The following is a 121,896-nucleotide window of genomic DNA, read 5'->3' on the forward strand; positions in this document are numbered from 1 at the left end:
TCCCAGCCCAACAAATTGAATTAGAACTCCATGAAAGGCTGCTGAGTTATTAAAATGATCTGCATGGATATTCCCAGGTCACCAGGAAACTTTCTCGTTGGACATTTAGTCAAATGCTGCCCTCTAGCGAGAAAACTCTTTTAAAGGCTCCAGCAGGCCCTGGGATGAGAAAACACTCCTGAGCTTCAATAAAAGAAACAGGAATGAGGTCATCTTCAACTATAAATTACAGTTATTTTAGATTAAAATATTATTTCATTTTTACTTTGTTTCTAATGACTAAATTTTCTTTCTAAAATCATGTTATAAATAGTATACTATCAGAGTTACAGTGGTAAGGCAGCTTCACCAGTATGACTTTTAGACATTTTAGGTTCCAACATTTGATCTAATAATAGTAACTGATATTAAAGTTTTATATATTTATTTCCTTTAGCTGGTGATACAGGTAAAGAATTTCTGTGAAATTAAATGGGTAATAATATGGCTTCCCCCTCTGTCAGTAAAAAAATGCAGAAGTAGTAATTCCACAGGATGTTTGTGTTATAAGCATTTCTTTACTTCTAGGTATTCATTTTGCCATAAAATCAAGACTTACAATGTTCCTTTAAAAAAAAGAATTATAACATTCTTAAGCAATAAAGGAGTGTAGCTATATCCTAGAATAGAAAGTTCAGCTAGTAACTTCTAATTTAGCAAGGGTGTGGGGAGGAAAATCTTTACTTTCAAACTTCTTCACAGAATTTTAATACATTTATTCATTTAGCAGTAATAGGCATTTAGCATTTTTAATTGTATGTTAAACCATAAATCCTGACAGTGCAAATTTCCTATGACACAATCTTCCTACTAGAGCATTCATTCATTCATTCATTCATCTTTTATGTCTTAACGAGCCCTTATGCCTGCCACTCTGAACCCACACACTTGCTAGTGCTGTGTGATGGAATGGTGAAAAGGATGGACCTGTTGTTCTAGCATATAGCTCCTATCACTGAGCTGGGAGAGGCAGACATATAATCAGGTCATTATGAAACATTTTCATAAATGCTTAAGGTAGGGTCATACACAGGACTGTCTGAGAACATGTACGAGGGACATCTGATTCAATATTGGGGAGACAGGAATGCTCTGCTCCACAAGAAAGTAAGGTTTGAGTTTTGACAATGTTCTATAGGCCCTCTGAGGGTAGTGCTAACCAAACAGGCTAATTTCTTTCTGCAGAAGCAATTCCACCAAGACTGTGATGCTATGACAGTTTCCTGCTTTTGCCCACATACCATTCTCAATTAGACATGCAGTAGGGGTAGTTCCACACTCAGCACCAGCCACACACTGACATTTGTATCAAATCGCTTCATGAATGTAAAGAGAAATATTCCTATTTTAGTAAGTTACATAGAAAATTTGGTTTTCCTTTCTTATATTTGAACACATCCAGAAAACTATCTCTCTCTTGTTCAAGAAAAATAAGAAAACTAAAATGAAATTATTTTGTAATTACATAGTCTTCATGTGCTCTGGTATAGCTGCTGGCACCTTATGAGATTTTTGGACAAGTCATACATCTGTGTCATTTTCCATTCAAATGCTCTGTAAGTCGATGAGCAACAATGAATACAAAAATGACTCTTCTTTTCTTCTTTTCTTGAGAAAGATTTAACGTTATCCTTTCTCATCAAATATTTTAGTCATTGAAAAAGGAAATAGAAATTGAAGTTTGGGGGAAAGTTTACTAAAGCCCTGGTCCTGGATAAAAATGTCAGCAATACATCAAGAACCCATCTCTGCATGAATAATTAAGTTAGAGAAATTTGCTGTGGAAGAGATTTTTAACATTTCCTCTGAGCTTAAATACCCACGAGGAAAATTTTGTTGAGATTTTTAGTATTTGTCTATTAAAATATGTTTCACAGACAGTAATTTCTTAATTAGTATCTTAAAACTAATTTGAAAGCAGAAAAATTTAAAAAGATAGATGTGTGTGAGACACATATATGAAGGAAGGAAGTTGGGGCATTCTCAGCCTACACTGTGTGTAGGTGGGCTCACTTACAATTTTAAAGGGTGCTCTAGGTTTTAAAGAATGGAAAGCTGTATAAAGGGAGGCAAGACTTCACAAGAGCAGTTAGGAAACATGGGTTCCCTCTGAGAATGTAACCAACTCCAGCCAAGTCAGTTAACCCCTCTGTGTTTGAATTTCCTCACTTGTCTTGTCTCACATGTGTCACTGGTTTACATAAGGATCCCATGAGCTAATCTTTATGAATATATATTGAAAACAACCTAAATACCCACCAATAGGGAAAAGATAAACAAAATGTAGCATACTCAATCATGAAATGCCGCACACAAAAATAAAGAGAACAACCTGGAAATATATTAGATATATTCATATGTCAACATAGACAGATCTCAAAAAAATTATAATATTGAGTAAAAAATACTTTTAGAGAAAGAGAAAGGGAGAGAGAGACACATCGATAGCCTGTCTCCTGCATGCACCCAGGCCAGGGATCTTACGCCCCAGGTCAGGCATAAAACCCACAACCACTCAGTTACGGGGCCATACTCCAACCAACTGAGCCACACTGGCCAGGGTCACACTACTTATACTTTTAAAAAGCACTCAAAATCATACTATATGTTGTCTATGGATGACATATATATATAAAAGTTTATACATATAAAATCTTTTTAAAAAATTGGACAGTGGTTGTCCCTCAATAGAGAGGAAAAGAAACAAAACTCAAGGTTAGGAAGGACTTCAATCAGTTACATAATTATTTTAAGAGACCAGAAGCAAACCTGACAAACAGTTGAGCATTAGCTCTGAGTGCTGGGAAAAATGTTGTATGTGTACTGCTCTTATTCTCTGGTATTCCTCTCTACCTTTTAGATTCTTTTTTAAATTAAATATTTAAGCTAAAAAAATACACAGCAAGAGTAAAGCACCTTGGTTAAAGGTTAAAATAGAAGTGGTACAATTACCCACAGATTTCTACAGTCTTTGTTTTATGATCTTCATTGGCAGATCAATATATGAGTCATCTGACCATAAGGTCAACCTACACTTAATAGAGGATGCAGGCAAATACCGGCATGAATAGATCCTGGGGTGAAAGGGCAGACATGCGTTCTCCTGAAAGACAATGTTTGAGATACACAGTATTAATCCCAGACAACCTGAAGCTTTCACTTGCTACCAGTTAAAGATCCTGTTCCTGATCTCTGTCTTCTAATCCTCAGATAAGATCAAGACTTCATAATTAAAAAAAAAAAAAGCAGAGGACAACTAAATTTTATCATGATTTTCATGTTTATATCAGCTGGAGATGTTTTTTCCCCAGTACTTTGTGCAAACAATTAAGAAGTTGACTGGACTGCCTCATTTAAAATTCTGGATCCCTGACCTTAGAGAATCAAGGTAGAAAATATGGGATTTGACTTGTTCAATAGAAGGAATTTAAAATATAAACAGATTATTTACATAAAATGAATTACAAAGAGCCATTAAATACCTTTTCAAATGCTTACTTCATAATGGCAGAAATGTGATTTTAAATCATGCTGAAGCCCAGACAGGTGTGCCTTGGTTGGTTGAAGTGTCGACCCCGTACCCCACAACAGGCTGCGGGTGCAATCCTCTGACAGGGCGTGGGTCGATGTTTCTCTCTCAGATCAGTGTTTCTCTTTCTCTCCCTTCCTCTCTCTCTAAAAGCAACTAAAAAATGTCCCCAGGTGAAGTAAGTAAATAAACAAAAATAAATAAGTAAATAAAATTATACTGAAGCATCTTCCCTTTTTACCAATTAGATTGACAAAGATCATTAGGTTTGCCAGACCACCTAATGCATGGTCAGAGTGTGGGGAATGAGGCACTTTCATCCAATACTAGAGGGGGTATAAATCAGTACAAACTCTATGGACGATAATTTGGCACTATCCATTAAAATTACAAATGTACATTTCTTTTGACCAACAACTACATTTCTAGGAATTTATCCTACAGATATTTTCTGGCATATGTGTGATATGACATATGTATAAGGCTAGTCTTGCTGCAGTGTTTTTAACTGCAAAATGGTGAAAATAATTTTTCACCTGTCGAAAGCTAATTAATTTTGGTACAATTTTAACAGAATAGTGCTGCCCCCCAAAAGGAGGAAGCTCCTATGATATGATATGGAAAACCTTCAAGATCAATTACCAAGAGGAAGAAACCAAAGTGAGAAACAGTGTGTGAAGAACACTACATTTGTATAAGAGGGGAAAGACGGGCGTAGGATGTTTCCAAAAGAAGAGACCAGGTCCTCTTAATACCAGCTACATCTGGGAAAAAGAACAGAAGTGGAGGATAGCACTGAAAGGTAGATGTTTTACTATATACTGTACTTTAAATTGTAAATTGTGCTACATTTTTCTTTTAAAAAATAAGTTAAAATTTTAAGTGACTACATAATTTCAGCTATCACATTGGAAAGAGATCTAAATTTTAACAGATGGTTGTAGTGAATGTAAATAGACACACACAGGAAAAAAAATTACATCCCAAGGAAAAGCTAATAAAAACTTCCCCAGAGCATGAACTCGTTTTGTCAGTTCTAGAAGATTATCTCACCTGAAGCTTCCATACAAAATCAAGTCAGATGTTCCTCAGACAACACTCAATTCATGATTCTTAGCCAACCTCTGCTAAATGAAGCCTGAATTCAAATTTGTAACATAGCTTAAAAATCCAATAGGATCTTTTCCTACCTGGTTTTAAACTTGATTGTGAAACTCAGCAGGTGTAATATAAAATACAAAAGCTACTTTCTCTTTTGAGAAGGAAAAAATTCATCTTCTCTTCTCAAAAATACGTCAATATCTGCAATGTAGAACCACCAGCTAAATCTAAACAGGGTGAACTGCACTTTTCAAGTCGATGAAATCCAGCATATAAAACGCATAAGCCATCTAACTGCTAGTCATGTAGCAGCAGGGATTGAAATTTTATCATAAGTAGCCCAGAGGGAAGTTGTTCACCTTAGCAGATAGTTACTGCTAATTTGCATCTGGTTATTGGTTTATGTTTTATTTTAGCCCATTAACAGAAAGATTATTAGGAGGTTAAGAATTTTATGAAAAGATGTCTTTGTCTCCTTGAACTGGAAACCTCAAAGTGGGTATTTCTGATTTTTAGAAATATATTTAACTACGTGCTTAATCAGAGGAATCAATTGTTTTGCAGATGTTCCACCTTGCTGTCGTCATTGCTATTATTTCCAATTTCTTCAGAAGCACTGCACCTAGAAATATATCGTCCGGTACTGGGGATCCCAAATTTTTGAGCACAGCGTCCAGTTCCACCTGATGCAGAGGTTCTCCTGGCCACCCTGTGGCAGGGTCAGTCAGCCACTCCCGCACTCAGGGAAGGCCGTTTGACAGCCTCTTACTGGATCAGGGCACCTGAGTTTCACTTCTGCTCTGAAGAGCAGTCAGTTCCCACTTCCCTTATGAAAAAATTTCTTTGTGAAATTCCAGGCAGAAAACCCTTCCCAGTGTTTCCCTGAGAAGCTTGGTACAGAATGTCCTCCCAATGAATTAATCAGCTTTGAACTGACAGCATGAGCAGAGAAAAAGAGAAGAATTTTACTAACTGAACTTGGTATTATAGAAATATACATAAAAGGGAAAAAAATTTCAATTTCCAACAAATACCCATTTTTCTATAAATTACAAAATATTCTAGAAATACAATGACAATTTCCCACACAGGCTCTCCTTTTAAAGATATAAAAAGATTTTTTTAAAAACACCTGCCAAATAGACACCCACACATCTTTGGGACTTAAGCACAGAGCTAGCTTTGCAGTCAGCTTTTAATGCTTTTAGTTAGGATGAAAACCCTGCTTCAGCTGGGCTGGTTTCTCTGTCCCACAGGACTTTAAAATTGAGTTTCACAGCCAGTCTTTGCCACGAGCTCCCACTCCACCGCTTCCTCACTGCCATGTGCTTCACAATCTCCGACTGATGCACCTGGCAGCCCGGAGCTGCCTATGATAATAACTGTGACACTTGTTTTTCTTCTGAACTCGTGGATTCATTAAAAAGCAAGTATTGCATCTTGCTCGAGAACGGAGTTGATTCCACATTGAATGTTTCTATATCTTAGTTACAAATGACAAATAGAAACTACATTTGCACACACATACACACATCTACACCTCCTGCAAATTCTATTACAATCTGCTGCCCACCCATGGGTGGCCACCCAAACCAAGAGCCATCCATAGGCTGTTACTCAAGGTGCACACTTAAAAGGTATGATCTGCATTTAAGGAAACAAATCCCTTCATTATGTTTATTGGCTGTCATTGCAACATTTTTTTCCTTTTTTTAAATAAAATTAACCCCATAGGTCATGTATAGTTTTCTTTTCTTGGTGTTCATTTTCTGAAACAGGTGGGAGCTCCATATACAAACTTGTATTCACACCTGTACTCCTACTTTGCCACTGGCCAGGGTTAAAAATGGCAACCTGTCTTTTCATTTGGTTAAATTAAACAAACAAACAAACAAACAAATAAATAAATAAGATGTCCCCAGGTTAAGACCCAGCATTCCAAGTTTCAGCCCAGAGTGAATTTGTGCGGCCAAGTTATAAACCCCTGAAAATAGGAAACTAATGCCACGAGGATTTAAAATAATAGAAAATGTTTCACATAATATAAATCCATAAGCAGTACATTATGTTTAAGTCTTAATATCTACACACTTGGATTATCTTATATCTTGACAATCACACAAAGTAATCTCGCTCCCTCTCTCCCTTCCTTTGACTCTGGGTTTCATTCCTATGTATTAACAATGCTCTGGGCCATAAAATACTGTATTAATATTAGTTTGCCACAGCAGACTAAATTTAGAACAACTCATTAATATGAGAGAGTTAAAGGCAGTCAGCCAAGAGTACCAGCAACTATAAGCTCCTAAGGCTATAAGTTATGCAGATATGCCACTTGAACTGGAGAGGCAGCCATTCTTTTGTGACTAATAAGAGATTCTATTAGTTCTAAGCTGATTCTAATTCTAATTAAGAAATGTGGGAAAAGGCAATTTTGCCATTGTAGGTATAGTTGATATGCAATTGGAAAAAGTCTTATATCATCCTGCTTGGCTTCTCCCGGTCATATAAGATTAGTGGCACATGCATGGAATAAATATTCCTCCCACCATCAACATAAAAAAACAGCTTTGCTGCCACATTTGCAATGGGTGTAATCATAATCGATGTTGCGAGAAGAAGTATAGTCATCAGGGCTTTTCCAAAGCAGACCTTAATTGTGGCTCAGAAACACCCCAGTTGTACAAAAAGTTCTGACTTTTTACAAATAAAAAACCCTTTCAAATGGACACTTCTGGACCTGTTATGCCTTTCTTTGGGCTTGTCAAATATTAATTTATTTTTTAAATTTAGTCCCTTGCTAAGCTACAAATATTCATGTTTAACACCAAGTAGCAGTTCGGGAGCTGACAACTTGGTATGTACCTTTTGAATGATGCATAGAAAGCAGCAGTTAGCACAAAGAAAAAGCCACCAGATTGGTCTCAGGGAAACCCAGTGTCTGAATTTTTCATGACTCCTCTAGCACTTAAAGAATAAAAAAACTGGCTACTAGTGTTGGAAGACCAGCGCCAGGAAGGTCAGAGCCTGGAAACATGCGAGAGATTCCAGTCTTGCCTGGGGAAAGTGAAAGGGGATTTAAGCTGCTTAGGAGAATTAGAAAAAGAGAGAGAGAGATTTCTTTTGCTTTGTTTTGGTATTTTATAAACACCAGAATGGCAAAACAAAAGCTGTAAAAATGTACACAGTCATACCTCTCTAGGGTTCTTTATGTTTATTTCTCTAAGGACACCAAAAACTTACCTCCTCTTTGGAATTATGAAGCTTGTTATTAAACTTCCCCCAATCATGCCTTTCCTGGCATACTCACTCACTCTTAGGGGTTCCCTCTCCCAAGGAAACTGATGAAGGCGGGAAAGGAGAAGCAATTCACGTATTTGTTTCCCTGGATGTGCTCGCAGACGTCTCCCGTGGAAGTGAGGGGCAAGTGGGGAAGATGATATCTTAATTACATAAATGCCCAGTGGCTCAGGCTGAAAACTGTTCCCCCTTTGATGAACTTTTCTGCCTTTTATGATTTATAAAAATCTAAATTGAATCCAGGAAAACAAATGAGTGGCACCTATGAAAGGGAAAAAAATGTACAGTGTTTAAGCAACAGATAACTTCACCTGTCACCATCTCATTAAGTTCTTAATGAGTTCTTTTCTATTCTTGGTCACATCTGATATTTTTTTTAGTATAAGTCCCTTTGAACAGCTGGGAGTAAGAATTGCCTTTGATCACTGAATTCTTCTGAATTTTTAGTCAAAACGAGGACATTTCATCCTGACTTGGGGTATTTTTTATGAGTTTATTTCCCCCAAGTATATTCCTGGGCATAGCTTTCTAGGCTGAGAAGAGCCTGAACAATTAATGTATACATTTTTACATAAATGTTTATAAATTTAACAAAGGGAGAGAGCTTTGCCACAAGAAGCCTCAGCTCTTTTGAAGGCGGTTTTCTAATGATGACCCTTGGCGTGTTGGACCACATGGGATTCCTCTGAGAAGAGTCGGATGAAAATTAGTCTATTCTCATTTCAAACAGAATTTTGCTGAAGTCCTGATCAGAGCATCAGCATGGAGTCCGGGGAGACAACACTCGCTACTTGATTCACTCCGCAGCCTCCCTCTCCTGGTAATTGTTGCAGGAACACATAGTGACAAGGCCCTAGGATGTGAGCGGTCTGGATGTACTCCGGCTGTTACGCTCTGTTTAAAGATTTAAACCATCAGGGTATGATAAGGCTTTTTGATGTTCATTGAACACGGAGCTTGGGTACAGAAGAAGGGGAAAGGGCTTCTCCAGAAGGCAATCATCTTTCAGAGCCACAGTAAGACAGAGAGAGGTGGGGAAATCTCAGCCTCGGCATAGACCCGGAACAAAGGGAGATGAAAGGGGCAGGGTGAGGAAGGGGCCAGCTCTGGCTGTGAGGCAGAACTCACTCTATGAGAGTTCAATGCCTTAAAATGCAGGGAAAACATTTAGTGTTCCTCTTTCATTAAAACACACTCAGGTTTTGGGGCGGGGGGGGGGGGAACAGGTGCACGGGGAGGAGATGGTGCCAGCTGCAAATTTGGGTGGCTTTGGTTGATCCTGGATTTAAAAGAGCCTCCCCATGGCTTATTTTGAAATTATTTAATGAGTATTTATTTTGAGTCAGATGAATGCCATTTCCAGTGCCCACCCCTGCAAATTTGGAAGACGTTCTTTAAAGCACATTTTTAAGATCCTCATACTGTTTTCTCCCCAAAGGTAAAACCTGAATATTTGTCTTAAAAGAACATAAAGATCAGGAATGTAAGGGGGGAAAGTGCCCCCTACAGAACCAACCCAATTTTTTCATATCTTCTTCTTTGGCAGAATACCAGCTTTTTAATCCTGTTCACTGCCCTATCATGCCATGTTACCCAACCCTGCACTTTGATTGTATTAATTAGACGAGGACGAAAACTTGTCTATCTTTGTCTCCCCAGCCCCTAGCACAAGGTATTTGCTCATAAATGTGTAGTGAATGAATGAATGAATGAGCCAGCCTAGGAAATGACAAAATAGATATCAATTTATTTTCTAGGTCTCCATTTAAATTTTCAGAGAATTGCTGCATAAAGTAAGCCAACAACCATGGTTTTTCCCTCTTGCACTCCATACCAGCAAACAGTGTGCCAAGCATTGCATCTGAGAGGTGGTGCTGGGGAATCAGACCCACCTGTAACTGAAGGCTGCTTATCATAGGACTCTGGGAAACTTACTTCACTGTCCTAAGCTTTATTTTTCTCATCTGCAGATTAGGAATTCATTCAAAAAAGCCTCATCTTCAGAGTGATAAAATCCAAACAAAATACCTAGCAAAATGTTTGGTATATGGTAAATCTTTCCAAAAATGTAATTATAGTAATTAATACGGTTGTTATTATTACTATTGCTCGCCAATACATTTCAGACATGATGGCATCAGAAGGGGATTTTAGAAGTGTATAGTTAACAACACAATTTAAAGGAAGGAAGTTATATTCACATATGCTATTGAGGGGTTGTTTCCACACTTGTTTCTATAATGACATGAATAAGTGTGTTATAATCTGCTGGTCCCCTCTAATCTGACCATGGCTCTTGTTCCAAACTCATATGTGTGTTTTCTAATAATTAGAGGCAAAGCCCTCTTCACTTAGATATCAGCAACAGAATTAGAAGTGAGTGTGACCAAACAAATACCAGGAAACAAAAATGGGTCCTGCCTGTTCGAACCAAAACAACATGTACAGTACTGTACCCCTTTGCTTACAGACCTCGGTTCATAACAACATAGAGATCACTGCTTCTAGCAGGCAGAAAGGAGATGAGGTTCAAACCCAGTTCTCTCCCACCATAGCCACTGCCCACCTGAGCCCACCAAGAGCTCGTCCCCAGTGAGCCCTGCCTCAGGAGAAGCTACTGAACACCATCACCTCTCTTGTAATCCAGGCCCTGTCATGTAATCCTCACAACCATCCTATGAGGAAGGTTCACAGGATGAGGAAACTGAGGGGTAGAAGGATGGAATCAACAAATGACACTTACTGCCTATTTTATTTTATTTTATTTTATTTTATTAACATCTGCTCGCCCACCCAGTGGACTAGACTCAGGCACCCTTTCTCTCTGAGACTCTCGATGAGCCCTCCATCTCTGCACCTCAGTGTCCTCGTTTGCACCAGTGGGGGTGAGGAGCCAGGTGGTGGGAATGGTCCACACTAGCCCATAGTCTACGATTCGTGCCAGGAGGGCTGAGCTCCTCTGTTGACTGGAATCCCCGTGAAAACCACAAGGCTCATGTCATGGCCTTTCTTTCCAACTTCCCTAGGCCTTCCTGCCTCCAATACCAGAAGTGGGAGCATATGCTGACATTTCCTTATGGAAAGAGTCCGTTTTAGTAGAGTTCAAATCTAGGGAGCATTATAGCCAAATATCCCACTCCACAATCCAAACATAAGAGAAACACGGTTTCCTTTCCTCTAGCCCACTACACGTAGAAACACAATCCTCTAAAAACAAACTGATTGATGATATAATTTAATATCTTCATATGATGTCTAGTGGCAGAACCAATCTGCCGCAAGTTCCACCATCCAAAGCAGAGAAAAAAGAAAATTGTATCAGTTGCTCTTCTTTCATTACACTTTCAGGTGCTCTGAGGAAAAAACTCTCTCCAGAAAATCAATAAGGCAGATTGTGCCCAGCAGTCCCCCATTACAGAATTAAATCCATGTGCCAACACGAAACAATGAAGAGACCCAACTAGCAAAGGATCCGTTTGCTTTGTTTGACTTTGTCTGCCAGGGAATGAGACCACAAGACTGGCTGTAATTTAATGCAAACCTTGGCCTATCCTGGCCGTGCATATGACTGACCCTCAGGGCACGACCATCAATTTTCTATTAAAGATCAGAGATTTGACATATCAAAGTCAACATCTAGCTGAATAACTGCAGTAACTTGATAATAATTCTTTTGTGGATTTCATAGTGGCTTTTCAGTAAAGTATCAGAAAGGTAGCCGATTTCAATCCTGACCTGGCAAGATCTGAATATGAAATAAAGGATTTCAGCTTGATCTCCCCATGATGTGAGGATGAATGTGTTGGTAAATGTTAACTTAGTGCTCTGAATAGCTCAGTAATAGATGGGTTTAGGCAGTAATAGGTTTAAAATGTCAACTTATTGAATAATAATTTCATGTTGTACAAATACTATGTGTAAGAAGGGATTTGTTTTGCAAATTTTGAAATAAATGAATGGATTTATAATGTCCTTGACTGTTTCACTGTTTCGGTCAGAATTTTACAGAAGAATCACAATTAGTTTTTGCTTTCTCTGGTCTTCTTGTTTTCCTGCATTAGTCTCTCTGCAGTTTTTATAATTACTGGGCCTCCCTGAATTTCGGTCTTTGATGGAGCACTTCCCTGTTTTGGTCCCCAAAGCCAGGCTGATAACGTTATTTTCTAGTAAAAATAAAAACTCAATTATCCCTCCCTATAAAATGTTTCATAACGCCAATAGCATAAAAACCTTTCACCAACCCAGCTGTAAAATGCTCAACTGTTCAAAACACAACAACCAAATAAAATTGTTTCCATAACTGAACTCAGCCCTTCAGTCCAATTATAAGCTGACAGCTCTATAAATCCTAGTGGAACACAAGCGTGGGTAAAACTGGATTGTGATTGGGACACAGAGGACCTGGGACAAACACTTCCACCACAGCGTGTGGGAAAGGCCCCCAGATTCTACAGTGAACCCTGTCCCTTCCTCTGTAACATACATATACACACACTGCCAAGTGTCTTTTATGGAGTAAATATGTCTGCTCAGGGGAAAGAAAGATATCAAGAAACCATCCAGGTGAGCTCTCTGAATACTTCAAGACTGAATCTTTAGCTCCTTGCTTTACATCAGCTTCCCAGAAGACTCAGGAGGAGAAACCAAAGGAGCCTACCCTTGAAGGTCACCAGCCTGGCACTCTGAGGAGCTCTCTGTCTTATGTATAAAGGATGTCTTGATTTCCACAAAACCAAACACCTTTAGTGGCTTATAGATGCTCATACTTGGGTAATGTCTGCATCAAATGGTCTAGAACAGATCTGCACAACCACTGAGTTCAGTGGTTGAGCACATTCCCCTCTGCCCTGCATCCACAGAGAGACACAGTCCCAGTTTGAGTCCTCCCAGAGGCTGACCATAAGACAAGGGGGTAAATGCTAGGAGTTCATTTGGAAGGTGCAGGAAATATTGGTAAGAGAGTAAGACAGAGAAGCAAAGGCAGCCAATAAAGGGTGTGTTATCAAGCCAGTTACCACCTTGCATAACTGGAACTTGGACTAAAAAATGTCTCAAATAGCGTGGGAACTGAAGTATTATACACCAACTTCCCTTTCAGTCATTGGTTGAGGTTTCTCCTGAGGTACACACATTCCTCTGCGGTCTTGGGACCAGAGAAAGCTCTCAAGGAAAAAAAGCAGATCCTGGAAGCTTGAGGCCAGGTGTTATACCCTAAAGTGGAAAGGGAGGGGGATGTAGGGGGGAAGGGACCCAAAGAGCCTCTGCCATGGACTCTAGCCTTTTATTATCTTTTGAAACTTTCTCACTTGTTTTGAAATTATCAAAGTGATATCACTGATGTAAAACAGCAACATATATAAACAGTGTAGAAAAGTATGACTATTTTTAAAGACCTTCTTCCTCCCAGTCATTCAGCCCTAATAGTAGAAATTTGTTTTAAATTTTTTTCAAGTTGCTACATAGTTGTCTCCAATAAAATATTTTACTAAATATTTTGCCCTGGCTGGCGTAGCTCAGTGGATTGAGCATGGGCTGTGAACCAGGCATCACAGGTTCAATTCCCAGTCAGGGCACATGCCTAGGTTGCAGGCCATGGCTCCCAGCAACTGCACATTGATGTTTCTCTCTCCCTCCCTCTCTCTCTCTCTCTCTCTCTCTCTCTCTCTCTCTCTCTCTCTCTCTCCCTCTCCCTTCCCTCTCTAAAAATAAATAATAAATAAAATCTTTTAAAAATATATTTTTACAGAATTGATTTTAAATGTCTCTTTTATCAATAATCAATTCCCATTATGGATTTAGTTCTATTTCTGGAGTATCCATTTGTTTTAAATGTTATAAATTTGGAATGCAGTTTATTATCTGATAAGGCTATCCTTCCTCTTCAATCCCTAGAATTTTTCCATGTTTATTTTTCTGAATAAATTATAATGTTATTTTGTCAATATTACAAAAAGTTGGTACTTTTATTAGAATTTATTGAATATCTAGATTTAGGGAGAATTGTCATGTTTACAACATTCAATTTCCCATACAATAACAAAATGTATTTTTCCATTTATTAGCCTTCTTTTATGTGCCTCAGCAAAGCTTGTTTTGTCCAGTTGTGATTTTGTACCTCAGAGGCAGAGAGTTAAGAGATAATCATTATTCTCAATTATAGTAAACTATGTTCATGTTCTTTGCCAAGGAAACATAAAGGGGTGTTTTTTTTTCATATAATTCCTGCACCTTCCTTGTTGAATTTATTTATAAGTTATTAATCATATCCATAGCTTTGGCAAATGAGATGTTTTAGTGAATTATATTTTTTTAATTGTTAGCTATTGATTTGGGGGTATTGATTAGATACCCAGCTACCTACTGGAATTTCCTATCATCTCTAAAGATGTTTTCCAAGTTGATTATCTTGGATTTTCAAGGTCTATAATTATATCAAGTACAAATAGTGATTTTCAAAATCTGTTCTAATATTTACACACTAATTATTCCTCTTTTCTAATTGTATCGGCTAGTGCTTTCAAAATAATATTAAGCAATAACAACATTTGTTGGCAATTTGTCTTGTTTATGAATTTAATGAGAATGTTTCTAGGATTTTATTACAAAGAATGGTGCTGGATTTTAAACATATATATATATTTATCATGTTGAGGGAAAATCCATATATTTCCATCATAAAAGAATTTAATTCAGAGCCCTGGCTGGCGTAGCTCAGTGGATGGAGCGCGGGCTGGGAACCAAAGTGTCCCAGGTTCGATTCCCAGCCAGGGTACATGCCTGGGTTGCAGGAGCCATAACCCCCCAGCAACCGCACATTGATGTTTCTCTCTCTCTCTCTCTCTCTCTCTCTCTCTCTCTCTCTCTCTCTCTCTCTCTCTCTCCCTCCCTTCCCTCTCTAAAAATAAATAAATAAAATCTTTAAAAAAAAAAAAAGAATTTAATTCAGGCAAAAATGTTTAACTTCTAAAATTAAACAATATCTATTGAAGAGTTTTTCTCTTTTGACCTGTTTATATGGCAAATTATATTAACACATTTCCTAATAATAAATTATTTTTGCATTCCTGAATTGATTCAGTTTAATCATATTCTTTTCCTGTTGCACTAGATTCATTTGCTGTATTTTATTAATTTAGAAAAGTATCTGTAATTAACTAATAAAGTTTATGGGTGTTTCTCCCTTTTTGTGCCATCTTTAATAAATCTTAAGACCAGTATTATGCTAGCAGGCCTCTCCTGAAAGCTAGCAGAAGAGACAGTTCCTGTTTTAAGAGCTGATTTCAGACCAGTGAAGGAGGATTCTCTGGAGGCCACAGGATTTCTCTTGGCATGACTCCAAGTATGGATATGGGCATAGTTCCATTCAAAAATATGTATTAATCACATATAGATTTGGTGAAAGTATGTAAGTGGGAATTTGGCTCTTAAAATTGCTATGCAAGGCAAAGAATCTCACACCTTACTGGATCAAAATGTTGAAAGGGACTTTCTAATTGCCTTAAAATTTAAACTGAGGCCCAAAGGAGAAAATAAAAAATATCCTTTCATCTGATATAAAAACAATATGCACCCTTGAAAGACTTGCTAAAAGTAGGAAAACCAGTGCTGTGACCCAAACCTAGATTTATGAGAAAACTGAAGACTTTCGAAATGAAGATTGAGATGGTCATTGAAGTAAAAAGCTGTCAACTGAATCAGCAGCACTGTAGCATTTCTCCTTATAGGTGACCCCTCCTAAGCCAAGTAAGAAAAGAGCTTCAAGCAAATCTCTTGTAGAAATAGGTAATGTCTTCCAGAAGAGAGGACTAACATGTTTGCCTCCAACGGAGATGCTGAGCTGCTGGGACTCTCCTGTGTCCCCAGATGAGAGCTGAGCCTGGAGCAATTCTTGGAAGATGCTGACAATGTCCTAGGATGAAGATAAAAACTTGTATAGACCACATTGACAAGAAAAGATAGCAATATAAATGGCTTATCCTTCCAGAATTTGGTAGGGCAAGCATGTTGAGTTTTTCTCTGAACTAAGGAGTTATCTCATTGGCTACTATCTTGAAAGTCTCCACTGAAGGAGGCTACCTTCCAGGACAAGACTACACCAGCAGAATAGGGCTGGCAATCTACCACTCTAAGCAAGAGCCAAGAGCAGTGCTGTAAGAGCTCAGCTAGAGAATGAATCTTCAACACGGAAAACCAGTGCAGTGCTAGAGATCCCCACAGAGATCTCCAAGGACCCCACAAAAGCTTCCCAGAATGAGTAAGCCAACTTTCAGCTATCTGCCACATGGAAGGCGCCTAGGCCAGATATTATCCCCACCAGTCAAGTAAGCATCGCCATTTTAATCCTCTTCTCATCCTTTTGCCGCAGTATAGGAGGAGCCAGAAGCATGAAGAAAAGGGCAAGAAGAGTAGACAAATAAGGCAGAGTAGCCTTGGCTGGTGTGGCTCAATGGACTGAGCACTGGCCTGTGAACAGAAAGGTTGCAGGTTTGATTCCCAGTTAGGGCACATGCTGGGGTTGCAGGCCAGGTCCCCAGTAGGGGGTGTGCAAGAAGCAACTGATCATGTATCCCTCACACACTGATGTTTCTTTCCCTTCTTTCCTCTCTTACCCTCTCTCTAAAAGGAAATAAATAAAATCTTTTATAAAAAGTAAATAATGCAGAGTAATAGTGAGAAAAACAAAAACCACACATCTTCCCCAGGTGGTCTACAGATTGTTGAGTGGGGCTAAAGATTGATAAGGAGTAGAGAAAAGAAGTTTAGAAGTGAATGAGAGAATGAATCTGGTTTAAATGGGACTGTCCATTTAATGTCTTAAAATGAGACCATTCTCAAGCCAAAAATGACAGGAAAGGCCATTAGATTTGCCCAAGATATTGCCAAGGTATGAGGGAGACCCAGCTGCCCATATCTGAATGCAGAGGGGAGACACATGACCTAGTCAAAATTCCCCTTGAAAATCTCTCAGGAAGGGTTTACATCACAGACTGACACCCCATCTTTCTTTAATTCCAACAGAACAAGTTTGTCTTCCAGCACTGGAACAGATTGCAGCTATTTCAGTTGAACAAAGATGAAGTAGTTGGCATAAGTTTAGCAAATATGTTATAGGAAAATATGTACTTTTGAACACAAGAATCAGTCCTGACTGGTGTGGCTAAGTGGACTGAGTGCCAGCCTATGAACCAAAGGGTCGCTGGTTTGATTCCCAGTCACGGCACATGCCTGGGTTGTGGGCCAGGTCTCCAGGAGGGGGCACTCAAGAGGCAACCACACATTGATGTTTCTCTCCTTCTCTTTCTCCCTCCTTTCCCCTCTCTCTAAAAATAAACAAATAAAATCTTTTTAAAAATAAAAAAATTTGAACACTGACTAAAATAAAATAAAATTAAATTAAATTAAAATTAAAATAATGTATAAAAAATACAAGAATCACTAGAGCAGGGGACTTCAGTCAAGTTGGTGGCATAGGTAAACACGGCTCACCTCCCCACATAACCACATCAAAATTACAACTAAATTATAGAACAGCCATCACTCAGAACCACTTAGAACCAACAGAAATCAAGTTGAATGGAAGTCTAACAACTACAGAGTGAAAAAACTACATCTATCCAGACTGGTAGGAGGGGTAGAGACAGAAAATGGGCTGGTCGCACATCCAAGTGAGGTGTATAAAAATTTGAGAGGGATATCTCAGGAGTGAGGAGTCCCAGCTCCAGAACAGTCACCCCAGCCCAGGGTTCCAGTGCCAGGAAGATAAGTCCTCATAACTCTGGCAGCAAAATCCAGCAAAGATTGAGTTGGTGGGAGAAACTTTTGGAGTCCCAAGCAGTTCCCCTTAAAGAACTCACACATGAACTTACTCAGACTCACTCCCTCTGAGCTCCAGCACCAGGATAGTAGCTTGAAAGGCACCAGTGGCACACAGAGAGCAACTGAAGTGTCTGGCATCAAAGCAAGAGCTGGAGGATAGCTTTCTCCCAGACAGGAAGGCTGGGTGAGCCAGAGTTTGAAGGCTAGGGTGATATCTGAGACTCCATCAAACTGGCTAACTCTATTAGCCCTGTCCTAGAGATCCCCTGAGACTCTGTCCCACCGAACTTACAGCTGTGAACAGTAGCTTTTCCACATAAATGGCTGGTCTTGACTCATGCTACACAATTTCCTAAATCCATACAAACAAATAACAGCTGAACTCAGTGAGCCCCCAGGCCCTAAACCTCTTGCTAAGTGGCCCCAGGAACACCTAAATGCACAGCTTGACTTTGCCAGGGAATCTCCAAGCCCAGCACAAGTAGCACCCATCTCAGATTGATTTATAACTCAAGCAGGATGGCCCCAAGCAAAACACAGGTAGGGGCTGACCTTGGCCTGCACTACCCAGGAAACTCCAGGGTCTGTGCATGCAGTAGACAGCTACAGACCACACTGGAGTACCACCATCCTGCCCCTGCAAAGCTGATCCTCCATGGAGGGCAGAGGTTCATGGTCAGTGATCACAGTCAATCCTTGCAACTAACTGGCCTGGGTAAATACCTCCCATTGACCTGCCCACAGCAACCAGGTCTCAACAACAAGAGGAGGTGTACTCAGCCTACATAAAGGGCACACCTTGAGTACCCATCTTAGGTGATAGGGGAGGCTGTGCCACTGGAACCTACAAGACACATACTACATAAGCCAATTCTGTGAAGACAGAGAATCATACCAGCTCTACCTAATAAATAGACACAAACACCGTGAGGCTGCCAAAATGAGGAGACAAAGAAACATGGACCAAGTGAAAGAACATTTCAAAACTCCAGAAAAAAGAGCCGCACAAATTGGAGATAAGCAATCTATCAGACGCAGAGTTCTCAGCCCTGGTTATAAGGATGCTCAAAGAAAGTGAGGACCTAAACAGCATAAAAATATCCAATCAGAAATGAAGGATACACTAACTGAAATAAAGAACAATTTATAAGGAAACAATAGTAGAGTCAATGAAGCTCAGAATCAAATCAATGATTTGGAACATAAAGAAGTAAAAAACAACCCAGTCAGAACAACAAGAAGAAAAAAGAATCCAAAAAAAATGAGGATACTAAAAGCAGCCTCTATGACAGCTTCAAGAAGTCCAACATTTGCATCATAAGGGTATCAGAAGAAGAAGAGAAAGAACAAGAATTTGGACATCTATTTGAAAAAATAATAAAGGAAATCCTCCATAGTTTGGTGAAGGAAATAGACAGGCAAGTCTAGGAAGCATAAAAAGTCCTGAACAAGATGGATACAAAGAGGCCTACCACAAGACACATCATAATTAAAATGCAAAAGTTTTGACTTCCAGCCAAGATAGAGGCATAAGTAGACACACTGTGCCTCCTCACACAACCAAAATAAGGACAACAACAATTTAGAAACAAAATAACAACCAGAACTGACAGAAAATTGAACTGTATGGAAGTCTGACAACCAAGGAGTTAAAATAGACACATTCATCCAGACCTGTAGGAGGGGTGGAGTCAGGCAGCTGTGTGGAGAAAGGTTGCAGCACAAAAAGTGGTGGCACCAGGCACACAAGGCACCCCAGGCACACAAGACTGCAGCAGGCAGACCCTGGGCGTGCAGGCAGCAGCTGGCAGACCCCGGATGCAGGGTGGCAATGGGCAGACCCAGCAAGGCAGTGATTGTGAAGCGAGGCACTGATCACCAGGCAGCTAGTTGACCAGGTGGTCCCATATTCACACACAGATACACCAGGTGAAAACAGACTGTGCAACCCAGTGTGCCAGCTCCAGGAAATAGAGCCTCAGAACACTGATTAAAAACACCTGTGGGAGTTGAAGTGCCAGGAGAGACTCCCAGCCTCACAGGAGAGTTCATTGGAGAGACCCACAGGGTCCTAGAATGTGCACAAGCCCACCCACATGGGAATTAGCACCAGAAGGGCCCAGTTTGCTTGGGGGAAGCAGCAGAAGGGACTGAAATCCAACAGAGGGAGGAGCAGGTGCCATTGTTCCCTCCCAGACCCTGCCCCCACATACAGTGTCACAACCCAGCAACTGGACTGACCTGCCCTGGTGAACACCTAAGGCTCTGCCCCTCATATGTAACAGGCACAACAAGACCAAAAAAAAAAAAGAAGGAAGGAAGGAAAGAAAGAAAGAAAGAAAGAAAGAAAGAAAGAAAGAAAGAAAGAAAGAAAGAAAGAAAGAAAGAGGCCCAAACAGAAGAACAGATCAAAGCTCCACAGCAAATACAACTAAGCGACCAAGAGATAACCAACCTATCAGATGCACAGTTCAAAGCACTGGTGATCAGGATGCTCACAGAATTGGTTGAATTTGGCTGCAAATTAGATGAAAAAAAATGAAGGCTACACTAAGTGAAATGCAGGAAAATGCACAGGGAACCAATAGTGATGGGAAGGAAACTGGGACTCAAATCAATAGAGTGGACCAGAAGGAAGAAAGAAACAATCAAACAGAAAAGAAGGAAGAAACAAGAATTCAAAAAAATGAGGAGAGGCTTAGGAACCTCCAGGACATCTTGAAACGTTCCAACATCTGAATTATAGGGGTACCAGAAGGAGAAGAGGAAGAGCAACAAGTGGGAAAGTTATTTGAACAAATAATAAAGGAAAACTTCCCCAATCTGGCAAAGGAAATAGACTTCCAGGAAGTGCAAGAAGTTCAGAGAGTCCCAAAGAAGTTGGACACAAGGAGGAACATGCCAAGGCACATCATAATTACATTAGCCAAGATAAAAATGAAGGAGAGAATCCTAGAAGCAGCAAGAGATAAGGAGACAGTCACCTACAAAGGAGTTCCCATCAGACTGTCAGCTGATTTCTCAAAAGAGACCTTGCAGGCAAGAAGGGGCTGGAAAGAAGTATTCCAAGTCATGAAAGGCAAGGACCTACATCCAAGATTGCTCTATCCAGCAAAGCTTTCATTTAGAATGGACGGGCAGAGAAAGTGCTTCTCAGATAAGGTCAAGTTAAAGGAGTTCATCATCACCAAGCCCTTATTTTATGAAATGTTAAGGGGACTTATCTAAGAAAAAGAAGATAAAAAACATGTATAGTAAAATGACAGCAAACTCACAATTATTAACAACCACACCTAAAACAAAAACAAAAAGAAACGAAGCAAACAACTAGAACAGGAACAGAACCGCAGAAATGGACATCACATGGAGGGTTAGCAACAGGGGAGTGGGAGGAGGAGAGATGGGGGAAAGGTACAGAGAAAAAGTAGCATAGATTGTAGGTTGAAAATAGATAAGGGGAGGGTAAGAATAGTATGAGAAATGTAGAAGCTGAAGAACTTATAAGCATAACACATGGACATGCACTAAAGAGGGGGGAATGTGGGTGGGAGAGGGTGTGCAGGGTGGAGGGGAATGAAGGGGGAAAATGGGGCAACTGTAACAGCATAATCAATAAAATATATTTTAAAAATAAATAAAAGAAAAAAGAAAATGTGAAAGTTTAAATATAAAGAGAAAATCTTAAAAGCAGCAAGAGAGAACCAAACAGTTAACTACAGGGGGTTTCCCCTTTAGAATGTCAGCTAATTTCTCAAAAGAAACTTTGAAGGCTTGGAGGGATTGGCAAGAAATATTCAAAGCCACAAAAAGCCAGGACTGAAGCCAGGATTACTCTATCCAGCAAAGATATTTAGAATCAAAGGGAAGATAAAAAGCTTTCCAGACAAGAAAAAACTAAAGGAGTTCATCATTACCAAACCATTATTATATGAAATGTCAAAAGAAAAGGAAGATCAAAACCATGAAGAATAAAATGACAATATATACATACCTATCAACAATCAAATCTAAAAAACAAACTAAGAAAACAAGAAGAGCAGAGACAGAATCATGGATACAGAGAGCATTTTGATGGTTGTCAGATGGGAGGGGGTTGTGGGGGAATGGGTGAAGAGGTGAGGGGAGTAAAAAACACAAATAGGTAGTCACAGAATAGCCATGGGGATGTAAAGTACAGTATAGGAAATCGAGTAGCCAAAGGACTTACACGCATGACCCATGGACATGAATGGTGGGAGGATTGCCTGAGGGACTGTTGGGTACTGGATGGAGGGGGCAAATGGGGGAAAAATTGGGACAACTGTAATAGAATAATCAATAAAATATAATTTTAAAAATTTACATTAAATATTTTCTATAATAAAAAATAAACATGAGAATCACACTCAGCACCACAATATGCTCACACTGCAAGAGTGTCCCTCTTGCAGTCACTGGATCTATGTAAGAGAATGGAAGACAAAAGATGGTGGTCTCACTGCTTCTTCAAGATCATAGATTAATTATATACAAGAGGAGTGGAATCATTTAGTTGCCCTAATAAAATCTTCCTCCCTCCCTTTTTTCTCTTTCCTCTCCTCTCTTCACCTCTCCTACTTGCTGCTTCCCTCTCTCTCTCTCTCTCTCTCTCTCTCTCTCTCTCTCTCTCTCTCTCTCTCTCTCCCCCCCCCCTTTTTTCTTTCAATCTTCCACCACCCCAACTATGTAGAGCTACATTACTCTGGATGGGTCTGACTCACGTGTGATGCAATTCCACTCTACCTCACTCTGTGAAGACCCAAACACTAGTAAGACATACTTCTTAACAAGTTCTAAGATAAGTGGGAGAGAAAACAATGGAAATAAATGTATAAAAACTTATCTAGCCACTTCTTGCCAAAATGGAGGCATAGGTAGATACCCTTTGTCCCCTTGCACAATTGAAAGGACAACAACAAATGTAAAAACAAAAATAACCAGAACTGCCATAGAATTGAACTGTATGGAAGCCCAACAACCGAGGAGTTAAAAAAGAAACATTCATTCAGACTGGTAGGAGTGGCTAAGATAGGCAGCTGACACAGAGAGGATATGTGGTAAGGCCAAGGCTAGAGGACCAAGCTGGTGAGGAAGTGGCTGTCAGACCAGGTGGTCCCACATCTGCATGGGGATAAACTGGGAGGAACAACTGGGGAGTGAAACACACCATGCAACCCCAGGTTCCAGCATAGGGAAAGAAAGCCTCAAAACCTTAGGCAGTAAAAACCTGTGGGGATTGTGGTGGCAGGAGAAACTCCCAGCCTCACAGCAGAGTTTTTTGGAGAGAACCACGGGGTCTTAGAATGTACACAAACCCACCCATCTGGGAATCAGCACCAGAAGGGCCAATTTGCTTGTGAGTAGTGGAGAAAGTGACTGAAAGCCACCCAAGAGCCAACCAGGTGGCATTGTTTCCTCTCAAACCCCTCCCCAACATACACCACCACAACACAGTGACATGAGTTGCCCTGACCTGGCAAATACCTAAGGTTATGCCCCTTACAATATAACAGGTACACAGAGACAAAGAAATATGGCCCAAATTAAAGAACAGATCAAAGTTCCAGGAAAAAAACTAAGCAATGAAGAGATAGCCAGCCTATCAGATGCAGAGTTCAAAACACTGGTAATCAGGATGCTCACAGAAATGGTTGAGTATGGTTGCAAAATAGAGGAAAAAGTGAAGGCTATGAAAAGTGAAATAAAGGAAAATGTACAGGGAACCAACAGTGAAGGGAAGGAAACTGGAACTCGAATCAATGGTTTGGAGCAGAAGGAAGAAATAAACATTCAATGAGAACAGAATGAAGAAATAGAATTAAAAAAAAATGAGGAGAGGCTTAGAATCCTCCAGGACAACTTCAAACTTTCCAACATCTAAATCATAGGGGTGCCAGAAGGAGAATAGGGAGAGCAAGAAATTGAAAACTTATCTGAAAAAATAACAAAGAACTTTTCCAATCTGGCCAAGGGAATAGACTTCCTGGAAGTCCAGGAAGCTCAGAGAGTCCCAAAGAAGTTGGACCCAAGGAAGCACACACCAAGGCACATCATGATTACATTACCCAAGATTAAAGATAAGGAAAGAATCCTAAAAGCAGCAACAGAAAAGGAGATGACTATCTACAAAGGAGTTCCCATAAGACTCTCAGATGATTTCTCAAAAGAAACCTTGCAGGCAAGAAGGGCCTGGAAAGAAGTATTTGAAGTCATGAAAGGCAAGGACCTATATCGAAGATTACTCTATCCAGCAAAGCTTTCATTTAGAATGGAAGGGTAGATAAGGCACTTCCCTGATAAGGTTAAGTTAAAGGAATTCATCATCACCAAGCCTTTATTTTATGAAATGTTATAGGGACTTATCTATGAAAAAGATCAAAACTATGAACAGTAAAATGACAACAAACTCACAACTATCAACAACTGAACCTAAAAAAAAAGTTGAAACAAACTAAGCAAACAACTAGAACAAGAACAAAAATGGAGATCATGTGGAGGGTTATAAGTGGGGAGGGGAGGGAGAATGGGGGAAAAGGTAAGAGAATAAGCATAAATGGTAGGTAGAAAATAGGGGAAGGTTAAGAATAGTATAGGAAATGGAGAAGCTAAAGAACTTACATGTACAACCCATGGACATGAACTAAAGTAGGGGAATGCTGGTTGGAGGGGGAGTGTAGGGCGGAGGGGAATAAAGAGAAGAGGGGAAAAAAATCCTTTCTAGTAAAAGTAACCTTAAGATCTGGTGGAGATGTGAGGGACACATCCTGGCCTTTACCCTGAGAGACTTACCAAGAAAAATAAAGTGGTCTAGCCCAGCCGTATCTACCTGACCAGGCAGTTCCCACATCTCAGAGTAGCAGTCTCTTCCTTAGTTGAATTTGAAAAACTACTTCTTAAAATGAATAGCAGCAAAATTTATCCCTTTTGTTTACAAAGATCATACAGTTGTTTCTACAGTCTTTTCAAGGCATTGGATGAGAAAATTCCAAGAGAAGTTGATCCTTGCACCAAGGTATTAAAATTGCCAGATTTTGGCCCTGGCCAAGTGGCTCAGTTGGTGGGAGCATCACCCTGTACACCAAAAGGTTGTGGGTTCAATCCAGTCGGGGCACGTATAGGAGGCAACTGATCAACATTTCTCACAACAATATTTCTCTCTCTCTCTCTCTCTCTCTCTCTCTCTCTCTCTCTCTCACTCCCCCCACCCCATCCCTGCCCCTTCTTCTCTATCCAAAAAAATCAATAAACATATCCTCAGGTAAGAATCAAAACAAAACTTTAAGTTGCCGTGTTTGGGAATCCAGACAAGATCCAGGGCTACATCCTGATTCTATGATCTGCACCTCCCTGTCTCTGAAGTTAATACAATTTTGTAAACTTATTACTCCTGAAATAATATTGCATCCACAATATCTATAATCAGGTATTGATATAACTATAAACAGGTTTTTGAAAGGAATTTACAAAAATTTGAGGACTGGAAACCCATAAAACATAAGCCTGAAGGCAAAAACATCGGTAGCTATGGGAATTTTAGGTCTTTTTTTCATTCAGCTTTATTGAAGCATAACTGACAAATGTTATAAGATATTTAAAGTATACATCCTGATGACTTTTACATACATGGATACTAGGAAAGGATTCCTTCCATCTACCTAACACATCCATCACCTTACATAGTTACCTTTTTTTGGTTTTTGTTTTTGGTGAGAACATTTAACATCTGCCTTCTTAGGAAATTTCAATTACACAACACAGTGTTATCGACTATAATCACCACAGTACACATCAGCCCCTCAGACCTAGTTCTTCCAATGGCTGAAAGTTTGTACCCTTTCCCAACCTCTTCCTATTGCTCCCTAACCCCTGGCAACCACTTCAGGTCTTTATTTATCACCTGATCTCCAGCTTCATGAACCAAAGCCAAAAGTACTACAGCAACTCTTTTGCTCTCCTGAAGCTGCTCCTCCAACCACCCCAGACCCCGCTCTGCCCTCTGACTGCCTGGGTCCCGCAGGTGCACTTAAAGACTTCAGCCCTGGGTTAGGAATCTGTGCTTCCAGAGGCAGTGTGGGGTGACAGGGCTCTCACTTAGAAGTCAGAGAACTTTGATTCTAGTGCAGGCTCAGCCTTGAATTAGCCAAATGATTCGTAAAATTTCTTTTGGCCTCATCTTCACCATCTTTAAAACTGAATTAATGAGCCCAGACTAAGTTTTATCTTAAGGTTTCCTCAAATTCAGCCACTGCCTTGTCCCACTGACATCGTCATGGTCTTTACCTGCTGTCTCCAGTGGAGAGTCAGGACTGGGCCAGGACTGGGCCAGCCTGAGAGCAACATTTCACTACAGGCCAAGTCAGGAGTGCCCTGGAGAGAGACACCCTTTCCTCCCCAGCTCCCTCTAGAAACCAGAGCTTCTGCTCCTACACCAAGTGTTCTGCTCACTATACCTCAAAGGTTAAAACCCTTTGCATGCTGTGTAAAGTACCCAGTTGATTGACCTTAATTTTCCTGCTTGGCTATCAATCTACATTTTCTTAAATCCTCATCTGAGGATATGTTTATTGATTAGAGAGGGAAGAAAGGGGAGAGAGAGGGAGAGAAACATAGATGTGAAAGAAAAACATTGATCAGGTCCCTCAGATATGCGCTCCAACTGGGGATTGAACCCGCAACCTAGGTATGTGCCCTGAGCAGAAATCAAACCTGCACCCTTTTGGTGTGTGGGACAATGCTCCAACCAAGAGACACCTGGCCAAGGCACCATTCTGCATTTTAAGTTACTCTGTTTGGGCTCCGTACCTCGTCTCATTCTGTTTTTACCACTCACGCCTTTTCTAGCCCATTGTGTATGATTGCCTGTAAAACTCTAATTGTTCTTTATAACTCAAGTCAATTGGCAGCTCTTTAAAGAAACCTTTTCTGATAGTCCCAAGGATGTGCTCTCTCCCTTCTGTGTTCGCCTAGCACCTTTTACTTCTCCCAAAGCACTTAAATCTTACTTTGTGTCATAATTGTGGGCCAGTACATTGTAAACTTCTTTAAGTCCCTGGATCTACCCCAGTACACAGGACAAAGCCTTCCACAAACAGTTTTAGTCCCAGGAACACTACAACAGTCCAGACAGACTAGGCTATGCCAGAATAAAAAACAGAGCTCAACATTTCAATGGTTTTACTAAAGATAGGCTTATTAAAATGTCACATCAAATGTTCATTGCAAGTTGAAAGGGAGGTGGTGGACTCTGTCATCAGAATCTCTCAGGAACCAAGGCAGGTGAAGGTTCTTTCTCAACAAAAGCCTCTACGATCCCTAAAGCAAAGGGCATGAATTTGGGGAGTCAGTTGAATACTGGCTCTTAAATCTTTCAGCCAGAGCTAACCCATGCCATTTCTTCTCACTTTTCAGTGGCCAAAACAGATCACATGACTGTGCTTACATTTGGGTCATGATGGAGAAGTGTGATTCCCTAATGTGTTGGAAGAAGAAGGAAAATCAAAATACGGGAAAACAATCTTAATGACCCCACCACACACCAGGCTGTATCGGAACCTTGACATGGACCCACCTTGTTTCTTGTATCTGGGACACTCTGCCCACCTTGTCTGTCCCTTCATCTCACTAGCTCCTTCTCATCAGATACTCTTACTTAGAGTTTCTTTGAAGACTTCGTTGACCATAATCCCAAATTACAACCACCAGCAGCACCAAACCTGGATAGTATATCCTCTCCATGTGCCCCAAGAGCACCCTACAATTTTAAGGGATCATGGTCAGACTATATTGTAGTTTGCCTTTTTACTTGGCTCTTTCCCACTAAGCCAGGGATTGGCAAACTGCAGCCCAAGAGTAAATCCAGCCTGTCATCATTCTTTTTTTTTTATAAATAAAGTTTTGTTGGAATGCTACCATGCCCAGGCATCTACACATTGGCTATGACTGCTCTGACCTGACAAAAGAGTCTGGGATTGTTACCGAGACCATCAGCTCCCTGGAGCCTAAACTAGTCACTGTCTGCTGTCAGCCCTTGAAGAAAAAGTTTGTCAATCCCCACATACACTGTAAGCCCCTTGATAGCAAGGGTTGTAGTCTCACACCTTTTGCATCCCAGCACCTAAGAGAGTAATTGGTTTATACTAGGCATTCAATAAATATTGGTTAAATGAATGAAGAGTAGGTACATGAGTATACACTCGATTAAAATCATCTTTAAGAATAAAGGGGGAAAAAACAGAGAACAGAGAGCATTAGAACTTCAAATTTTTGGCAAAACAAACTCAGATTCTCTGTTCCAGCTCCATATCCTATCACTTTTTTAAAGATGAGTAAACACGGGGAGCCAACATTAATCTTCCAAGTGTCAACACAACTAGAATTTGCCATAGCCTCGTTAGAACAAATTAAGCAACTGTGACACGAAATGCTTTAAAATTACAAAATTACTAAATCCACATCCATTTGCTCTGTAGAATATTTCATTCTCTTTGATTAACAAATCTGATTTAAATGAGGTGCAGACCTTTTCACACAAAATTGCACAGCCTTCAAAAGTATGGCAAGTAGTAGGAATTGCCTGCAAGCCGAGTGTCTCTGAAATAATGTCAGTGCACTTGCTCAGAGCTCCCAGAAGTAAACACAGGATCTGGGCCCTGGTGAATCCATGGCATATGAAAAAAAATCTTAAAACACAGGCAAATCTGGAAAGCACAGCATCCCGCTTGTTTATAACAGCAATTTTAGCTAGTACAGATCCACAATTTATTTGCAAACAGATTAATTAATGTTTCAGCAGCTGTTTGCAGCCAGTCTGTGATCTCACTGAGCACAGATGACACTTTTTTCCTCTTCTATTCCATAGGGGCAATTTCAGCAATGCTTAGATTAGGTTTTTACTGTATCAGCCCAGAGGATAAAATAAGTTGAGTCCTGAAGCAGCCAAGCTCACTTTACAAGATCCCCAGGCTGCCAAGTCTCTGGTGAATTCCCCATGCCCCCTTTCCTGGGATTCCTTTTAATTATGACCCCAGAATGCCAGTTTGCAAACAAATCTGCAAGATCAAACCCTGACATTTTAAAAAATGGTTTTTTCCTTCTACTTTTAGGTCCCTCAGGGATGATATTCAGCAATGTATACCACTGGGTGTAATAAAAGCAAATGCTTGAATATTTTTCAAGAACCTGACAGAGAATACATACACAAATGGAAGAACAAATGCTGAAGAGCCTACAAGTCACGCACCCTGTAAGCTCAGAAGGTCGCTACCCACAAAGCAGTGCTCCTCTTCTGATTGTATTTCTCTTCATGAAGTAAAAAGAAATAGAGAAGACAAGACAAAAATCCCAAAAGCCTCACTAGACTAAATTTCCTTACTCTCCTTTGAACAGACTACACAGATTTTGTTGACTAATTGAGATCAATCCCAGTTGTAAATCGCCTAGCTATCCTACAGCTTTAATTAAGCTACCACAGGGAGCTGTTTATCAATTAACACTTGTTACAAATTATTAGTAATTATATGGACTTTGTGTATATACAATAGCCTGCAAGACCAAAACTGGTCTCTGGTTGTTAGGGAAGCAAGTTGCATAGTTAATGGGCTATTTGGATGAAGGCACCAGTCATCACCATAATTAGAGAACCCCCTTTTGGCAGAAAGATTGAAGGGAAGTTCTAAAACTATCAGCGGTAGTTAAACACCATTCTGAGTGTTTCTTTTGCTGGGGCTTTGCCAGATTCTATTGACTGGTGACTTTCTAATACAGAGTTTAGGTCTGTATTTACTTTTTGAGGAACAAACATAGTGGAGATGGGAACATTAGGTAAAAGTTGATAATGTATTCAAGCACTAAAGCTACCTATTGCAGTAGGCACTGCATTCTGTGATAAATTTAATTGGCTTAATTGAGATGCACAAGCCTGATTAATGTTTAATTCCTTTATATTAAAAAAAGAGTCAAATAGTTCGACATTTCTTCAATTATGTTAGATCTTTCTAGACTTCAAAGGAATGTTACATTAGACAGCTAGATACGGGGCAATCTGATTAAAGAATAAAGACTGCTCATTATAATCTAAGAGTACAAAATTGGTTTGTGTAGCCTTTGAAAGTCAAAATTATGAGCTAAAACTTGAGTTACAGTAATTAACCAATTTATAGTCACTCTTGCTTATCTATTTGCTTATGATTAGTAATTTAAAATGATCCATGGGATTGACTTACAGATTTAAAGCCCATTCAGGGGCCCAAAATGTTTTGTTCATGATCCTTAAAAATGGTGGAGGAATGTATTTGGTAGTATTAGTAAACATGTACCAGACAGCGAATAACATCAGTATAAAAAGATATAATAGTCAACTTCATTGCTCTAGATGCATAAGATACTGAAATATTTGTAAAATATAATTTAATTGCAAAAACTTTTTAGTTTAACTTGCATTTGCTGTGGCTCTCTGGAAAAATGAAATCAATGTAAAAAGTGCGGAATTCTTTAGGTAATTGAGTCAATTTCTTGATAAACATGTTTTTCAAAAAAGGAATGCAGATGAAAGTGTAATATGCCACAGCATAGTTTATGCGCACCACTAGTACTTCCCTGAGCGTCAGTCCTGTATCTCACACATCCATTCTTCAAAGTGTTCCAAATTCATTTCAGGAGTTGGGATCACAACAAACTTTGGTCGAGGTTGGAGCAAGAACCATTAGGGGACTCAGGAGATGTTAGAGATGTGTCTATCAGAAATAAATATTGAGAGTTATTAGCACATTTGCTAAATTTTAAGTGCCCCCAGTTCCTCAGTGATACAGGAATACAAAAATTCAAAATCTTCCATTTGATCAGGGACATCTAGAAATCTGGGGCTGAAAGAAAATGGAACTCATATATTTTTGGCTTCTTTTCTCTATTAAAACAACACAAGGCCCTGACTGGTGTAACTCAGTGGATTGACATCAGCCTGCAAACCAAAGTGTCGCCAGTTCAATTCCCAGTCAGGGCACATGCCTGGGCTGCAGGCCAGGTCCCCATATGGGGCACAGGAGAGGCAACCACACATTGATGTTTCTCTGCCTCTCTTTCTCCTTTCCTTCCCTTCTTTCTAAAAATGAATAAATAAAATATTTTTTTTAATCCTTGCTGCTTAAATAAAAACAAAACCCACTTCATCAGGATTTCATTGAGGAGGCCCCAGGGACTCACACTAAATCATGTTTTCTGGGACTTTTATAATATTATGACTCAGTTAATTACTGTATGAGTGAATGTGTGTTTAACAGCAATTTCAGGGGAGAGGGTTTGGGGGGCTGGGTGAAAAAGGTAAAAGGGATTAGAAGCACAGATTGGTAGTTACAAAATAGTCACAGGGATGTAAAGTACAGCATAGGGAATATAGTCAATAGAATTGTAATAACTATGTATGGTGCCAGGTGGGTACTGGAAATATTGAGGGGATCACTTTGCAAAGTATATGATTGTCTAACCATTATGCTGTACACTTGAAACTAATATAAAATAATAGTGAATGCAAACTGTAATTGAAAATAAAATTCAGAAAAATAAAATAAAACAATACAATAAAAAACAGCAATTTCCAAAGAGGATTTCACGATGCACAAATTTATCTAGATGCACCAAAGAAAGGGATTCCATAGACGTTCTGGAAATCTTACACTGTAGCCTTCTCTTGAAAAGTCACAATACTCATTAGCATATTAAGTATTCTATGTATTCTGCATATCAAAGATTTTTCATTAAATGCCAACTAATATTAGCCAACATTCTCAGACCACAGTAGTGTGATAATGTGTATCTAAGCAGAATACCTGTGCCTGTCTTTCCCAGAGCAATACTAATCACATATGTCTACATAAATGAACTCTTCCCATCGCACCTGCTACAGTGGGGGAGCAAGCTCCCATGCCCGGGCTTGTACCACCCCCACAACCTTCTACAAACAAACATTCTCCTATTGTCCCTGGCCACATGCACTGATCTGTATTTGGTGTTCTATGTAGCACACATGCTAGAGTTCACAAAGTTAAAGGAGATGTGTGAAATGTGTCCAGGAATTGGAGAGAAGAAGGTGAATCATTTTAAACTGGGTAAAAAGATGAGTCCAAGAAAAAAATTTAAGTGCTAACAAAATAATAATTCCTTTCTCATGACCCTATAAGCTGAATATGGAAAAACTGAAGCCCTGTAGATAAATACAAAAACTATATAGATGTATGGGTGTGTTCTCTAGTAGTTTCTGCTCAAAGAGACTAGAAGCAATGCTATCCCAGTATTGATGAACATACCTCATACCAAGATCAGTTTCTACATGCTATTCTTTACCAAAAAGGAATTAGGGCTTTGTGGAGAAATGGCTGTTTCTAGGGATGGAATAGTCTATATACAAAATGACCCTAAAACCCCTTGCTATACCAGAGAATAGGAAATATTCAAAGACTAATGGAGTCATGTTGGAAAGACACAGAAGCCAGCTTCAAAGAGCTACCTACTGGCTAAATCTGGGTCAATTTGAGGATCAAAATAAATAATTAGAGTAACAAAATACAACTCACAATACAACTCTTCTGTGAGACTGTGCAAATATAAATAAGTAAAAGAATGAGAGTTTTCCTTAAAGTGAAATGCCAACAAATAAGTGTAGAAGAAATAATGAAATTCAAAATCACCATTTGACAACTCCTGTAGCAATAATTGTTTCAGGCAAAAATCACTAATGGATGCTAAAATCAGTGGGTTATGCCTTGATGAGAGAAAAGATATTTGCATAGTCTCCAAGTATCTCCCTATGAGATACTTACTAATTAACAAAAGAAAAATAGTAACTTCACAGTGGAGAAAGCTGGCCAATGCCACACTGACCGAGAGGTCAAAGCTGGTGTTACCATGAGTGAGATGCATTAACTCCTTGAACCTCCTGACGCAATGCGCTGAGGACACAACATCACTTCTGTGACTTTCCTGCCAAAAATGTATAATCAGAATCTAATCATGAGGAAATACCAAAATGAAACTGAGGGACTTTCCAAAATAAGGCTAGCCTGTACTCTTTTAAAATGTCAAGGTCATGAAGACAAAAGAAAACTGTTCCAGATTAAAGAAAACTCAAAAGATGTGACAACTAAATGCACAGAGTCATCTTGGACTGGATCTTGAACCAGAATTTTTTTTTCTATTGCCATAAAGAGCATTTACAGGATAACTAACAAAATGTATGTAGAGTTTATAGATTAGGTAATAATGCTGTATCCATGTTAATTTCCTGATTTAGATCATTACACTAAAGTTAGATCAAATAGTGCCATTGTCATTCTTAGGAAATACACACTGAAATACATAGGAGCAAAGTTGCATGTCTGTGACTTACTCTCAAATGATTCAGAAAACGGTGTGTGTGTGTGTGTGCATGTGCACGTGTGCACATGCACACACACACGTTACCTGGAGAGAGAGCAGGATAATGGTATGGTAAAAAAAGAAATGTTAACATTGGGGGAATCTGGATGAAGGATATATAAAATACGCAAAGGTAGTCTCAGCCGCTTGCCATCTGGAGCCATTTCCTCCCTGTCTCCTGCCTTTGCCCCTGCCAAAGCCCAGGTCCCAGTGACAACCTGCAGAACCTCAACCCTAAAATGAGCACTTCCCCTCTTCAAAGAATCCTTATTTAAGAAGATGTACACCCAGGGCCACGTGGCATACTCCTAGGAGTTGCTACCTCTGGGTGAAAGAAAATGGGGGTGAGCATAAAACTACAAAACTACACTCACTGTGTGTGTGTGTGTGTGTGTGTGTGTGTGTGTGTGTGTTTGTGTGTGTGTGTGTGTTAAAGCTTCAGTTATTTTATTTTTTTAATTCTTGCCCAAGGATATGTTTATTGATGGGGGGGGGTGAGATAGAGAGAGAGAGAAACACTGATGTGATTTGAGAAAGAGAGACATGCTTCCTGTAGTTGCCCCAAACAGGGAACAAACCCAAAACCTTGTGGTGTAGGGAAGAAAGCTCCAACCAACTGAGCCACCGTGCCAGGGCCTCACTGTGTTTCCCAATGCGTGCTACCACAGCAACAGCCCCTTGGGGGTTGCAGGACCTGTTACAAAGGAAACAGGAGGGCAGTTGTGTGGAGTAGCTAGTAAATAGGCCCTAAAAGAAGAAAAGAAGAAATGGGAAAGTTCTGCCATTGTGGCCCCTGAGTGTTCAATGAAACAAGCTAACAATATCAAGAAATTAATGATGGGGACATCTGTTAAGAACAAATTGTGGATATAGCACAGATTTCTGGGATTGAACACAGTCTTCAGCTCCCTCCCTTTTCCACTTGTGTCTTCATAAACTGAGTTCATGAAACATATACTCATTGAGAACACATACTTTTGATGTGTGAAGTCTGCAGATTTAAGTTTTATTATATATTGTCCTGCCAATGAAATCTCTTTCTCTAACAAGAATGGGTAAGGGGCAAGATATTGCTTATTAAGAAAAGCAGATGTCCCCAGAACTGCAAGGAGGGAGAAATGGCATGATCTCTAGAACTTGTGCAAAACCCTCAAGGGAAAAATGCAGCTGAAATTAGAATAAAATTGATTTGTTAAGAAACTTAAGTATGAATAAGAATGAAATTGGATTCAGTCAGGTGGGTTTGGAGCTGTTGAGCAACTAGAAGAAAATAGTTCCTTAAAAATGGTTTCTTATTCTGGCTTTGCCCCTAAATCATCATAAGGCCTCACACAAGTCACTTACACATTCTGAGTTTCAACTTCTGTGGCCACTGAGTGGAGAACTGTGTATCGAAAGAAAAGAAGAGGAAGAAGAAGACTAGTTAGGGCTCTATTACTGTCATCCAGGTGAGGACTAATAGTAACTTGATCCAGAGTAGTGAGACTATATTTGTTAAGTGAGGGAATTGAACCAGAGTCTACTCCATCTGAGAGCCTACGAATGTGTCTAGAGGACCTTATTCCCAACAAAAGTCAAGGTGAAAAATCAAGGCTATGCCTTGAGCTCTCCAGGCTGTTAATATTGATCTGATTCATTCACTCAACATCAGGCAATAGTATTTATTGCATACCAGGTATTGCATACCAGTATTTATTGCAAGACCTATGCTGGCTGAACAGTGGTGAATGAGATAGATATCACCTCCCCACCCAAGGAGCTGATAGCTTAGTTGAATAGAATAGAGACAACCAAATCAGGAATACATAGTTCAGTGGAGTGAGGGCTGTGGTGGGGGGGCTTCAGGAGCTAAAGAATCACAAGTGAGGTCCAACCAATTCAATTTTGGGAGAATCAGAGAAGACTTGAAGCTTGAGATCAAAAGAATAAAGGTGAATTACCCCATTAAAGCAAAGTGGGTAAGGTGGGGGGAGGAAGAATTCCCTGGGCAGACAGAACAGCAGGTGTGAAGGCTTAGAGATGAGAGAGATGGCAAACTGGAGGAGCTGAAGGTAGCTGAGTATATAGCAGGGTATATAAGGGAGGTGTGAGTAGGAAAGGGACCTATAACCATGTTAAGAAGTTTGGTCTCTGTCCCGTATATAGAAGGGAAAGACGAGAAAGAAGGAGACCAGTTAAAAGTTTATGGCTGTGTATTAGATGAGGACTAATAGTTACTTTTACCAGGGTGGTGGCAAAGCAGGTGCAGAAAACAAAAACTTCAAGAGGCATTGGCTCCCCTAGCCAAGAGTTTTTACTGCTGTGCCTAATAATAGAATAAGAAAGTTGGTTGATGAATAGCATTTAGCATGCTACACACTTCATCTTTGAGGAGAGCTGACTCTTCAAGCCTCCTAGTGAAGCATTAAATTATTGGTTTGACATCGAGCATTTCATCAAGTACTTTACTAGATTTGTCCATACTTACCCAGACAAGCCATTATTAAAAGTACATGAAATCAAAAAGAAAATGAGTCTGCCAGCATACCTGGCCTCCTTCCACATACAAAAGTAAATACAACTCAGAAAATGTCTGCTAAACATAACCTTTTTCTAAGTCACCAGAAATATTGTTGGCAGCTGCTGGTGACAACTTATTTCATTACATTCTAATGATGTAAACCGCTCCCTCAGGATGATTTAGCTTGCTGCAGACAAAATGCCATTGCTTCTTTACTCATGTAGAACACAAATGATTGCTGAGAAACTCAAACCCAATATTCAGGATTTTAAGCTAATATAAGAGACCAGCAGCACTCTGTGGAGCAAAAGGCAGTTTAACAGGAATATCCTTCATAACCCAAATTGCTGCCATTTTGCATTTTACACCTGCAAGCTATTAATCCAGGCTTCATTTGGAAGACCAGGACTTGGGAGGGCGAGAGAATTTCTTGGCATGGTTCCAAGCCTCCCCCAGCCAGAACTGGGCTATCAATAGATTCTTTAGCTAGGGCACCCATGGGTGACCAGTGGGAGTAAATGCCTACATAAAACCCACATGGTGCCTCTACCTGGTGGTAGCTTCCAGGTAGTGGCTTCTAAATAGCTGCCAGGGGACCAAGTGCTTCAGAATTGTCTGAGGTGATCATTAAAAACATTGGTTTTGTTGGACCTACCTGAGACCTCCTGAGTCAGAATCTCTGGGAGTGTGACAGGGAATCTGTACATTTAACAAGCTCCCAGAGGAATGTGATGTGCAGCCAGGTTTGTCGGCTCCTTTGAGGGACCACCGGAGTGGGACCATGTATTGTACACAAAGCCAGTCAGTATAGCCCCCAGAAATAAAAGCATCCTCCTCAGGGCTGTTCAGCAGGACACCATGTACCAGCACCCTCCATCCTCTGTTCCAGCTCTGGCCCTCACTCCGCATGCGCCCTCCTGTCAGTTCCATCTGTGAGACCAGGGCGAATTCCTTAGCCTTTCTGAGCTTTAGTTCCCTCAACTACAAGATATGGATAAATCATAATCCCCTGGGTTACTCTAAGAATTAAATAAATTAACACACATAAGTACCTGGCACATACTAAACAATAAATAACTATTAGCTACTTTAAATTTGTTCTGGCTTTATTCTGTTCTCACTTGTTCTTTCTGACTGGACAACCCTATTTTGGGTTTCTCCTCTAAGCCCACTCATCTTCCTCTATCCCTCCCCCAAATGTGCACATCTCCAGATTCTAACTGGAACTTGCCCGCAGGCTCCAATCCACTGATGCCTGTAAGTGGAATTTCTTTCCCTAACATGGGATTCTTCACCTGGGTGTCATCATGCATGAGGGAAACTGAGTGGTCTTGCATTCCAGACCAGTCTACACAAGTGAACTGACAGTAGAAGCTGCCAAGGTGATATGCTGTACTTGCCCTAAGTAACAGGAATCCGAATCTACCATGTTGCCTGCACAGCCCCATGCTGACTGTTTACACAGTCATGATGATCTGATAATAAGAAGAACCACCACTGATGAATTAGAATTCTGAGCCAGGCTCAATGTTAAGGGCATCATTTGAAAGCACCTATGAAGTAGGTAGAGTAGGTCCTTCAATAATGGTGTTTCATTCAATGTCATTTTATTATAACATCAATGGAAATGCCATAGGAACTTTGATCTTGTTTGTATCCGTTAGCCTATAGTTAAATAGGTTTTGTTATATGTCATTTCACTTAAGTCACAGAACCTACTGATGATGTTAATTGAGGACTTAGGGTACAACTGTTCTCATTTTGCCTTTGAGCTAACTGAGGCTTGGAGAGGTTATGAAACTCACTGAAGCTCACAAGAGATAGCAGCCAGGGTTCTAAACATGTAGCCTGATTTCAAGATTCCTTTTCTTCACTAAACCATTACACTAGGAATCCCCTGGAGAGCTCAGAATAACACACAACCAATATGAATAAAATCAGACCTTTCTATCTCAAGTCAGTATCAGTCCTAGTCAAATCTCTTCCCCTGTGAGAAATGGTGTGCTGTGAGGTAAACCCCAGAGAAGTAAGAGTCTTACTCTGCCACTCATAGGTAGATGATCTTGGGTGAAGGCATTTAAACTCTCTGAGCCCCATTATTCTTCATCAGCAAAATAGAGACAATAATATCTACCCCTCGTGCCTATATATAAAAATCACATTAGATCATAAATATAGAAATGCCTTAACATAGCATACCAATATTAGCAGTTATAATTCTTCATTCATTCTACCAATATTTATTCAACACTCGCTATGTTCCAAACCCTGGAGATGAAACTGTGAAGTAGACACAGTCCTTGACTATCGACACAGACCAGTGATTTTCCACCGGAGTGCTACAAGAAATTTTTAAATATGCAATACCTGCCTATTTACTCAGGGACACTGATCCCTTTTCCCTTATTGTATCAAATTTGAAAATGACAGCAGCCAACACAATAATAGCCATCTGGTGTAAATGAATCAAAATCATACCTATTTTTTGTCAGATTAGCAAAAAATATATTTTTTGGTATGCCACAGAATTTTAGTAACTAGTTTAGGTGTGCCATGAGATGAAAAAGGCTGAAAAATCAGACATAGACTTGAGAGTCCAGTAAAAAAGCAATGACAAGATAAAGCGTTAAGTGCTAAATAGAGGGTGTGCATGACACAATGAGGACACACAGGAAGAACACCCACATTTCTTAGAGAAGAGGAAATCTACACCGAGACCTGGAATACCCCAGGCCAAAAAAAAAAAAAAAAAAAAAGTAGGAGGAGATGACAGTAGGAAGGTAGAGGATAGTCAGATGTCTGCTGGGATTTTGATTGGATAGTGATATCTGTTCTTAAGAAACATTGAAAAGTAAGCATATTTGGAAGAAATGAAAATTAATTGTTTCAGCTGTGATGAGCTGAAGGTGCCTATAATATAGCCAGGGAATTGCTATCCATTAGGCATCTTCATAAAAGAATCTGGAGTTCAAGAAGTGATTTTGCATGAAGCTACAGATTTAGAAGTAGCCATTACCATGTAGATAATACTTGAAAGCATAAGAGTTAAAGAGAGTAAGAAGAAAGGAGATGGTCTATTACAGAAAGAGGAGCCTACAAAAGGCTTTGGATTTTATTCATTCTTGCTCTCACATGGACCTTATTCCATCAAGTGTCCTATCCTCTTTTACTTGGTTTTAAACCTCTCCTTGTCTACTTATTTTTTCCATAGACATTTAAATATACTAAGTCTCTCTTATCAAGACAAATAGTTTTTGTATACCTCATAACTCTCCTCTCTTTTAGAGCTGTTTACTCCTCTCCTTCAAAGCTGAATTTGTGAAATAGAAATCTATTAGAAACTTCACTTGCTCACTTGCTCACTTGCCATTCATTTTTCAATAGACTCCACTCCGGCTACTGCCCCACCTCTCCACTGAAGCTCCCTTATCAAGGTTCCTAACAGTCCATTTGTGGCTAAGTTCAAGAGATACACCTTTGTTTTTGTCTTACCTGATTCTCCAGGGTTTTAGAGATTTGATGTTGATTCCCCTTCCTTTGGAATGCACTTCTTCCCTTGGCTCCCTTAACCTCACACTTAATTGTTTTTCCTCCTTCCTCCCTGACTATTCTTTCTAAGTCCCTCCAGTGAGCTCTTCCTCCCCCATCTCTCTTAAATAATGTTGTTTCTCAAGAGCCTTTCCTGGACCCCCCCCCCTTTTTAAAAAATTCTCACAAGAAGATGTTTATTGAGAGTAAGGGAGAGAGAGAAAAAAAAACAGTGATGTGAGAGAGAAACATTGATCAGTTGCCTCCCATATGTGCTCCAGTTGGGAATCAAACCTTTAACCTTTGTGATGTGCGTGACAATGCTCCAACCCACTGAGCCACCCTTCAGGGCCTAGGCTATTTTCTTATAGTACAAACATATTCCCTCTCTTCCCACAACCTGTTATTTAAATACAAACCCAAGTTATTAGCCTGGGACATCCAGAAGCCCAACTCTTTCATTTGAACAGAACAGAAGGAGAATAGGAAGGCTGGAGCCACCAGTAATTTGTTTCACTGCAGGAAGTTAAAGTATCTACGTGATGGTTTATATTTCTCTGAGAAGTAATAGGCAAGGTCATCTGCTGAACACGTGGCAGAAGGTTGTAGGTCTTAGGATATTAGGGTAGAGGAGAAGGTTTAAAATAGCCACTAGGGAGGATTGGAACAATTCAGTAGAGAAACATATTTATGTTTCCCTGGGATAACTGAGAAATGTTGAGGTCCTAGTTAAAGTTGGAAATTATGCTTTTTTGATGCCCCTAATCTGCCCATGGTTTTCTCTAGCAGGCTAAATGAAAGCATGGAGAAGGCCACATGGGTTTGATCCAAGGTGGCATTTTCCACGTCAGCACTATAGAACCCATGAAGGAAAATAAAGGGGTAAAGGGTAACAGCAAAAGGGTGGCCAAAGTGCTGGTCCATGGAGGTCTATGCAGGGAAAAAGAGAAGTTCAAAAAAGAAGGATCTGAGAGTCAAAATGTTAAGAGGTTTGCAGGAACAGCTACAACTGAATACACGAACTGGAAAGACTTGGGTTCGGTCAAAGAGTAGGATCATGGATTTTACTGTGTCAGAGTTGGTACAATTCTGGATGCTGACAAAGCCCAGAATATGGCCATGGTCATAGCTGAAAATGAACACAGAGAGTGGTCACTGGAAATGAAAGGTGAATTTAAACAGTGGAAAGGCCCACTAAAATGTTATTTCTGTAAATTAACCCCCCAATTTAGAAGTAATCTAGGATTCTGCTACACTCTTTCCCAACAGTACTTCTATTGTTGCAATTATTCCATTGCATTCTACTTAGCTCAGTCTCTGCTGATCCACTACTTGACTGTGAGCTCTCCTCTTCAAGGAGAGGTGGTGTCAGATCATATTCTCCCACCCGCCATAGTGCGCACAAGGTCAGTTAGAATACAATGTGGAAGGAAGGAAGGAATGTCTAGTAAAAATTGTTTCAGTGTGACCTCATATCATAGGACTTTTCCTCTAATTCCTGGCATAAATATATTTCACTGTTGTGATTTATCCATAAATAAAATGAAGTATATGGCAGCCAACCAAATGGGAGAAGATATTTACAAATAATAGTTCTGATAGAGGGTTAATATCCAAATACATTAAAGAGAAATATGCATTTCCTTTCTTTTCTATACATAGTTCTCTTCAGTGATAAAATATATTTTTCCTAAAGAAATTATTTCCAAAAGGTTAAGATATAGAACCATGATTATTATCTTTCCCCTCAAATAATATTCCTTTATCATTTTACCTCACATCAGAACTGTGCCAAAGGTCTGGCTAGTGTGGAAATTAAATCTTCAGATAGACCCTTCCTTCATATAGTATCATCATCTCATTCCATGAATGATTTATTAGTTGCCTACCATATGTCAGGCAGTCCTGTAACAAGGCTCTGGGGATAGAATGATGAACAAGACAATTACCTCCTGCAGTAAAAAATATAGACAGGTGAGGAAGCGAAATGTGGGCCCAGCAATGACTAGATCTGTCAAGATACCTTGCGGTAACCTATAACCCCAAAACTTAGTTGCCAAAAGGCCACAAATGTACGTATCTCACACTGCAATGTCTATTGTGTGTCTTGGCAACACTCCACAACTGCTGCACTCCTCCATACAATGATTCACCATTGCACCTCCATCACCAGCATTGCCATGGCAGAGGAAAAGGGGGAAGGACTTGAGCATGGAACAACCTATATAAATCTGCTCACAAACCATCAGCCAAACCAAACCACATGGCCACACCAACTTCAAGAAGGACAGAAGGTGCAACCTTCTCCTATGCTCAGAAGTAAAAAAACAGGAAGTATTTACCACAATAACAATGCAGAATAAAGGCTATGGAAGGGCATAAGAGCACACAGAATGAAACCTCTCAACTCTTGAGGAATCAGGCTGGCTGATTGCATGCTGTCTCCACATGGTATTTAATCTGAGACCCAAAAGATGAGGAGAATTTAACAAGTTAAGTGGAGGCTGAAAGGTGAGAGTTCTGGGCAGAAGGAACAGTTTATATAAAGGGAGCATGGGCAGTTTACCTTGCCCAGTTCATTTGGTGCCACAGAAGTTGCAGCCAACAACAGTGATGGAAATGATGAGATAAGAAGAATCAGTAATAAGCCTGGACACGCATATACACAATCATATATAAAAAATGGAGAGGTGGAGGCAGGTGTCACTGGAGTTTTGATGGTAGTGCATGTCCCCACTACCTTCTAGGATCAAGAACCCCCAAGCTCCCTGGAGTCCAGTAACAGACAGAAAACTACTACCTGAGCAAGTGTGTCCAAGATAGAGAAGCAACCGTTAGATTGTGTACCCCAACCTATCTCTCCTAATATCCCCCACCCTCACAGCATCTTCTCTATGAAACTATTGTACCAACCTCATATGATTACTGAGATCATCTAGTAGCTTGAAACTCACAGTTGCTTAGAACACAGTATGACCTCAATAAAGTCAGCTCTTACCCCGTGGCCCACACTCAATTTGGTGCTCTTCTTAAGCTACCCACTTTCAAATGTCCCTGGTTAGTAAGAACTATCAGCCCCATTTCACAGATAAGAAAACTGTGAACAAGGGTATAAAATCCCCAGAGATACACACCTAATAGTGATAGAAGCAGAGAATTAAAATTAGGGCTGTCTTGATTTAAACTCTGCTTAAATATGTCTAAATTACTACCAGCAGAAGTAGAACTGCCAAGTTCATTTAGAATGAGGATGATACTATATTTGACTGAAATTTTCTCCCTACAAGTACGTATGTATTAAGCAAGTTTGAACCGTGAGCTAATCACAAAGCCTAATCAACACTGTCTGTAGGGACAGTGACCCTCTGGCCCAGACACCAGAGACACAGCTAAAGACCTCTGGTTTAATTTTAAAGTGTCCTTCTCATACTTTTATGACTCCTCTAAATGTTCTTAGTTAGCTAGAAGGAACTTAACTCTCAAAACCACGTATCTCTTTCACTCATCTGAACACACTTGTTAGTGGAGATTAGAACTTGTTAAAGATTAATCCTTAAAGCATCCTCAAGCTTTCTTTTGCAACAAAGGAAACATCAATTACAGGCTCACACATAAACTTTGCCCCTTTCTTGAATACTTGCTGCCCTTTATAAATCTTAGATTTCCTCCCCTTGAGTATTCGTTCAAAGGAGAGATTTTATTGCCTCCAGGGGTTGTTAAACTGATTGCAATACTGCCTATTTAGAGCAGTTCAGTGGGAATTACACTGGTTCAGTGCTGTCAGGCCTAGAATATAGCTGTCAAACAGCATTACAAGTAAAACACCCTTGATAAGATATAATGACCAAACGTCAATCTGTTTTTCACCATCCTTACTACAGACTTCTCCTGCCACACACCAAAAAAAGCAACGTTTTTCACATTATAGTAATAGCACATCTCTGATATTTCCATTAAAATTCTGGCAGTGTTTCAAGGACAAAAAAAAAAGTAGTTCTAAATGCAATCTGATCTCAAAATTGATGAAAGCAATATTTTTCCTTTTAATGAAGCATTTGGCAATCTGTTTCAAACCTAACAAACTTTACTAATACAAGTAAATGCAGAGTTGTCTTAAATTCATTTTTAAGTTTTGTCATTCATTCATTGAACTGAGCCTGCATGAGCTTGGCGCTGTGGTAGGCAGGAGGGTACAACCGGAAGTTCCTCATGAGCCACTCTGAGGAGCCCACATGTGATCCTGCAGGCACCTGGAGTCAGTGCAAGACTTTAGGCATGATCAGATTTGATCTTTAGAAAGATTAATTTGACTACAGTGTCATTCTCATACTGCTATTCTTGTCTTCATAGCACTACTTACAATTCATAATTATATACGGTTTATATCCACCTTCCTAATAAACTATATCCATGAAAATTGTGCCTACTTTGTTCAGTATTGTATACCCAGGGCCCAATACAGTGCCTGGTTTAGAAGCCATTAGGTAATTATTTGCAGGATTAAAATATAAATGAACAAATAGATGTATTACAGGGGGTTGAGATTATTTTTAAAAAATCAATAAGACTGTTGAAGTTTATAGATAGTTCATGGGAACCTAAAATTAGGCAGTGATACTGTGGCAATATAGGGCTTGCTTACATATTTAATGTAGATAGTACAGGAAAGAAAAGAATGTAGAGTAGCTCATAACTTTCCAATTTGACCTAGTGAGTGTTGATACCCTCAAATAGGAAAAGAAATATTTAAGGGTAAATGACCACTTATCAGCCATATCCTGATGAAATGTAATTTCTAAATTTTAGGCTTTATAGAAGATGCAGAGAATACAAATAAGATATGTGTGTAACCCCATTAAAGGTTTTTATTATATCATTTCAAAAGAATTTTTAAAGTATAAAGATTTAATCAGCAATTAAATCCATTCAACCAGTTAACAATCTAATATCATACAGATAATCAACCATTAATCCTTCTCCCCTTTGCCCTCCCCACTTTCACCCTCTCCATCAAGGGAAATTATTTTTAATTTGAAAGAATAGATATCAGTTCACTGATAAATTATATTAAATCACCTTCTGTTCCTAAAATGGTTTATTATGTAAGTATAATCCAAGACTATAGTGTCCTCAATCTCAGAAAGATACCTGACTTGGTTTCCCATTTCCCTCCATTCTTTGCTATACAGTCATCCCACTGCTCAAAAGCCTCATAGGACCCCCCCACCAAATTAAAAAGTACATTCAAGCTCATTAGCTTTGCAATTCTAGCCTCTGTGACTTGAATCCCACCAGCTTTTCTAATTTATCTCACACACACGACCAATATCACCCTAAGAGCCAGCTCTGGGTTTTTCCCCATCCTGAAAAAATAGGTCGCATTGCACCATGGTCATGCTTTTAGTCTCTGACCACAAATAGTTTGGGTGCTGTTTCACAAAACCTGTTTCTTTATATTCCTAAAAATCAAATTTACTCCCCCAAGAAGGACAATTTTTTCACAACTGAAAATACTACTGTGATAGTTAATTTTATGTGTTGACTAATATAATTACCAACAACAAAAAGTGCAACAGGATCTAGAGGAAATTCTTAAGAGGTGTTTTATAAGTAATGTAAAGAGAACATCATTAGAACAGATTTCTATATTTCCATGGTGACTATTTTGAAGGCACTTATATGTAGTGAGGTTTCTTTTATGGCTCTGCTAAAACTTTGTCTTCTTTTCTTTAGAGTTTCCAACTGGATTTTTTTTTAATATATTTTATTGATGATGCAATTACAGTTGTCCCATTTTCCCCCTTCATTCCCCTCTACCCTGCACACCCTCTCCCACCCACATTCGCCACCTTTAGTGTGACACATGTCCATGTGTCATAAGTTCTTTAGCTTCTGCATTTCCCATACCTTTCTTGCCCTCCCCGTCTATTTTCTACCTACCATCTATGCTACTTTTCTCTGTACCTTTTCTCCCTCTCCCCTCCTCCCACTGCCAACTTTGCTAACCCTCCATGTGATGTCCATTTCTGTGGTTCTGTTTCTGTTCTAGTTGTTTGCTTAGTTTACTTTTGTTTTTGCTTTAGGTGTGGTTGCTAATAATTGTGAGTTTGCTGTCATTTTACTATACATGTTTTTTATCTTCTTTTTCTTAGATAAGTCCCCTTAACATTTCATATAAGGGCTTGGTGATGATGAACTCCTTTAACTTGACCTTGTCTGAGAAGCACTTTCTCTGCCCGTCCATTCTAAATGATAGCTTTGCTGGATAGAGCAATCTTGGATGTAGGTCCTTGCCTTTCATGACTTGGAATACTTCTTTCCAGCCCCTTCTTGCCTGCAAGGTCTCTTTTGAGAAATCAGCTGCTAGTCTGATGGGAACTCCTTTGTAGGTGACTGTCTCCTTATCTCTTGCTGCTTCTAGGATTCTCTCCTTCATTTTAATCTTGGCTAATGTAATTATGATGTGCCTTGGCATGTTCCTCCTTGGGTCCAACTTCTTTGGAACTCTCTGAGCTTCCTGTACTTCCTGGAAGTCTATTTCCTTGGACAGATTGAGGAAGTTCTCCTTTATTATATGTTCAAATAACTTTTCCACTCGTTACTCTTCCTCTTCTCCTTCTGGTACCCCTATAATTTGGATGTTGGAACGTTTCAAGATGTCCTGGAGGTTCCTAAGCCTCTCCTCATTTTTTTGAATTCTTGTTTCTTCATTCTTTTCTGTTTGATTGTTTCTTTCTTCCTTCTGGTCTACTCCATTGATTTGAGTCCCAGTTTTCTTCTTGTCACTATTGGTCCCCTATACATTTTCCTTCATTTCACTTAGCATAGCCTTCATTTTTTCATCTAATTTGTGACCAAATTCAACCATTTCTGTGAGCATCCTGATCACCAGTGCTTTGAATTGTGCATCTGGTAGGTTGGCTCTCTTGGTCGCTTAGTTGTATTTGTTCTGAAGCTTTGATCTGTTCTTCCATTTGGGCTATTTTTTTGTTTGTTTGTTTTGACATGCTTGTTACATATGAGGGGTGTAGCTTTAGGTGTTCACCAGGGCAGGTCAATCCAGTTGCTGGGTTGTGATGCTGTACGTGGGGGAGCTTGTTCTTCTCTCTGTCAGATTTCAATCCCTTCTGCTGCTTCCCCCAAGCAGACTGGGCCCTTCTGGTGCTGATGCCCATGTGGGTGGGCTTGTGTATGTTCTAGGACCCTATGGGTCTCTCCAATGAACTCTCCTGTGAGGCTGAGAGTCTCTTCTGGCACTTCAACGCCCACAGGTGTTTTCAATCAGTGTTTTGATGCTTTATCTCCCCGAGAGGGGACCCTGGGTTGTGAGGTCTGTCTCGCTCCCCAGTTTCACCTGGTTTATCTGCGTGCAAATGTGGGACCACCCAGTCTGCCAGCCAGCTTGCACATCATGCTGTGCCATGGCCTTCCACAATCTGCCACCTTGCTGGGTCTGCCAGCCGCCAGCTGCACACCCAGGGTCCACCCACTGCCGTCTTGCATGCCCAGGGTCTGCAAGCCACCGCTTTTTTTTTTTGCCACAACCCCTCTCTGCCCGGCAGCCCGACTCTGCCCCTCCTACCAGTCTAGATGAATGTGTCTATTTTAACTCCTTTGTTGTCCAACTTCCTTACAATTCAACTTTCTGTCAGTCCGGTTGTTTTTTTGTTTCTAAATTTTTGTTGTCCTTATTTTGGTTGTGTGAGGAGGCATGGTGTGTCTACCTACTCCTCCATCTTGGCCGGAAGTCCTCTCCAACTGAATTTTTAAAGCCTTTATTTTCTTTTTTACAATGGTTTTTTATTAAATATAGATGTTTGGCTTCAGTTTGGCCCATTCTTCATTTTTTCATTTCAATTAATTTTTATATTATTTAAGGTGCTTTTCAAATAGTTAAAACACAAATTTAAAAAAATCATGGGCCCCATTTCCTTTTGCTTAGAATCAAAATAAAGTTCCATTTCAAATATCTAAAAAAAAATCAATATATGAAACAAAAGATTTTAATATGTTCAGTCTTCTCTACAAGCAAATAAATTAGAATGCAGCAGAAACTTTATTGTGATTCTTACAGAACTATTTTCATCAGGATATTAACAAATAAATTGGTTGTAATAAATTTATTTTTCTAAATCAAAAATCTAAAATAATTATTACCAAGTGTTTTGTGTGTTTTATTCATTGTAATTCAAAGACAAGAGCATTGCCAAATTTAAAAATATATATTTAACTGCAAAATAAAACATAAAATATAGGGGATTTGCTCTATGTTAATGAGAATGTTATTCTCTTGAAAAATAAATAATGTGTGCCAGGCTTAAGTCATGTTTGTTAAGCTCTGTTGAATATTCTACACAACTGAGAATAAAAAGAACCAATGCAAAACTGATATAAGGAAAGCATCAGACATAAAAATCCTGAAAGTTTTTTTTAAATAAGAACTTTTAAACATGACGTAGAAAAAAGAATGTTATCATTGATTACAGCAAATTATTTTCATTTTCACAGGAAGTGCATAACTTTAAAAAAATAAAAAGGTTCCAGTCAATCTCTTTTTACCTGTCCTCCTGAGTTCTACTCACAGTTGCTTAGAGCTGTGTTGACTTCGTTACAACTGAATGGTCTCTGACCACTAGGTCCCCACCCCTTTCAAGACCACCTTCTCAACCATTCTCTACCTCCAGGACGAGCGAATGCTGTTATTTTTCTGTGGTTACCTCCTTATTGCCAAGCAGCCATAAGCTCCCAGATGTGACAGAACCATTCTACTTAAGTGAAGGTCTATCATACCCCTTACCCTCCACCCCACCCCACGGAATCAACTGCCTGGTCAAACATGCATCTGCAGGCTTCCTCCACCTACCTCTCTCTGGCTTCTCTTTCCACTGCAGTGTTCTGGAGGGCACTGGCCACTTTGTCTGTGAGTTGGTCTAGCAGTGCCAGTGAACCCCATATCTCCTGAAGATGCAAAAACAGCTGCACCTTCTTCTACGATGTACAGAAGGCCTCACAGAGCAAGTGGGGTAAAACCTTCTACCCCATGAAAGCTGCCATGGTCCTAGAGAAGAACCTGAACTGTGCCCTTCTGAATCTCCATGCCCTACTTCTGCCAACACAAACCCCCATCTCTCCCTGGAGGACCACTCACTTCCTAGATGAGCAGGTGAAACTTACAAGATTGGCAACCACCTGATTAATCTCTGTGGCTGACCAGCCCCAGGCTGGGTGGGGTCACTATCTCTTCCAAAGAGTCACCCTCAAGCATAACTGGGGGTGTTCAGAGCCCAGCAGTCTTTGAAGGAGCCCTCTGCTTCCCCCTGTTGTCTGGCTTCAGTCTTAGTCTGTCCCTGAAGGCACTAGGCAGCTTTTTATCCCTGGAGGCCTCTCTCAATCTGTGGACCAAATGGAAAGAATAAAGCTTTTGACAGCAAAGAAAGAAAGAAAAAGAACAAAGGAAGGGAGGGAGGGAAGAAGAAAGAGAAAGAGAGAGAGAAAGAGAGAGAGAAAGATAGAAAGGGAGATAGAGGAGGGAGGGAGGGAGACTATCTTACACCTTACGCAAAAACTAATTTAAAATGGATTAAAGACTTGAACATAAGACCTGAAATCATAAAACTCCAACAAAATATAGGCAGTAAGCTCCGTAACATCAGTATTGACAATGATTCTTTGGATTTGGCACCAAAAGCAAAAGCAAAAAATAAACAAGTAGGACTTCATCAAACTCAAAAGCTTCTGCACAGCAAAGGGAACCATCGACAAAGTGAAAAGGCAACCTACTAAAAAAGCAGAAAATATTTGCAAATCATATATTTGATAAGAAGTTGATATCCAAAATATATAAAGAACTCATACAATTCAGCAGAAAAAAAATTTTTTAAAAATGGACAGAGGACCTGAATAGATATTCCTACAAAGAAAACAAATAGACTGTGAACAGGCACAGAAACCAGGCTCAACATCACTAAACATCAGGGAAATACAAATCAAAACCACAATGAGGTATCTCCTCACACCGGTCAGAATGTCTGTTATCAAAAACACAAGAAATATCAAATGCTGGCAAGGATGAGGAGAAAAGGGAATATTTGTAACTGTTGCTGCTAATGTAAATTGGTGCAGCCACCATGAAAACAGTTGGCAAGTTCCTCAAAAAATTAAAAATAGAACTACCAGGTGACCCAGCAATTCTACTTATGGGATTTATTCAAAAGAAATGAAAACACTAATTTGAAAAGATGCACCTCCATTTTTATTGCAACATTATTCACAATAGCCTAGAAGATATGGAAACAACCTGAGTATCCATTGATGGATGAATGGAAAATGTGAAATACACATACACACAATGGGATATTATTCAGCCATTTAAAAAAAAGGGAAAGAAAAGAAAATCCTGCCATTTACAACCTGAGTGGACCTTCAGGGCATTACACTAAGTGAAATAAGTCAGACAGAGAAAGACAAGTGACATATGATCTCATTTGTATGTGGTGGGGAGAAACAAGCTCATAGATACAGAGAACAGATTCGTGGCTGCCAGAGCTGGGGAGAAAAGGGTGGGCAACATGGATGAATGGGTTGAAAGGTACAAATTTCCAGTTATAAAATAAGTACTGGGGATGTGACGTGTAGCATGGGGACTACAGTTAACAATACTATATTATATATCTGAAAGTTGCTAAGAGAGATCTGATGAGCTCCTAAGAGACCTAGGCCTCTTCCCAGGCTGCACTCACCAAGTAGAAGACCATGTTCAGTTTGAGCGTGAAGATCGTGAAGCCCAATGGTGAGAAGCCAGACCAGTTCAAGTCAAGTCTGACATCTCCCAGTCTCTCCTCTAGATGGAGATAAACTTGGACCTCAAGTCCCAGGCACGAAAGCTGACTATTATAGCAGCCAAGGATATTGAAGCTGGGAGCAGTCAGAAAGTTATTACAATCCTTATTTTTGTCATTCAACTGAAATCTTTCTGGAAAATCCAAGTGGGGCTAGTACGCAAATTGGAGAAAAAGTTCAGTGGGAAGCACATTGTCTTCATTGCGCCAAGGAAAATCCTGCCCTAAGCCATACAAAAAATTAGCAAAAGCATCCCAGGAGCCACACACCCTGACAGCTGTGCACAATGACATCCTGGAGGACTCAATTTTCCCAGGTGAAACTGTGGGCAAGAGAATCCACATGAAATGGGATGATGGCCGGCCAGCCCATAAAGTTTAACTTGGATAAAGCCCAGCAGAACAATGCGGAACACAAGGTTGAAACTTTTTCAGTGTCTCTAAGAAGCTCATGGGCAAGAATGTTAATTTTGAATTCTCAGCTTCAGTCATAAACAAAATGACTATATAAAATACCATTCACAAAATAAAAAGATTCTGAGAGTAGATCTTAAAAGTTCTCATTATAAGAAAAATATTATAACTGTGTGGTGATGTTGACTAGACTTATTATGGTGATCATTTCAATATTTATATAATAATCATGTTGTATACCTGAAGCTACTATAATATATATATTACATCTTAGTTTTTTTAAAAAAAGAATAAAAAATTTCATCTATCCATAGCAACTTCTGCAAAAATTCCAAGATGTGATTCTAGCAGTGGACTTACACAAGTGACTTACTTTCTCTGTGCCTTAGTTTCTTCATTTGTAAAATGGACTACTAACTTCATAGGATTGTTGTGACAATGAAATGACTTAATGAATGCACAGGGCTATTAATGACCTCTGGACTATATAGCAATCACTAAGTAAATGTTGGATATTATTAATACATTTTCAAATGTAATACGTAAAACAGCAAAAGAGCCCCAGGTTAGGAGTCAGAGGACCTGGGTTCTGAATCCAGGTCTGGGATCACCTCACTGTTTGACCTTAAGCAAGTCACTTCACCTCTCCTTAGCTTAATTTCTTCTTGTGTAGAGTGAGCTGCCTAGACTACAATTTCCCTCAGTCCTTTCCAATTGTATGATTTCAGGTGTAACATGTTCTTAATTCTGCATTAAAGGGAAGTTAAAATAAGCATACATTAAGTGGGAATCAAGTCTTTTGTTCTGTAAGCACTTACCAAGGCAATGTGAAAGAGAAATGAAAGGCACTTCGCCCTAGGGGAATGCACAAGGCAGTAGATAGACTAAGTAGCTCTGGTCTCGAGTTTGCCACAAAAGGATAAAAGTTGGGAGCATATTCTGTGGGTTAGAGAAGGTATACCATAAGTTCTGCTTTCAATTTATTTATAATGTATACTGAACCACTCTCAGTGAAATAAGACAAATGTCAATCAGAAAATGAGCCTACATTACTCTGACCCAGGCACGAATGGGCGTGTAAATATAACGTACAACTGTAACAGAGATAGCACCCTATTTCTGAGTATGCAGAGTAGGAATCAAAAAGAACTTTTGACATGGTTTTAGACATGGCGAAACAGTCACCCTGCCCTTGGTAACCAACTTCCACAATTACAGCTGTCTTCCTTTAGCTAGACAATTAAACTCCTATTAAAATGCAACAGACCCTAAGAAGGGTAGCAGTCATTCATGTCTGAGTATGAATGTGTTGAGTCAGCTCTTTCTCCTTAAAAAAAAAAAGGAAAGAAGAAAGCATGAAGAGGAAACTGCCCCACTAATTAGATGGAAAAGCAAAGACAGGTGAATAACTGTAAAAGTGCTCTAATCTTTTCCATCATACTTCATTTAAATAAGTTAACTAAATTATGTAACTACAATTACAAATAAGCAAATTTAGGAGCAAGCTCAGGGACCTCCTGCAACATGACACCTTTCCAGGGGAGGACATGCACATGGAAACACTAGACAGCTGCCACCTGAAAGGGGCACCCAGCCAGCCGTGGGCATCGGGCGGCACGTGGATGGGTCAAGGGCTTCCATTGAACTTCACAATTTTACCTAGGGATGGATCCAACTTGCTTACCATTACCAAACTCTGCCTCTGCTGGTTCATTAGTCCAGTACAACACAAACCCCAATAACCAAATGCCATCATATTGTTGAGCCACATACTATGGCAAGCACTGTATGCTGCATGCTAGGCCCAGTCAGGCACTTTTTCCACTTGCTGTCTTCTTCAGCCCTCGGCACAACACTGTGATGGCATCATTATTCCATTCCACAGTGGAGGAGGCTGAGGCAGGGACAGGTTAAGTGTTTCCCTAAAGACAGAACAGCTATGTAAAGGCAGAACCCGAATTCAAACCCAGGCCCATTGACTCCAAAGCCCAAGCTCCTTTTTCCTGTTTGTTGAATACTGTGTCACTATGAAATATTACCAACATCTATGCACCATTCATTAATTAAAACTTCTGTGGAGCACTAAATGTCAGGCCCCACACTGTGCATGAAGAGTATGGGCGTGAACACAGCCCTCGTGCTGAGGAAACTTGAATCTAGTAAAGAATAAAGCATAGTCAGGGCGTTCAAATGTTAACTCTACTTCTAAGTGGTGTGTGTAAACCTCAGGGAAGTGAGTTAACATCTTCCACTTTCAGTTTTCCTGCATGTAAAATAGGATGAGAGTTCCTACAGCATATGGCTGTGGGGCAGAATCCTGAGATAAATATAGAGCCATAGTGCCTGGCAAACACTGAACACAAGAAGCATTAGCTAATTATCATCTCCGATGCTGTGAACAAGCAGGACTCGGGGGCGGTAATCACCTGGGTTCCACTGTTCCTTTAGAGTGTATGCAGAGGGGGAAGGCCTGGGACTAAGTCTTGGACATTATCACATTTCTGAAGATTCCTAGGTGATGAAAAGAGTCTTCAAATCACTTTACATCATGAAAACTGTCTTAATTCAGAAATCAGGATGCCCAGTCCCATGTGAGAAGTACAACTTCTAACCTGGTTCAGCGTTCAGTGGTTCCTGGGGAGGGTTTTGCTGGAGGCTGACAGTCTCTAGTGAGAAAGGCCTCATCCTTCCTGTCTTCCCCAAGGTGACCCCAGCCCTCAGCACTTCCCTGGCCCCAGCTTGTTGGCAGGCTCCTCACCCTGCCAGGGGCAGCGAAAGTGGGATGGAGAAGAGGTAGAGGGGCAGAGAGGTGTTCTTATTTCACTAATTCTCTTTGGAGCCAGTTTCCTAATTTGGGGCCTTCTTTGCTGTTGGGAACCGCCCTAAGTGGCATCAGAAGCTGAAACCCCCACCTAGGCTAAGGCTAAGGCTAAGGGAACGCCCTTGGAACCGTAAGCCAGCAAGGAGACAAAAGCTTATCTCCCTGGCAGGAATGCTGCTTCTGCTGCTTTATTCATAACTGAACCCCCAAAAGCTTGGTCAGTTAGCCAAAGACGGGTGAGATTCCCCAGTGGGGGAATGACCTAAGACAGGCACGATCACTTTGGGAGGCCCCCCAAAAGAAGGACTTTGGGGACTGCAGCAAAAGGGGGTGATGGACCCTCACTCCTCGGCTTTGACATAGCCTGAGTTCTCATGTCTGGGAGAAAAATCTCCTTATCTCTTGGTTGCCTTAGTTCCCTTGCTCCACCTAAGCCTGAAACAATGACAGGGTGGTGCAGCTCTGTGTTGAAAAGGGCGGATTCCCCAGGTGATCAGGCCTAAGAAAGAATATGTAAATTACTGTGAAACCTGCTTTGTTTAGAATGCTCTCAGTTGAATGAGAGGGGTCCAAGGAGGAAGTTATGTTCCTCAAAGTCTTACAGCTCTTTGACCCCGACTCAAAATAGACCGGCAGACTTCCTTGTTTTCTATGGTTCCTTACTTCCCCCTAATGAGTACTGTACTTTACCTGAATTATTATGCAAAATGAGCCCAATAAAAGCAGGTATGGGTGGAACATCGGCAGCGCTCCCCACTAGGGGGGGTGGCCATTTTGTCCCTACTTCTCCACAGAAACTAGTTTGTCTCTGTGCATGTTTTTTCTTGAATGTTTTCGTCGAGCCATCCACAGCGTTCTGTGGTCACTGCTGGCCAGGGACCCATGCAACACTTTGCTTTGGGCATTTAAAAATTACTCTTTCTGTCTAACAATTTCTTCAAAACCTTCTCCACCTCCCAAAATTTTTTGGAATATTGGACTACCCTTCCTACTACAAAGGTAATATTTTTCTCTGGCTGGCCACCTCTTCTCTATGGCTGTCCTGGAGGGCAGCCTCCAGGCGCAGTCTTGGGAAGGACTGGAAAGGACTCCAGCCTCGCTGTTTCCCACTTGGCTCACAGGCGCTCTGAGAAAACGCTCCACTTCCCCCAACAAACTCTAGGGGCAGCCCCCTTGCCCTGCTGCCAGAGCTGCTGGCCAGCTGGTCTTTGCCTTTTATAATTTCTAGGCAAGGCTTAGAAAGCAGTCATGTGTCTCCGGAACTGCCAGAGACACAGATGTACATCCACATAGTCCCTCTGAGGTTCCCCTCGTGACTGCAGGTGAAGGCAGAGCACCCTCCCTGCTCCTCCTGCTGGGGGTGGAGAGCTCACTGGGCTGCTCTTTCACAAGACATCCTCCTTATCTAACCTCCCATCGCCACTCTCGTGATCCTTCAGTATGCACAGTGACGGTGGGTTTCTTTTAAGAGTCAAGAAATTCATGGAAATGCCTATCTTTGGATGCCACCTAACTTTGAAATCTCATACTCATACATCTTGGTACCTCAAGCAAAACTGCCAATTTAATATTCTGTTACATTATTTTATTATCATTTTCATTGAGATATAAAGCAAGTGCCACACAGTTGGGCATGTGCTGTACCATAAACATAAACAAAGCGCTATGGTGATATAGAGGGCAGAAACCACATTTTATCCAGGACTGAGAGTGAAAGTCAGACATGGAAGGCTTCCCTGAGGCAGTGACATGGCATTGGAATTGAAACTTCAAGGATCCATTTGCTCATTTAACAAATATTTACTGAGCAGCTATTTTGTTCATGGTCGTATTCTAGGTGCTTGGGATCGATGAGTGAACAAGTAAAGACCCCTGCACTCATGGAGCTGACACCCTGCTAGGAGGGTGGGAGAGCAGGCAACATAATAAACTACATAACTTGATAGAAAGTGACAAATGCTATGAGGGAAAAAGAAAAAGTATGGCAGGAAAAAGAAGTTCACTAAACTGAACTAAAAAGGGAACTAGACACAGAGAGCAGGATGACAACTAAGGTGTGGGGTGTGGATGTTAGGGGGTGGAGGGATTGAGCAAAAATGAAAAAGGACTCATGGACATGGACAGCAGTGTGGGGATTGCTGGGGGGAGGAGGGTATAAGAGGATTAAATGGTAATTGAAAAAATACAATTGAAGAAAAAGTATTAAAAAAAACAAAAAGGGGAGGGAGGAAGGGAGGGAGGAAAAAGAGAAGTTCACAAGCCAGAAGAGAAGAAGGACAACCAAAGGCTGGAAACAGTATGAAAAAATGCCTGGAGGCTTAAAGGGAAGGGCACAATGAAAGATGAAATCTCACCTTTAAGTGGAACCTAATCGACAATACAAACAAGCAAGCAAAATATAATGGAGATATTGAAATTTAGAACAATCTGACAGTAAGCAGAGGGGAGACGGGAGGGGATAATGGGGCAAAAGGGTGAAGGGTTTTCAGGAGCAACTATAAAGGACATATGGACGAAACCAGCAGGGGGTGGAATCAAGGGAAGGAGGTGGGGACAGCTGCGGGGGGTGGTGGGGGGTAATGCAGACAACTGTACTTGAACAACAATAAAATAAAAAAAGGAAAGAAAGAAAGAAAGAAAGAAAGAAAGAAAGAAAGAAAGAAAGAAAGAAAGAAAGAAAGAAAGAAAGAAAGAAGGAAGGAAAGAGAAAGAAAGAAAGAAAGAAAGAAAGAAAGAAAGAAAGAAAGAAAGAAAGAAAGAGAAAGAAAAGGAAGGAAGGAGGGAAGGAAGGAAGGAAGGAAGGGAGGGAGGGAGGAAGGGAGGGAGGGAGGGAGGGAGGGAAGGAAGGAAGGAAGGAAGGAAGGAAGGAAGGAAGGAAGGAAGGAAGGAAGGGAGGAAGGGAGGGAGGGAGGGAGGGAGGGAGGGAGGGAGGAAGGGAGGGAGGGAGGGAGGGAAGGAGGGAAGGAAGGAAGGAAGGAAGGACTAACAGTGTGATGTGACCAAAGAACAGAGTAGTATCAGATATCAGACGCACATACGCTGGCCGCTGCCACAGGCAGCCCGACTCAGACACCCACACTGAGCACCCAGCTAGACAGCTGATGTCCCCGCCCTCCTCCTGGGACCCGTGAGAGTTTGCCTTTTGTGTGTATCCCCATGGACACATACAGAGCAGTGAGAAAGGAAAGAAGTACAAGTAAAAGAGCTGGGAAAAAAATGTTTTTTTTAAAATGCTTAGTTAAAATTCCGTAAGACATTGAGCTGACCAGTCTTTGGCGCTTATTCAATAACAATCCAAAAAAAAATAATCAAGCACTCATTCCACATCAGGCACCGTGCCGGTGCTGTGGGCACAGTAATGAGCAGGTAGACATGGCCGCCGCATACTCACCAAAGCCAGTGTAGCACAGAGAAGCATGTCCCACGCTCTGCACAGGGCCAGCATGACCAGTACACTAATGGGCAGCGGTAGGTCCCACTGCTCAGGGCCCAGCGGTGACATCACCCAGAGGAAGACAGCACAGCCCCTGCCTGGGAACAAATGACAAGCCCCTACGCTGCCGTAGGCTTCCCGGGCAGCCCAGACAGTAGGCAGAGGTCTAGAGGTAGAAGAACAGCCTGGAAAGGACGGGAGGCGCAGCAGCAGTGAGTTAGGTTAAAACCCAAAGAAATACAGGTTGTATTTGTGAATGTGGCTTTGTTACCCACCCTTATGCCAGCTCTCCTGACTTGAGGAAGCCCAGCCAACAGCAGCAAGGACTGAGAGCTATGCTCACCACGACTGTAACTATATGGAATACCAAACGTATCTTAAAAGAGGGGCCTAAATTTTTTTTTCTTTAAATAAAAAACAGTCTTCAGAATGGAGTTAGCCCTCAGGCTACAAACTCCCCCTTGCAAGCCTAACCCCACACTTTCCATCACCAGGAAAGTTAACTCCTTTCTGTAAAACAGTTTGACATAATCAGCTTGGAGACAGCCTCCCCTAAAGCAAAGCTTACATCCTCGCAGTGCACCCAAAGACGGTAACTTAAAAAACAAATTACGCTCTCCCGCTTTAAATGGGGATTAGGTTTCATTAACAAAAAGATACTGGGGAGGTACAAAACAACAAAACCTTTCTGGTGAAGTAGTGACCTGGATCTCCTTTGAAATGTGGGGCTCTGCTGCCCTCTACCTTCCACCATAAAAACTACTTAGGAGAGAACTAGAAAGCCAGAAATCACTGAAGGGCAGTATCTTTCTCTCACAGGCATCCCACACATACATACATACCCCCCAAAATTAAATGGTTCCAAAACACCCTCTGTCATAGCAACCCCAACACTACCTAAACACTAAACCCTGGCTACAAGACACAGCAATAGGCACCGTGAGGCCCGCATGGAGGCCACACACAAGGGCCCTGTGGATCTGACTCCCAGAACTGGCCCATGGAACCACCCTCAGACCTCCGCCATCACTTCATGCTGATGGAGAACTGCCAACCCTCACCACCCCCACTCCACTCATACCTGGATATCTAACAATCCCTTCAAACTCAGAATGATCAAAACCAAAGAGCATTTTCCCTCACAAACCAGTCAATAGAATTTCTTTCGGTGAGCTTGATTTCTTTTAATAGCACTACTATTCTCTAGTCACTCAAGTTAAAAATTTTTTTATACCATATTTGATTTGTTTTCCCCTGTCATTGGTCCCCTGCATCAAATGAAATGCAGGTACTGCCTTCTCCTCTTAACATTTTTCAGATCTATTTATTGCCTTCCCTCCATGGTCACCCTGGGTTAGACCTTCATGGGCCCTTGCTACTTCTGCCTGGAATGTTACACTAACCTTCTAACTGCAGTCTCCACCTCCTACCACAGTTTCTTTACTCCAGTACATTTTGCTGACAGATTCATCTGCCTGAAGTACACCTCTGTTCGTGTCACTCCGCTGTCTCCCTCTTGCCTCTGAATAAAATACAAACCCTTTACCCTGACATTCAAGGCCTTCCTTGATCTGCCACCAACCAATTCCACAACCGTATTCAAGTACCCTACGCTGCAGCCACAAGGAAGCACATGCTGTTCCTGGAACAGCAGTCCCCAACCTTTTTGGCACCAGGGATTGGTTTCATGGAAGACAATTTTTCCACGAACGGGAGTGGGAGGATGGCTTTATAGCCTGCCACCAGATGTAGTTTAACTGTCACTTGCTACTCACTGATAGGGTTTTGACGCAAGCCTGGAAGCAATGGATTTATTATGGCCTCTGAGCAGTCAAACCTCTCTGCTAATGATAATCTGTATTTGCAGCTGCTCCCCAGCACTAGCATCACTGCCAGATCATCAGGCATTAAATTCTCATAAGGAGCACGCAACCTGGACCCCTCGCACGGGCAGTTCACAGTAGGGTCTGCACTGCTTTGAGAATCTACTGTGCCACTGAGCTGACAGAGGGCAGAGCTCAGGCGGTAATATGAGCGATAGGGAGCAGCTGTGAATAGAGGTTTTGCTCACCTGCCACTCACCTCCTGCTGTGTGGCCAGTTCCTAACAGACCATGGACTTGTACAGGTAGGTCCATGGCCCAGGAGCTGTGGACCCCTGCCCTAGAGAGTCTCTTCTTTGCTTTTGTGCCTTGTTTCTACGGATATTTTTTTCTTGAATGCCTTTCCTCCACCACCTTCACTATCTGCAGTTCCAGTCCAAACTATTTGCATCTTTCAAGTTCTATGTAAAATGCCACTTCTCCCACAAAGCCTTCCCTAAATGCTTCAACTAGAACAAATCTTTCTTTTTTCTGAAACCCAGTCACATTCTGTTTATTTCCTTGGTTCAAATGAGCAAATATTTACTGAATTACTGTGTACAAAAATATAGGTCTGGGCACACTGGGGCAAACAAAAACAGACACAATATCTAAACTTGTGTATCTTAGAGTCCAATATTTATCATTTCTAACTTGTATTCTCTTTCTGTGCATGTATACTTTCCCTTCAAGACTGAAAATTTCAAAAGTTTGGTATCAGTGTTTCAATGTTTCACTCACTATTTATGCCTCTTATATATAGTACCTGGCAGAGTACACTGTATATGCATATGTTGTTCAATAACTATGAAATATTACTAGAGGTTTGAAATTGACTTCCAGTCAAGATGGTGGCATAGGGAGATATGACTCACCTCTTTGCACACCCACATCAAAATTACAACTAAAATATAGAACAACCATCACAAAAACATCAGAAATCGAGTTGAATGTGGAAGTCTGACAATTATGGAATTAAAGAAACCACATCCATCCAGACTGTTAGGAGGGGTGCAGAAGTGGAATGGGCTAATCCCTTACCCATGCGTGGCAGATAAAAATTTGGGAGGGATATCTCGGGAGCGAGGAGTCCCAGACCACACCAGGCCCCCCAGCCCGGGGTTTCCAGTGCCAGGAAGATACATCCCCACAACTACTGGCTGCAAAAAATGAGCAGAGATTGAGTCAGGGGAAGAAACTGCTGGAGCACCAAGCAGTTCTTAAAGAACCCACACATTCACTCACCTACTCAGACTCACTCCCTCTGAGCTCCAGCACCAGGGTAACTGCTTGAAAGGCACCAGTGACATACAGGGAGAAATTGAAGTGTCTAGATCAAGGTGAGCAGAGGCCATTGTCCTTTTTGTACACCCTCCAACCACAGGGCTGGCAAACCAGTGCCATATCTGAGACCCCATCAAACTGGCTAACACTGTTTGCCCTGCCCTGAAGATAACCTGAGACTCTGTCCCACCCAATTTACCAGACCACCTAAGCTGCTTTTCCATATGAATGGTTGGTCTTGGCCTGGCTTCACAGCTCCCTAAATCCTCTCAAACAAGCAACAGCTGGCCTCAGTGAGTCCCTGGCCCATCACTAGCAGCAGCCAGACTAGATTCACAGCTTGGCTTCACCTGGGAATCTCTAAGTCCAGCACAAGTAGCAGTCATTTCAGACTGCTTTATACTTCAGGCAGGGTGGCCCCAGATAGAACACAGATGGGGGCTGATCTTGACTAGCACCACGCAGGAAAACCCAGAGCCAGCACAACCAGTGGACAGCTACAGACCATATTAGAGCACCACCACCCTGCCCCTGCACAACTGATCCTCCATGGAGGGTGGAGGTTGGTGGTCAGTGGTCACAGCCAGTGCATGCAACTGACTGGCCTGGGTAAATTTCTCCCATTGATCTGCTAACAGCAACCAAAGCTCAACTACAAAAGGAAGGTGTACTCAGCCCACATGAAGAGCAGACTTCAGGTAGCCAGCTTGGGTGATGGGAGAGGCTTTGCCACTGAACCCTACAGGATGCCTTCTGCATTAGGCCATACCACCAAGACACTGAGTCAAAGCAGCTCTACCTAATACATAGAAACAAACACAGGGAGGCTGCTAAATGAAACATGGCCCAAATGAAATAACAGATCAAAACTCCAGAAAAAGAGCTAAACAAAAAGGACATAAGCAATCTATTAGTGCAGAGTTCAAAGTGCTGGTTATAATGATGCTCAAAAACCTACTGAGTACCTGGATTTGCAAGATGGCACTCAACACTGAGATACACCAGCCAGGCTAAGTGAGGACCTTAACAGCATAAAAAAGACTCAATCAGATATGAAGGATACACTAATTGAAATAAAGAACAATTTACAGGGAAACAACAGTAGAGTGGATGAAGCTGAGAGTCAAATGAATGATTTGCAACATAAGGAAGCAAAATACAACCAATCAGAACAAGAAGAAAAAAGAATCCCAAAAAAATGAGAATAGTATAAGCAGCCTCTAGGACAAATTCAAGAGGTCCAACATTTGCATCATAGAGGCTCCAGAGAAAGAGCAAGAAATTGGAAATCTATTTGAAAAAATAATGAAAGAAAAATTCCCTAATTTGGCGAAGTAAATAGACATGTAGGTCCAAGAAGCAGAGTCCCAAACAAGATGGATACAAAGAGACCCATGACAAGACACATCATAATTAAAATGCCAACAGTTAAAAATAAAGAATCTTTTTATTTATTTATTTATTTATTTATTATTTTTTAGAGAGGGAAGGGAGGGAGAGAGAGAGAGAGATAAACACCAATGTGCAGTTGTTGGGGGCTCTGGCCTGCAACCCAGGCATGTGCCCTGACTGGGAATCGAACCTGTGATGCTTTGGTTCATAGCCCGCGCTCAATCCACTGAGCTACACCAGCCAGGGCAAGAGAGAATCTTAAAAGCAATAAGAGAACACCAGTTAGTTACCTACAGGGGAGTTCCCATGAAACCGTCAGCTGATTTCTCAAAAGAAACTTTGCAGGCTAGAAGGGATTGTCAAGAAATATTCCAAGTCATGAAAAGTAGGGACCTACACCCAAGATTGCTCTACCCAGCAAAGATATCATTTAGAATCAAAGGGCAGATAGAGCTTCCCAGACAAGAAAAAACTAAAGGACTTCATCACCAAGGACTTCATATAACCATTATTATATGAAATGTTAAAGGGACTTATTTAAGAAAAATAAGATCAAAACTATGAACAATAATGGCAAAAAACGCATATCTATCAACAATTGAATCTAAAAAACAAAACTAAACAAGAAGAACAGAGACAGAATCATGGATACAGAGAGTGTTTTGATGGTTGCCAGATGGGATGTTGGTGTGGGGAAATGGGTGAAGAGGTGAGGGATTAATAAGCACAAATAGGATACTTATCTGGTATGGGTAGTACCATGATCAAGAACAAATAGGTAGTTACAGAATAGCCATGGGGATGTAAAGTACAGTATAGGAAATACTTACACTCATGACCCATGGACATGAACAATGGTGGGGGTATTGTCTGAGGGAGTGGTATGTGCTCTGTGGAGGTGGACAAAGGCGGGGGGGGGGGGGGAATCAGGACAACTATAATAGCATAATCAATGAAATATAATTTTAAAAAAAGAAATGTTACTAGATAGCTGAATTTCAGGGTCATTACTCACTTCCCTACCTCAAGTAATTAATTGAGTTTGAGAAGCTAACAAATTCTGTGGATTCCATGATTTCAAAAGTTCTTCCTCACTTAATCTCTACTCATAACAGAGTTAAAGTGCACAAGCTTTGGAATCAGATAGAACTAGGCATGAATTCTAGGTCTGCTATTTACCAGCTACATGAACCAGGGTACAAGAGGTCCAGAAAAAAGCTAGAAGGATCCATTAAGAAAACCATAACTGCCAAGGAAGATGTCAGTGTGACTATCATTCAGATATGTCTCTATTGGTTTTACAAGGTCCATCCAGAAAAAGTCCAGCCATTGTTAACATAATAAGAATGATTAGCACAACATCGATGTAACCTGATATCCAAGGAGAGTGGATTGGAATGCACATGTGTGAACATTGACAACTTCACTGTACTAGTCAGTGGGGGCAATAGACATCACTAAGTGAGCACATGTACTGTGTGGCCGTCATATTCAAAAAGACTGAGCAAGTAGAGAAATAAGTGGCATCAAATTTTGCATTAAGCTTAAACATTCCTCTGCATAAACTATTTGGATGATTCAGAAGCCTGCAGCTATGGGCAACTGGTGATTGGCAGCTTCATCATGACAACATGCCCACTTACACATCATGTCTCGTACAGAGTTTTTTGGCAAACAATCAAATCACCCAGGTGACTCAGCCCCCCTCGGTCCAGATTTGGTGCCCTGCAACTTCTGGCTTTCCCCAAAACTAAAATCACCTTTGAAAGGGAAGAGATTTCAGCCATTGATGAGATTCAGGAAAATACAAGACAGCTGATAGCAATTGGGAGAATTGTGTGAGGCCCAAAGATGACTATTTTGAAGGGGACTGAGGTGTCATTGTCCTGTGTACCCTATTTCTTATTTTTTGAACCTTCAGTAAGTTTCTCTATTTTTCATATTACATGGCTGGATACCTTCTAGACAGGCCTCATATGTCTAAACAGAACTGTGAGTTAAAACTGAGAGATCTGTGTAATATTTTGGATTACCATTCAGCAAATAAACATACAATCCTCTCTACCTTCCACTGTGTCTGAGGGTGTCTCCCTGCCCTTTGACTTCCATCTTGGCCATACATCTTGCTTTAGTCAATGATACATTTGAGAATATAACATAAACAGAAGCTTGAAATATGCTACCATGATTGGGCTTGCCTTTTTGTTCATCTTTTTTTTTTTTCATTGTAAACATGACTCGGGTAGCCCTGATTTAAGGAGAATGAGAGATATTTGGAAGAGAGGTGGATCAAATCTGCAGCTTGAAGCCAAACCTAGCTGAGTCCACCAAGATTGACCCATTCCCAGCCAAACTGCAGGCACACAAGAGAGAGAATGTATATAGTTGTGTGCCACTGCATTTGGGGTAGGATATACAGCATTATTATTAAAAGAACAAAAACAAATTATATCTCCAAAAACTCTGTAAGACATAGGTACACAAATTACCCAGCTTCTGAATCTTTCTAATGAAGTGGTTATTGACCAGGGAAGATTTTGCTCCCAAGCAAGCATTTGGCAAAGTCTGGACACACTTTTGATAGTCTTAAATTAGGGAGGCATGTTACTGACATCTGGTGGGTAGAAGCCAGGGATGCTGCTAAACATCCTACAATGCATAGGACATCCCACAAGGAAGAATTTATCTGCTCCAAAATGTCCATAGGGCTGACGTTGAGAAACTTGATCCTAACACAATATGATACAAATAAGGATGAGGTATTCTTTCCCATTTTGTCATATACCTCCACTCACCCATGAAGACATCTGTGCATTTGTGGAAGCATGGATAGATTGGCTATGTCAATGTGTATTTTCTGAGTGCCTGACACCATTCTAAGTGCCAAGGATCCAGTGCTGAATGAAAAGGAAAACTTTTGTTCTCATGGGGCTTACATTCTAGTGAAGGAGTCAGGTGATAAGCAAATAAATAAAGTGATTTTAGATATAGTGAGCAGTAAAAGCATAAGGGGACAGAGAATGACTATGCAGGAAGTCCACTCTGAGAAAGTTTCAGTTTAACCTCGCTGAATGATGAAAGAGAACCAGCTGTGCAATGGTTTGGGAAGAGCATTCTGGGCAGAGAAAACAGCAAATGCAGTGTCTGTGAGGCAGAAGCAAGTGGGATGTGTCAAAGGAGCAGAAAGGCCAGTGGACCTGTGGCATAATGAGTAGGGGTCCAGGAGGAGGTGAGATCATAAGGACATTTGCAGGATCACATATGGTATTGCTGGCATTGTACCAAATGTAGATTCAAATGAAGCTTAGAGATGTCATGTAGAGAGAGACCTCAGTTCCTGCAGTGACTGCATGAGTGTGAGTAATATTCATGAACATATGTGGGATACTCCCTGGTGTATTTGGGAAGCTGGAGTGGGTTAAGGGGGGCTTTACATGGGAGCCCCAGAGAGTAACTTAGTGAGCAGGTACAGGCAAGAGCAGGAGAACTGGAATTATTTTTGTTACCATATCCGGTCATTATTTGGTTACCATATACCTTATGAAATTGAGGTATGCATTTGCAACTAGAGAGAGAATGCTATTTGGCACTTTTTTTTCCTCACTCCAAATCTTGTGCTTTCTTGGAATGCCACCTCTCTAGGTCCCTGGCAAGCTCTTTGTTGGGAAGAGACCAGTTAAAGAACAGAACTCTGCTTCCTCTTTACTACCTAGTAATCCCACCCCTGTTAACTCACATTTCGTCCTCTAGTGTTTTAGAGTGTGGGAAAAACTAGAAGGAATCATTCAGGATCTATAGGGAACCAATCTGTATGGCAGTGGCGAATGTAACCCAGTCCCTGATTCAGAAAACTGGTGGGAGCGAGGCAGCACACAGGAACTGGGCCCACAGATCAGTTTTCCCATGGGGAACCAGGACTGCATTGTACCTAGGCTGCTTTGAGGCTTGCTTTTTGCTAAAACTCCCTCACCCTGAATTGAGGCAGCAAATGTTTACTGCATATCTTTAAAATAACTTCCTAAAGTCTGTGCTAAACCTCCCAAGGATGGTGTGTAATCAGTTCAACCACTGTTCCCCTTGCATTAGCAACATCCTTTCCTTTGTTATCTGTAAAAGGTAATCACCTAAAGCAAACCTGTGCATAGTAAATGAGGACCATCCTTGATGTAATGTGCCCAGAAAAGCAATAAAAGCTTGTCCAGGCAAGGGTCAGGGCCCTCTCTCTCACTCAGAGAGCAGCCATGCTGTCCCTTTTTCTCCACAGGACTTTCGTAGTCCTTGTGAATTTGTTTGTTGCATCCACAACACACGGGCCCCACTGATCAGAGTCCGCATTAAGGATCTCTGAAGCAGAGGATTTTTCTGAACCCCACAGGACATGTCTGTTATATGCCATGTATCTAGAGCTGGTTCTGGCCCCTACACGATTTTGGTTTGTTTGAAAACCAATGTTGTCAAAGACCTAAGTAAGTAGGCCATTCCTGAATGGTAATAGCTTTTTAATCATCTGTAAGATTCCAAGAGACAAGGATTATGTCTATTTTGTTCATAACTCCATCTTCAGCTCCTAGCACAAGCATCTGACACATAGTAAGTATTCAATATATAGTAGGTGAATAAATAATGCATGAGACTTTAATGAAAATAAAGTCTCACAACCTTATAAAAACTAAAGAGGTGACACAAAGCAAAATAAAATAGCTGGATACATCTATTTTCATTTTATTTTTTTAACAGAAGGTCTTTATATTTATAGACATATACTTGTAGGAGAAAAATAACTCATGCCTACCTTTTGACCAGCAATCCCACTTCTGGGAATATAGATAAAGGAACCCAAAACACTAATTTGGAAGAATATATGCACCCCTATGTTTATTGTAGTATTATTTACAATAGCCAAGATCTGGAAACAGCCCAATCACTCATCAGTAGATGAGTATATAAGAAGCTGTGGTACATTTACACAATGGAATACTCCTCGGTCATAAAAAAGAAGGAAACCTTACCTTTTGCAACAGCATGGATGGACCTGGAGACTATTATGCTACGTAAAATAAGCCAGCCAGAAAAAGACAAATATCATATGACCTCATCTATATGTGGAATCTAATGAACAAAATAATCTGACAAACAAAACAAAAACAGACTCATAGATACAGAGAACACAGTGACAACAACTGTCAGAGGGGAAGGGGGGAGGACTGGATGAAAATTGAAAGGATTAGCCAAAGGACATACATGCATGACACATAGACACAGGCAATAGTGTGCTGGTGGCCAGAGGTGGGTGGGGGACTGGATGGAGGTTGGTAAAGGAAAGGAAAATGGGGATACTTGTAATAGTGTCAACAATAAAAATAAAGTTAAAAAGTGATTGGAAACATTCATTCTTCCAATCTTCCAAGTGCCATGGACTATGCAGCTGGAGATAGGAAAAAAGGAAAAAAAGAAGTCCTTTCTGTACAGCAGAGGCCTAGAGCACAGAGTGAAGAAAGAAATATTTACAGCCCAGTTTATTTGTGTGTAGAGAAAGAAAAGGTCAAGGCAATCCAGGAATGCTTCCTAAAAGAGTTGAATCTAAGGTGGTTTTTTAAAAAATTCCAGTATCTTCTAGCAGAACATTTAGAGTTCAAATTCACACCCAACTACTTTTAATATATCTAGACCAGTCTCCCAGGGACATCTATCCATGACTGTCATGACCAAGGTATGCTACTGGAATACAGTAAGTAGAGAACAGGGATGTTGCTAAACTTCCTGTAATGCACAAGACAGGCACCCACAACAAATTATCCAGTCTAAATACTCACAGTGCCAAGACTGAGAATCTCTGATCCAGAATGAGAGAAGAATTAGGAAGTACCATGTAAATAAAAACACAAATGCATCATTTAGTCAAAGTTTCTCTAATGCAATTAACGTGATAATAGGAATCATTTAATTAGCTGCCTCAACTGCAAGTCAATCAAGTACAAATAATAAATCAATTAAATTTTTGTGATAAACATAGGGTAAAGTCTCATGATATATACAATGCAAATATTTATATTACTCAGTCATATCCCTAGCATTGCATATCAAACCCAGGGTGAGGAAAACATGGCTTATTAGAATTCCAAATTGAAGAATGTTATACTTAAATAGAAACTGTGGGTTCTTTGACAGCTTTCAGCTTCTAGAATGGAAAAGGCTAAGCCAATTCCTTTTGTGCCTAAAATTATATTACACAGTCATATGTTCAGTATCTTTTAGCTGGATACATTTGTTCCCTATAGGAAGTTTATAACTTGTAAAAGGAGTTTTATGCAGAATACAAATTGGGGGTATTACATGAGTACCTCTTGAGGACACTGAGTTGTGCAAACAACATCGCTTTATCTGACGTAGCAGCTGTGGATTGGTCTATCTGTTCACCCTAGGGTTGTCTGGAATTACAGATCAGGGACATCACTGTCATACCCCAGCTGCTGCAGAAAGCTACTGGAAGAAAAGGAGATTTATGAGCATTTTGGTTATACTGAACCAAGAATACAGGAGCTATACAACAGGGAGCCTGGTGGCTCTAAATCGTAGGCATTATGCAAAAAGAAAATGCAGGCTTGGGTGTCCAGGGAGTCTTCCCAGAGCAATAGGACATCTTTGTAAACTCTCTAAAGAATAAATTTAACAGTTATTAAAGAACTCCACCCTGCTGTTGCCAGCACTGAACTTTATATCACAGGAAGAGATACAAGGCATTTTCGGGAAAACACCTGTCATTTAACAGTGACAGTGACCTCAGTGCTGACAAGCAATTCAAATCCCAGTTGAAGAGAGTTCTTTAATTCTGTGGGGGCTGAATTTGGAGCTCTCACATCAGCAGGTTATTAAACTTTTGTCAGTTGAGGACCTCGGATGCCAAAGGCAAATGTTTCTGGGAATAACTATAATTGGTTCTACTAGATGAGACACTTGTGAATTATTTCCCTTTGATAATCAGATTGTGATATTGTTCATTTTGACCAAAGTCCTGTGCAAACCTTGCAGAGTAATATAATCTACAAAACAACCTATCGACGATCAAAATGGGTTAAAATTAATTTGAAAAAAAAAAACCCTAAATTTCTGGATTAATTTTACGTAAGGATTTACCATTTGAATACTTCCTTTTCTCTTTTATTGATAATTAAGTATAAATAAATTAGCTCTGATATTTAGGTAACAGTAGGAAAACTAAAATTTTGAGCTAATTAAGCACTCCACACAGTGCTAGGTGTTCACTTACACTCACTTAATTTTTCTAACAATGTGCAAGGAAGATAACATGATCTTCATTTTGTAGATGAGAAAACAGGCTTCTCATAATTTAAATGTTTTACCCAAGATGAACAAAACTAGAAAATGCTACAGCTGGGAAACGGGGTAGGGAACAGCAGGGAAGCAAGATCTGTTGAATTCTAAGCCTGAAAAGCTGCATTACACTATGCTGCCACAAGGAATTACATTTCTGTGTCAGACACATGAATATTAAAATCCATCACTTGAAAGAGAAAGCATTAATACTGTAAGTTGATCATGAGCTCCCCTAAGCTACACTCCCCCACATCCCATTGCTTCCTTGATATCACCATTTTACTCTCCCACAGGCAATACCAACTTAAGATGCTCACAGATGGATTCATCATCTCCATCAACATCTACCTAGTTGCAAAGGAATATGGACTAGAAGGAAATACACAAAAACTCTTACCAATGCTATTATCTAGGTGGTTGGATTCTAGCTGGGGGTTTTTTTTATTTCATTCTTTATACATTTTTCAGATTCTTCTCAAATATTTACATTATAAACATGATACATGATTATATCCTTATTTTAAAAAATGACCAAAAAATTTTTTAAAAGTCACCACTTTCCCATGCAACTTCCCTCCTCACAAGTAAACATTATTCATGTATCCATTCAGATTTTTAATTTTGTATAAATATACAGGGTGGGGCAAAAGTAGGCTTACAGTTGTGAGTACATGAAATGTTTATCCTTGTATTATTATTTACTATTGTATTACAACTATGAACTTCTTGCCCACCCCCTGTATTGTCTTTTTAGCATTTCTATACAAAGTTTGGAATATATGTAGTTACATATATGCACATATCATTTTCCTAAACAAAAGTTTAATTCACTCACTGTACTGTAACTTGCTTTTCTCCTCTTCACAATGTACCTTGGCAATATTTACATGTCAAATCAGACAGATCTTTCTCATTCTTCCTAATGGCTAGAGGATTCAATGTTATGAGTGTACATAATTTAATCATCCCCCTATGGCTGAATATTCATGCTATTTCCAATTTCTCATTATAAATAATGCTGTAAAGACCATTCTTACAGATCTCCGTTTCAGTAATTCTTAGACACACCTTTTCCCCAATCCCTCCAGTCCACATTTTATTATCTCTGGGCTGGAACGCGTATTACAGTTGATGGCATCTTACCATCAATGCCAGCCAGGTGTTATTTGTTGTATAAAAATCCTTTTTTGACACCTCCAAATAGTAAAGAAGCTGATTAGATGACATAAACTATCTCTGCATTCATGTGTATGAGAATATCTCAGGCATTTGTGATTTCAGGTAAATGAACAGTTATTTATGGGTGCAATCAAATAGTATGTGCATTCTAAATCTTGCTAGTTACCTCCAAATTACCCTCCAAATAAGATGAAACAATTTATTCAGCCATTAATCATCTGGTAGAGGGTCTATTCTTCTCACCAAAAATGACTATGATAAATCTTTGAATATCGATGTAATAATTGATATATTGAAGCTCTTTATTATTTAGTCTTTGTCTCACATACACCTACTGCAGACATTTTCTCCCATTACTCTGCTTTCAGCTTTATCCGGGGTGTTTCAGCATGCAGCAGTTTATGTTCCAAACTTGTCAATCTTTTTCCTTATGTCTGACTTCTGGGGCTTATATCTTGCTTAGAAAAACCCTATCCTAAAATTAACATTTTCCTACATTTTAGTACTTATATAGTTTGGAGTTTTTTAACCTGTCTCTTTAATCCACTTAAAATTTACTTTTGTGTATAGTGTGACACAGACATCTAACCCATGTGGCTATTCTCTCTCCAAATCATTCACAGGCTACTTTCTTTTACCCATGATTCAAAATTATATCTTTATCATACACTATATCCATATTATGTTAGTCTATTTCATTGACACATTATTGTAGTTTTGTTTCTAGTAAGAAATATACCTAAATTTTCATGTTTATTTTTATTTTTTCTTGGTTACTTTGCATATGAATTTCTAAATCAGCTTACATGGCATATACTGCTAATAGTACCCTAAATATTCATTTTCCCCTTTCTTTTTATAGCTGGAAAATGGCCATGTGGAATAAATACAATTCCCAGTCTTCTTGGCAGGTGTGTTCATGTGGCTCCTTTAATTTAAACAATGGGATTAACATAGAAACCTAGGTGCAATTTATGGGACCTGATTTTGAAGTGCAAGCGTGTGACTTTGTTATCTTCTTCCTACCCACTGATTGGAATAGATGGGATCACTGGAGATCATAAGTTTTGAAGGTGGGAGCATCATTCTCTGACACCTGGAAGGGCACCACCACACTCTACATTGACCACCTGGCTTTTCATATGAAAGACACCTCGGCCTTCTGTAACCAGCTGTTATTTTTAACTTGCTCTCACAGCCAATGCTAATTCTAAGTAAAAAAAAAAACAAAAACCCACTGGAACTGTCACTAATTTATAAATTAGAAGGTCATGTCGACAAAACTGTTTTTACAAACAGGAACACAGAACGTTTTATCTATTCATTCAGTGATTTTATGCCCTTCACAAAAATGTAGGGGCTTTCTCTTATGGAGCTGCACTTTCCTCCTTCATCCTGATTGTATATGGTTCAGGTTTTTATTGTGAATGGGCATTTTAAAATCACATTTTGAATTGGCTGATATTACAGAAAGCTACAGACTTGTAGATGTTGAATTGTTAAACAAAACTACCTTTTATTACTAAGTTTTTCAATTGATTCTCTTGGGTGTACTGTCTCCACAGTCATGTGGAGCCTGAAATCCTAACTGTAGTCTCTCCCTAGTATTTCTTTCTTTTGATTAAGTGATTGTTGTATAGCCAACAGGCAGGCTTGAATGTGGACAATTTGCTGAAGGTTTTTGGTAGCTGTCCTTGGCCAAGTTAACTATTCCTAGCTGGACAAAATTTAAATCTGTAATGTGTCAAATTTTAGAAAACATTTTTCCAGCATCTGTCAAGATTATCACGTGATTTTCTCAGTTCCAGTAAAAGATATCCGAATGTACTGAGTTCCATTAATAGATTGCTATATTCTTTGAATAAACCCTACTTTATCATGACACATTCTTTTGGATTTGATTTTTTTCAACAATTTACATTTTTTCCTAAGTGAGATAGGTCTGTAATCTCCAATGCGACAATAATTCAGAATAAAGGTATACTAGCCTAGGCAACCACATTGAGGGGTTTCAGATTTCTGCATAACTTGATACAGCTGAAATAGGAATTTCCTCAAAATTTCATAATTTTTAATACAACTATTACAAAGAATGTTTTCCTTTATATAAACGATTAAATTTTTATCAGTTTATTGCTATCCACTTGTTAATTTCAGGTCTATTGCATTGTGGTAATAGGAGAGAGCCTGTATGATTTCTGTGACCTGTGTGCATCATGGTCATTTTTTATGTTTGAAAAGAAATACTCTATTCAAGTTTGTGAACTGTGCAATTCAAAACCTGTGCCCTCAGTTTTGAACCTTTCATCTGTAATTTCTGAAAAAGTTATGTTCAAATACTTAGCTATGATTGCAAATGCATCAATTTCTCCTTGTCAGCAGTTTTTCATTCATAATTTCAGGTAATGTTGTATAGTTTTGAGTTCATTTGAGTCTTCCATATTTCAGAATTGCTAAAATGCCTTTATTGTGCCCTCGCTCTTAAAATTAGTTTTACATAGAATCCCAAATTCAAAGTAATTTTCTCTAACTTTAAGTCAGCCGTTCATCAGAATAGTTTTTACCTTATTAATTCCCTAATAAGGAAATAATAAAATTATTTCCTTAATTTTTGTGTCTTATCTTTTCATATATACATACATAAACATTCATTCACTCAAAAATATTTATTGCACACTTACCATGTACCTGGCATATGTAGGTTTTCAATGATGAATTCTCTGTACTTATGGCTCCTAACCTGATGAAATTTAATTTTAAATGGATGGTATTTACTTTAATCTTCTCTTAAATTTTCTTATTATTTTCTATCTATTTGGCCTCATATTCTTACAAGATTCTGGAATTACCCCTCAGCTCAAAATTCGAGCTCAGAAATTTCATTTTCAGCCATATTTTATTCAACTATTTGGCCTAATGTTTTTATTTTAGCAACTATTTCTTATTTCCAAGATACTAACACAATAACTTCTAAAATCTCTTTGAAGGTTATGATTTATATATAGCTGAGGATTATATATGAAACAAATTATAATTATTACTAATTATTATTATATATAATAATTATTCTTTGCTCTAAAAGCTCTCTCTTTCCTTTTCCTGCCTTTTTTCCCAGGAATTACCTTGGCGTTTTAAGGTCACTGCCTATCTTTCATGTGGCTCTTTTCCTTAACGTTTGTTGCTTCTTGGTTATCTGTCTGTATTGGTAGAGGAGAACCTAGGGGTCAGGAAACTTTTCCTACAAAGGGCCAGTCAGTCCTTTAGGAGCAAATCAGATATGTCACATATTCTTTGGTTTTGTTTTCTACAACCCTTTAAAAATATAAAGTCCATACAAAAACAAAAAGTGTGAAGCTTACAGATGGTAGCCAGCACCACTAGATTTTTCAATACTGTTACCTGGAATTTATTTTCTCAGTTTGAGTGAAGTTCCCTGGCAAATTTTGATTATAAGGAACAAAGCATTTTAATTGTGTGAGGAAGGAGGGAAGGACAGTCAGTAGGAAAAATGGGAATTGGGCAGCCACAGGGGTTTTTTTTGGTGTTTTGTTTTTGTTTTGGTTTGTTTTTTTTGGCGGGGGCGGGCCTGTCTTCTAAATAATGGGAATCACTTAGTGGTATCCATAAAACACTTAGGGCACTGCCACACTCCGATGGCCCCTATATATGCTTCGGGAATCTACTATATCAGAAGTCTCACTCTATTCGGCAAACAACAATCTCTATAATGCCTGTAACTTAGAGGAATACTATGGATCTACTACGCTGATCCAGGGACAGACATAACTATTCAGTCCTTTAAAAGGTAGATATCACCCTGGCCAGGTGGCTCAGATGGTTAGAATGTCATCCCGTATACCAGAAAGTTGCCCCGTACACCAGAAAGTTGTAGGTTCAATTCCTGGTCAGGGTGCATGCAGGAGGCAACTGATCCATGTTTCTCTCACATTGATATTTCTCTCTCTCTCACCCCCTACCCCTACCTGTCTTTAAAAACAAAAAAACAAAACAAAACAAAACAAAACCCTCAATAAACATATCCTTGAGTGAGGTTAAAAAAAAAAAGGTAGATTTATCATACTACAGCTACCTGCTCTCATAGCTGCCTCTAAAAATGGAAGTAATTCCTTAATTTTCATCTGTTTGGGTCTATGGTTCTATTTATTTAAGATCTGGTTCATTTTACATCTTCTAGAAATGCTTCACAGCACCCTTGTTGCTATGAATTTAACTTTATTGCTGTGATTTTTATCGTTGTATGTTTTCTATAACTTTAATAGAACTTTAGAATAATGACTTCAATCCAATAGGCCATTTTGATCTAGAACTCACCACAAAGCATACATTATATTCATCTAATAACTTCACTGCTGTAGTTCCCTTCCACACTCCCAGTCACCAGGGAGACTATCTCCTGTCACCACCACCTCCCTCTTAGCACTAATATACAACTTTTCAAAATAATTAAACAAAAACCAGAAAAATCATAAGGGGAAATAAAATTAGAAAGAGATTAATACGACTGTTTCCAAAAAAGCCTCAAATGGTGGCAGTGCTGACTGAATTCATCACGGCCTAGAATCTGCAGGCCCCCTGGTGGTCTGCATGCCAAAGCAGAGACCCAGCTATCACAGTAGGGACCATAACTTTCACAGAAAGTCAAATTGTTGATTTGTGACAGGAACTGTAACTGTCACATGGACTGAGACACTTGTATTAGCATGACTACTCCATATTCTGTCCATCAGAACTACAATGGATATCAAACTGTAATCAAAAGCTTTGTCGTTAATGCCTCTGAATATACATTTAAAAATGGTTAAAGTGGTACATTTCACATATACATAAAAGTTTGTACTCAAAATAAAAATTTGATAGGCAAAGCTAAGTGTTAAATAATTAAGTCTGATAATAATAAGATAACCTAATACTATCCACCTCTACAATAATAAACTTATCAATAACAACAGAATTCTCAAACATGTTTCAACATACACTACTAACATTTACCTTTGTAGTTTTTCCTATATTTCTATAGTTTTTGGTATACAAATTCCTGTAGATATTTTCAGTTATTTCACCTTATTAAAAGATTAATGGCTTTTTAGATATTACACTATAAATTATATTACAAAATATAAATAAGTATATTTTATAATAGTGTAATAATAGTGTAATATTATAAAATACAACATCTAGATTTTACAATGTAGTCGGGTCAAGTCTTGCCAGCTCAAGGAACCACTGTCTCCTGAAGCGAGATCTAAATTCAAACATTTATGGGGACAGGCAGTTAATATAAATAAGAATGAGATAGAAAGCTGGAGAAGCAGGCAAGGAACAAAAGACAAAGAGCCATGGATGTCACACCAAAACAATCTGGATGTTATAGTTACTGGTATGGAAAGCCAATGAAGTATTTCAAGTAAGTGAATGACACATGACAGAGCTTGTTATATGGTTGAAGTATTATTCCTATTATTATTACTTCACAATATGGTTGTTAAGAATAAAATAAATTTAATGGGGAATAAAATAAAAACAAGAACAAGACCCAGTTTTCTGATTCTCAGAGATCTTTCACAGGTCATCCCAATGCTTTTGTACAATATTATGAAGAACCATCCTGTGCCTACTCACTAAACGGCAAAAGCTCCTGCTTTGGTAGGCACTAGAAATTTGGTTATGAGCCCCATAAACATTTTCAAGATGCAATCACTGCCCGCTACCATCAGAACCACTTGAGATACCATCTCCAAAGAATATGATCTAGTAAATCTGAGATATAGATGGCCCAAATCCTCATTTTACAAAAATTTAATAACTGCTGCCCTTATACTTCCTTAGAAAATCCTCCTCTAATATTTAAGGTGACCTGACCAATAAAAAGTCCACCAAGGAGAGCTAAGCATAGGTTACAGAAAGTACAAATATCTGGTGATAGAGAAGCGCTTCACTTAAAAAAACAAAAAAACAAAAACAGAAGGCCATTATGGCTGGTGAGAACAATAAGATACAAAATTAGAAGGCTAGGCCAGGTCTGATTGCCATGATAAGGAGTTTGGATTGTACAGGCATAAAAAGAAGCAGGAGACTAGCATAATCTGAATTATATTTTTAAGAAGTTATACTTCTGTGTGGAAAACAGAGTCTAGCAGTGTCAGAGTGGAAGCAAGATTATTTAATAAGCTATTTCAATAGTCCAGGAAAGAGATGATGGTGACTTAAAATGGGTCAGTAGCAGCAGAGATGGAACTGTGGGCAAATCAATTTTGGAAGTAGAAGTACAGACTTTCTGATAGACAGGAATTAGTAAGAGATAAAAAGGGAAGAATATAAGACAGTCCTAGACATCTGGCTTAAACAACTGTGTAAGCTGTAAATGAACTTCTTTGGTGATTAGAATATTTAGGTTTTTAATAAAGAAAACAAATAATGCTTGGAAACAGAAGTTACAAAGTTATCAAAGATATTACACATATCCTTATCACAAAAGTATTGAAAATATAAACACAACGATCACAAAATTAACTGCCTGCAAACTAAACTACCTATCTACAAATTATCCAATATACACATAAATTTGAATTTCTGAATTAAGTACAATAACAAAATGCACTTTATTAATACTATGCAAACAAGCTAGTCTGAATAAAGGTTTTTACATGAACTCCACAAAATTACTACTTAGATGCTCCTTCCTATCTCTCATTCTAAAACATTTACTTAGAATTTGTTGTGCAGGATTCTTTCTCTATAGGATTCTTTCTAAAAGTTTCTTAAAAAAAAAAAAAAATCTGCTGGTGTGGCTCAGTGGATTGATTGAGTGCCAGCCTTCAAAACTAAAAGGTCGCTGGTTTGATTCCCAGCCAGGGCACATGATGGGTTGCAGACCAGGTCCCCAGTAGTGGGTGCATAAGAGGCAACCACGTGTTGAAGTTTCTCTCCCTCTCTTTCTCCCTCCTTTCCCCTCTCTCTAAAAATAAATAAATACATTTTTAAGCCCTACTTACTGCCAAAAGAACCTACTAAATTCTAACCCAGAGATCTATTCTTCTTTTACCTTAGCTCTTCCACAAATGTTTTTTTTTTTTTAAGGAGAAACAAGAATGTAGATCAAGTCCTAATATCCTCAAAATACAAACTGCTGAGCAAAAAGACTTTCTTTCTGAAGCCTTTTAAAGCAAACACACACTCCTAAACAGACTCCAAATCCCTGTAAGTGGATATAAATGCCTGCTGTATTTTTGTAGCTGGAAAATAAGTGAATGTAGCCCACAACAATAAATCCATATTGGCCTGGGGAAAAAAAAATCCCTTTAAAAGCTTTACTGTATGCAAAAAGAGAAATTATCTATGAAGTTCTACAAATGCTCATATAATCATCCACTTAATGCCTTAAAATTATACTTAATATACCCATATATTGATTCATTTGATGCCTCAAAATCTTGAGAAGCTAATTTTACTGCAAGAGTACCCCTCTCAAAAGAGGACAGAGTGGAGATTCAAACAGAGTACTGCTTTTCAGTGACATAAATAGTCATTTGAAAAAGGTCATCTATCAATCTCATCTTCTCTTTTACATTATACAAAAGCATATGGACTACAAAAAGTAAATATAGGAGGTAAATAGTCAAGAAAGAAATAATTCTTTTTTTTTAAAGTGGTAGTTTGTTTCTTTGTTCTTCAACCAAAAACTGACATAACAAAATAACTAACACAACTATGAAAAATTATTTGTATTCAAATGTATTTTCAAAAAGATTTCAAGATTTGACACAGGCACCAAGAAAGGAGATGAATTAAAACAAGTATAAATAGGTCAGTTATAGACTGACCTCTATTTGAAATATGTTAAAAATATTTAGTAATACATTTTAAAATATGATTGAGGTAAAATTTTTCTTTAATTCAAGTCTTCTCAATCATCTTAAAATACTTATGAGCTCAACTCGTGCATTAAGGCAAATCCTAATTTTAAACACTCATTTAATTTCTGAACTGTTTCATTTAAAACTGTTAAGCTAGATAGAGTTTTTGTAAAAAAAAAAACAAAAAAAAAAAACAAAAAGCACTTTTTATTGCTACAAAGGGTAACATGGTCACAAAAAGCCTTAAAGCGTATCTTAAAGCAAATTACTATTCAATGTCCAATGCAGTAAAAAAATACACAGAGCACAAAATACTTGCCCAATTTATCTCTTCCAGGGTAAGTATTCAAAACATTAATGCACACTTGAATATAATCTCCCAAGAGCAGCATTTAAGTTCAAATGATTAGAATAGATACACTGACAATACACATCTGTCATCCTAACACCAATAAAGTAATAAAAATTAAGCTTAAAAATTATACAATTTATTGAATCTAAGTTTGGTAGCTATAAAAACTAAACTAATACCTTCATTTTATTAAAACAAATGCCAAACATTTAGAAATTATATAAAACAAATTTTAATGTGTGGAATGCATGCAACATAGGTGTTAAGTCTCATATTTTAAACTATTAAAATTCTTACCCTTCTCCGCATTAAGACAGAAGTTTAAAGCTTTTTTTAAATCTAATACCTTATGTTTAATTTTCTTCAGGTTGGTCAACAGAGGAGCTGACATGCTCTTCCTTTGCTGCTGCTTCATCTCTTTCCCCTACTCCTTCTCCTTCTTGAACTCCCTCTCCTTCCCCCACAGCCTCTCCTTCCCCAGCTCCCTTTACTCTTTCACCTTCTCCCCTTTCCTCTAATTCTTCCACTTCCTCTGCTTCCCCCACTTCCTCTGCTTCCCCCACTTCCTCTACTTCCTCCACTTCCCCCACTTCCTCTTCTTCTTCTTCCTCTTCCTCCTCCTCTTCAATAGGTTCATCAATCTTTTCCTCCTCCTCTTCATCTCCTTCTATCTGCTGATCTTGAGAATGATCTTGAATTTCAAAAGGATTCTCACCCTAAAGATATGAGGAAAAATAGGTCAGCACATTCATTTTGTATTGGTGAAGTTTTTACACTACATCACCAAAACAAGTATTTTTAAAAGCTTTGTATTTCAGCATATGACAAATTCACTAAATATCTGTTCAGTACCTAGTGATACCAATGTGAGTATAAACATTACTGAAGTCATTACCATACGCTCCATAAACTGGAAAGTAGAAAGAACACATTTCCCTAACTGAATTTCTAAAATTGTATGTCTCTGTGTGTATGAGTGAGAGTGAGAGAGAGAGAAAAGTGTAGAGGAGGCAAATATGTGGGTTTGCACAGAAACTAAGTAGATGAAGCAAAAGATTTATATCCTACTTAATTATACTATTAGTAGATGCACCACTATTATAGATTATCTTTAAAAACCTCAAATGAAAATTATGTGCTTAATTTTTTCTTTAAAAAAGTATACAAATCTTGCCCTGGCTGGCGTAGCTCAGTGGATTGAGTGCGGGCTGGGAACCAAAGTGTCCCAGGTTCGATTCCCAGCCAGGGTACATTCCTGGGTTGCAGGCCAGAAACCCCAGCAACCGCACATTGATGTCTGTCTGTCTGTCTCTCTCTCTCTCTCTCTCTCTCCCTTCCTCTTCTTCCCTTCCCTCTCTAAAAATAAATAAATAAAATCTTAAAAAAATTAAAAAAAAAGTATACAAATCTTTAATTCACTAAACACTCAGAGACACAATTGTATTTTAGTATTTTTATTTAAATACTTGAATTGTGTATCCAGATTAAGTCTCAAAAACAACATATCAGAAGGCTACATTAACATAGCAGGAAATGTAGTTGCAATGAAGATTATTAGGCAGAACAGTGTAAGACTGGTGATACACTTTAACATAAACCAGGCAGTAATGTGCAAGATAAATTGGAGTAGCAAGACGAGAAATAACTAGTGACAAGTCTACTCTAATAGCACAGGAAAGTGTAGAAGATGTGGTGACACCATTAACAGAATAGGTAAAACAGGATGGAAAAGGGGAAGAAGCAGATATATGCTATATATAATTAGAATTTCAGATGTCTAAATGACTAACAGGCAGCTATAAATTTGCAACTCAGAAGAGAGTTTAAAGAAAGACATTCACATCTGTGAATTGCTTGCAGAGTGAATAGTGAAGCCAACATCTTAAATGGGACAGCCTAGGGATGGTGCTGGGGGAGAGAGCAGGAAAAAGAGCACCTATGAAAATGCCTATACATGGGGGCAGAAGTTAGAAAAGGAACACTCAGTATAGGAGGAAACCCCAGACAGCAAAATATTAACTGGCAAAACAAAGTTTCAAGAATAAGTGATAGATCAACAGTGTCAAGTAATGCAAACAAGAGTGGAACAGAACTGAAAAAGGTCTGTAGAGTTGATAATTATTAAAGCTTTGTGAGGGTACTTGAGGGATTTATTACACTATCCCCTTTATTCTTAAATTTAAGATAATAAAGAATAAAATACTAAAAGTTTTTACTTGAAAACTAGGTTACTGGTAATCTTACTCAATTTCAAAAGGATGATTTAAGTGAAAGTTAAACACCAAGAACTGCCCAAGAATTAATTGCCACCATTTCCCATGAAGCTCTCAAAAGACAAAGGCCCAGGTATCACACTCTGAAATTTTAATTTAGTCAAGTAGTGGAGCTCTTACTAAAAAATCAAGTTCCTAAATCAATTTCAGACCTCTTGAATCAGAATTTCCAGGAAAGAAATCTGGTAACCTGAATATTTAAGAAGCATTTCAGAAATATGTATCAGAAATTGTTTGAAAACCCTAATTTAGAAGGTTTTAGGAAGTGCCTAAGCAGATTTTTATTTGATTTTAGCCTAACAGGTAATTTTAATTACATATGTCCATTTGAGAACTAGTAGGTTAAGTGTAAACTACCTTTTCAAGTACAACCAGAAACTACGAAAAGTTAAGTCATTTTTAGTTTAGGGAACTCCTTAGCATGTGTCTTTGGGGAAAATAGTAAAATAAAGAGGGGAAAAAGTCAGATGGGGAAAAAATAAGGAAAGAGATAGCTAATGAAACAAGAACACAGATGACAGGCAAAAAATGGTATTTTTTTTTTACTTCTGGCAAAGACAGAGGTGTACGTAGTAGATACACTCTGCCTCTTCGCACAACCAAAAGGACAACAACAAATTTAAAACCAAAAAAAACAACCAGAACTGCCAGAAAACTGAACTGTATGGAAGTCTGACAACCAAGAGTTAAAGAAAAAACATTCATCCAGACTGGTAAGAGGGGCAGAGACGGGCAGATGGGGTACAGAGAACTCATAGCAAGGCATTGGCTAGAGGACCTGGCAGTCCCACATTCTGTGCGGATAAACTGGGAGGAACAACTGGGGAGTGAGACAGACCACGCAACTGAGGGTTCCAGCAAGGGAAAAGAAAGCCTCAAACCTCTGACTGAGAAAACCTGTGGGGGTTGCAGATATGGGAGAAACTCCCAGCCTCACAAGAGAGTTCACTGGAGAGACCCACAGGGTCCTAGAACATACACAAAACCACCCACCTGGGAATCAGCACCAGAAGGGCCAATTTGCTTATGAGTAGAGGGGAAAGTGAGTGAAAGCCAGCCAAGAGCCAAGTAGGTGGCACTGCGTCCTCTCAGACCCCTCCCCAACATACAATGCCACAACACAGAGACATGGGTTGCCCCGCCCTGGAAAATCCTTAAGGTTCTGGATCTTAAAATATAACAGGTACACAGAGACAAAGAAATATGGCCCAAACGAAAGAACAGATCAAAGCTCCAGGAAAAAAACTAAGCAACAAAGATATAGCCAACCTATCAGATGCACAGTTCAAAACACTGGTAATCAGGGTGCTCACAAAAATGGTTGAGGATGGTCACAAAATATAGGGAAAAGTAAAGGCTACGAAAAGCAAAATAAAGGGAAAAGTAAAAGGAACCAACAGTGAAGGGAAAGAAACCAGGACTCAAATCAATGGTTTGGACCAGAAGGAAGAAATAACATTCAACCAGAACAGAATGAAAAAACAAGAATTCAAAAAAATTGAGGAGAGGTTTAGGAACCTCCAGGACATCTTTAAATGTTCCAACATCCAAATCATAGAGGTTCCAGAAGGAGAAGAGGAAGAGCAAGAAATTGAAAACTTATTTGAACAAATAATGAAGGAGAACTTCCCCAATCTGGCAAAGGAAATAGACTTCCAGGAAGTCCAGGAAGCTCACAGTGTCCCAAAGAAGTTGAACCCAAGGAAGCACACACCAAGACACATTATAATTGTATTACCCAAGATTAAAGATAAGGAGAGAATCTTAAAAGCAGCAACAGAAAAGGAGATAGTTACCCACAAAGGAGTTCTCATAAGACTACCAGTTGATTTCACAAAAGAAACCTTACAGGTAAGAAGGGGTTGGAAAGAAGTATTCAAAGTGATGAAAAGCAAGGACCTACATCCAAGACCACTCCATCCAGCAAAGCTACATTTAGAATGGAAGGGCAGATAAAGTGCTTTCCAGATAAGGTAAAGTTAAAGGACTTCATCATCACCAAGCTCTTATTATATGAAATATTAATGGAACTTATCTAAGAAAAAGATCAATAGGAACAATAAAATGACAACAAACCCACAACTATCAACAACCAAACCTAAAAGAGAAACAAAAACAAACTAAGCAAGTAACTAGAACAGGAACAGATTCACAGAGAGATCACATGGAGGAAGGTTATCAGCAGGGAGGGGGAGAGAGGAGAATAAGAGAGAAAGTGCAGGGAATAAGCATAAATGGTAGGTACAAAATGAGGGGGGGGGGAGGTTAAGAATAATACGGGAAATGGAGAAGCCAAAGCACTTATATGTACAACCCATGGACATGAACTAAGTGGGAGGAGTGCTGGTGGGAGTGGGGTGCAAGGTGGAGAGGAATAAATAGGGAAACAGAACAACTGTAATAGCATAATCAATAAAATATAGTTTTAAAAAATTTTTTTAGCCCTGGCTGGTATAGCTCAGTGGATTGAGCACAGGCCTGCAAACCCAAGGTTGCAGGTTCCATTCCCAATCAGGGCACATGCCTGGGTTGCAGGCCAGGTCCCCAGTGAGGGGCTCATGAAAGGCAACCACACATTGATGTTTCTCTCCCTCTCTCCTTCCCTTCCCTTCTCTAAAAAATAAATAAATAAAATCTTAAAAACTAATAAAAATTTAAATGGTATTTTTCTTCACAGATAGCAATAAAGATGATAGACAGATACATAAATCCAAGGTAGAAAGGACAATGGAGCTCACATCTAATGGTCTCTATCTCCCTAAGACAAGAAATAATAATGTGGGAAGTGAAGGGAATAAGAATGAAATCTGGGTATGTGAATAGTGGAATAAGTTTGAAACAGTCACTATAGGAAACATATTACATCGATAGGTAAGTAAAATTACTGTGAACTGCAGTGAAAATGTCTAAGCATAACACTGGCACAATGCCACGGGACTGTCAGCAAGACACAGTGAATACAGCTAATCGTAGATGGCACAGTGCTGGGAACTGGTAAGTGGCAGAGGAACAAGTAAGGAAGGAATTTTAGAAGCACCCCACGGTTGTTAGGGCTGACCATGAGTGTCCAGGTCAGGGAGTGAAGAGAACAAGATGATACAGTTGGAGAATTGAGAGAAAGTGATGAAGCAACTATCTTCATGGGACAAAGATTAAAAAGGGTATTTTGTCAGACTGAGAGAACTTGAAAGAGTTTTAAGCCATTACCAGAGCTGACCACAAACAGAGGGTACTCTGGGGAATACAGCAAGGAACAAAGTAGACAGAAATGTTGAACAAAGGGAAATCACTGAACAATGTAACTTCAGTGCTTCTTGCATTTTAACGCAAATGAATCAAGCAGAATCTTATTAAAATGAAGATTCTTATTCAATAGGCCTGGACATGACCTAACAATGAAACTGCATTTCTAATGAGCTCCCAGGTAATGCCAGTACTGCTGGTCCATGAATCACATTCAGAGCAACAAGGTTCCTGAGGCAATCTCCTCAGTTCAAGCACTTTCTCCAAAATAGGTCCATGAACAGACACTCCACCAGTGATATCTTTTTCCATGAAGCAATCCTAAGTGAAGCCTAAAAACCCTACACAGAAATTCTAATTTTTATTCTTCTCTCATTAAAAATTATTTTCATACATTAATAGAAATCATTAACTTCTCAAAAGTTTGTGATATAGCAAGGACAAAAACCTGAATTTTTCTTAATTTGGCTCCTATCTTTTTGATGCCACATCTCCCCCAAAACTGAATTTCAATTAGTGTGGCATTCGCTTTTAAAAAAATAAGTGTCAAGAGTGTAGTAAAGAGTGACAAATATGTTTAACAAATCAGAAAACAAGTCCATAAAAAACAAGCTGAAAGAAATGAAATTTATTCAACTTGGAAGCCACTTGACTAAAGGATGATTTAGTGGTCATTAAGTATTACAAACCTTGACATACAAAACACCTACTACTAAAAAGGGCTCCTCGTAGCTCAGAGTGTGGCAACTATTTCTAGACAGGGGCCTCTCACTCAAACTGCACTTCAGAAAGAAGCCTGCACTGAACCACCTGCCTACATTGTGTTTCTCCCATCTGTGCCTGCTCTATAAAGGTTTCCTGGAATCCTATTTCAACCAATAGGACAGAGGATTTCCCTAGTCATCAGAGCTGCACAGCTCTTGCCAGTCAAAATGGCTCTACTCTGACCAATCAGGACAGTGCCTTTTGGACTGATCACTGCAAGAACTTAGGGTTACAGGAGGACGGACCAATCAGGGACTTAGGGTGGGGACTTCTGTCTATACAACCCAGCTCCCCTCTGTTTCTGAGGGTGCACTTCAACCTTTCTACCAAAGATTGAAGACTGCATTTCACTGGCTAAGCTGAAACACTGAAGATGACTCATCAGAGCAGAGCAAACCACAGCAGACTGGCACAGAATGGAGCAAACCAGTGAAGCACAAAGCCAACTACCAAGGAGGAGAGCAGAGCTGTCTAGGTGGAAAGCAGCATGGCCCCAGAACTGCCTCGTAGCTCTGTTGTTTTCACAGCCATGCTATATCACAATTGAGCTGTTTTGCACTGAATAAAGTTTTTCTACTTCACTGCACCCCAAACTGGAGATTCCTGTGGGCAGTGAATTGGTGCCAACAACCATCAGTTGACATTCTATATCAGGCTTTTGTTTTATTTTTTTTATTTTAATCATTGTTCAAGTACAGTTTTCTCCCTTTTACTCCCATTCCAGCCCACCCACTCAACCCTCCCCACTTCCCTCCCATTACCACCCTCCCCCTAGTTTTTGTACATGTGTCCTTTAAATTTGTTCTTCTATATCAGGCTTCTTCACAGAGCACATGATTAACTACCACAATGGCCAAATTAAACAAAACCTCTCTAATTTATAAAATAAAGATTTAGTTACTAATGTAAATAAGAATCTTTTGTAAATCTTCAACTGTTCAACTCTTCAAATCTTCAACTGTAAATCTGTTCAGTGTAGGATGATTTTTAAATAGGTATTATTTTATAAAAACTCAAAACTCAAAAGGGTATTTTATAATACCTTTCAAATAAGGTATTATTTTATAAAAACTTGCCCTGGCTGGTGTGGCTCAGTGGATTGAGTGCTGACCTGAAAACTAAAGGACTGCTGATTCAATTCCCAGTCAGGGCAGATGCCTGGGTTGTGGGCCTAGTCCCAATTTGGGGGCATGTGAAAGGCAACCAATGTATGTTTCTCCTGCACATTGATTTTTCTGTCCTTCTCTTTTTCCCCTCCCTTCACCTCTCTCTAAAAATAAATTTTAAATGTTTTAAAAATTATGGAATAATAAAAATTAGAAAAATGAAAACTCAAAAACTAAAATCTAAAATTTATTTCTATTATTTCCTGAGCAATAATAAGTTCTTGTTTATACTATAGGCATTGTAAAGAAAGATTTTTGTGTAAAGAAAGATTCCTCAGTACTACAGGGCAAATACTATGAGAAGCAGTGGGCCAGGTGTACCTTACTGTTCACATCTGAGTTTCCTAACATTAGGGGCAAACCTTTCTCTTGGCCTTCTGATTCCATGAGGGAGCTTTTTCTGAAGCAATATAACTGACCTCTGCTTCCCCTTCAACTTTATCCAAGGAAGAGGAATGACTTATCCAATTAGTATATTTAGAAGAAACTGGACATGTACAACTCATTCCCTTCTGGTTTCCTTCTTTTGGGTCTTCCTAGCAATAGAAATAATACATTCTAGTTTGTTCAATGCCATGTGGTAAACTAGGAGAAAGCTGTTGCCACCCACCTGAACCAGTAACAGAAGTTGGGGGGGACATAAGCCTATGTAATTTACAAGTGCACTGTTAGGGGGTCCACATAATTATACATGTGAAACGTATCCTTCAAGTCATCTTTTTTCTAAAAATCAAGAATAAAGCTGATGCCCTAAGCAGTATGGCTCAGTTGGTTGGGCTCTGTCCTGCAAAGTGAAAGGTTGCCAGTTCAATTCCTAATCAGGGCACACGCTTGGGTTGCAGGTTTAGTCCCAAGCTGGGGCACATACAAGAGGCAACCAACCTATCAGTGTTTCTCTCCCTCTCTTTTTCCCTCACTTCCCCTCTCCCCAGAAATAAATAAATAAAATCTTAAAAAAATAAATTAATGCTAACTTTTGATCTCTATCAGACTCCCATGTATCTCTCAAATAACTCAGAGCTAGAAAGAGGGGAAGAAATGGCTTATTGCTCTCTCCCCACCACAAATCCCACTGATTAGGAAACAGATATTTTACTTATATGTAAGATATTAAGTAAAATTCTTCCTAATGTTGTACTATATGTAAATATCACAGTTACTATGTCATCACTTAATTATTACAATACTACAACATAAGCTAAAGAGTTTATGCCCCAACATCTTACCTTAACAAAACGTTCATATCGCGCCTTCACTATTGGATTATTTAAAATGCTTGTAGCAGTCAAGACACTCTCTCTTTTTATTTGTTCCTTATAAGCCTGTGAAAAATAGAACACACTGAAATACTTGAAAACTATGACATAAAAATATTTCCATAATTAAAATGACATTATATAGTCAAATTCTTAAATTTAAATGATTTACTTTCTGGCAAATGAAACTATAAAGCAACAATAGTTACTATGACCGCAGTGTAAATCATCTACAGATTAAAACAATGAGCTTCGATGAACAAGTAAGCTTCAACAACATACACCCAGTCAGCAGACACCTTAAGTCTAGGTCTCCTAGACAGCTGTTTTCTCTCCTTTCCATTCTATCTCCACCTCCTCTAGTGCCAACTGCTCCAACTATTAATTTTGATACTACCAAAACAGAAAGAATAATTTTTCATACTGCTAGAGTAATTAGTCTACTTCCAGGCTGTTTTATACAAAGGAGAAGAAGATAATGGGGGGAAGAGTTTTCAGAAACATGCATAAAGGACACATGGACAAAACCAAAGGCATGGTAGGATCAAGGGTGGGAAGGGGTAGCGGGGGGTGGGTGGGGAATGTAGACAACTGTACTTGAACAACAATAAAAAATGTAAAAATAAAAGTGGTAATATATGTAAGTCTAGTTTTCAAAAGTGTCAAAGAATTATCAAAAGACAAATTAAAAAAATACTATGTGTTCTAAGTAGCTAAAAATGTCTTAAAAAGCCTAAGTTAAATGAGGTTCACTTCAATACAAAATATGAATTTAAGACTCAGGTATATTCTATTTAAAGCTTAAGTCTTTAATATTTGAATTTTTAAATTTGCTTTTTAAACAAATTTCACACAATATAAACATGTAATTTGAAATAAATGACTAAATAAAAGCAACCAATATAGAAGCAGAAATATGCTAACAAAAGGCAAATAAATTCTTCTAGAATTTTTTAGTAAATATTTGATAGTAACTGATAATCCTTTTTAAATTTATTTTTCCTAACCACAGAAAAATGTTATAATCAAATCTCTTTTTTGTTCTAAAACACACACACACACACACACACAATCATTTTGTACTAACTTTTTAAAAACTGTTAATGAAAAGAACAGTTCATCAATAGCCATGATTTTTCTGAAAGGCTACTACGTGTGCCAGGTACCACTGTAAGTGCCTTTTATATTTTAATTAATGTAATATTTAAATGGTCACATAAAAGTAGAATGATTATCCACACCCACTTAACAGATAAGGAAACTTAAAGTCAACTCACATATTATATACTAAACCACAATTCAAACCCAGAAAGTCTGGCTCTAGAGCCCAAAATCTTAACTACTATGCATGCTGCTTCTAGCTATCTTTACAATTATTCACACATAAGATTAACAGAATTGTACACAAGTCAGTAGGTGTGAGACAATGGCCTTTAAAGGACAATAAGGGATTGAAGAATAATTTAAGGACTTCATTAGGACAGATCCAAACTTACCTGCTTCCCTTTGATATGGTCAGGAGACTTTAAGTGTTGCTGGACTGAACTATGTAAAGCAGGGATATACACACTACAAGCACTGCAGTGAACAGTCTCTACTTTCATCATGTGGTCATCTGCAGTAACGCCTACAAAAGAAATCCAATTATTAATAAGAAATAATTCATATATTCTTATTTCAGACAAATCAAGCTTTACTATTTTGTTTCCATAATTATTTGCACTCCTTCTTCCCAAAAAAGGATGGGAGTATTTAGGTTTATGTTGAGTTTTTTTTTTCTGTATCTCCTAAATCTGAATATATAGCTTAAAAATATATGAATAAAATATTAAAATCATAAAGTATAATTATATTTCCTAATCATGTTATATAATCAGCACTAAAAATGAAATATAAAACAAAATAGGTATGATTATGTAGTAAAATAAGAATGCCCATGATTATGAATGTGGGTAGGGAGGAACAGGGAAAAAGATTTCAAAATTGGATTCAAAAGGAACAAAATATACATCTTGAAAATAGTAATTGAGGTTTATTACAGGTAAAGAAAGTATAAATATTGGGTTGGCCACAAAGTTTGTTTGTTTTTTTCCATAAGATGGCTCTAGCAGCACTTAGCTATCTTTAACTTCATTAGAAACAATTTTGTTAGCCTGTATTACGAAAACTATCATATCAGCATGCATTAATAAAAAATGTCAAAATTAGTGAATTTTTGTGTAGTCATTTTAAAATTGAAGATATGGAGAAAATACACAACATTTTCAGTATACTATCCTTTATTATTTCAAGAAAATTAAAAACTAAATTGAAGTGCAAAAAAAAAAAGATGTGTGCAGTGTATGGACAGGTTACTATGACTGATCAAATGTGTCAAAAGTGGTTTGTGAAGTTTCAGGCTAGAGATTTCTCGCTGAACGATGCTCCATGGTTGGGTAGACCAGTTCAATTTGATAGTGATCAAATTGAGACATTAACTGAGAGATAGTGGGAGACAGCTGACAGATTCAACATATCCAATTCAATAAAGTTATTGGTGAAAATGAAAAACGTGTCCTTTATTTTACAGAAAAAACTAAATGGACTTTTTGGGAACCCAATGTGTGCAAGGGATAGTTGTAAAAGAAAATGGTTCCTCCTGAGAATTGCAAGTCATTCCGTATGGCTGTGGCACAGAGAATAAAGAAGGGACAAAAGATTCCGGCCAAGATGGATACACTTTGCCTCCTTGCACAACCAAAGTAAGGACAAAAACAAATTTAAAAACAAAAAACAACCAGAATTGCCAGAAAATCAAACTGTGTGGAAGTCCGACAACCAAGGAGTTAAAGAAACATTCATCCAGACTGGTAGGAGGGGCAGAAACAGGCAGCTATGGAGGAAAGGACTAGAGGCAAGGCGGTAGCTGGTGGAACTGGTGTTACCACATTTCTGTGCGAAAAAACTGGCAGGAACAACTGGGGCACAAGCAGACCATGTAACCCAAGGTTCCAGTGAGGGAAAAGAAAATCTCAAACCTCTGACTGTAAAATTGGTGGTGATTGTGGAAGTGGGAGAAACTCCCAGCCTCACAGGAGAGATTGTTGGAGGGGTCCATGGGGTCGTAGAACCTACACAAACCCATCCACCAGGGATTCAGCACCACAAGGGTCCAGTTTACTTGTTAGTAGCAGGGAAAGTGACCAAAAGCAATCCAAGAGCCAAGCAAGAGGCACTGTTCCCTCTCTGATGCCTCCCCTACATACAGCACCACAAGACAGAGACCTGGGTTGCCCCACCCTGATAAAACACCCCTTACAACATAGCAGGTGCACCAAGACAAAGAAATATGGCCCAAACGAAAGAACAGATTAAAACTCCAGGAAAAAAACTAAACAATGAAGAAATAGTCAACCTATCAGATGCACAGTTCAAAACACTGGTAATCAGGGTGCTCACAAAAATGGTTGAGGATGGTCACAAAATATAGGGAAAAGTAAAGGCTATGAAAAGTGAAATAAAGGAAAAAGTAAAAGGAACCAACAGTGAAGGGAAAGAAACCAGGACTCAAATCAATGGTTTGGACCAGAAGGAAGAAATAACATTCACCAGAACAGAATGAAAAAACAAGAATTCAAAAAAATTGAGGAGACGTTTAGCAACCTCCAGGATAACTTTAAACGTTCCAACATCCAAATCATAGAGGTTCCAGAAGGAAAAGAGGAAGAGCAAGAAATTGAAAACTTATTTGAACAAATAATGAAGGAGAACTTCCCCAGTCTGGCAAAGGAAATAGACTTCCAGGAAGTCCAGGAAGCTCAGAGTGTCCCAAAGAAGTTGGACCCAAGGAAGCATATACCAAGGCACATTATAATTGTATTACCCAAGATTAAAGATAAGGAGAGAATCTTAAAAGCAGCAACAGAAAAGTAGAGAGTTACCCACAAAGGAGTTCCTATAAGACTATCAGCTGATTTCATAAATGAAACCTTACAGACAAGGAGGGGCTGGAAAGAAGTATTCAAAGTCAGGAAAGGCAAGGACCTACATCTGAGATTACTCCCTCCAGCAAAGCTATCATTTAGAATGGAAGGGCAGATAGAGTGCTTCCCAGATAAGGTAACGTCAAAGGAGGTCATCCTCACGAAGCCCTTATTATATGAAATGTTAAAGGGACTTACCTAAGAAAAAGATCAAAACTATGAACAGTAAAATGACAACAAACTCACAACTATCAACAACTGACCTAAAAACAAAAATAAACTAAGCAACAACTAGAACAAGAAGAGAATCACAGAAATGGAGTTCACATGGAGGGTTACTAGCAGGGAGGAGGTGGGGACAAAATGGGGGAAAGGGTACAGGGACAAAGAAGCATAAATGGTAGGTTGAACATGGCAGGGGGAGGGGGGCGCATTAAGAATAGTATAGGAAATGGAGAAGCCAAAGAACTTATGTGTACAACCCATGGACATGAACTAAGGGGGGCGGGGGGGGGAGGCCGGGATGCTGATGAGAAGGGGTTGCAGGGCAGAGAGAGATAAAGGGAAGAAAAAAATGGGACAACTGTAATAGCATAATCAATAAAATACACTTTAAAAAAAGAAAGGACAAAAGATTAAGAAAAGAGAAAAAGAGAAAGGTCTAAACCACGGAGCACTTTTTGTGTGCCATGCCCAGGAATTCGAACTTTATCCTGGAGAGAATGGGGGGAGCCATTGAAAATTCTTGAAGTAATGGTGTGATATAATAGAATTAGAAGTAGAAAATGAAAGTAAGAAAACTAGTTAGCTAAATAATTGTCAAAAGAACATGGAAAGATTTGAACAAATGCATATTTAAAGAAGAAATAAAGAAACAGACTTTGTAAATATTTAAAAGATGAAATATAAAGGACACAATGCTGCAGATCTGGTCAAGTAAAATACTTAGAATTAACTTCTTTCTGCTTTGATGGTGGGGCCACTTTCCAACATAAATGGAAAAGGTATTTGTAGGGTTTTTGTTTGGTTTTCTTCATGGGCTGGAGGATGTTCAAAGAGAGGATAACTTTTTGGATATGTTGATATTGTGAAACTGGTGAAGAAAGATGTGAATAGGCAGTTGAATGTATGAGATTAGAGGTCAAAAAAGAGATCTGTGCTATACATGTATTAGTAATTAACAAAAATATTGATTTAAGCTCTGTAAGTAAATGAAGTCATCTGGAAGAAATATAAAGAGAGATAATGGGACTAATAAACTACTGGGAAATACCAACTTCTAAATGCCTGATACAGAAAGAAAAACACAAAAAAGTAGAAAATGACAAGGGAATACAGAGAACATCAGGACAGTGAGATACCAGAGAAACCAAGGAAGAAAATGGTTTCACAGAGAATAAAGTCATCAATCAGTGAAAAATGTTGCAGAAGTAAGATAATTCAAAAGAACTTACAGAAGTTGGTATTGGCAACATGTCAGAGCAGTTTTAGTAAACTAATGGGAGCAGAAAATTGTCTACTGTAGGTAAAGCAATAAATGAAAGTGAAGAAACAGAGCCCAGTGTGGACTATGCTTAGTTCTCTAAGCACAGTTGTTTAAAGGGAACGGCAGGCTTTAGGTGAACTAATGCATATTTTTATTTTCTTTTGTTCCTCCAGTTTTTGTTGTTGTTGTTTTTAAGATAAGAGCACAGGCTTCTGGGAGGGAAGTAAAAGAAAAGAACTGAAAAACAGAAGAGCAAAGTCCTTGAGGAGATAAGAAGGGATATGGAAGAGAGAGTACAGATACTAGAAGTACTTTCATCCAGACATAAAGATGATTTTTCCTCTAAAACTTAAGTGAAAGCCAGAAGGGTAGAAAGTGATACATTTATAAGCATGAGAATAGGAAGCCAACTTCATTTTTGATAACCCACTCAGGGTTACCACATAAAACTACGTACCGTGTCACTCTAGTGGGCATCATTTACACTGAGATAGGTTAAGGCATAAAATAGACATGTAAATTTCTAAAACAATTTTTTTAAATACTTACCTTCCATAACATCTTTTTCAATTATTTTGACTACTTCTGTTTGATTATTTGTCTGTTGCTTACGAATAGATGTTTTCTTGAATTTATTTACCATACACTCCTAAAAACAAAATAGGAAGAATCCAAAACGTTATCAGTGAGAACTTGGCATGTGCTCAGCACCATGCTCAGCCTATGAAAGGTAACAGTATGTGTTACATAAGAACTATCTGTTCTCAAAAAGTTTACAATTTAGTTGAGAAGACTGTCATAAAGTACTAGCAAACTACAAAAAGTTCACTTAAAATGTATTTTAGGCATACAGAGTAAGAGAAATCAAAGAGCTGGACTACTCAAGAGGTCTTCTTTGGGCAGGCAAGTACTTAAGTCCTAAGTGACACAATCCAGTTAAGGAATGAACTGCATAAAATTGTAACTAAGGGACACAATTCTGCAAGGATATGGAGGACTGAATGATCACCACATTGCTAACCTCATAACAATTCCATCTCTTCTGCCCAAATGAACTGTATGCACAATTAGCAGTCCAGCTCCAGCACCTTCCTTAAGAATCTCTGACCCCAGCTATCTGCCTGTACTCCAAACCCCTTTGGCCTATACTATCATTCTTCGCCCTTCCACTTAACTGTATCATCTGTGTATGGGTGAGTATGTTCTATTTCCAATTATTGTCTGTTCATTGAGGGTAGTGTCTGTGTTTTCAGTGCCTGCACAACACATTTCATAAATATTCAAGGAAAATTGTTGAACTGATGACCATACACTCATAATACAAAGGACACTAAACAGACACCTGGCTCTATGGTTTTGAATTCAGAATCCACCATGTTACTCAGTCACTTCAGCTGTTCTGAGGACAATCTTTCATGATAAAAAGGAGTTGTTATAAAGTTCAAATATAGTATCAAAACACCATATATACAGACCCTCAATGGATGACAGCTAATTCTGCATCAATAAACAGTTGGTAAAAGAATTCTTTTCCTAACACCTATGCCAGAAATTACTGTGAAAAATATAAAATGTTCTCTCAATTAACAAATCTAAAGTCTATTATAGAAGATAAATTTGTATCTAATTCTGTGAAATTTAAAAATAATCTTTAAAGGGTAAATGAAAATTTTAGAAACATAAAGTGTGAGATGGAGAACATAAAAAAATAAGAAATTGAAACATCAAAGTGCTTTTCACTTTAAAAACAGCTACTTACATGCAAAAACTCCATAACTACTTTATCAAATTTAGTTTGTTTCTGAATATGATCTAATGTTTCCTGGTGTGAAGAACTTTCCAGATGCAGTTCAATATCTTTTTCTTCAAACGTTCGAAATTTACAAAATGAACATGTGAATGCCATTCTACAAGGGGGAAAAAAGTTTTTATTTAAATATTACCTTGTTTACTTATTAAGTTCATAAAAAGATAACAATAAAATTAATTTTACTAACATAAATTATTTCCTATCTTCCATTTTATGGTTGATGTAAATAAAGCTTAAGTCAAAAAACAAATCGAACAGTATTTCTTTCAGTACCTATTTGGACAACAGTGTCATTATACTACTTTGCATTTCTGGCCCACCCTGGAGTTCCTAGGTATAAAAGATGGAATCAGTGTATCTACTTAATCTAATCTTAAACTCTCCACTTCAAGCCTAGACCAGTTAAAGAGCCAAAGCAAACCTCAAGAAGTATCAATTTCCAAAGTTCCACTACTTGTTTTACAACAACTTATTCCATCTCCTAGTTTCCAAACCACTAGAGTGGTATCAACACAGCCAGGTGGAATATCACACAGCCATAATTCACTCCCTTGGAGCTCTTGGGTGATCAAAAGTCCTGCTCCCTAAAGATCACTTCAGGATGATTAACAGTCCTGGTCTGGACAAATGCATGCCTTTAGAGTCTCAGAGGCCACTCCCCTTTTTCTCCCATTTAACTGCTCCTGTCTTATATATTCTAGTTATTTCCTTTTCTTTGAATTATGACAACAGTTATCTAACTGGATTCTCTCTCTCCAGTCTCCATTTTCCAATTAATTCCTTACACTATCATTAGATTTATTTTCCTGGTTAAAAGTAGGGGATCTGGCCCTAACTGGTGTAGCCCAGTTGGTAGGAGCATCATCCAGTAAGCCAAGTCACAGGTTCAATTCTGGGTAGGTCGTGAGAGTGGGTTGCAGGTTTGGTCCCTGGTCGGGGTTACATGCAAGAGGCAACCTACAGATGTTTCTGTCTCATATCGATGTCTCGCCCCCTCTCTCCCTCTTTTCTCCTCTTTGAAATAAATAAGCATGTCCTCAGGTGAGGATTAAAAAAAAAAGTATGGGATCTGGAGCCAACTGCTGGGTTTATATCTAGCATCCTTATGTGACCTTCGTCAAGTTATTTAACTTCCTCTAGGCCTCAGTTTTCTTAATGAAATGAGGATTTGAAAAATACATATAAAACCCTTAGAACAGTTCCTGACACATAGTACTTATTCGATTAATTATTGTTACTTCCTAAAGAAGGCAACAACACATTACTGCTCAAAAAGTTCCATTGGCTCCTTAAGGCTCAAAACAACAACAACAACAACAACAACAACAACAACAACAACAACAACAACAAAACGATAAACCAAAGCATTGCAGGTTCAATTCCCAGTCAGGGCACATGCCTGGGTTGCAGGCCACGGCCCCCAGCAACCACACATTGATGTTTCTCTCTCTCTCTTTCTCCCTCCCTTCCCTCTCTAAAAATGAATAAATAAAATCTTAAAAAAAAAAAGTTAAAATGCTTTCAGTTGCCATTTAGCTCTTGCTCTCTCCTCTCTTTTTTGTTTGAGTTTATTTATTTATTTTTACAGAAAGGGGAAGGGAAGGAGAGGGAGAGAAACATCAATGTGTGGTTGCCTCTCACATACCCCCCTGCTGGGGATCTCGCCTGCAACCCAGGTGTGTGCCCTGACTGGGAATTGACTCATGACCCTTAGGGTCAAAGGCCTGAGCTCAATCCACTGAACTACACCAGGCAGGGCTTCTCTCTGTCTCTCTCTCTCTCTCTCCCCCTCTCTCTGGCCCCCCTCTCTGCCCCCTCCCTTTCTCTCTCCCCCTCCTCCTCCCCCTCCCTGGCTTTACCCACTAATACCTTTAATAGTATCTAGCACATATGTATGCCTTCATTAAATGTTTTCATTAGAGTACATCTTTCAACCCACTACAGTCATTTTCAATCTACATAGCTTTCAATTTCCTCAATATGAATGAAACATTTGTTTCTTTGCTTTTTTTACCTCAAGCCATGACCACTACCTGGGTTGCCTAACAACTCCTGCATCCCTACCATTCCTAAATCAGTTCATATCCACTGATCCATTTCCCTGATTTTCCTGCCCTCTTATGTAGAAGACATCTCAAAAACCCATCCCTTTCCATCCTCTTTATTATATTGAAAGCATTCAAATACCAAAAATATATATATTATGAGAATAGTTACTTACTGTCAATCTCTTATCCTAACTCAAAGTAAAACTGCTCTGATAAATTAAAATAACTTTAGATTATTTTAAAGGATTCTTATCCTAAAATGACAATTTAATTGAACTGATACTCTTAGTCATTGGGTTTATATTTAGAATTATGGAGAAAATATCTAAATTAAAGCTCACTTATTTTCTCCAAATCACAATATATATTACATTAATATGGATCTATGATATCCAAATCTATAACTTTTAATGGGTAAAGTATTTATAGGTAAATAGAAAAAAATAATCCTATAATATAAAATCATCTTCAGACTCCTACACATGTAATACAAAGCATTCATTTCAATTTATTTCTGCTACAAAGTAACTAAGCCCATTACCCTTATCAAAAGAAGAAGTGATACCAGAGTGGGATATACTCCCAAAGACCACAACATAGATGCCCCTTAAAACTTCTCTTTATGAGTTAATTCTTAATAAGCTTAATTTCATTGTTTCTCAGGTCCCAACAAATTAGGAGTAACAAACCACAAAGAACATAGGTAAAGGTTTTTAAATCTGAACACAAAGATTAAACAAGTAATACCTAACAGACTAATATAAAAGATACTCTAATCAAACAAAAAAATATGGGAATCAAATGCAACTGAATTTCCTTTTACTATATTTTACATAACCAAACCCATTGTATATATTAAAACCAAGTAATAACAAAGAGTATCCTGTTTAATATGGAAGAAAACTCATACATTTTTAAAATACTGCCTTAAAAAGGTTTGTAGATTCTTCTCTTAAAATGTTATCTCTTGAATTAAGATATAGTTTTAGACATCTAGAAAAGTCACGTAAGTGAAACATTTCAGTTCCTTCATGCTACAAAAACAAGTTAACTTTTATTGAGCAAAACTGTTTCTTGAATGGGAAACACTTTTTACTTTGAATTTACTTTTTAAACTTTATATTCTTTATTTCCCTAGCATTAGTAGTAACTGGGCAGATTTCAGAGGAAAAAAAGAATATCAATCTTGTCCTTTAAAAACAATTTCTTAGTAGTCTCTTTTTGTTTCTAGACATAACTTTACATCTTACATATATACAGTGTGGGGCAAAAGTAGATTTACAGTTGTGAGTATGTGAAAGTTTATTCTTGTATCATTATTTATTAATATTATTTTTAATGTGAACAACTATAAACCTACTCTTTCCCACCCTGTATTTTTCTATTTTACCCGCATTTTCTGCATGTTGTTTCAGGCTTTATAACCAATGGCCTAAGAGCCATGAAGGAATGTATCTAATCTTACATATACTTGGTCACACTGTATTGCTGGTATTTCTTGCACATTTAGAATTATTATAAATAATATTGTAATGGGCATCTTTTTAGATTAAACTCTTCCATATTTTTAGGTTATTTTTGGAGAGATCAAAAAGTCATTACAAAATTCAAAACATTTTTAAAAATGCTAAATTGCCTCCCCGTAGTTATAACTAGTCACCAGAAAATTATAACAGTGCCCTTTGACTGCATCCCAGTTAGTAAATCAGTATTTCTTTCCTCCTTGCTAATAAAATGCTATGCTATTATTTAAATTTTCAGTTTATTTCACTGACAATGAGTTTCTAATGTTTCAATATCTAGAACAGCTAGTATCTACTTATTTACTCTTCCTCATAATTTTCTTTGGATTCAGGGTTGGAAAGACGTGATACATTTGTAATATTTAGTTTTCCTGTCCAAGAATATCACTGTATCACCATGTAGTCCAATCTCAAAGACTTTGTGGTTTTCTTCATGTTATGACATATATTGCTCTTTAAGAATACTGTATTTCTAAATATATTTTATTTTTGAATTACCATTACTGAATGGGACTTCTTTTTTCTTATATTTTCTCAGTGGTAACTGTACATAAATATCAAAAATCAAAAGCATTCTTAAGTATCTTTAATTAAAACTTTTCATTTGACGCTCAGGAATTTTTAACATTCCAACTGATTTCACTTTTCTAGAAAATGGTTTTTCAATGAGCCCAATTTTCTGATTATTAAGCACAAACCTGTATCCATCTCCATATTTCTCACTGTTTTTTTCTCTTCTGCGTCTTTGCTTCTCTCGCCGAGCTTCAATTCGCCGCTTTTCTTCTTCTTCATTCTTTGGATCAATTTTTGCTAGAATATCAGACAAAAATGTCAAGACTACACATTACTTTCTCATTCTCCCTTTCCTGCCCCCAGTTCGTAAAGTACAGACATACAAAGTTAACTTGGTGATGGTAGTCTACATTGAACTCACCAAAAACAATCAGAGTTCAAGATTACCCAGTATGTCTGAAATTTAATTTGAATACAATTGTTTTACCATATTTACTTTTCACCTATGTGATTATTTGCTATATATATTTAATCTGTTCATTTTTCTTATTCCCATTTTCAGCCATAATATCCTTATCACCTTAAACAGCAATTTTCAACCAGTGTGCTGCAAGAATTTTTAAAACATGCAATACCTGACTATCTAGTCAGGGTCACTGACCTTTTTTCCCTTAGACTGTCAAATTTAAAAAATGATAACAATCAACACAACAATAGCTATCTGGTATGGCTCAATGGATTGAGCAATGCCTGGGAACCAAACAGTCTCTGGTTCAATTCCCAGTCAGTGTACATGCCTGGGTTGTGGGCCAGGTCCCCAGTAGGGGGCAGCATGAGGGGCAACCACACACTGATGTTTCCCTCTTTCTCCCTCCCTTCCACTCTGCCTAAAACTAAGTAAATAAAATCTTAAAAAAAAAGATGGGGAAAAATATAACATTTTTTGTCAGATCAGCAAAAAATATATTTTTGGATCAAGTTTTGCTAGAATATATTTTTTGCTGTGCCACACAATTTTAGTAATTAGTTTATATGTGCTGTGAGATGAAAAAGGTTGAAAATTGCTGATTAAAATCATCTTGAATACCACTTTAGGAAACACTAAAGTCACCTGACCCAGCATTAAAATGAAAATCAAATGAGAACTGGAGAGTTTTATATATGAAAACTCATATATATTACAGCAGCCTTCCCAAAATTTCTTAAAATGTGTAAGTTCTAAAATAGAAGCAGATTCTTCCTTTTTCAAAAAAAAATCCTGGTAAAAAATTTACCAGTTCAGCCATTTCCAAGTGAAAAATTCAGTGGCATTAAGTACATCACAATGTTATGCAACCACCATCATGACTTACTTTCTTAACTTTTTCATACCCTCAAACAGAAACCCATACCCATTAAGTGGTCCCTCCCCAATTACCCTTTCCCCAAACCCCTGGTAATTACTAATCTGCTTTCTGGCTTTATAGATTTTCCTGTTCTGGATATTTTATATAAATGGAATCATACAATATATGGCCTTTTTGTCTGGCTTCTTTTATTTAGTATAATGTTTTTAAGGTTTATTCACATGTTATACCATGTATCAGTACCTCCTTCCTTTTTAATGGCTGAATAACATTCCATTGTATAGATATATCACATTTTCTTTTAGCCATTTGCTTGTTGATAAGCAAATGGATCAATTCCACCTCTTGGCTACTGTGAATAATGATGCTATAAATATTTGTGTATGAGCTTTTTGTTAGAATACTTTTCTTCAATTCTTTGAGGTATGTTCCCAAGAGTGGAATTGCTGGGTCACAGTGTCGGTCTATGTTGAATAATTTGAGGAACAATCCAACTGTTTCCCATAGCAGCTGCACCACTTTACATTCCCAACAGTAATGTGTGAGGGTTCCGATTTTTTCACGTCCTCGCCAACACTTGTTATTTTCTTTTTGATTGTGTACCATCTATCTACTACACATGGTATGCAGTGTGTCTCATTGTAAGCCAGTTCTTTCTTATAATACATTTAACTCAAGACTTTAAAAAAAAACAAAAAACCAAAAACCAAAAAAAAACCCTTATCTGGCCTTGGCCAGGTGGCTCATTTGGTTGGAGCATCATCCTGTATAACAAAAGGTTGCAGATTCAGTTCCCAGTCATGGCAGATACCTAGGTTGGGGGTTCAACCCCGAGTCAGGGCACATATGAGAGACAACCTATTAATGTTTCTCTCTCCCATAGATGCTTCTCTCTCTCTCAAATCAGTAAACATATCCCCAGGTGAAGATTAAGAAATAGTAATAATAATAATCCTAGTTGGTATGAGTGCCAGCCTGCAAACCAAAGAGTCGCCAGTTTGATTCACAGTCAGGGCACATGCCTGGGTTGCAAGTCAGGTCCCAGTTGGGAGCACACAAGAGGCAACTGATGTATCTCTCACACATCGATGTTTCTCTCCCGTTCTCCCTCCCATCCCCGCTCTTTAAAAATAAATAAATGAAATCTCTTAAAAAATACCTAATATAAAGTCATGAATATCTGGGGATTCATAAACTTGACAGCAAATATTTAAGAGGCACTTGCTATGTAATGTTTCAAAATTATATAAAATACTTTAAAATTCAATATCTAGGTTATTATTCATCATTTTGAGTTTAAGTGTATATTCTTTTTTAACTAATTTTTAAATATGTTCATTAATTTTAGAGAGGAAGGGAGAGCTAAAGTAACCGATGTGAGAGAGAAAAATTGATTGGTTGCCTCTCATATACACTCTAAACTGGAAATCAAACCCACAACCTCTGTATGTGACCTGATTGAGACCCAAACCCCCAACCTTTTAGTGTAAGGGATGGCACTCCAACAACTGAGCCACACTGGTCAGGACAAATATATGTTCTTGTTATTTAATCATTTTCAATATCCTCATTCAATTTCCCTAAAACCCTCATTCTATGGAAAATCTACAGGTATATGACCTCAAACTAGAAGTAACTACAATTTCCTTTTATATAACTAAAGCTATGATATATGTTGAACCTCCAGCCAAATGACAGAACATGATTCCTTTCCTCCTGCTTTCCAACAAATCATATAGTCTATACTGTAAGACCTTTTATTCCTGAATATTCAGCAGATACCTTTCAAAATGCTCACCTCACTCCTGACAGTGAAATGCTGAACTGACTACAGAATTTTCGCTTTATTCTTAACTTCACTCACTATTCTCAAATATCATTAAAAAGGAAAAAAAACGTGGACTACATATATCTGCTTTAATGGCAAATCAGTTTCTATATCAAACTTTGCAATATTTACTTAACTGTGCCTGCAAAATATATCTAGAATCTTCCCTAAGAGGATCAACTGAATTGCCTACTCTAGTAATATCTAGAGTGCAAAACGTGGTAAGTATCAATCTGTCAATCAACACAGTATGAAAGATATCCCCACAATACACATTCTACTAACTTAATATCAGGTGTCCAGAATTCCAGAATATTGTTATTTTTTATTAATATAGATATCAATTTGCAAAGCATAGCACAAAAGTAAATTTAAGAACAGTTATTAAATCTTTCCTGAATTTCATGTTCTAGTCCATGTTTTGAGGAAAGAATCAAACATTGGTAACTTCAATTTTTTTTCAAATATGATACTTTAAGTTGTCCATAATGTTACAAGTCAGGGGGGAAGTTGTTTCAAAAGAGGACAAAATAATACAAAGCAACTTTCTGTTACAATAACACGCAGGTTTAAGTGAAGGATTCCTAGAGCAAGACTTGTCCTAGAATAAATCCTGATTTCGCCATTTACTCATTGTTTGACCTTAGCAGTGAGTTATTGATCTGCTCTGTGCCAGTTCTCTCAGCTTTGGAGAGTTGATACGCATACCTGTATCTGAGCAGGATGGTGTGAGAATTACATAAATAATGCACATCATATCCTTTTAACACAGAAGCTAGTGTGCAGTAGGCATTTAAGTACTAGATTACTGTCATTAACAGTAACTACAATCCCACTTTTATCAAAATGAATACATTAATCCTTGAGCAATTTAAATGAAGATGAAATTCAAAAAATAAAACAGGATATTATTGCTATCCAAAACCATATAGTAAAATTGCAATTTTGAACTAGAACTTGCCTAGGCCTCCTTGCTTCTTTCCCTTCTCCTTGCTTTTATTAATTATTTGAGCTAGCACCACTAGTTTAGCACTTCCAACATCAAAAGAATACACTCTAATAAATTCATTGTAATACTCAACAGATCTTATTTTTAAAAGTAGATGCAAAAATTTTGAAAAATTGACCAGAAAACTTTGAAAGATTCATTCATGACAATTATCTAAACTTCCTGCAGTCCCCACTAGGTTATGTAATCAAATATCAATTCTAAAGAGAATAATTTTTGAATCCTTGTAATATCACCTAATTTAGGAAGACAAAACACTTCTCAGTCATCAAGGCAAAAATAAACAACAAAAAATAATTCATTATACAGAAACATACAGGCAAAGTATTTGTTGTATATTATTTTGCTACTATGTTTTCATAGAGAATGCTAAAAAAAGACATTTCCTTAGCTTTTAATTATGTAGATCCTTGACAATCTAACTTGTCAAATGTACTTGTTTCTTTTTTGAGATACAAAACAAAGTTTAAAAATAAAATACAATAACAAAGAAAAGTAACAGTGGCTCTGAAGTGCTTTTTAACAAAAGCCTGACAGATACATTTCACGTATCATACAATTCACCCATTTAAACTGTACAATCCAATGATTTTCAGTGTATTTCCAGATATGAGCAAACATTACCAGTCAATTTTAGAACATTTTCAATACCTTGCAAAGAAACCTAGCACCCTTTCCTTTAGGTATTACTCCCTATATAAACCACAGTCCAATCACTAATATACTTCTGTCTCTATAACTTTACATATTCTACAGTTTTATATAAAAAGAATTAAATGGTATGTGGACTTTCGTGCCTGGCTTTTTCTTTTAATATATTTTTTCAATTGTGCTATTACAGTTGTCCCATTTCCCCTCCCCTTATTCCCCTCTGCCCTGCACATCCCCTCCCACCCACATTCCCCACCTTTAGTTCATGTCCATGGGTCATACATACAAGTTCTTTGGCTCTACATTTCCTATACTATTCTTAACCTCCCTCTGTCTATTTTCTACCTACCATTTATGCTACTTATTCTCTGTACCCTTTTCCCCGGTCTCTCACTCCCACTCCCCTGCTGATAACCCTCCATGTGATCTCCATTTCTGCAATTCTGTTCTTGCTCTAGTTGTTTGTTTAGTTCGTTCTGCTTTTGTTTTTTGTTTAGGTTCGGTTAATAGCTGTGAGTTTGTTGTCATTTTACTCTTCACATTTTTTATCTTCTTTTTCTTAGATAAGTCCCTTTAATATTTCATATAAGGGCTTGGTGATAATGAACTCCTTTAACTTTACCTTATCTGGAAAGCACTTTATCTCCCCCTCCATTCTAAATGATAGCTTTGCTCGGTAATCATGGACATAGGTCCTTGCCTTTCATGACTTGGAATACTTTTTTCCAGCCCCTTCTTGTCTGCAAGATTTCTTTTATGAAATCAGCTAAAAGTCTTATAGGAACTCCTTTGTGGGTAACTCTCTACTTCTCTGTTGCTGCTTTTAAGATTCTCTCCTTATCTTTAATCTTGGGTAATACAATTATAATGTGCCTTGGTATATGCTTCCTTGGGTCCAACTTCTTTGGGACACTCTGAGCTTCCTGGACTTCCTGGAAGTCTATTTCCTTTGCCAGACTGGGGAAGTTCTCCTTCATTATTTGTTCAAATAAGTTTTCAATTTCTTGCTCTTCCTCTTCTCCTTCTGGAACTTCTATGATTTGGATGTTGGAACGTTTAAAGTTATCCTGGAGGTTGCTAAACGTCCCCTCAATTTTTTTGAATTCTTGTTTCTTCATTCTGTTCTGTTTGAATGCTATTTCTTCCTTCTGGTCCAAACCATTGATTTGAGTCCTGGTTTCTTTCCCTTCACTGTTGGTTCCTTTTACTTTTTCCTTTATTTCACTTTTCATTGCCTTTACTTTTCCCTATATTTTGTGACCATCCTCAACCATTTTTGTGAGCACCCTGATTACCAGTGTTTTGAACTGTGCATCTGATAGGTTGGCTATCTCTTCATTGCTTAGTTTTTTTCCCTGGAGCTTTGATCTGTTCTTTCACTTGGGCCATTTTTTTTTTCTTTTTTGTCTCGGCACATCTGTTTTGTAGTAAGGGGTGGAGCCTTAGATGTTCACCAGGACAAGGCATCACAGGTCACTGCATTCTGATGCTGTATGTGGGGGAGGGGTCCGAGAGGGAATAGTGTTGCTTGTTCTGCTTTCTGCCAGTTTTCAGTCACTTCCCCCACTAACCACAATCAAATTCTGGCCTTCTGGTGCTAATTCCTGGATGAATGGGCTTATGTACATTCTAGAACCCTGTGGGTCTTTCCTATGAACTCTCTGGTGAGGCTGGGAGTTTCTATCACTGCTACCTTAACCCCCACGGTGTTTTCACTCAGAGGCTTTGAGGCAGCACTGGAACCCTGGGTTGTGTGGTCTCTCTCGCTCCCCAGTTGTTCCTCCCCGTTTGTCTGCACTCAAATGTGGGACCAGTCTGCCAGCTGCTGCCTTGCTGCGCATCCTCTCCACCCAGCTGCCCGTCTCCGCCCCTTCTACTGGTCTAGATGAATATTTCTTCTTTAACTCCTTGGTTGTTGGACTTCCAAACAGTTCAATTTTCTGTCAGTTCTGGTTGTTTTGTTTTTAAATTTGTTGTCTTTTGGCTGTGCAAGGAGGCACACTGTGTCTGTCTACCTACTCCTCCTTCTTCGGCAGGAGTCCTGTGACCAGCTTTCTTCACTTAGCATAATCTTTCCAAAGTTCACCATGGCTGTAGCCTGAACCAATACTTCATCCCATCTTATGACTGAGAAATACTCCACTGTGTGGACGTAACCCATTTGTTTCTTCATTCATCCACTGATGGATATTTAGGTTGTTTCTACCTTTTGGCTCCTGGGAATAATGCTGCTATAAACATTTGTATACAAGTTTTTACATGGACGTGTTTCCATTTCTCTTGGATATATACCTAGAAGTAGAAACTGGTAGATGATATGGTAATTGTTTACCAATTTGAGGAACTACCTGTTCTCCAATGAAGTTGGATCATTTTACATTCCCTCCAGCAGTGTGTGTTCTGATTTCCCCACATCCTCACAAAGGCTTGTTGTTATCTCTTTTTTTTTGTTGTTCTAGCCATCCAGGTGGGTATAAAGTGGTATCTCATCATGGTTTTGATTTACATTTCCCTGAACACTAATTAGTGGGCACTTTTTCGTGTGATTATTGGCTATTTTTGTTTCTTTGGGGAAAAAAATGCCTGCTCACATGCTTTGCTCACTTTTCAATTTGCCTAAAAATTCCTTATTTCTGTGCCCTGATCAGTATGGTTCACTGGCTTGGCATCATCCTGCGAAGCAAAAGGTCAGCAGTTCAATTCCCAGTCAGGGCACATGCCTCATTTGCAGCTTTAGCGCCCAGTCAGGGGATGTATAGGAGATAATTGATCAATGTTTCTCACGTCAATGTTTCCATCCTTCTTTTTCTCCCTCCCTTCCCCTCCCCACCACCCCAAAATAAATTAAATCTTCTAAACAAAATAATTCCTTATATATTCTGGTTACATGTCCCTAATCAAATACATGGTTTGCAAGTACTTTTTCCCACTCTGTTGGCTGATGGTATGCTTTGTAGCACAAAAGGTTTTTAATTTTCACGAAGTCCAATTTATGCATTTTTCCTCTTGTTACTCATGTTTTTGGTGTCCAATCTAAAAGTTCCCTGTGAAATCCAAAGTCATAAAGATCTACCCCTATATTTTCCTCTACGAGTTTTATAGTTTTAGTTTTTACGTATTGCATTTTAACTTTTGCATATGGGTATCCAGTCTTCCCAGAAATATTTGTTGAATATTTGTTAAAATATTCAACATCCTTGTTAAAAACCAGTGATCATAGATTTATGAGTTTATTTCTGGACTCTTGATTTTATTCTACTGATCTATAATGTCTGTCCTTGTGCCAGTACCACAGTCTTAATTACCTCAGGTTTGTATTAAGTTTTAAAATCGTAAAATATGAGTTTCTCTAGTTTGTTCCTTTTCAGGGTAGTTTTGGGTATTTTAGGTCCCTTGTAATTCTCCAAGAATTTTAGAATCAGTTTGTCAATTTTTGGAAAGAAGTCAGAAGGAACTTGGATAAGGACTGTGTTGAAAGTATGGATCAGTTTGGGGAGTATTACCATCTTAACAATGTTCAGTTTTCTGATCTATAAACATATATTTAGTTTTTCCATTTACTTAGGTCTTCTTTAATTTCTTTCAACAATGTTTTGTGGTTTTCAAAGTACAAGTTCTTTTCTTCTTTTGTTAAATTTGAGTATTCTGTTCTTCTTGATGCTAACATGAATAAAAGTATTTTATTAACTTCATTTTCAGATTGGCTCTCCATTCTTTAACAATGTCAAAATGTACATATGACTGTCTCTAAGAGTCACCATGTCCAGAAGATTAAAAGCAAATTAATTTTCTAGAAGAAACACAGCCTTTCCTGTTACCAAGGACCATGAAATATTTCTTCTCTTCATCTTCATAAAGATTCTATGTAGTTAGATATAACACTTCCTCAACAATACCTCCAACAATAAATATACTATAATGCCCAAGAAAGGAGACTGACTCAAAATCATGCATGAAGCCATTTAAAAAATATAGATGTTCTGACTCTACCCTAAACCAAGATTTAAGGAAAAGGGGTGGAACAAGGGCATATTAATTTAAAAATTATCTTGGCAATTTTGATGTTCATGACTAATAACGGTACTAGGGGATTCACAAACCTAATTTCTGCAATTATAATTATTATGCAGTTTGTCTATACAAATATGAAAAAATTATCTAAAAGCACCAAATTTACAAAAAGGTAAAAATTATCCCAAACCACAGCAATTATATTTTCTTACTTACTGGGTGATTTGTTGAGGCTCAGCTTCTCGACGGGTTTTGCTAGCTTGGGTTTCTTGATAAAGGTTCCACTGGTCTTATTAAATGGCTGCATCATTTTTCTCTTTATTCCTCTTGTAGCAGCAACTGTCACATTGGCAGATTTGTTTTGGTAGTCAACAACAATTCCAGGTCTATGAATGCTTCCAAAATCACTCATATGCTGCAAATTTGTGAAATCAAGAAATATTTATTAGCATAATACCCAAAGATAAAGAATGAATTCATATAAAATGTACATGTTATCTATCTAGTAATTTTTACCTGAAAATTCCCCAAAATGTAACTAAATTTTACATGTCCACTCTGAACAGTGAAAAACTTTGTAAATTATTACATGAACTCAAATCCAGTGAATTAATGCTTTTATTTCCAGTAGAAGAAATATGGATATTTCCTACCTACTTTTTATTTTTACAATTCAAAATTACTTGAGATCATAAACATATGTGCCTGTCAAAATATTACCACTTGTACAACTCTCTGACAACTCCTCTTCAGAGTTCCTAATTGGTATTTTCCCATAAAAAGACCTTAAAAGAAATCTTTATTGTACTAAATGCTAGCTTAAAACTAAGAAACACAAAGAAGAGCATATTTGAAGTTTAAAGTAAAAAACACCCAGAAATCATTTAGGATCTCTCCCTGTTGAAAAAGGGAATGAGAAGGCGAGATGGAACATTAGTATGAAATAGGAGAGTTAAAGCATAAAACCATGCATCAACTTCCAAGACACACTTCAGATAAAGAATTGCATCTGACGTTCCATTCACATTCTTACCTAGAGAAACATATTCTGACCCAGAAGCCTGAGAAGCAAAAGTTTACAGACGAAGAGTCATGCAACCAAACGACTCTGTGTCCTTCCTCTTCTCTTATCATTAACTATAACAAAATCCACTACACCAAGAGGTCACATGTCCATAGGAATTTGTTCTGCTAACCTTATTTTTAGAAGATAAAGATTGAGGAGTAATCTGAAGAGAAGGATCCAATGGGAATTGTACAAGTGAAGATTAAAAAAGAAAATCCTATTTGTTCATCTACTTCATTAACAGGAGAAAAGAAAGAAAAGTCCATTCGGACTAGAATGGTGAATACAAAGTTCAGGAATACCTGTTTTTCTATTTTGAAAACAAAATTGATATTTGAAGTCTCATTAAGAAAAAAATCATTTGCCTATAAAGTAATACACAGCATGAAAAATGTTAAGTGCTTTCGTATTTTACCCCAACTATTTTCAATTAACCTACAATCAAAAAGTATGGTGATATAGCAACATAATCAGTTGCTTACACATATGTTAGGCTTACAATACCTATCCTATCTAACCTAGTAGACTTGAGTAAATTAGTGCTTCCAGGTAATATATATAGTCATATCAGAAAATCTTCATTAACTATCCATTAAAGGTGCAATGCATTTTACATAAGAGTTAACTGTTGTAAATGCAAAATTTCTAAACAAGTTTGACATACTACACTGATGTACCAAAAGCCAATGAACAGTCAAAAACATGTACCCTACTACACTTTTTACCAAAAGTACCTTCTTCTGCAAAGAGAATATTAAGAGCAACTGACTCAGGAAAAAAAACCACATTTCTTACATTATAGCAAAAATACAATATTCTTTATATGACCAAACTACATAATAACTCCATAATCTACATACACTTACTAGGTAAAATTTCATGTTAGTCAAGTTACCTAAGAAAATAGGCATAATCTTAACACTGCATATCCTAAAATCAAATACTTGAAGACTACTATATCTGCCCATTTAAGCAATAATTTACAAAATATTACTTCCTAGGAAGGAGCCATAAACATGTACACGTAGTAAATTATTTCTCAATAGTAAAACTAATGACACAGGAAAAATAGAACACCCAGCAATAAGACATATTGTAAGAGTGTTGAGTTAGCAAAATTATACTGACCACAAATCCTTCTACAACCTATTATACATATCAACTTCTTCACCATGTAAACAAGGCTAAGCTACCCTCAACTATCACCAACTTTTAGTCTCTTGTGTTTAATGTGAAATATGGAGCTTTGAAGAAATTCTACCTGCTAGAGTTTAGTAGCAAACTATAAACATTTTATCATACATTGCACCTTTAACCTACTCAAAACTCCAAAGGGTTCAGTTACCTTTTACAAAAATCCAAGAACTGTCCCACCAGCAAAACTGCTAGTGTTCACAAGGTAAAATGCAACTCCTTTTAACCCCTTTTAGACCAAACCTAACATCCTCACCTTTTTATTAAAGGGAGATTTGGCAAAACTTAATGAACAATCATCTCACACTGCAACTTATATTCTGAGGTGCTGGAGAAAGTTTTACAGGCAACCTAAAATTTATGCTTAGGACTCAGCTTTTCTTCAAAATACACTGGGATGAACAGTGTTTATTCTAATTGAAAACCATGGTCTTGAAAGGGTTTAAAAGAGTGACTAGTGAAAAGAATCTGAAAGATTCTGTTGTACTTACTCCTCGGCCTCGGCCTCTGCCTGTTGATGGTCCTCCAAAAGCATCATAGTTTCTGCTTCCAAACGTACTTTCAGGATAAGCAGGCGTTCCTCTCCCCCGAGAGCCTACAGGTGCAGGCTTCATATGGGGTGAAGAAAAACTGCTGTAGGAAGAGTAATTCTCTCTTCCTCTGTCCTCCATAAACCCAGGCCTCAATTTTGAACGGGAGTAAGGTGCTTCCCAGCTAGACCCGCCCTGGTTTCTACCTCCGAAAGAGTCAAGGCTATTCCGGTAGGAGCTCTCAAATCGACCACCATAACTACCTCCGAAGCGGCTTTGTTCGGGTTCATTAAAACCATAGCCAGATCTGTATAGATCTCGCCCACCCAGAGAAGACCTGGAGTCGTAAGACTCATAAGGTCCAAACCTGGAAAAGTTGCACAGTGAGGGAAAAAACAAAAGTAAGCTTACTAATGTTAGACAATTCAAAAGACAAATTATCAGATGACATTTATCAACTAAAATTCATTTACACCATACTGGTTTGCACAGTTCTACTTTTGTTCACACTTGATTAGGGCTGGGCAATTCAACATGAGACCAGATAGAAAGCTACCTGAGTCAGTTTTTGCATATGAATTGAGGTAAGCAAAAGTTAGCTTAAAAATTTGTTTTATAGCAGTTTTTCTATTTTATTAAAAAAGATTTGCCTGTAATTATTTAAGCCCAGCCCTAGTCTTAGAAAAAGTTATTTGCTGAAATTCACAAACTACTCAAACTTTCTTTGAATCCATCCCTAATATTACAAAACAACAAAATATTTACAGTATTTTGGCTTTCAATAGGGACACAAATTAAAGACTACACAGATGTAGGCTATTTGTGACACAGGAGAGATCCTTTTGCACCCTCAGTAATCTATATCACAAAACTGCTTCACAGTTTTTATAGTATTCAAAATTTAGAGAAGTATCTCTGGTTATAAAATTTGACAACCTGCCAAACTTTGGCTAAGGTCAATAATCAATCCTCAGTTGCTTTTCACTTATAGAATAGTAAATCTAACAAATCTAGAAGGATAAGCACATAAAATAGAACATAAAAGAACCACCAACATATATCCTCTGCATATGAATTTTCAAGGCAGATGAGAAAGAATCCATTTTATAATGTCTTCAATTATTTGAAAAATTATTTCCTGGCAGGAAATTATCACATAAAACTACTCTAAAAAAAGGGGAGCACACAGTCTCCTCAAGGTTTTAATAGTGTCAACAGAAGAAACAAATCATCTTGCTTCTCACAAATCCAAAGTATACTTGATATCTTACAACATGGTTTTATAAAGTTCCACAATTACACATGAGATAAACAATAACATCTACATAATTTATACATATTACATTTACATGTAACAAGGCAATAACTGATATATTAAAACATTTGAATTTTACATTACTTCAATTATTTACAGATTGCTAAATAGAAGGTACTATTTACTTCCAAATCCTAGTAACCATATAAAAATCATTATTCTTTCCAACTACAGTTTTCAAAACATCTCTCATATAAGCAAAATTGTCATAACTGTTCATTTTATTGATTTTTCTCTACTATAAACCATAGTGGCACACTCAAAGCAGAAAGAAAAGTAAGCATCATTTAGTCCATCCTTAAGGAATCCAGATCCTTCAATTTATGAAGAAGGACAATAGTTTCAAATGTTTCCTAACTAGTTTTATTGTTATTTACTAGGAATCTTTGTCTCAAAAAGTAGACCACCTTTGCCTGAAAAATGGTCAATACTAAAGCCTGTAGTAGTTCAACTAGGTTTAAGCTTTCCACAGTATCAACAGCAAAATATAAATACATTCTAAACTCTAGTGCATTAAGCTAAGCAAAAAGTATAGTATTCATAGCTTAAATACAATGATCCTAGCCTACAGCATGAGTGCTTTTGGTGTGGGTAGTACCTGCCAATAAATAACCTAGACACATAAAGAACATTTTTATTATTATAATATGCTCTTACTACTTAATTTAAAATTAAAATGATAAGAATAGCTATCTTAAATGTTTCTTAGAAACTGAATGTGGCTAGGCTATTTCAGTTAAACCCATTCTAGTCAAAGACTGTCCTGCTGCCTAACATAGCACCCGGCATTATGAAAGATTTTTCAGAAATCATTAAGAAAAAGCTTCATATATAATATTTCCAGTAACATCTTTATATCATTTGTTCAGGACATTATGATTGACAGGAGTTAAAACTAAAAGAAGTAAAAGAAATATTCACTGCTAAAGACAGAAAATCTTAACACTATTATATAGAAATGATAATAATTATCTGAGGTTCCTGAAATAATGTCTGCCAATGATTCTGAGATAATTTTTATAACCCTTAATTAATATCTTTAAACATTTAAGGTGATTATTAAATACCAAACAGTGAATTTCAAGTATCATAACATGCCTAAAGAATTCTTAAATTAAACTATCCAGAATCTTATAGTCTTCTAATTATTTGGCCAAGTGATAAGCAATTTACCTGCTACCCCCACCACCACCACTGTGATTGTCCATGCCATATGACTGGTTTAGGTAGGAGTCCATGGATCTTTGACCCCCATAGGATCCATGGCCATAGTCACGATCCATCCCTATAAAGAGTTTAAAAAGAAAAAAATTAAATGATGCTCACCTTTACTGGCACTCAAAAGAAGAATTTTTAGATAAATATCCTTGAATGCCAGACCTCCATAAGATCCAGGGCCATAATCACGATCCATTCCTAAAAGAGTCAATAATAAAAGGTTGATAAATATACCATTCTATTTGGGAATCTTTGCATAAAACATAAGTTATTCATATTAATCATCTGAACAAATAATTCATCAGTAACATTAAGCTAAAGTCACACTACACATTTAAAAAAATGCAGCTGATAATTTACTGAAAATTCAAATTTGCTTTAGAAACCTAATGTTTCAAAGAATGACATTAGCAACTAAAAAGTTCTATATTAAAATTATTTTCAATTTAACCAGTATTTATTTGACTATCTACTACCATAAGGCCAGTATTAGATACTACAGAGTACATATTAATAATAAAAAGTTACTATTCTCAAGAAAAATCAGTATTTAAAAATGTCAAAAGGGAACATTTTTGTTACAAATATAGTATTCTGCATCAAACTGCTCTCTAAATGTCTAACAGCTCAGAAGCAACCACATTTTCAATTAGCCAAATTTCAATTACCTTACGTAGTAATTGAGATAGCTATTTTTACAAAGTTAAAATCACTAAGTGGAGCCAATCTATGGTACTGTACCTGTAAATAATTACTTAACAAATATTTAAATACTCAAATACTTTGAATAAGGGAATTAATATAAATTGTAGTAATACACATACTAAAAAAGTCAAATACAATAATACTAATATTTTATTATACTGCAATTCTACTTCTATTTCAGCATCTTACATAAAAAATAAATAAAAGATAATAAAATGAATTTATTATGATTATAAAAATGACAACATTTAAAAACCATTTAGAATGTGTTTCCTATAAAGTCCTTTAAAATCTGTCATTACCACCCTCCCCAAATTTTATACACTAATAAATGCAATAGTATACACAGAGCAATACCTTAATTTATATTTTTAAAAACATTAAATACATTTTGTACTTCCAGTCAAGATGGTAGACATTCTTTGCTGTCTTGTGCAACCACAGAAAGAATTACAACTAAATCTCAAAACAAGTAACACCCAAGCCCTGGCTGGTGTAGCTCAGTGGATTGAGCATGGGCTGTGAACCAAATGGCGGCCAGTTCGACTCCCAGTCAGGGCACATGCCTGAGCTGTGGGCCAGGTCCCCAGGAGGGGGTACACAAGAGGCAACCACACATTGATATTTCCCTCCCTCTCTTTCTCCTCCCCTTCACCTCTCTCTAAAAATAACTAAAAAAAAAAAAAAAATACCCAGAACAGTCAGAAAATCGTCCAACAACCAAGGATTTAAAGTCACATTCATCCAGATGGGAAGCAAGGGAGGAGAGGAGGAGGAACAGAGCCAGACAGAAAGGCAAGGCGACACAGTATGGTGAGGAGAGGTGGCAGTGGCAGTAGAATGGGCAAGGGCTGTCCCACATTCATGTGTGGTGGATAAAAATCAGGAGGGATACATTGGGAGCCAGCAATTCCAGCCCCAGGCTAGAATGCACAGCCCAGAGTTCCAGCACTGGAATGATAAATCTCCATAACTTCTGGCTGTAAAAACTAGTGGGGGTTGGGGCAGAGTTAGACACTCCCAGATTTTCAGGAAACTCCCCTTAAAGGGTTTGCAAAACATATGCAGACGAGCCCAATGGGGGATTTAACACCAGGGCCAACAGCTGGAAGGGTGTCAGTTGCATACAGGGAATGCATAAAGTGACTGGAAATGGGGTGAGTGCTCAGGAAACCTCCAGAAGCCAGGCAGAGGCAAAGTCCGCTCACTTAGCCCTCCTCCCACACAAAGCCACAAAGTTACGAAGCAGTTTGCCCCTCCCTCACAATAAACTAAGGCTTTGCCCCCACACAATTTATAAGCGACTTTTCTATAACAGGCCATGCTACTAAGACAGGGAGTCATAGCAGCTCTACACAGGAACACACACAGGGAGGCTGCCAAACTGAGGAGACAAAGAAATATGGCTCAAATGAAAAAACAGAACTAAGAAACAGAAAAGAACTATGGCCCAAGAAAAAAGAACTAAACAAAATGAAGATAACAAATCTATCAGGTGCAGAGTTCAAAACACTGATGATCAGGACACTCAAAGAAATCATTGAGTACAGCAACAAAATAAAAAAGACATAGGAAGAAATGATGGTTACAAGTGAAATAAAGAAAAATCTACAGGGAACCAACACTGGAGGAGATGAAGCCAGGATTCAAATCAATGATTTGGAACATTAAAACAAGTAAACATTCAACCAGAACAGCAAGAAGAAAAAAGAATTCAAAAAAACAAGGATAGTATAAGGTACCCTGGGACATCTCCAAATGTACCAACACACAAATCATAGGAATGGCAGAAGAAGAGGAAGTACAAGAAATTGAAAACTTCTTTGAAAAAATAATGAAGGAAAACTTCCCTAATTTGGCAAAGCAAATAGACATGCAAGTCCAGGAAGCACAGAGAGTCCCAAACAAGTTGGATCCAAAGAGGACACCAAGACACATCATAATTAAAATGCCAAAGGTTAAAGAAAAAGAGTAAATCTTAAAAGCTGCAAGATGAAAGCAGTTACCTACAAAGGAGTACCCATAAGACTGTCAGCTGATTTCTCAAAAGATACTTTGCAGGCAAGAAGAGACTGGCAAGGAATATTCCAAGTGATGAAAAGCAAGGACCCACAACATAGTTTACTTTATCCAGCAAAGCTGTCCCTTAGAATGGAAGAACAGATAAAGTGCTTTCCAGACAAGGTAAAGCAATAGGAGTTCATCATCACCAAGCCATCATTACATGAAATGTTAGAGAGACTTATGTAAGAAAAAGATCAAATTGATGAACATTAAAATGGCAACAAATTCACAACTATCAACAACTGAATCTTAAAAAAAAAATCAAACTAAGCAAACAACCAGAATAGAATGGAATCATAGATATGGAGATCATTTGGAGGGTTATCAGCTAGGAGGGGGATGGGGCAGAATGGGAGAAAAGGTACAGAGAATAAGAAGCATTATTGGTCCCAAAATAGACAGGGGGAGGTTAAGAACATTATAGGAAATGGAGAAGCCAAAGAACTTATGTGCACAACCCATGGAAATAATCTATGGAGATTGCTGGAGGGGACAGAGGTCCTGGGCAGAGAGGGCAAAGGGGGGGAAAACTGGGACAACTGTAATAGTATAATCAATAAAATGTATTTTCTAGCCCGGGCTGGTATGGCTCAGTGGATTGAGTGCCAGTCTGCAAACTGACAAGTTGCCAGTTAGATTCCCAGTCAGGACACATGCCTGGGTTGTGGGCCAGGTCCCCATTTGAGAGTGTGCAAGAGGCAACCAATCGATGTATCTCTCACACTTCAATGTTTCTCTCCCTCTCTTTCTCCATCTCTTCCCCTCTCTCTAAAAATAAATAAATAAAAACTTTAAAATTATTATTTAATGGAGCAAGAAAGAAAACACAGAGATACTGGAAATACAACTTTCTTCCAAGAAATGGTGTAGAGAAAATTTGTTTCCTGGCATGTTTTCCAATGTCTTCATTTCAGTCGACAGAAAATACAATGCTAATGATGAAGTGTATTGTTAGCTTCACTTGATAACTACTTATCTTTTATTTCCTAAAGCCTACAGCACTCTTCCCCTAGATAGCCTCTTGACTTATATCTTCACCTCCCTTAAATATATGCTCAAATGTCACCTTCCCAGTGAGTCCTTCGTCAGCTACTCTAAAATTCTTCCTCTCTCCCCCTCCTCACACACACACAGTCATCATCATCATCATCCTTCCCTGCATTATTTTTCTCCCTAGCAATTACCATCTTAAACATGTTACTTCTTTACTATGTCTACCGTACATTTAATCCTACTAGACTGTAAGCTCCAAAAGGGCAGGAATATTTGTCCATTTTGTTCACTACTCTATTGCCAGCTCCTAGAATAATATCTGATATATAGCAGTCACTCAAAAAAAATATTTGTTGACTGAAATCAAATTATATCCCTGAATTAAGTTCCTCATTAATAAAATATAGATAACCCAGACTTCAAAGTGTTGTCAAGCATTTGTCTTTAACCAGAGATGCATTTCACAATCATTCAGAGTACTTTTTCGTAACATACACAGCTGGGGACCACTTGCCCTATAAGTAAGATTCAAGGGGATCACCCTCAAATAAGAACCATTATTGGAACTAAAAAGAAAAAATAAAAATACTAACATTAGTGACAGAAATTTCTGAAGCTCTTTTTGCAACAAAAAGAGCTTGTACATTAAGAAAAATAAATTTTTCTTGTACATTAAGAAAATAAATTTTGGGGCCTGCATGTCAAAGTCCTGTATTTAGACATTAAATCCAACTCTTTAATAACTCCTACTAGAGGTCATGCATGACCTTCTGTCTTTCCAAATCACTTTCTTATGTAAAATCACTAGTCCTACTCACTTCAGTTTAAAATCTTGGATTCATTTTTATTCATCCCTCTCAGTTTTCTACTCTCTACTACTAGTTAGCCTACAAGTTCTGCTAATTTTCTCCTGAAATATCTTAATATTTTTTCCTTTTCCACTGTTTTTTATTTGCCCATTTAACATTCACAAATAATTTTACAGATTTACTCTTTTCACAGATTATTTACAGGGAAGATCAGAATTAAAATCGAGCATTGGAAGGTTCCAAAAAATTATCAGCAGGGATGGCGCAGAGTATAAAGGCAAAGAAAGAAAGAAAAGAATGAACAGAACAGACAAGAGCAGTGTGTGGCCACTTCCTACCAGGCAGGAACCCCGACTTCCTTAAGGCAAAGCCTTTACTCTGTTATGAAATATCTTAATATTTTTTAAATTACTATTTCACCTCCAAGTCCAGGGTCTTAAAATCATTATACCTAAATTTATGAAATAGCTGTCTAGATAATTTTCTAATTTGCAATCTAACCTACATGTGGATGAAAATTAAACTTCCTTTGGTAATTTTATTAGGTCACTCTCCTGCTCAGTAAGGTATTTTTCAGCACTTAATAGACAGGGTGGGGCAAAAGTAGGTTTAGAGTTGTTCACATGGAAAGTACTACAATAATTAATAAATAATAATACAAGAATCAACTCTGTGCTTCATGTACTTACAACTGTAAACCTACTTTGCCCACCCTGTATATTGAATACTTCCTATACAGTGAGAGATTTTAACCCACATCAAACCCAAAGCTTCTCTAAATTCTGAGAGATGATAAACAGAAATCAACTGGATGGTAATTATTCCCATGAAATGATATAGTCTCCTTTGTTTAGTAGTACATTTGCTTAAGTTTTACTTTATGAATATATTATATTCTGTACAGCAATTGAATTTTGTATTTCTCTGACAATCAGAATTTTAATTCCACTCCCTGGGGTCCTTCATGCAATACTTTTCAAAATCTCTTTGATTTGTTCCATGTTCTTTCCTGCATAATTATCCTGTCTGGAAGAGCCTTATAGTAAACTATCAAAATGATATCCAGTTGTTTTCTGCATACCTCTCATGATTTTATCTAACTCTGTAGTCACAACTCCAACATCATGCTTATGTTAATAAATAATCAGGCTTTTTCATGTGCTCCTCTAGTCAGTTCTTTAAATACTAACACATTTGAACACATTAAAGCAAATGACCTCAAAAACAAGGTCAAAAATATTACAACAGAAGCAATATAGAACCAAGCCAATAATCCATTTAATCTACATTACTCAAACCAAAGCCTCTAATTCAACAAAAATGTCAGCCAGTTTCTTGTAACTCATCACTCAGAATACAGTCAGGCCTTTTGGAATAAATTAAAGGGATCGCAATTCAAATAAAACAAAGAGACGAGATAATATGAATGCCTTAACTTTTTCTAATCCCAAATTCCCTAATTCAAATACTAAATACAGTATGACAACATTAATCCTAAGAAGTGATACATCAAGAGAAAAAAAAAAACACTGAAACAAGGTAGGACTGGCATTTTACTCAGTACTTTATACGTATGAAAAGAAAAACTGAAATGTATCACTTAACATTTAAGAGCAAATGAAAACGGATACTCACCATTAAAACCCTGATAAGTATTTCTGCAAGCAGAGTGTGTGTAACAATCTATGAAGACACATTAACAGAACAGAATTAGTGCAATATTAGCAAAAATCTGAAATTACATACCCATCTATTTAAAAGAAACACAATATTTTAAAAAACTGTAACTCAATTATTCGCAAAAGTGGAGTATAATTACAAATATTTCATATGGGAAAACATGTATCTCTTTCTCTTCACTATCTCCCTCAGGTTTATCATCCAAATTATGGTAATGAAAAAATTAGTTTAAAACACTTAATATATAAAAACAGGCAAAAGAGAGGATCCAGTACTGATTTATACAGACTAACAAAAGAAAAGGCAAATACATTAAAGTATGTATTAATAATGGAAATAGGAGGACATCTGAGAATTGATTCCATGCAATTTATAATTTTTTTCAAAGATAATATTTCTTTTATCACTTAATTTACTCTCTTAAAATTTCAGAATCTTATTTGAGAAATATATATGCTTATATGTTTGAGTGTGTGTGCTGTATCTAACCAGGATGTGACATAACCCAAAACCATATTAGCAATTTCCCTGTCAAAACTAATTTAAAAATTGTCAAAGTCTCTAGTTAATTTTTCTAATAAATACTGAAAGAAAGGAATTTATACATTAGTTTTGATACAACAGAATCCAGCTCCACTACACAGGATTAGATTCAGACATATTTTTAGTCAAATACCATCCCCCAAAATATAGTGATGGGGTGAAGAGAGGGCATGAAAGAGGGAGTATTTTACCATTTACACTGTTTAGAATTGTAGGTACATGGTGATAATAAAAAGCAAACATACAGTTCTATTGTTTTTCAATTCTCTACAGAAAATGGATTCCCTTATGTGTGACGGGGCCACTTTAATTGCTCCCCAACCCCTCCCCCACCTTAGTATCTTCCTCTGTATCTTGGGTGTTGGTAGTCATCAACTCTGATGTGCAACACAATAATACATTTTTAAATTTAATTCCCAACTCTGGCACTTCAACTACTCATACATAGTTTAAAAGTATCTATATCAAAATGAGTCAAAGATCAACTAAAACAAAAACACCAGTTTGTGCTACTTAATAGCTGACCTTTCTATTACAAAGTAACTTAAAAGTATCCACAAAAGGGTTATACCAGTCCATTTTTATTCACTTAGACTTGGCAAAACTCTTTGTGGCAGAAAATCAAAGATCAAAAGTTCATTTATTAACAGTCACATGCTGAGATCATACCACATTCAATGTTAAAGTGTTGGGTTTTTTGTGTTGTTTTTTTTGGTTGGGTTAGAAGCTAACAACTAGTTCTTAGTGAACTGTTTTATTCAGAAATGCCTGGTTACTCAAGATTAAACCCAATTTAATCATTTAAGCCCCCTTTCACGTCTCCCTAATGCTGTCATTATACACTCATTTTCTCTTGACACCAATCCCTATGAAAGTTGGGCAAGTTTCAAGGACAAGGTGAAGACCAAATTATTTTACTTTGTGAGCATGTGAGAATGGTTCGAAGAACTGGTGTGAGAGACCGCTGAAAGATACTACTGAAATACAGTTCATTTAAGCAGTAAGTCCCAGCCAGGCGGCTGCGGACAGGTCTGAATCTGATGGGCATGTGAAGCCAGAATTCTAACTTTAGTCCGCTCCTTACACAACCCAGAGAAAAATGCTTTGGTTCGGAGCTACTTCACTAGGGTTGGACGACCAGGTCATGGCGGTGGGTGAGTATCTCAGTTGGCTCACCACAAATATCTCACTCTCCAATCTGAATATGTAGATATCCACCTACGCTTATCACTTGGAGACGCCCTTTAAACTCGCCTTAAACTAAGACAAACAGAACTATCACCGTATACAAGCCTCTAAAAATCGTCCCCGGGGCTGAGGATTTACTAAACGGACGACCTGCGTGGCTGCCTCGTGCGGGGGGTGCAGGCCGAGGGAGCAGAGGCCCCGCTCGCCCCTCGGCCGGCACCGGGAAGTTGGGAGGCCCGGGTCAATCCTCACGCACCCGGGCCGAGCGCCGCGGCCGTCGCGCTCTGGGCGCGTCCTTCCCCACCCAGGTCGGCCCGGAACTCCCAGGTCCCCGGGCACAGCGGGCGCCGGGGGCGCGGGTGGGATCGGGGCGCGCGGCCCCCACGGAGGCCGATTCCCGGCACTGGGCCCGCGGCTGGCTGGCGGGCTGGCGGGCTGGAGGGCGGGCGGGCGGCCTCCGGGCCCGCAGAACAAAGCCCACACGGCCATCTTGAGACGGTAAACAGACCCCCAGCGCAGGCCACCCGCCTCCTTGCCCACCGCTGCCACCAGCTAGGGGCGGCGCTTACCGTCCTCGAAGTCCATGGCGGAGGCTCCGGGCCGACAGCCTCGGCGGCACTGGGCTGAGTAGCGGCCGGCAGCGAGCCTCGGTGGCCCGCGTTTCCACACTACTAGTCCGCGCGACCGAAAGCGACGCTACCGGCCCGGCAGCCTCAGGCCACAGTGAGCTTGGGGGTGGGGCCGGCCGGCGCTGCCAGTCTCCGTAGTGCGGCCTTAGGATTGGTTAACGTGAGCTAGTGGGAGGGACTTCGAGTGGGGGCGGGAAGCAGGTCCGCTGTCAAGCTCCCAGGTGCTGACCCTCTTAGAGCCGCAAGGAGGAACGTAGGTAAAAAACAGGAGCGCCGAAGCTGACTGGGGTCGCGGGAAAGCGAGCTAGGTGTTCTGGAAGGTAAAGCTGCGGCCCGCCATGTTTGATCCTGGCAAGAACGAAAGGATCTGGTTGGAATACCTTCCTCCTGCCCAAACTGATAAACCACGTGCCGACCTTTTGCTTTTTATTGGCTGATCAGAAAAATGTTAAATTTCTTGGAGTTTCTGCTGTGAAGACACAGAAGTCCGAGACTTATTTTAGAGAACTTTGTATGCAAAGAACAGGTTGCTAAATAGGAAATAATTGTGGAAATAATTGGAGGCAGGCTATTACAAAGTTCTGAATTTTAAGGTTCAAAATAAAAAGGTAGAAGTTCACAGGGAAGATTTTTGGCCGTAGTCATCCAGAACTTGAAGGACAACCACGTGCTAACACACACAAATACTGGCATTGTATTATTCCACTTTGGAAGCAGTGTTAGGGGCAGTGGGCAAAGTTACTCACCCGTGGGGCGATATGGAAAAACACAGCTGTTTAGTCATTCAGACCGTGAGCGGCTTGGATTCCAGGTGAATTGTTTTTGTTTTTGTTTTGTCCCCCTGCAGAGAGCATTGAATTGATCACAGGATAAGAAACCATAAGTCAAACCATTTGATCTTCAATGTCCAAACAGTTACTGGGACCAAGTTCCCAGAAGACAGCCTCTGGAAATAAGACTGGAGGAAAAACTCAGAGAAAACTACCATGTGCTTTACTGTCGCCCCAAATATGGACAGAATATTCTTTCTTCATCACTTTCCTTCTGCACCCA

General features: G+C 38.6%; 1 protein-coding gene and 1 pseudogene across 5 annotated transcripts; one reads left to right on the top strand and one right to left on the bottom strand.

Annotated features, from left to right (window-relative positions):
- The first annotated feature begins 49,988 nt into the window (after window positions 1–49,988).
- LOC123823981 lies at window positions 49,989–50,585 on the top strand (annotated as a pseudogene).
- A 26,944-nt stretch (window positions 50,586–77,529) lies between these two features.
- ZNF326 (zinc finger protein 326) lies at window positions 77,530–120,928 on the bottom strand. Of its 5 annotated transcripts, none has more exons than XM_045847120.1 (12): window positions 120,784–120,928; window positions 118,439–118,486; window positions 112,395–112,430; window positions 112,188–112,299; window positions 109,661–109,802; window positions 107,126–107,324; window positions 98,250–98,361; window positions 93,930–94,077; window positions 92,720–92,819; window positions 88,219–88,349; window positions 86,693–86,788; window positions 77,530–78,735 (listed from the first exon to the last, which is right to left on the bottom strand). In XM_045847120.1, exons 1-12 carry the CDS (start codon window positions 120,797–120,799, stop codon window positions 78,373–78,375), a joined length of 1,503 nt encoding a protein of 500 aa, XP_045703076.1. In that variant the 5' UTR covers window positions 120,800–120,928; the 3' UTR covers window positions 77,530–78,372. The 5 variants fall into 5 exon arrangements, with proteins under 5 accessions (XP_045703076.1, XP_045703075.1, XP_045703079.1 ...); XM_045847119.1 differs by having other exon boundaries at window positions 109,661–110,066; XM_045847123.1 differs by lacking the exons at window positions 109,661–109,802; window positions 112,188–112,299 and having other exon boundaries at window positions 112,341–112,430; window positions 120,784–120,849.
- Between the last annotated feature and the right edge of the window lie 968 nt (window positions 120,929–121,896).

This window comes from Phyllostomus hastatus, unplaced genomic scaffold, assembly GCF_019186645.2.
Source record: "Phyllostomus hastatus isolate PE091 unplaced genomic scaffold, TTU_PhHast_1.1 phas_contig_524, whole genome shotgun sequence".
NCBI lineage: Eukaryota > Metazoa > Chordata > Mammalia > Chiroptera > Phyllostomidae > Phyllostomus > Phyllostomus hastatus.

Excerpts from the sequence above, each read along its gene's own strand:
- ZNF326 (XM_045847119.1), bottom strand. Across the intron at positions 92,820-93,929 it reads TAGTTATGGAGTTTTTGCAT|GAGTGTATGGTAAATAAATT; the intron begins GTAAGTAGCTGT and ends TTTTGTTTTTAG. Across the intron at positions 86,789-88,218 it reads ACCATATCAAAGGGAAGCAG|GCTTATAAGGAACAAATAAA; the intron begins GTAAGTTTGGAT and ends TATTTTTCACAG.